The 144,179-nt window shown below is 35.3% G+C and overlaps 1 long non-coding RNA gene across 1 annotated transcript; it reads left to right on the plus strand.

Annotated features, from left to right (window-relative positions):
* The first annotated feature begins 9,313 nt into the window (after positions 1-9,313).
* On the plus strand, positions 9,314-116,962 carry LOC135970598 (uncharacterized). Its single transcript, XR_010586360.1, has 4 exons — positions 9,314-9,422; positions 14,344-14,470; positions 80,363-80,478; positions 116,640-116,962. It is a non-coding gene; the product is annotated as an uncharacterized lncRNA (long non-coding RNA).
* The last annotated feature ends 27,217 nt before the right edge of the window (positions 116,963-144,179 follow it).

Consider the following 144,179-nt stretch of genomic DNA (forward strand, 5'->3'; position numbering starts at 1 on the left):
CAACACTTAGGCTATCTCTTCTCTGCTCAACATATTTTGCAAGTGACTTTCATCCTCAAGACCATCTCACTGCCATTGGTAATCACTGTAGCTCCAGCTGTCATGTCTTCATGAGAGGCAGAAGGACTATAAAATACTGCCAGGTAAATTCAGTTCATAATAAAAAGTTTTCCAGAAGTCTTATCTAAAACTTCCACCTACATCTTATTGGCCACGACTTGTTTCTGCTCAAATCATTGGAAATATAAAGTTTTATAGATGGACACAATGCCACTCCCCAAAAATCAGGGTTTTGATGCAAATGAAAAGGAAAAGAATGGATTTGGGGTGGGAAATAAACTTTCACCAAGGTTAAACTGGCTTATGTGTTTTTTGGGGGATTATTTTTTAGAAATCTGATGATCTAACTCTTCACTAAGGCCTTCATTTCATTTCAATTTGTTACGTCTAAGGTTTTAATTTTATTTAAATGTTTCTGATTGGTTTCTGATATTGCTATATTTAACCATATATTTAAGAGTGGTGCTCTAAGGATAGGTTATTTGCAAACTCACTGTTTACACTGAGAGTCACTTTTCTTTTTACTGCTTTGAAAAATATTTTTCAGACCTATTTTATTAAGAGCTACCCCCCAAGCTTATACAGTGCTTTTGGCAAAATAAATCATTTATTCCATACATAGTCTTCCATACAGTAATTTTTATCTCAATTTGTTAAATACCATTGCCACAACCAAGTTTGCCGAGGCTTTATGTAATCTATCTTTCCAAAGCTTAAATGATTTATAGTACTTCAACAACCATGATTATTAACTTGGCCCTCCAGGTTTGTTTACTATACAGTCTTCTTCCAAATACAAGGACATAAAATTTTTACTCATACAATTCTCAACATTTTAATAACGTTATCTTTCTAATTTACCCATTTAAAATAGTTGTTGGTTCATGATGATGGCACTTATATGCGGATGCGAGTTTTTTGCCTTTCTGTTATAATACAAAATAATAAATATTTGTAAAATGTCCATATCTACTGGGAAGTTAAAGTCCAATTTTAGATTACACTTTTTTTGCTAATTAATAATATATACTTACCGAATACCTATTCTGTATCAGAATAGTAATATTTTACAGAAATACAAACATCAGTAATAGTCCTGATTTAATGACAAAACATGTAAACTAACACTGCAGCATGACGAGTGCTGTAATAGGGGCATCAGCTAGAACAGTGGCCCCATGTTGGCATGACTGCTTTTTATGAGAATCAGAGCAATGGCTCTCAACACTTACACTTTCTCAGAACCAACTTCAGGAATTAAAACAGATACTGGGGCCTCACTTGTAAAGATCTAGAGATTTCTCAAATGATTTTAAGTAACAGGTTGGGGAGGGTAGATATTGGATTAAAGAAAGCAATACTTGTGCTGATTCTTGAGAGTGGGACAAGAGTTTTCCCAGGAAAGGACATATTAGGCAAATATAAAAGCAAATTTAGGCTGGGCATGGTGGCTCAAACCTGTAATCTCAGCACTGTGGGAAGCTGAGGCAGGAGAATGACGGGAGCCCAGGAGTTCAATACCAGCCTCGTCAACAGAGGCAACATGGGGAAACCTTATCTCTATACACACACACACACACACACACACATACACACACACACACACACACACACAAAATAGGTGGGCATGGTAGTTTCACCTGTAGTCCCAGCTACTCAGGAGGCTGAGGTGGGAGGATGGCTTGAGTTCAGGAGGTTGAGACGGCAGTGAGCTGTGATCCTGCAATTGCACTTCAGCCTGGGTAGGTGACAGAGCAAGAGCCTGTCTTGGAAAAAAAAATAATAAAGGATGTATGATCACCAATGGAGGCACTTTAAGTGACTGTTTCAGTGTAGCAAGAATAACAGGGAAGAGCAGAGTTGATTTGAGGCCGGTTTTAAATGTGGACAGAATTAGAGGCACTCCTATTTGCCACACACGAAAGTTTGAAACTATCCATAAGCCCAACATTTTTCAAATTGTGTTCATTAAGTATTTACAGGCTCCTTGTCTAGGCCACAGAATTTATGAACAAATAGGTTTGGAAAATGTTGCATACTATTCTTTCTTCCTGGATATTCAACATGCCTAAAACTTCAAAATACCCTGAGAGGCCTACAGCAATGAAAAGAATTATGTCTGCAATTTCCTAAGCTTATTTATCTATGGAACTTTGTTTCTCTTCCCCAATCCCATTATGATTTTTCAATTGATATTCTTTGGGACACAATATAAAAGATATTGTTATGAGCTGGACAGAAAGTTGTGAATAGGGCGTTAAATCAATGTACTTAGTGTGTCTCAGAAATCCATTTTAGTTGTCATATTAAATGGGGAGCTTGGTAATACTGGAGACCTGAAACCAGTTAACATGCTATTGTGCCATTCTAAAAAGAAGATTGAAAGTTCCTAAGCAAAGAAATGTAAGTGGAGGGGAATAAAAGAGAAAGGATTTGAGAGATTTTTAAAAGAGAGTATGAGAGGATTTATGGATAATGAAATAAGAAAGAGTCATTCAGGAACAGATAATAAAGACCAAATTCCTGCAGAAGAGAACAGGTGATATTTAAATGGGAATACTTACATATCCATATGAGACAATCATAGTCTTGCAAAAGATGCTTTAGTTTGAGTGGAAAGAGACAGATGGCTATTAGTAGTGATCAAAGTTTCCTGATATAAAATAGTGAAAAATGCAAAGCAAATGTTTTAGCTTAAAATGGTATTATTCCCCTCATAAGAACATTTGATTATAATGTAATTCAGTAATAAAAGTATGATTTTTGACATAAATGTGATTTAAAAATGTCTTTGGAACATATGTATTTTGTCAGTGAGGTAGTACTGGTAGTACCAGGATGAGACTGAGAAATTGCATGAACTCTCAGTCTGAACAAAGAATATATGGCAAAAATGTGATCTGAGAAATAATATGCCAGTGATGGACTAGAAACCAGAAGATGATGGCTTGATATATTTCTGCAGCACGTGTGAGCGTAATAGAGAATGAAGAAGCAAGTCTTTATTAGTAAGTTCTATTTTTAGCACCTTAGTGCTAAATTATATATTTGGTCCAATATTGCAGTATTTGAAGGACAGAGGATCCATAAATCCTAAAATTTTATTATTGGATACCCTCCTATTTATTTTTAATTTTTTTAGCATAAAATTCTCTCAATCTGTGTGCCATTACCATAAGTTGTTCATCATTCTCGATGAAAATTAGGTGTTTCTATCACACTAATGAGCTTAGAATTTTGGAGATTAGTGATTGCTGGTAAAAATACAGGTTTTCATAATTTTTGTAATAGACATAATAAGGTAAAACTAACAATTTAATATGTGTCTATTATGCCTTTGAATGGGTCTTACATTTATTAAAATATAGACTGTAGGAGTATTTATGTGTCACAATTGAAATAATGTCAGGTTAAGTAAACATTTTCACTGTCTCCAATATTATAAAAATACAAACCTTAGACAATAAACAAAATTTATATTAATATCTACCCTTAATACTTTGAGTGTAAAATACCTAATTTCAATCAAATATTTTTAAAGCCAAGGACTCAAACATGATAGTATGAACATATTGAGTAAGAATAAGTGTTTCAATATGAATATATTTGGCTATCTAATGAATACATGGCAATGTGTAGCAATGTCTATGAAATCTTGGGTGTTTTTTTCCATTTTCCTTTCTTGCCGTTCTTTTGATCATAAGGAGAAACAGACAGTTCATGTTACAGAAGTATAGGCCCATCTGCTTCTCATTTTGACTTTCTTTGTTTTTAAAGTTCTAAACTAATTTTTAGACTAATTGTAAAGCTGATCAAAAATAACTTTAATTTTTAAATTTGGTGCGAAAAAGACAGCCAAAAATTCTCGTCTCAACTTACATATTTTTGTGAAAGTATCTGATATTTCATCATCAATTTGTTTCTCTTCCAGGGAAAATTAATACTGACTTTATAGATTTCCACTGTCGTAAATAGAATAAAAATAACAGATAAGGAAAAATTAATATATTCTGATTAATGTATCAATATACTATTAATATATATCACATTAATAGGTATTCACATAAATTTCTTCATGATGTGAACCTAATTTTTTCTTCAAATAAACATTCCTATCATCTATAAATAGATTCCACCTATCCCAATAATAAAATTAACTATGTATACACATTTTTCACTGGTTTTTGTTCATTTGTTTACTTTTCCTTTATTGACTGATTATTTAGCAGAATGGTGTCTACTGGTAAAAGAGTGCTAAATTAATTGTCTTTATGTTGAGGGATTCAGCTGTAAAAAAAACTAAAATTGCCATTATTAATTTAATAAATATGCTTAAGTTATTTCGTTCTGTCATAATGAACAGTTATAAATGGCATTAAAGAAATCAAAATAGCATTTTAATTTCTGTCATGCACTGTCCTTGTTTATATGATTTAAGTATATTACTTCCATTGAGATTGGGGGGGTTCTGTGGGAAAGACTTCGGAGTGTAACTCTGAAAAACTCTAAATAAATTTTTTAATTTTATTTAAAAAAAGAAAAAGAAAAATGAAATAACCAGCAGAATCTATTTTCTTAACTACTCCATCAGTGAAATAAAGACCAAGTGCTATATATGTAAAGCAAAAAACAAACCCCCCCCCAAAAAAAAATAACCACACACATCAGATGACTCATAGCATCCAGGATTGTGATGACTGAAAATATTTCAAGGGAAGCACTTGTGAGTGCTAGTCAGTATTATCAACAGTTCTCAGGGAAAGGATTCTTGCTCAGCACCATGACTTGATTCACACTGTATTTTGGAGAATGGCGAGAGAAACGTGTAGCATAGAAGATGCTTTTCTGTAGGTTTTAAAGAGGAAATAAATTAGTTCAGTAGATTTGCAGGAGAGTGGGAGAAACTAAAACATAAATCACAATTACAATATTCCTTCATATTTTCCATAATGCAAGTAGAAAGGTTTTGTTTTCTAAAATCATTCAGAGATTCTTAGAGCTCTGTCTCTGAATATGAAGGAAACGTGTTTCTTGGGTATTAAAATTCTTAGCATAACTAGGTAGTAATTGTATTTGTCTTATTTTTCAGATATTCCCAGAAGAACAGGGAAGAGAAAAATGACTGAGTGGGAACATTTAAATACAGTGAATTAATTCATAAGTGATATTGTGGATTATAATGTTATTTTTACAATACGTTGTTATATTCCCATGTAGGGTTTTGTCAAGTATGCAGGTCATTAATGTCTACATGACTGGTCCTATGATGGATAAAGCAAATTGGACTCTCAATTAAGTTGGACCTATATTATTTATGGTCACAAATATCAGGCAATTAGGCCATCAATAATTATTTCTTATAGAATTATATGTTTTATATAATATATGTATAAAAACCATGTATATAAAATAAAATCATAAACTATGACTTAATTATCTGCTTGACATCTTACTTTGGTGTACTTTACAATGGTGAGAACTTGTCTGGAATTTGTTGAACAGTCTTTACTTACCAAGCAGCCAGAGAAAGTTTGGCTCACCTCCAAGCAAGCTGCACAAGCTCAAGCTCATTAAAAGCTCATAAAGATGCTATTAGGTATTACAAAGGATCTGACCGTGGTCCCCATGGTTCTAGCTGCCACTGGTTTCCCACAGAGCCCTAGTACAATCTGTAGTGTGCCTGGAAGAGCACAGATGGATTCTGTACACTTTGTGGTCTGAATAATCTTCACCTAATGACAACAGATGTGGTAGGTAGAATAATACTCCCTCCCACCAAAAACAACAACAACAGCAGCAGCAAAAACACATAGATGTCTACCTTCTAACCTATGGAACCTGGTAATATATTAATTACAGGGTAAAATGGTATGAAGATTGCCATTGAAATGAAAGTTGCTAGTCATTTTACCTTAACATAGGGAAGTAATTCCGGATTATATCAGTGGACCCAATGTAATTACTAGGATCCATAAAGTGGAAGGCAGAATTGAAAGAGAGAACCATACAGTATCATGAAAACTTCTTGGCCTGATGTTACTGACTTTGAAGATGGAGGAAGGGGGCCATGAGTCAGCTAAGGAAAGAAGGTGGCCCTATACAAGCTGGAAAAGGCAAGAAAACAGTTCTTGTCTAATGGAGTAAATCCCATGACATAAATGGATGTGTGAGTTTCCCTGCCAATCAGCAGATTGGCATATACTTGGTACCTCATTCTTCGTAGCAACCACCAGAATAGTGTTACAGAGAACTGCGTTGGAAATTTCCTAATCCATATGCTTCATTTTGAGGCTACTATATAACCGCTGATGTTGTTTCCAGTCCTTGACTGATCTCTGAAGCTTCACATTTGAAAAACTATTATAGCTAGAGTAGTACGTGGTCAATCTCATGTTTGTTTGATTAAAATATTGTAGAGACCAATATGCAGGAGCTAGCAAAGTAGTAATCATCTATTCTGAGGTCAAGTAGGACAACTGCTCTTCCTAAGAATGTTTCATCTTCCCTTGAGAGAAGTTCTGGCAAGGTAGGTGGTTGGCAACAGTGACTCTTATATGGTGATCCTGAAATCTGTCTCTAATTTCTGCTCTCCTTTATTTTATCAGTGAGACAATGTTGAAATTTTATATTTCATAAGATTTTAAGGATGTTAACACTTGTGAAACTAAATGTATTCACAACACAGTTTTAGTTTATGAGTTTTAATTCACACTCTTGAACATAAGATCTAATCCTAATGTACAGTCTTTCTACTCTTAAAATTGGAAGGAGCATAACATGTTCCAAATTGCAAATAACATACATTACAAATTACATGTATTACAAACATAAATAATTTTTGAATTTAAACATGTCTCCAGAGCATTTTTTATGGTTTCCCTATTCTTCTTTCAATATAATGTGCCTTGTTGATAAAATAGAGAAGTATCTACATAAATGTAAAGGAAAATTAATCCATATGGCTATGATAATATAGATTATTATCATAATATTTTGACTATAACAAGTAATTTCTAGAAATTAAAAAAGGATTTTATTTAAACACAATAATTTTTATAATTCACATCTTGATTTTCAGTAAATTATTGTTTCTCAATGGATAATTTGATAAATATCAATATCTCATAGCAATGGCAGATTGTAGTTATTATATAAAAGCAGTCTTTTTGAAATATTTATCATCTCCTGATATTTAGGCTTAACTACTCCCATAAGGCTGCATACCTATTAACACTTTATAAAGGATAAATGAAATTATAAATGCTTGCAATATGATTTTTTCTTAATTAATATCATTAAGTGATACAAAGCCTGGAGAGTGAAGTATATCTTACCAATTCATGAGACAGTGTTCTCTATTTGCTACTTCTAGTATGTGTTTAGTTGTCATTTCTACCAGAATTGAAAATACTGAAGGGCTGTTACTAGAAGGGGGTGTTTTGATTAGTAAAGATCACGTGTCTCCAGTTTTCATGGAACACTCAAATGATGAGGCTGTTTTATGGAGGAGGCAGATTGGATGCCGCAGACTTCTCAACAGTCAAAAAGCCCTGTTGGGCAGTCATTCCTTACATCTGGAGATGACAGAAACTATTTTTTTCTGGTCTTAGATAGTGCCTTCTGGTATCTGTGCACACACGTGGAACACAGATCCTGTCACCCTGAAAAATCCCATCTCCCTGAACTCCAATCTCTTCAATGCACATTTATTTTCTTGAGTATTTTTCTTAAATCCTCATGGGCTTGAAAGCATTACTAGGATTGAGTTTCTTAGGGTCCATAATACAAAAATAGAGTAATGCAAAAGCAAATTTTATTCCGTCCTAACTCTTCATACTCCTTAATTTGTTGACGTGTTTTCATTTGTTTTCAACCTTTAAAATCAAACTGCAGCTAGAAGCATACAAACACATTGCAAACATTAAGATATTAGCTAGTTCTTGCTCCTTTACACACTGCAGATTATGAGAAATTTATTTCATAATGGTAAAGGTTAAAATTGAAATGTCTCACATTATTCCACAAATGACACAATATGGCAAAATTATTATTCTATAATAAATGTTATTATATTAAAATGAATTCTTTTAAAAGGCAATCTTTAATTTTTACAAGTTATTTAGAGTTTTTAGGGACACTAGAGGATGTTAAAATATAGTTCCCTAATACCGGAAGAGTACATTGCACTATAACTTTCTTGAAGCGAGAGTACAGTATGGAATGCAAATCAATACAAATTTAGTTTAAAAGGCTTATTTTCAGAATTTTGTCAATTTTCTATTTTCATAGAAAGAAACAACTGAATGAAACGTAGAAAAACCACTATTATGTTCATTTTCATAATTATTAAACAATTAAGAGAAGTCATTGGTATTTTCTTTTACAGTTGAGGAAACCATGGTTCAGACAGGTAAAATCTCACAAAATCATATCGCTTGAACTTACTGAATTCTGTATTTCAAAGACGACCAGTTACATCTCGCTTTAATGAAAACAATTATGAGACGAAATGAAAGTCTAGGGACTTTCATAGTATCAGTAAGATGTCATGCTTCCAGATTGCTTTCCTATGGAAAATATACACTTTCAAAAGGCTTTCAATTCTTACTAGCGGAAACTCCTCTTTAAAAATCCTACTAATTAGTCATAAATTCTCTGTCTAGATCAATACCCAGTAACAAACGTGCACATGTACCCCCTGAATTTATAAGTACATATGTGTGTGTGTATATGTATATATATATAATCTTACTAATTAATGTATTACTTATCTCACTCCTGTCCTGTGACATTTCTCCCACTCCCACATACCAGGATATATTATTCTAGCATTTCTGTGATCTTCCCTTTCTCTGAAAATATCTTTATTAAAAAATAGAATATTTTCTTGTTTGCAAAAGTGTTATTGTTTAGATTCTGCAATTCTCTTTTTTCTATTTTCTGAGCTCTAAGCTGTCTCTGTTTCTAGGATGGCACATCTCAGTATCTGTTGAGTTAAGACCATGATGGGTTTAAGGAATAGCCTTCTGTTTTGTAGCCACTCCATGGTCTTCTTGGGGCCTGCCAACCCCTGGATAACAGGAAATCTTCATAATGTAGCTGGTTTAAAGGGACTTCCAATGATGAATACTTCTGTTTACGTAGAAGGTTCTGAATTATCAGTAGATAAGACCAGTATAACCGTTAGAATCTTTGGTAGCACACCTGATTATCTACGTGGACTTTAGTTTCTGACAGAGCCTTGAGCAGCTGCTCACAAGGGAAAGCGTATGTAGACTGAAGCTATGCAGAGTGAAGTCTCGACAGCTGAAGCTTACTTGGGAACCAATGGTGCCCTAAATTAAGGTAATTTATGAAACGTTGTAAGCCTGTAACATTCTTCATGGAAGTCAGTTAGGGAATGGAAAGTTTTGAGATAAAAAGAGGTAATCCAATAAATATATTCCAGTTGATTTTAGGCAGAAAATATGAAAATAGGATTTTCCTATCTTATTAACTGTTTTTTCTCCTACTCTAAGGTTTATTTTTTTAAATAAACATTTATGCAAATGTAGTATCAGCTATGAGAAGAATCAAAAAATATTTGTTCAGATGCACCTATACAACCAATAGGGTTTTATATTTGTTCAGATGCATCCATAAAACCAATATAATTTTTCTCTTAGTAACGTTAAGCTCATGTTCATAAATTTATTCATGCATTTGAGACTTTTAGATGTATCCTCAGCATTCAAATTTGTTCAGTGATGTCTTGAATTATACTAAAGTTAAAGCCCATACAAGATTAAGAAATTGGCAAGAAAAGAAAATAAAATATAACCTGAATTCTTGAAATGTTAATCACATTGTAACTTTATCATCTTAAGCGCTTATTTCCACATAATATTTATAAATAACATAAACAATATTTTAGATATAACAAAATTATTAACAAATTAAGAATTACATATTTTATCATTTACAGTTCAATTAGGAAAAATGTGTTTATAGTAATCTCAGATTAAGAAAAAATATCAGTATTCAGATTTTGGTTTCTACCTTTGTGGTGATAAAATATACATTTACATTATACTTTATGCTGATACATTGAAACTCTATAATTGCTGATACTACACAATCATGAACTGAAAACATGTATTTGCTTAATGATAAAATTGCATATTTTAAAATACAGTTGTTATTTAATTATCCCATACCTGGTATATGACCATTGATTCACCCTAAACTTGTACACTTCAAATGTCTCTTTTTATATGCTGTATTTGTAGAATAATGAATAAACAATATTTTAGATAGCTTTGTTAAACATTAATTCTACTTTCCTATATTTGCTCAATATCAAAACATTCTGCAAATATATGATAAAGGGTTGGTATCCAAGACAATAAATTACCTGAAGAAACCGTTTTAGACGTTAGGACTGCTATAAACTGAATTGTATTTCCCCAAATTCATATGTTGAAGCCCTCACCCCCATTGTGATGGTATTTGGTAATGAGGTCTTTTGGAGGTAATTAGGTTTAGCTAAGGTTATAAGGGTGAGGAATTAATGATGAGATTGACATCCTATAAGAAGAGATCAGAGAGCTCGCTCTCTCTAGTTTCCTCTTTCTCAGCACCCTTACAAAGAAGTCATGTGAACATAGGAAGATGGTGGCCATCTGCATGCCAGGAAAAGTCTTTACCAGAAAGCAACCATATGGCACAATAATCTCAGGCTTCCAGCCTCTGAAACTCAGAAAATAAATTCCTGGTATAAGCCACAAAATCTATGGTATTTTGCAATGGTAGACTAAAACAAAACCTTTTTCATAATTAAGAAGCCTTCTTATATTAAAGAATCATGTTGCAAACCTTCTATATTCCCAGTGATAAATCTGTATTATGTTTCCTGTGAATAATGATGTGGGATTTTGATAATGGAAAAATTATATAATGCATATTTTTATATATGAAACTCTGCTCTAGGAGACTAAATGCATAGAAACTTCATGTATGTAGTTTCTTCTAAATGTGTAACAGCTGGAAAATGATTAAATAAATTACAGTTCATTGATACGCTAAAAAATATTTCATTTCTTGGCATAAAAATATTTGTATGGTTATTATTACCTAGGAAATTCTTACCATGTAATATTCACTGAGAAAATAAACAACATGTGATTTGCTATTATTCATGTCAAGAATATAGTATGGACTGCTCTTTTGTGTATATGTGGAGATTGTATATACAGAGATTCTGTTTTTCTTTAATGGGTGAGTCACATTTCATCTTACCCAGCTACTCCTGTTTTGATGGATATTCAGTCTATTTCCAAATGGCCCACTATAATATTGCTTATACAATAATCCTTGTGTAAATGGCATTACATACTTATATAATTATTTTATTTATTTATTTTTTTAAAAATTTATTTATTATTATTATACTTTAAGTTGTAGGGTACATGTGCATATCATGCAGGTTTGTTACATATGTATACTTGTGCCATGTTGGTGTGCTGCACCCATCAACTCGTCATTTACATCAGGTATAACTCCCAATGCAATCCCTCCCCCCTCCCCCCTCCCCATGATAGGCCCCGGTGTGTGATGTCCCCCTTCCTGAGTCCAAGTGATCTCATTGTTCAGTTCCCACCTATGAGTGAGAACATGCGGTGTTTGGTTTTCTGTTCTTGTGATAGTTTGCTAAGAATGATGGTTTCCAGCTGCATCCATGTCCCTACAAAGGACACAAACTCATCTTTTTTGATGGCTGCATAGTATTCCATGGTGTATATGTGCCACATTTTCTTAATCCAATCTGTCACTGATGGACATTTGGGTTGATTCCAAGTCTTTGCTATTGTGAATAGTGCCGCAATAAACATACGTGTGCATGTGTCTTTATAGCAGCATGACTTATAATCCTTTGGGTATATACCCAGTAATGGGATGGCTGGGTCATATGGTACATCTAGTTCTAGATCCTTGAGGAATCGCCATACTGTTTTCCATAATGGTTGAACTAGTTTACAATCCCACCAACAGTGTAAAAGTGTTCCTATTTCTCCACATCCTCTCCAGCACCTGTTGTTTCCTGACTTTTTAATGATCGCCATTCTAACTGGTGTGAGATGGTATCTCATTGTGGTTTTGATTTGCATTTCTCTGATGGCCAGTGATGATGAGCATTTTTTCCTATGTCTGTTGGCTGTATGAATGTCCTCTTTTGAGAAATGTCTGTTCATATCCTTTGCCCACTTTTTGATGGGGTTGTTTGTTTTTTTCTTGTAAATTTGTTTGAGTTCTTTATAGGTTCTGGATATTAGCCCTTTGTCAGATGAGTAGATTGCAAAGATTTTCTCCCATTCTGTAGGTTGCCTGTTCACTCTGATAGTAGTTTCTTTTGCTGTGCAGAAGCTCTTTAGTTTAATTAGATCCCATTTGTCAATTTTGGCTTTTGCTGCTGTTGCTTTTGGTGTTTTAGACATGAAGTCTTTGCCCATGCCTATGTCCTGAATGGTACTACCTAGGTTTTCCTCTAGGATTTTTATGGTATTAGGTCTAACATTTAAGTCTCTAATCCATCTTGAATTAATTTTCGTATAAGGAGTAAGGAAAGGATCCAGTTTCAGCTTTCTACTTATGGCTAGCCAATTTTCCCAGCACCATTTATTAAATAGGGAATCCTTTCCCCATTTCTTGTTTCTCTCAGGTTTGTCAAAGATCAGATGGCTGTAGATGTGTGGTATTATTTCTGAGGACTCTGTTCTGTTCCATTGGTCTATATCTCTGTTTTGGTACCAGTACCATGCTGTTTTGGTTACTGTAGCCTTGTAGTATAGTTTGAAGTCAGGTAGCGTGATGCCTCCAGCTTTGTTCTTTTGACTTAGGATTGTCTTGGAGATGCGGGCTCTTTTTTGGTTCCATATGAACTTTAAAGCAGTTTTTTCCAATTCTGTGAAGAAACTCATTGGTAGCTTGATGGGGATGGCATTGAATCTATAAATAACCTTGGGCAGTATGGCCATTTTCACGATATTGATTCTTCCTATCCATGAGCATGATATGTTCTTCCATTTGTTTGTGACCTCTTTTATTTCACTGAGCAGTGGTTTGTAGTTCTCCTTGAAGAGGTACTTTACATCCCTTGTAAGTTGGATTCCTAGGTATTTTATTCTCTTTGAAGCAATTGTGAATGGAAGTTCATTCCTGATTTGGCTGTCTGTTTGTCTGTTACTGCTGTATAAGAATGCTTGTGATTTTTGCACATTAATTTTGTATCCTGAGACTTTGCTGAAGTTGCTTATCAGCTTAAGGAGATTTTGGGCTGAGACAATGGGGTTTTCTAAATATACAACCATGTCATCTGCAAACAGGGACAATTTGACTTCTTCTTTTCCTAACTGAATACCCTTGATTTCTTTCTCTTGCCTAATTGCCCTAGCCAGAACTTCCAATACTATGTTGAATAGGAGTGGTGAGAGAGGGCATCCCTGTCTTGTGCCAGTTTTCAAAGGGAATTTTTCCAGTTTTTGCCCATTCAGTATGATATTGGCTGTGGGTTTGTCAAAAATAGCTCTTATTATTTTGAGGTACGTTCCATCAATACCGAATTTATTGAGCGTTTTTAGCATGAAGGGCTGTTGAATTTTGTCAAAAGCCAATTAATTAATTAATTTATTTATTTGTTTATTTATTTTAGATACAATTTTTGAAGTGGAAGTGTAGGTAAAAATAGGTACATTTTAATTTCCTACAGTGATTTGTAATTCAGATATTCAACTGTCATTCTTTCTTTGAAATCATAGTTGTTTTAATTTCATCACAGTCTAAAAAATTTTCCTTTACATATGATGTAGGAAACAATGGGGTTTTCAATAAAATTGTGAAAGATAATGTTACAGCATTTATTTTATAAAATTTGAACATCATGCAATACATTTAAACATACTGAAAACTTTTTTGAGACTAGATTTTCTTTTCAGTTGTTAAGTAATGGCAAATAATTTGTTTTAAATACAGAAAATTTGAAAAATTAAATCAGCCATATTTTTATTACCTAGAGAAACCACTCACATTTTAATATATGTTCTCTCTGAAAAAAAGACTATGTATATGTACAGATACAGCTATTTATCAATTCTATACATTATTTACATGATTGTGTTGTTTCTTTAACTATAAATATTTGCATTTTCTATGTCATCATAAATTCTTCAATAACATGTTTAATTTTCTCTTGAGTATGCCAGTTTGCTTATCCACTCATTTGTTTCTTTGTTTTGTTTTTTGAGACAGGGTTTCCCTCTGTTGCTCCCAGGCTCCAGGCTGGAATGCAGTGGCATGATCTTAGCTCACTGCAGCCTCCTCTTCCCAGGTTCAAGGGATCCTCCCACCTTTGCCTCCTGAGTAGCTGAGACTACAGGCAAGTGCCACCATGCCCCACTAATTTTTGTACTTTTTGAAGAGATGGGTTTTTGTCACCTTGCCCAGGCTGGTCTTAAACTCCTGGGCTCAAGCGAGCCACTTGCCTTGGCCTCCTTAAGTGCTGGGATTACAGGCGTGAGCCACTGTGCCCGGCCCTCTTCACGAAATTTTTAAACAGCTTTCTAACTCGGTTGTTCTAGGTTAACTTCCCTATTGTAATCTCCAGGAATGAAAATTGCACTAAATCCTGTTCAAATACTTTTAAATAGATATAAGCCTTCATGTACTGTTGGGATGTCTTGGCTGACTCTCACAGGGTATCTGTTCTCATCGCACTCAATCTTTTTCAGGATCAACTGTCATATTTGTCAATATCTTTTTTTCTTAAAGAAATTTCTTTTCCTTATTTTCATCTTTTCTCTCTGGCTGTTCAATCTAGATTATTTCCTGGCCCTCTTCCTCTGATTGACCTCCAAATATTGGAAGATTTAAAGGGTCAGTTTTCAGCCTTTTGTGTTAAACTTCCAATAATTTCTCTTTAGGTCCAGTCCCATCTCTAGTGCTATCATAGTTCCTAAACTTTGGATTCTCATACAGACCTTCCAGTAGACCTTTCCTGAGGATCACAAACTGAGCAGGTTCATACCGTAACTATTAAGACTCCATCTTTCCCATTTTAGCTCATGTCAACACTTCTGCAAAGTTTCCAATCTAACACCTGGGTGTCATCCTTGATTTTCTACACACCAAGTCCATTGGCACAACTTGTTTGTTTACTTTTAATTTATATTCAAAATTTCATTACATTAAATGATCTTCACTTCCAACATTCAAGTCCCAGTTAACTTCAATAGGCTTCTATAAACTGAAATAATTTATTCCCCTACCCCAGCCCTTTTCTGAAAGAAATACTCTAAAGCAGTACCGAGAATATTTGGTTATATATTTTGCCATCTATGCAATGGAAAATATGCAGAATATTAAGCAAAATGCATCTATCATATTCTTGCTACCATGACACTGGTTGAGAATGTGATTATCTTATACTATCTTCGTGTGTCTCCAAATATTAAACCACTGGGCTTACTGCTAGGTGCTAGATAAATATATATTTTGTGCTGGCACAGAGTAAGAACTAAATAACAATTGCCTTCAAATGGGTAATGAAAAGACCCCATTAATTGATTATCAGAAGCATAAGCATCATCTGAAATAATTATTTAAACACAAATAAATTCTCAAGTGACCTTGAAGAATATAGGGTTTTATTTTATTTTATTTTCCAGTAAAGTTGCAGTTGTCAGTTCTGGGTTTCTATTATTCTGAGATCGCTTATAACTTGCTGAGAGAACAAGCGAACTGTAATAATTATAATGTATTTTTTATAATTGGTGTCACATTTTTGCCTGGTAGACAATTACAATACCAACAAACTACTGAATGAATATCACCTCTTTGCTTTTTAGAACTGTGAGGATAACCTCTGTATTTTCATATGCCAAATATATGTTTATGTCATATTTTGGTGTCATGTGCCACTGTGTTGGATATTATTTTTAATGTGGCTGATTGAAATGTCAGATGTTATTTGTTTTCCTTTTCATTGTATACAGAAAAATTGTCACAGTGGAGTGAAGATTATCACTAATCACTGCCTTTATCAATTTTCTTAAAAATGGAAATATAAAATCAACACAGAATTCTGGAAAATAAGATATATTTGGTTATTGATTTTAACTTTTTAAGCTTTTATTGAAGTATGATACATATATACATCCACATATGAGTTTATTTAACATTCACAGTCAGTTTTTATAGATTTTTATATAAAAAGAGTTTGGATGCAAGGTCTTGATGCAAAAGGTATCAAGATCACAAAATAGAATATTACCATCACATTATAAGATCTCACTTTCCCATGACTCTCTTAGTTATTAACCCCCTCCCACAGGTTAACTGCTATTTTGACTTTAAGCAAAATAGATTCATTTTGTTTGTTTTAGAAGTTTACATAAGTGAAATTATATATGATGTACTCTTGTATATATATTTTTCCACTAAATATTATGTGAATGATTATCTTTATTGTTGCAGAAACTTGAAGATTATTTATTGTCATTGCTATACAGTATTTCATTGTTTGTATATAGTGTAACTTATTTTTCCATTCTACTGTTGACATATACTGGAGAAATTTCTAGTTTTTGGCTACTATAAATAGTTCTACTGTGAACATATATGTACTTCTTTAAGGTGTACATATTAAAGTATTATTTTAATAGCATATGCATATGTTTAACTTTAGTATACACATTTAAACACCTTGTATACAAGTTGCACCACGTTGTTCACCTACAAGTAGTGTATGAGAGTTCTGGTTTCTCTCCATCTTTGCTAACACTTGCTATTAAATTATTATTATTATTATTATTATTATTATTATTATTATTTACACTTTAGCTATCCTGCAGAGTGTAGCAGAATGAAGATGCATTGTAATTCTACTTTGTATTTATCTGATGATTAATAAAGTAAATAAAGCACTTTTTTACATACTTACTGGCCATTTGGGTATTCTTTTTGTGAAGTGTCCATTTAAATTTCTATCCACGTTTTAGCTTTTACAAACCTATTTAATATATGAAAAGAACATTAGCTTTGATGTCCTTTTCATTTATTAAATAGATTTGTAAAAGCTCTTTAGCTTTTACTGTTTTTTTCATTACAAATATTTTTCCCAACCTGTGAGTTTCATTTTTTTTAGATCTATTGATGATATATTTTGATAGATAGAATTTCTTAGTCAAAATAGAATAACTTCATAGATATTTTTTAGCATAGTAGTTAGTGTGAACACTAATTTCCAAAAGCTGCATCTTAAATATTTTGAAATCTGTCTTTATGAAAGTAAGAAGCATTTGGAAATAAAGTTCTACTTTATACCCTGAATCTTCATGCCTGTAATCCCAGCTACTCAAGAGGCTGAGACAAGAGAATTGCTTGAATCCACGAGGAGGAGGTTGCAGTGAGCTGAGATCGCACCACTGCACACCAGCCTGGGCGAAAGAGTGAGATTCCAGAAAAAAAAAAAAAAAGAAAGAAAGAAAAGAAAAGAAAAGAATGACCTCAGGCAAGATCAATTCATTTCCCCTTGCCTCAATTTCCTCACTGTCAGATAGGGAAAAAGGAAATAATGACTTTATTGAATTAAATTAAAGAATAAAATAAGATATACGATGATGGTGAAATTTCATTATAAAAACCAAAGCCCAAGACAAATATAACGATAAAGAGAACTATGTGATTTTCCATCTTTGGCACAATAGACTGCATACTAAAATTTATGCCACCGCCATTAATCAATGTTCAGGTTGCAATACCTCTAACATTAATAATTGGAATAAAGTCCCATTAATTACCATACCTTAGTTATTTTCTGTATAATCCCAATAAATTTAAATTTTATAGCAGTCACACAGTTCTTATTTGGGGCCCACCATTTAAAATCAAGTGTCCTACAGTACATCCGTTAATATATTACCTATACACTATAAAGCAATGCAACCATGAAGTATTTTCATTTTAAGAAATTATTTTTCAAATATTTTAATATAACATACATAAATCAATAAGATTTGCCTGTTTGTGCTTACGATTAACATTTATTGAAAATGTAAGTTGTTATCAGTTAGGATAATCTTGATTATGCTTCATAAAAAATAACTGAAGCCTTTTTGTGGAACAAAATATCTAAGTTATTTTTGATCAACAAAACTAAGAGCTGTTTCATTAAAAAACAGAGAATAAACAAAATTCACCAATTATTAGCTAGAGTAAGAAAGAAAAGAGAGAGGACTTAAAATCAGAAATGAAAGAGGAGACATTACAATTGTAGCACCGAAATACAAAGGATCAGAGGAGACTACTATGCACAATTATATGCCAACAAATTAGAGAACCTAGAATAAATAGATAACTTCCTAGACACATACAACCACCAAGACTGAATCATGAAGAAATACCAAAGTACGATTGAACCTGTGATAAAAAGTCTCTCATCAAAGAAAAGGCCAGGACCTCATGGCTTCTCATGTTCTATCAAACATAAAAAAAAATAGAACCAATTGTTTACGAATTCTTCTAAAAACGTCAAAGAAAAACAATTTTTCCAAACTCTTTTTATGAGACCAGCACATGCTGATACTAAAGGAAAACAAGAAAGCTATAAGAAAAAAAAATACAGCCAATATTCTTGATGAACATAGATGCAAAATTCTCAACAGAATACCAGCAAACTAAATTAAAAAAATAAATAAAAGGATCATTGACTATGGTCAAATGGAATTTATCCCTGGGCTGCAAGAATGGTTTAATATACACATATCAATAAATGTGATACATCACATTAACAGAATAAAAGACAAAAACAATATGATCACCTCATTACATGTAGAAAAAAAATTTGACAATATTCTACATACTTTTAGGAAAAAAAACTCTCTACAAATTAGCTATAGAAGGAATGTGCCTCAACAAAATAAAGACTATAGATCATAAGCCCACAGCTAACATTATGCTCAATGATGTAAACTTGAGAGCCTTCCTCCAAAATCTGAAACAAAACAAATATGCCCACTCTCGATATTTCTATTCAACACAGTATTGCAAGTCCTTGACAGAGCAATTAGGCAAGAGAAGGAAATAAAATGCATCAAAATGCCAAAGAAAAACCTGAAATAGTTGTTGTTTTCTGATAACACGATCTTATACGTAGAAAACTCTAAAGATCCCACCAAAAAAACATTAGAACTAACAAATAAATATGATGTTACAATCTTGACTTTGAATTACTAAATATTGTCAACACACAAAAACAAGGAGCAATTTTATACAATAATAACTAAATTTGTAAAAAAGAGAGCAATCCCATTTATAATAATTATAAAAACGGAACACTTAGGAATAAATATAACCAAGGGGAGTAAGAGACTTGTACAATGAAAACTATAAAACATTAATGAAAGAAATTGAAGAAGATATAAATAAATGTAAAGACATCATATGTTCATGAATAGGAAGAATAAATATTGTTAAAATGCCCATATTACCCAAAGTGAACTACAGATTCAGTGCAACTCTTATCAAAAGTCCCACAACTTTTTTTTTTGTTTTAATAAAAATAGAAAAGGCAATTCTAAAATTCCTATGGAATCACATAAACCTCCAGAAAGGACAATTTCCTCAATAAATGGTGTTCGGAAAACTGGATATTCATATTCAGAAAAATGAAATTGGACTCATCTCATACCAAATACAAAAGTCAAGTCAAATTGGATTAAGGACTTAAATGTAACGCCTGAAAGTATAAAACGACTAGAAAAAAATATAAAGGAAAAACTACAAAACATTGGTCTGGGGAATTAATTTTTAGATTTGACCCCTAAAGTGCACACAACAAAATCAAAGATAGACAAATGTGATTTCATCAAAATAAAAAGACTTTGCACAACAGAGATGACAATTAACAGAGTGAAGAGGCAACATTTAGGTTGGGAGAAGCTATCTGCAAGCTATGTATCTAACAAGGGGTATATATCCAAACTGTATTAGTAACTCAAACAAGTCTATACAAAGAAAACAAAGAATACAATTAAAAGGAAAGAGGCAAGAGATCTGAATAAACATTTCTCAAAAGAAGACATACATATAGTCAACATACATATGAAATAATGCTCAACATCACTAATCATTAAGGAAATACAAACTAAAACTACAATGAGACGTCACGAGAAATCTGCCAGAAGGGCTGTGATCAAAGAAATGAAAGCTAACAAATGCTAGTAAGTCAATATGAAAAACTGTATGGAAGTTCCTCAAGAAATTAAAAATAAAATTACCCTATTATCCTGCTATCCTACTTCCGGATATTTACCACCACAAAATTGAAATCAGTATGTCAAAAAGATGTCTGCATTCCTATGTTTATTGCAGCACTATCCATAAAAGGAAAGTTATGGAATCGGAATCCACCTAACAGTTTATCAACAGATGAATGGATATGTGGTACATATACACAATGGAATACTATTTAGCCTTTATAAAAATAAATAAATAAATAAATTCTGTCATTTTTTATGTCTATTTATTCTATAAAAAGTATTTTATGTCAATTTATTTTATAAAAATAAATTCTGTCATTTGCAGCAACTTGAATGGAGTTGTAGGATGTTATGCTTGATGAATTAAGTCTGGCACAAAAGGACAAATTCTCACTTATATGTGGAATTAAAAATAATCAAATGTATAGAAGCAGAGAGTAGGGTGATGATTACGAGAGGCGAGGGAGTGAGGGGAATAGGAAGCTGATGGCCAAGGGTTACAAAGCCTTTGTTAGAAGAAATAACAGGTGTTTTTTGCCATTTGTTTGCACAATGTGGTGAATACAGTTAATAATAGCATATTGTACATTTAAAAGTCACACAGAGTAAATTTCAAATGTTCTCACCATAAAAAAATAAGCATTTGAGATGATATATAATTAGCTTAATTATTCCACATTATATTCATAAATCATAATGTAACTTTTTACTCAATAAATCTATACAACCATAGTTGGTCAATTTATAAAAAAATTAAAAGGAAATTTATTAACAAAAAAGTTATTTTTAATTCGTGCTTTGTATTCATCTTAACTGAGTTGTAGTGTCTAACTCATGTTTTCCTGAATCTAAGCTAGAAGATAAACTGCCATCTAGAGCATTGCTAGTTGCTGTGGAAAGATAATAGTGTTCTGAAGAGTCTCTCTTCAGAAAAGATCTATCAAATATGTGACCTACAAATTTTTTGTTCACAAGTCGTTGATCATTACTAGTAACATGGCCCCACACAACCCAAAGAGCCCAAAGAGGGTAGGGAAGTGTAATCTTATCATAGGGCTGAAAGGTGAAGAGCTGGGATATCTAATTTAAAAAAGCAATTGTGATTATTGCTATCCTGTTAAATAATATATATACCACACATCTACAGCCATCTGATCTTTGACAAACTTGACAAAAACAAGAAATGGGGAAAGGATTCCCTATTTAATAAATGGTGCTGGGAAAATTGGCTAGCCATAGTAGAAAGCTGAAACTGGATCCTTTCCTTACTCCTTGTACGAAAATTAATTCAAGATGTATTAGAGACTTAAATGTTAGACCTAAAACCACAAAAACCCTAGAAGAAAACTTAGGTAATACCATTCAGGACATAGGCATGGGCAAGGACTTCATGTCTAAAACACCAAAAGCAACGGCAACAAAAGCCAAAATTGACAAATGGGATCTAATTAAACTAAAGAGCTTCTGCACAGCAAAAGAAACTACCATCAGAGTGAACAGGCAACCTACAGAATGGGAGAAAATCTTTGCAATCTACTCATCTGACAAAGGGCTAATATCCAGAACCTACAAAGAACTCAAACAAATTTATGAGAAAAAAACAAACAACCCCACCAAAAAGTGGGCAAAGGATATGAACAGAGATTTCTCAAAAGAAGACATGCATACAGCCAACAGATACATGAGAAAATGCTAGTCATCACTGGCCATCAGAGAAATGCAAATCAAAACCACAATGAGATACCATCTCACACCAGTTAGAATGGCAATCATTAAAAAATCAGGAAACAACAGGTGCTGGAGAGGATGTGGAGAAATAGGAACACTTTTACACTGTTGGTGGGATTGTAAACTGGTTCAACCATTGTGGAAAACAGTATGGTGATTCCTCAAGGATCTAGAACTAGAAATACCATATGACCCAGCCATCTCATTACTGGGTATATACCCAAAGGATTATAAATCATGCTGCTATAAAGATGCATGCACACGTATGTTTATTGTGGCACTATTCACAATAGCAAAGACTTGGAATCAAATGTCCATCACTGTCAGACTGGATTAAGAAAATGTGGCACATATACACCATGGAATACTATGCAGCCATAAAAAAGGATGAGTTAGTGTCCTTTGTAGGGACATGGATGCAGCTGGAAACCATCATTCTCAGTAAACTATCGCAAGAACAGAAAACCAAACACCGCATGTTCTCACTCCTAGGTGGGAACTGAACAATGAGATTACCTGGACTCTGGAAGGGGAACATCGCACACCGGGGCCTATTATGGGGAGGGAGGAGTGGGGAGGGATGGCATTGGGAGTTATACTTGACGTAAATGACACGTTAATGGGTGCTAACGAGTTGAGTGGTGCAGCACACCAACATGGCACAAGTATACTTATGTAACAAGTCTGCACGTTGTGCACATGTACCCTAGAACGTAAAGTATAATATATATATATATATATAAAAGTTTCTAAGGCATACAAAAATAAAATAGCCATGAGTTTTGTGTATACAGTGACCAACATAAAAATACACTCCCCTGAGATGCATGCGGTAAGAGTTGAGTGACTCCACAAAGAAAGCGTAAACAACTCTGCTTCGATGAGCCTGGAAAAGTTTCAGAAAGAGACATCTGGGTCTTGAAGCATAAATAAGAGTTCAACAATAAAAATACAATAGGGATGGATAATTGTTAAAAAACAAGGCTTCTGCACAGAAAACAGAACTAATCAACAGAGTAAATAGACAACTTACAGAATGGAAGAAAATCCTCACCAACTACATATCTGACAAAGGAATAATATACGAAATCTACATGGAACTCAAGCATATCAGCAAGAATGAAAAACACATAACCCCATTAAAAAGTGAGCAAACAACGTGAATAGACATTTCTGAAAGGGAGATAAACAAATGGCCCACAAGCATAAAAAAATGCTCAACATTCCTAATCAGGAAAATGCAAATCAAAGTCACAATGAAAGCTAGGTGTGGTGGCTCATGACTGTAATCTCAGTACTTTGGAAGACCAAAGTGGGAGAACCACTTGAAGTCAGAAGTTTGAGACCAGCCTGGGAAACACAGAAAGACCTTGTATCTACAAAAAAAAAAAAAAAAAAAGAACAAAAAGAAAAAAAAAAAATTAGTGGGTGTTGTGGCATATACCTGAAATCCCAGCTATTCAAGAGGTTAAAGCAGGAGTATCACTTGAGCCCACGAGTTTGAATGCACAGTGAGCCATGTTTATGCCACTTAACTCCAGCCTGCGCAACAGAGAAGACAGTGTCTAAAAAAAACTCCAGACAAACAACAACAACAAACAAATAAACAAAACAAAAAACCACTAAACTGAAAACTAAAACTAAAAATAAAACCACAGTGACATACCACCTGCCCCCAGTCAGAATGGCCATTTATAAAAGGTCAGGAAATAATAGATATTGGTTATTGGTGTGAATGTGGTGAAAACGAAACACTTACACATGCTGGGGGAAAGGTAAATGAGCACAACATCTATGGAAAATAGTATGGAAATTTCTCAAGTAACAAAGAGTAAATCAGCATTCCATTGAGCTATTCGACTACTGGGTATCTACCCAAAGGAAAAGAAGTAATTATGTCAAACAGACACTTTTACTCATTTGTTTATCACAGCACAATTCAAAATTGCAAAGACATGGAATCAAATTTTCTATCAACAGAGGAGTGGATAAAGAAAATGTAGTACATACACACCCCAGAATACTATTACATCGTAAAAAAAAAAAAAAAATGTCTTTTGCAGCAACTTGGATGGAACTGGAAGCCATTGTCCTGAGTGAAATAACTCAGAAATGAAAAACCAAATACCACATGTTCTCATTTACAAGCGGGAGCTAAGCTATCGGTACACATAGGCATGCAGAGTGGTATAATGAACATTGGAGATGTGGGAGTGTGAAGTGTGGAAGGAAGGCAAGGGATAAAAAAAAAATCACCTATCAGATGCAATGTAAATAATTCTTGTACATTAAAAGCACAGTTTTCACCACTATACAATTTATTCATGTAACTCAAAACAATGTATACCATTCAGGTACACTAAAAGCTAAGATTTCACCACTATACAATTTATTCATGTAACCCAAACCCACTTGTACCCCTAAAGCTACTGAGATATATTATTATTATTATCATTTTGAGATGGAGTTTTGCTCTTGTCACCCAGGGTGGAATAATGGTGCGATCTTGGCTCACTGCAGACTCCACCTCCTGGGTTCAAGTGATTCTCCTGCCTCAATCTCCCCAGTAGCTGGGATTATAGGAGCCCACCACCATGTCCAGCTAATTTTTGTACTTTTAGTAGAGATGGAGTTTTGCCATGTTGGCCAGGCTGGCCTCGAACTTCTGACCTCAAGTGATCCACCCACCTCGGCCTCCCAAAGTGCTGGGATTACAGGTGTGAGCCACTGTGCCCAACTGATATATTATTATTATTATTTTAAAAGAAACATCATCATTGAATCCTCAGAAGTAGTTATCTTCAACAAGGAATGTTGTGATTTAGCACAGCTGGAGCATAGCATACATTGAGAAAAATCATAACAAAGGAAGCTGTTAGAATAGGATGAGATCATGGAGGGCCTTGCATGCCAAAACACAGTAAATTTTTTAAATTTATAAGGTGGCAGTATTGAAATGTTTTGAAAGGAAGAGGAACACAATCAAATTTTTGTTTTACAAGGAATCACTGAGAAGTAAGAAACAAGGTGAATCCTATAATTGCCTAGCTTAATGTTTTGAAAGACTTTCCATGTGTGACATAGGAATATAGGGGACCCAGAGGAAGATCAATGATCTTCAATGGTCTTCTTGTGTGGCAGAACTGGACCTGGGAATATAGGTAGAACAATGCTGCTAAAATATGGACGGCAGGGGTTGGGGGGTGTGAGGAGGGAGAGAGAGAGTTAATTTTGGAAGTCTTCAGATTTTTCATCTGATAATTACATATGTGAGATGTAATGAGAAATTACTCAAGTCTGAGAAGAGAACCACTGGAAAGAATTAGAGAATGAAGAATAACTAATGAATTCACTGGTTAGGGTGGAAAATCTCATAATTTATAGGGCATTGGTTACAATATACACTTTGCCTCTCAGAATGGAAAAAAATTCATAAATTAAACTCCACTTTGGTACCTCCCAACGAAGTTTAAAAGCAATAACTACAGTCATAATTTTTTAAGTAACATAATTATTTCTAGAGCAAAGCTCAAGTGTATTTGTAGAAATAAATATCTAGCACTTGGCAAGTAAAACACACAATGTCTAGCATCTAGTAAAAAATTACCAGACATAGAAATAATAGGAAAATAACTCAAAATGAGGCATATAAACAATACATTGAAACTGATCCAAATTTGACACAGATTATAGAATTATTAGGCAAGGACATTTGAACAACCACCATAACTGCATTCCATATCTTTATAAAGGAGGAAGAAAGTTTGAGTGTTTTAAGTAAATGTATATGTGTGTGTGTATATATGCATATATTTCAAATGTTGTGCTTCTGTGACCAAATAGCATTTGGTCACAGGGACACAGCATTAGGGTTGTGAGGAGCAGCAGGAAGAAGTTTATAAAGGGCCATGATAAAACTTTTCAGTGATTATCTTGAAAGTGGTAATGACTTAAGAAGTGTATACATATCAAATTTATCAAATTATATTCATTACAGATGCAATATTTACAGTATATTAACTATAATTAAATAAAGTTTAAAATACTGAAGCAATATATACATTAGGAGAGAAGCTAATTTTGAGGATAAGATTTGGTTTTATTTGTAAGATTCTCTTGGAATTGTGTAAATGATGTACAGGGGAAAATGGAGGAGCATAGTGTAAAGAGGAAAGAGAGTTTATTAAATATACTGAGCTAGAGCTAGAGGTTATATGGAGTATGCAGGAAGAGACGACTTGTAGGAAGTTTTACAGTATATTTGTAATGCAATATACTATAAAATTACAATAATGTAATATTGTAGTATAAAATGTATTTGGAGGCTAATACAGTAGCCAGCAGAGAATACCATAGTATTTATGAAGCCATGGTCACCATGAATCAGGATGGCTCTCCGAGCAAATTCCTATGGAAAGGAAGATTACAAAAGAGGATTAGTCAGGAAGATAAGAGACCATTAAGGAGGCAAAAAGAGGGACAGATTAAAGTTAGACCAAGTCCAAAGATAAAACATTCAACTTACTCTAAGGAGATTAAACGAAGTTGAAGGTACGTATGAAGGGATGACAAAAAGGAAAAACAACATTTCTCTGAGAATCCAGGAAGTTATGTGTACACACAGATAATTTTTAGACTTAAAGATTTTAAGTTCAAGAAATTCACACCTGATAGTCTAAATTTACTCAGTGTAATTTTAGAAAGCAAGATGAAAAGCAAGAAGGAAGGATGTTTGTCCACACATGACTAGTATAATAAATATAACAAATAGTACATAATTGTACAATAGACATTCAAGTCATTTAATCAAAAAATTATGAATGTCCCAGGGCCTTGCCTATCTTCTTATAATTCTAAAATAACTAAAATATTTCCCATCATTTCTCATGAACTATTGTGACACATTCCACTTGTCAATTAGAAAATATACAATAATGAAATTATTTGTGAAGTAGTTAAACCACAAAGAGTTTTTTTCTGGCCCCCTGGTTCATATTCCTTGACAAAATTTGGATCGTAACCTGGGTGAGATCAGGGTTGAAAAATGTAGAATGTTAGGAAAATTCATGCTGTAGAGAAATGTAAGGTTGTTTATTAGAACATGGCTTATTACTGTCATAGGGAAATATAATTTTTTTTTTCAATCTGAGAATATAAGTAGGTCACTTAAATTTCAGGAGTGAAGCATTTGCCATATTCATCTAAATAAATCAAGTCTCCCATTTTAATTGAAAACTGCAGCTTAGCTGATAAAATAATAGATGACTTGGTACGTATAATCAGTTTTAATTAAGAATATTTCATACAATTAATCTTTGATTCAGTTTTTTCCTGTTTTACATTGTTGTTGCTGTTTTTTTTTACTAGGGATGGCTGGTTGCCTGCATTTACTAAATAATAGGAATAGCTAATAACTATTCTCAATTATTTTTTTCAAGTCATGGAATTTACAATTAAGAATTTGTGGAGTAGAAAACCCAGCTGATCCAGGTGTCAGTGTTTCTCTTACGTAATTCTCTTCTTGCATATGCCATTGATAGACAATTGAGTCTTTTTTACTGTTTGATATAAAGTAATATTGATTTGTTTCTTTATTTTATTATTCTAATGCTAGCCTCTGGCTATTGATTTGTGTCAGCAAAGTCCTGAGATGTAGAAAGGTAAAACAAATCAGCTAGCTGACTACAAATAAATGACCGGCTAAGGTCTACGGATTGGAAAGACACAAAAAACAAATAAAAATAGCTCGTATTTGAACACTTAAACTTTGCCCAGTACTATGCTAAGCACTTGCTACTTAATAATTAAGACATTCTATATACTAGGTTTTATGAACATCTATAATTTTCAGATTATTGAGGATCAGAGTAGCTAACTGATGCACAATGACACACTTAAAAAGTAGTAAAAGTGAGCCTTGTATATATGTATATATTCTTAAAACAACATAGTACCTCTTTTACTTTATGACATTTGAATTGAAAAATATTATCCTCACATATAAGCTCCAGCCTGCGCACATGCAATTAGGTTGTGGTTATTCCCATCCCCAAAAGATTTTTGTCATAAAAAAAGCATTCTCTGATAACGATCATTTTCTGTTTCACAGGCTATGATAACAGCTAGTAATAAAAAGCTTGTTTAAAATCGTAGTTATTTTAAACTTCTAGAGTTGAACAGACTTGGAATCTTGCTCTCAGTAGGATTTTATCTCATGAGCCATATGTAACTTAACCCCTCTGAATTTTATTTTTCAACTGGAAAATGAAGTAATAATAATACATATATCATTTTCAACGAGAAAAGCATGGGAAATGATTGATAAAGTGACTGGCATATACTACACCTGAAATAATGTAATTAAACTTTTTATTACCACCACCACAACAGTTATTATTGCCATCATCATCATCATCATTTAGATATGTGTAAACCCACTTTTTCAGAAAGATAGCTGTTATGTACATTCAATACACCAATGCAAGCCAATAATAGATTTATCATTTGCCAACTAGTTTAAATGCACAGGGTGACACAGATATTTTTTCTTGCTCTATATAAATATAAAAATGCAAGGGTCATATTTACTATAGTTATTCAAATTTTCAGTGTAACTTCAAGCTGGGTGTGATGACATATGCCTGTAATCACACCTATTGGGGAGACTGAGACAGAAGGATCACTTGAGCCCAGGAGTTTGAGGCACTTGAGGCCAGGTATTTGAGTCCATCCTGGGTAATATAATGAGACTCCATCTCTACACACACACATTCAAACTATATTTTATGTGTGTGTATATATATGTATATATGTCATACATATAGATTTATAGATATATCTATGTATACTATAAGTATGCACTTATACATATACATAAATATATACATAATGTGAGACAATGAAGCTCACAAATTGCTAATAAACTCTTCTGAAGAGATTCCTATTTCATATATATACACACTACATATATACATATATTTATATAGAACTATATTTTATACACATATATGTTTTATATATACAAAATGTACACATACATATATAAAACAATATTTTATATATTTAGTATATGTATGAAATATAGCTTTGTATATACGTATACACATATGCATTCAAAGCAACATTTTCAGTGGTTCAGAAAACATAAAGCATAATTAAAAGTTATAAATAATATTAAAAATATTAATAATTGAGAACTCCCAGCTTGATGGAGATAGGCCATTCCACCATTCATTTCTATTTCAATGGAGATATTGTGTAATTAATGTATCAACTACAGTGTAGATGGCTTATGGAAAACCTTTCTGAGAACGCCTTGATTTTACTGATTCAATCTTTTTCAACATTATCTCAACCAATCAAGGAGATTGATAATCAGACAAAAAAATCACTCTAAAGTCAGTCTAATTTGGTCAATAGGCTGTAAGTAAAAACACAAACAATATTTCTTTTATTCCCTCAAGAAATAGGAACCTCTTCAGAGGAGTTTATTATTGATTTATAAATTTCATTATCCCTTACATTTAAATTATATTTAAAAAATGAATAACTATTGTGATTTTGTCCTTTCCATTTTTGTATTTCCATATGTAGTTGTATACCTACATATGCACATAAATGTGTATGTTATACACACAGACACACATGCATACACACATAGATATATCTATATATCTATACACCACATTGGGAAATATAATTGGATTACAATTTTTAACGGTTTGTATTAGAATGTGACCTCATGCCATGCATTTGATTGGATGACTTCGAGCCATGCATTTCATAAACTAAGCACATGAGGGCACATGGCACTAAGCAATGGAATCCCTTTGTAGCAAGTTTTTTGACCAGAAAGAGATCATGAGCTCAAAGTTAAAAATAAAATAAAATATTGGAAATTGAGACTTTTCCTTCAAATATCAAATTGAAGTCCAAATAAATACTGTCTGTTCTGTTGGTTAAAACTTATTGCTATTTAGCATCACTTGTGTTGGATAGAAGGAAAACATTTTCAGAGCTTTCATCTATATTTATATTTATCTGCTTTTCAGACTGGTACAACTTAGACTAGACAGAAATCCTATGACTTTCTGACATTTTGCTTAATTGAGGTCAGAAGAAAACAACAGCATTCAGTAGTTGGGTTTACAGAAAGGTAGAAGAATTGAATAACATTTTAATGATTTAAATTAAATTCTACCATTTTAAGATGTCTAGTGTCAAATTTTGGATACAGTTAAAGTTCAATAAATATTTATTAAATCAAAAATAATTAAATTACATTAACTTAAAGTATTATTTGGCACTTATTTTTTCAAAATTTCAAAATATGACATTCACCTTCTAAAAATAAAAATGAAGGGAGTTATCCAAGTTATGAGGTATAAATTTTTGTTAACATGTTTGAAAATTGGCTATATAGTTTTCACATTAAAAATATTTTACAGTTTGAAAAAAGTGAAAATATATACACATACAAAAGTCCCTACACATTATGTTTAATAATACATAGATATATAGAGTAGTTACAAATAGCTTAATTATGAATTGGACATTTGAAATGCTGCTTTCCCCAAGGGCACAAATGTGGATTAAATTGCTTAGAGAAAGTTTTATATACATTTTCAAAAGTGTTTAAGCTGTTTTTTTGAAACCATAGCTAAAAACAAATAAGACTGCCTTTCATCAGTTGATCTTCAATATCTAATCCTTTCACATTTGTGAAAGAAAATTAGAATAAGAGACTTGGAGAGAGGACTTACCCCTCATCCCCCACTGAACTCCATTACTCCCATAGATAAATTCTAGGATGTTTCTGTAAAATTTTATCATTTCCTCTGTTTTCAATGGTTTTGTGCTGATGGAGAAAAAGTATGATTAGTTACAGTTTAGTTCAAGGATGATCAATGTATTCTCTTGTGTTTTCTAACTTTGATCTTGTGTAGTAATTGAATTTCCACTCTGTTCAAAACAAATTTAAGACCCTACTGTGGCTCAGTTTGACTAACTTTTGATGGATCAGTGATGAATGTTATGGGCAATTGTGGGAAGTGACAGTATCAAAATATGCAACAGGCTATCTTTTATCTGTTTTGTGTAGACTGCTCAGAGCTCCTAAGTATACTTATCTGAAATATAATGATCCCTAAATTAAGAGAAATGGTATGGAAACAACCAACTGCTTATACTACTACTGATATACCTTGAATACTCAGTATATTACACAGATAATGCTTAAGAGACCCAGCAATGATGTTTTAACTCAACTTCTTACTAGGTACACATCCTAGGCTGATTGATATTATTAAATCCTCATAATCAATATAGTAGCAAGTAACCATGATTATTAAATTATTTAAATAACTCATACATTAAGCATTATTATTTCAATATTTGTATATAATAAAATCTAAATAAATATTAGTTACTATCATTTTCATTATATTGATTGTAATACTGACCATTTGCTTATATGTGTAGAAAATAACTACCCTCATCAGTCTCTTGGAAAATAAACATATCAATCATATATACATATATACCTTTTTTGTTAATGAACAAATGAATCCAAATATGTATGTATTTTCTCATGAGTTTAAAAAATACTAAATATTATTTACATATTATAATGACAATATCTGAAAGGATGCCATTAAGTCTTCTAAATTTCAACTGTTTTAAGATTTTGTGATTATATATTAAATTTATTGTTTAAAAATGGGAATAAAATAATATTTTCATATGTATTTTATGATTCAACAACACAGTACATAATGATAGGTGACCTAACAAGTACCTGAATATTGCCAATATTATTAAAAGTAGAATTTCAGTAAGTTGCTATCATTTAAAATCTATTGAATATCTTTAGTTAGCAAGATTCTGTGACTAAAATAGGCTTAGAATCATAGGAATTTATAAATAATTGACTTTTAAAATTCCAAACACATTTTGAAGAAAGCCTGGATGCAGATATATAGTTATGCACTCAAAACTGTCCAGGATTTCTCAAAAAAAAACTTTCTCTATTTCTCAGCTTTGGGAAAGTAGTAATATTAAATTGAAAACGTGTAGAAAGCTAATTGGTATTAAAGCTTGATTCCTTGGAAAAGGCATGGTTAAAGAGGATAAAATATAATTCTGTATGCAAATGTAGGCATAGTTCATTACTAGCCTATGATACCAGGCAAAACAATACTATTTTCTGTCCCGATTACATTACATTTAATACGATGTAATAGTATTTAATTTCTAGGACTATCGTAGGAACTAAATAGAAGAGTGCATGCATGTAACCTAACATATTAATCTTTCATAAATCCTGAGATTACTTCATGATTCTTTTTGTATTTCTATAATTAAATTAGAATTTTTTTCTCATCATAAGGAGGGGGGAGGTTAAAGTAAGTTGTCTAATGATGAGTTTTATATATCCAAAAGCTACTTTTTAAAAGGCAAAACGGGTCATGCCAATCTCCTGCCAAAAGCCTTGCAAAGTCTTCTTAAAATCAATAAAATATTTTATTGTTAACGTAAGTCAATATTATCTATTCTTTAACCATTTGTTCATAGATATTGTATATATTGCACCCCTCTTTGGGTGGATCCAACATTTTTCACCTCCCACCCCTGTGCAGTCCCTTTTCTTACAGTGTTGACAGGATTGGTGACTTCCTTCTTACCAATAGAATATGGCAAAGATGATGGATTATGAACCCTTCAATTCTGTTATACTAATTAAAGCTTCATCTTGTTTTCTCACTTATTCTAAAGTATTTTTATTCTAGATGATTTTAAAGAAGCAAGCTTCAGAGAATCTTAAATAAATCCTGCAAAAAACCTGAGTGAGCTTAAAAGTAGGCCCTTCCCCAACTCAGCCGATGGGGGACAACTCAGTCCTGGTCAAAAACTTTACAGTCTCACAGAGGACCCAGATAAGCTCTTCCAGGACTTCTGACTCACAGAAACTATTAAATAATGAGTGTATTTTTTAAAAATTCACTAAGTTTGTGGTAATTTACTATATCACATAAAGAATCAACACAACTTGTTTACTAACAAGACTGCTTTTCTTTCTGTTCCTTCAACATAACAAGCTTGTATGCTTGTCAGCTTTTTAACCCCACTCTACCAATTCCTACCAGTCCCAAACCTGCTGCCATTACCGATTCTCATTCTTCTTCTTATGTTCTTCTTTGTCCTAACATATTTAAAGTTAATTTACTTTGGAACATTTGTTATCTGACTTGTAGTTCCTATGTTTTCCCCGAATTTTGCTATATCCCAAGAATCCTATGTCCAGCTAGGAAGGGCAGAGGCTCAATGTTACTCTTCTAGAAAGCAGTTTGTATCTGTGCAATTCCAATCATCTTGCAATTTAATTCATGTAATTGAAGCTCATGCCTGAAGATTTATTCAGCAAAATAATGTATTTTATATATCCATAAATAACAAATTACTGTGTATTAAGGCAAGATAAAATGACATCAATTATCAGAGTATGTAATCATAAAATGTGCAGTCCGATTAAATAAAATGGTGATTAAATATAAAATAAAATGTCAAATGAAGAGCTACATGGAGACTTTAGAATTCTTCTTCTCTATGAAAAAAATGTGTAATAATTAAATTTTTAGACATAAATATGGAAATAGATTTTCTCAGAGATCATGAGGCCTAAACTATATACTACTTACCAATATGTAATATAGGTCATCTTCAAAAATTGTTATGCATTCAAATCTTGAATAACTTGTTTGATTCATTTTGGGTATATATTTGAATTATTTCAGCTGTGGAAATAGAAAGAGGCATAAACATTCACATACGGCAAACATATTCAATCAAAGCATAATAGTTTCACAAAGATTAACCCAGAATTTTGTGATAAAGTGAAAAGTGATATTCTCTTAAGATTAGCGAGAAAAAAATACCCAAACCTTCCTAACAGATTAAATCAAATACATTCAGAAACAAAACAAAACAAAACAAAACAAAACAAAAAACAACTGATCCCTTAAATAACAACTTAAACGATGGGAGCTAATGTGATCATGATAGAGGTATCTCCCAGGTAAAATCTGGAATTATTGTAAGAACTTCATGCCTAGGAATGCATTATGAGAAGTTAAAGCAAAATGAAAGAAAGTCAAATAATTCAATATTCTGAAGTTAGGTGACTGATATAAAAAACCTAAGTTGTTATTACTTAGTATTGCAAAAAATATTCATTACATAAATACATTATCCTCTACTGAATTAATCTCATTAATTTGTTCACGTTTTAAACTTTTCAAGCCCCATAAAAATATTAGTTATTGATAAAATAATCAATAAATATTTAATTAAATTACTGCTAATTTTATATCTCCTTGTAACCTTTCAAGAGATACAAATCACTGGAAAGTTGGCATAAGCATCCCATTCTTTAGTTAAATTTGCATGTCACAATAAAAAGTAACGTGCTTGATAGTGTATTGAATTCCTGTACTTTTAGTCAGTATGAGTCAGTCCTCTATACTAACAATCTCTTTTGTCACTAGTGGATTTATTGACCTAAAAATATGGAAACAGATCTGTGTTTTATTTTTGCAGGATACATCATCAGCACAGTACTCTGTAGCTCCAAGATATCTCTCATTTGAAGCTCTCTTTGTGGGCTTTGTAGATTACAGGATATATATATGCATACATATATAATATAAATACATACACATATATAATACACACATATACATATGGAATATGGAAAAAAGAATACGGAACAATACAGGGTAAGAAATGATTGATTTGCTCATACATAAATTTCATAATCTAGCTAATCTACTAGTCTATTTAGTGGTAAATAGAGATCAACTTTTGTTGAAAAGAAACGAACATGGAGCTAAATTGAATTCCTTAAAAATAAAATTATTTTTAGTTAATTAGTTAATACAAGCTTACCTTTAGCCATTCTTCAGATTGACTGGAACAAATCCAAGCATTAAAACTGTACTTACCGAGTATTTTTAATTCTGTTCTTTAAAATAGCCTTCATATCTACTTGGCCACAAACGCAACATGTTCCTATTGACAGTATATCTGCTTTATCTCACCTCTCGAAAGAGTGTAATTAAGGTGGAGAAAATGAAATTTAGGGATTAAAAATCAATAGTATATCATACAAGAAAGTATGTTTGTTTCAATGTATTTGCAATAAATATTACATATATATCTGCTATGTGTGTATATATACACTATGTATATATGTGTATATATGCACATATGTGTATATATGTGTGTATATATATACACACAATATATTTATGTTAACAGTATATATATATACACACAATATATTTATGTTAACAGTGTGAACTTGAATTCTTCCTTACTCTCTGCTGATTTTTGATATGGGAAAGTTAATTTGCCTTACTAATCCTGAATCTCTTCATATTTAAAACACAGAATCATATTTGCTTTATAGAGTTATTTTGAGGATCAAATGGCTAAATAAATTAAATGGGTAGGATATTGTTATTATTAGTCCAATGTCAGCCTACCAACAGTGTATAGCTTTTCATTTTGTACATATTTGCATTTGTTTTAAAGTCATAAATATTTAAATATAGCATATTAAATAAAATCAAAATTAAAAAGTTTATTTTGCTTATTTCTAATGCCATGTGTTTCAATGCCTACCTTTAAAAAACAAGTCCCTAGGGCAGAACATGTATAGTACAAATTTAATTCTGTTTAATGTTATAATTTACAATTGTAAATAAGGCAACATTTTTTTCTCTGAAGAGAAGCAACATTTTCCCAGTGGCAGAAAAGCCTTTCACCTGCCAAAAACAACTTCTCTGCCCCCATTATTCCTCTAAGTTCTAAAGGTAAGTGTGGAGACTACATGAGTTATTATGTGCTTCTATTCTGTGAGTTACATACAACATATGCTTGCCTGAGGAGATTTCCAAACCTTGGTTATTATTAGTGAAACAATTCGGGGCATAAGCAGCCCAGAAAATAAACCCTGTCTTCATGGGCTGCACTGCATCTTCTCATTAAACATGAAGAAACTTCATCTTCCATTCAATTACAGATGCCTAAATAATATTTTTCCCCCTGGCAATCTAAGCTTCGTAAGTATTAAAGAGGAAAAATAAAAGTTATCTCATCTTTCTAAATAGCATGCATTTCTTACGTTTCAGTCACAAAATGCTGTCAACCAGCTATAAGTGTGTAAGTCACTCACTGGTCAGGGAGATAGCACAATTGTCTTTTGAGAAATGCTGAATGATTTAAAACTCATGATCTGAAATAAAACATGAATCCCTAAGGATTATTGGAGGGCTTATCTGTAAGAGTTCATGGAAAACAATATATTGTCAGTTATGTACTCTTTGAGCAGGCTTATTCCAGGGTCTTAGCCACTCCTGGTTTTTATACATTATTACCCATTTAGGGAACGAGATACCTATCTAGAGTCATAAAGATGCCATTAAGAAGACAGTATCTGGGGTTGTGATTAGTAAGCTATTGTCTCTCTGAATTCACAAGTTTTTCAAACTCAACTGAACTCTTATAAAATCTAGACATTTACTTTATTCATCTTTTTTTTTTTTTGCCTCCCCTACCACATATCTCATGAAAGCTATCTAGAACCCTTCCCACTCATCTAATACACCCAAAAATACCTTTCCTAGCAGACGAGGGCCATTTCTCAGCTTTCAAAACTACATCTTTGGAGGATTAGGGAAGGAAGGGGAGAAATTAACATTTGTTGAAAGTCTATTATTATAAAGTTAAAATAACTACAGATATTAGTATCATTTTTCTAGCTTATGTATGAGAATTTGAGAAATCAAGTGGGTATTTTAGGGTCACACATATTTAGTGAATTAGAGTACAAATTCTAAGTCAACTTGGTCTAATGCTAATATCTAAGCTGCCTTCCAAAAAGCACAGCTCAGCTCATTTTTGCCGAGGCTATGTGTCTTTCTACCTGTGTTCTGAATCCTTTCTTTCTGTCCTATACAAGACTTAACTTCATCCAGTTATTGTCTTTCCTGCTCATATTTCCAATTCCTTTCTCAAATAACTATTTTAAAGTTTAACTAGTTCTTGTCTCCAATAGTAAAAGCACAACAATTAAAAATGGCCTTTGATTCTTCTATACCTTTACCACAATCCAATCTGTTTTTTTCACTGCCATGTTATTTAAAAGAAAGATCTATGCTAATATTCACTGTCTCAGAAATCCCTTGCTATGTGATTTCTACTTCCACATCTTCTATAAAATGTTTAGCATGAGATTATCAATTGTTATGCATTTACTTATTTAAATGTTTCCCTTTTAAAAGCATTCATGAACGATTCTTGTTTTTTGGTGTCTTCTACAACGTATTTTGTTTATTTTAGAAAAATAATACCTACAATACATTGTGTGCTAGTGACATCATTATTATATCTAATACTTTAAAAATTTTAAAATATTTTTGTGGGTACCTACTAGGTGAACATATTTATGGGGTACATGAGATATATTGATACAAGCATGCAGTGTAAAATAAGCACATCATAGAGAATGGGGGTATCCATCCCCTCAAACATTTATCTTTAAGATATTTTAAAATATACAATTCAGTAATTATTGCCTATGGTCAACCTATTGCTCTATCAAATAATAGATCTTATACTTTCTTTCTAGTACCCATTAGCCATCCCCATCCCACCCTCAGTCACACACTATCCTTCTCAGTCTCTACTTTTGCATTCTACATCCATGAGTTCAATTGTTTTGGTTTTCAGATCCCACAAATAAGTGAGAACATGCAATGTTTGTCTTTCTGTGCCTGGCTTATTTCATTTAACATATTGATCTCCAGTTCCATCCATGTTGTTGCAAAGGACAGGATGTCATTTTTTTTTTTTTAATGGCTGAAAAGTACTCCATTGTATATATGTATCATGTTTTTTAAAGTCCATTTATCTGTTGATATACACGTAGGTTTCTTCCAAATCTTAGCCATTGTAAATAGTATTGCAACAGGCATGGGAGTGCACATATCTCTTCAATGCACTGATTTCTCCTTTTGGGGGGTTAATACCCAGCAGCGACACTGCCAGATCTTACGGTAGCTCAATTTTTAGTTTTTTTGAGGAAGCTCCAAACTGTTCTCCGTAATGGTTGTACTAATTTACAATCCCTCCAATATTGTATGAGGCTTCCTTTTTCTCCACATCCTCACCAGCACTTATCGTTGCTTGTCTTTTGGATCTAAACTATCTTAACTGGGGTGAGATGAAATCTCATTGTAGTTTTGATTTGCTTTTCTCTGATGATCAATGATTTTGAGCACCTTTTCGTATGCTTGTTTGCCATTCGTATGTCCTTTGAGAAATGTCTATTCAAATCTTTTGGCCGTTATTTAAATTGAATTATTAGATTTTATCCTAAAGTTGTTTGAACTCTTTATACAATTATTAATCCCTTCTCAGAGGTGTAGTTTGCAAATATTTTCTTCCACTCTCTGGATTGTCTCTTCACTTTGTTGATTGTATTCTTTGCTGTGCAGAAGCTTTCTGACTTGATGTAATCCCATTGTCCATGTTTGCTTTGGTTGCCTGAGCTTGTGGGTTATTGCTCAAGAAATCTTCACCCTTATCAATCCAATGTCCTGGCAAATCTCCCCAATGTTTCCTTGTAGTTAATTTTATGGTTTCAGATCTTAGATATAAGTCTTTAATACATTTTGATCTGATTTTTGACTGTGGCAAGAGATAGAGGTTCAGTTTCATTCTTCTGAATATGGATATCCAGTTTTCCTAGCACCATTTATTGAAGACAATGTCTTTTCTCCAGTGAACATTTTTGACATCTTTGTCAAAAATGAGTTCGCTGTAAGTGTGCAAATATGTTTCTGGGTTCTCTATTCTGTTCCATTCATCTATGTGTCTGTTTTTCTACCAGTACCATGCTATTTTGGTTACTATAGCTCTGTACTATAATTTGAAGCCAGGTAATATGATTCCTCCACTTTTGTACTTTTTGCTTAGGATAGCTTTAGATATTCTGAGTCTTTTGTGATTTTATATGATTTTTAGGATTGTTTGTTTCTATTTCTGTGAAGAATGTCATTAGTATTTTGATAGGAATTGAAATAAATCTGTAGATTGTTTTAGATAATATGGACATTTCCACAGTATTTATTCTTCTGATCTGTGAAAATGGAATATTTTTACATTTTTGGTGTCTTCTTCAATTCTTTCAATAGTCTTTTATAGTTTTCCTCATAGAGATCTTTTACTTTCTTGGTTATTTTCTTTGTATTTTATTTTATGTGTAGCTATTATAAATAGAATTCTTTTAATTCTTCTTCACATTTTTCACTGTCAGCATATAGAAATGCTACTAAGTTTTGTATGTTGATTTTGTATTCTGTAACTTGACTAAATTTACTTATCAGTTCTAATATTTTTCTTGTGAAGTCTTTAAGTTTTTCTAAATATAAGATCATATTTTCAGCAAACAAGGATAATTTCAATTCTTTCTTTCCAATTTAGATGCCCTTTATTTTATTTATCTTCTCTGATTCGTTTAGTTAGGAATTCCAGTACTATGTTAAACAACAATGGTGAAAGTGGACATCTTTGTCATGTTCCAGATCTTGCAGGAAAGGTTTCAGTTTTTCCCAGTTCAGTATGATACTAGCTGTGGGTCTGTCATTATGGCTTATATTACATTGAGGTATGTTTCTAATATACCCATATATTGAGGGTATTTATTATTAAGGTATGTTGAATTTTATCAGTTACTTTTTCAGCAATTGAATTAATCATAAGGTTTTTATCCTTCATTCTGTTGATATAATGGACTATGTTGATTGATTTGCATATGTCAAAGCATCCTTGCATCTCAGGGATAAAACCCACTTGGTCATGATGCGTGATCTTTCTAATGTATTGTTGAATTTGGTTTTCTAGTATTTTATTGGGGATATTTGCATCAATATTTATCAGACACATTGGTCAATAGTTTTTTCTTTTTCTTTCTTTTTTTTTTTTTGAAGTGTTTTTGGTTTTGGTATCAGGGTCATAAAAATCTCATAGTATAAGTTTGAAAATATTCCCTCCTTTTTTTGCAGAATAGTTTGAGTAAGATTGACATTAGTTCTTCTTTAAATGTTTGGTATAATTCAGAAGTAAAACCATGGGTCCTGGGCTTTCCCTTACTGGGAAGCTTTTTATTATGGCTTTGATATTATAACTTGTTATTGGTCTGTCCAGGTTTTGAATTTCTTCCTAATTCAATCTTGATAGGGTGCATGTATCTAGACAGTTGTTCATTTCTTCTGGATTTACTAGTATATTGGCATGTATTTGCTCATAGTAGCCACTAATGATCCTTGGAATTTCTGTGGTATCAGTTGTAATGTATTTTTTTTTTTTATTTCTGATTTTATTTATTTGGATTTTCTTTTTTTTTTTTTTTTTCACAGACTGGCTAAAGGTTCATCAATTTTGTTTAAGTATTCAAGAAACCAACTTTTTGTTTTATTAATTTTTTATGATTCATCATTTCAATTTTATTTATTTTTGCTCTCATCTTTATTATTTCTTTTTGTCTACTAATTTTGGGATTGGTTTGCCCTTGTTTTTCTAGTTCTATGTGAGATGCATCATTAGACTGTTTATTTAAAAAGTTTTTCTCTTTTTTGATGTAGACACTTATAGCTATCAACTTCCCTCTGTTTACTGCTGTTTCTGTATCCCTTAGGTGTAGTTATGTTTTGTTTCTATTATCATTTGTTTTAAAAATTTTAAAAAATTTTCTTCTTATTTTTTTCATGAACCCAGTGGTCATTCAGGAACATATTGTTTAATTTACATGTATTTGTATAGTTTCCAAAACTCCTCTTGTTATTAATTTCCAGTTTTACTCCATTGTGGTAAGAGAAGAAGCTTGATATTATTTTAGTTTTTTACATTGTTTTAAGACTTGGTTTATGTCTTAACATATTGCTTATTCTAGAGAATGCCCATGTGCTGAGGAAGAGAATGTGTAATCTGCAGCTCTTGGATGAAATGTTCTGTAAATATCTGTTAGATCAATTTGGTCTATGGTGCAGACATTAAATGTAAATGGGCTAAATGCCCCAATTAAAAGACACAGATTGGCAAATTGGATAAAGAGTCAAGACACATTGGTGTGCTGTATTCAAGAGACTCATCACATGTGCAATGACACATATAGGCTCAGAATAAAGGGGTGGAGGAAGTTTTACAAAACAAATGGAAAGCAAAAAATAAAATAAAATAAAAAAATAGCAGAGGTTGCAATCCTAGTCTCTGATAAAGCAGACTTTAAACCAACAAAGATCAAAATAACAAAGAAGAGCATTACATAATGGTAAAGGGATCAATGCAACAAGAACAGCTAACTCTCCTAAATATATATGCACACAATACAGGAGCACCCAGATTCAGTTCTTAGAGACCTACAAAGAGACTTAGACCCCCACACAATAATAGTGGGAAAATTTAACACTTCACTATCAATATTAGATCAATGAGACAAAAAATTAACAAGGATATTCAGGACTTGAACTCAGCTCTGGATCAAGCAGCCTAAGACATCTACAGAACTCTCCACCCCAAGTCAACAGAATATACATTCTTCTCAGCACCAAATCAAACTTATTCTAAAATTAAACACATATTTGGAAGTAAAACAATCCTCAGCAAGTGCAAAAGAACAGAAATTATAACAAACAATCTCTCAGACCACAGTGCAATAAAATTAGAACTCAAGATTAAGAAACTCACTCAAAACCACACAATTACATGAAAACTGAACAACCTGCTCTTGGATAACTGCAGGGTAAATAATGAAATTAAGGCAGAAATAAATAAGTTATTTGAAACCAATGAGAACAAAGATACAACATACCAGAATCTCTGGGACACAGCTAAAGCAGAGTTTAGAGGTAAATTTATAGCACTAAATGTCCACAGGAGAAAGTGGGAAAGATGTAAAATTGATGCCCTAACATCATAATTAAAAGAACTAGAGAAGCAAGAGCAAACAAATTAAAAAGCTAGCAGAAGACAAGAAATAACTAAGATCAGAGCAGAACTAAAGGAGATAGGTAAACAAAAAACACTTCAAAAAATTCATGAAGCCAGGAGCTGGTTTTTTGAAAAGATTAACAAAATATATGGACCACTAGCCAGACTAATAAAAAAGAAAAGAGAGAAGAATCATATAGATTAAAAAAATGATAAAGGGGATATCACCACAGATCCCACAGAAGTACAAACTATCATCAGAGAATACTGTAAATATCTCTATGCAAATAAACTAGATAATCTAGAAGAAATGGATATATTCCTGGACACATACACACTCCCAAGACTAAACTAGACGGAAGCCAAATTCCTGAATGGACCAATAACAAGTTCTGAAATTGATGCAGTAATTAATAGCCTACCAATTAAAACAAAGCCCATGACCAGATGGATTCACATGGAATTCTACCAGAAGTACAAAGAGGAGCTGGTATCATTCTTTCTGAAACTATTCCAAACAATAGAAGTGTTACTCATTTTACGAGGCCAGCATCATCATGATAAAAACAAAACAAAACAAAACAAAAAACTGGCAGAGACACAACAACAAAAAAAGAATTTGAGGCCAATATCCATGATGAATATTTATGAGAAAATTCTCAATAAAATACTTGCAAACCAAATTCAGCAGCACATCAAAAAGCTTATCCACCATGATCAAGTGGGCTTCAACCCTAGGATGCAAGTCTGGTTCAATATATGCAAATCAAGAAACATAATCCATTACATAAACAGAACCAATGTCAAAAACCCCAAGATTATCTCAATAGATGCAGAAAAGACCTTCAACAAAAATCAACACCCCTTCATGCTAAATCTCTCAGCAAACGTGGTATGCATGGAATGCATCTCCAAATAGTAAGAGTTAGTTATGACAAACCCATAGCCAATATCATACTGAATGGGAAAAAGCTGGAAGTATTCCCTTTGAAAACCAGCACAAGACAAGGATGACCTCTCTCCCCACTCCTATTCAACGTAGTATTGGAAGTTCTGGCCAGAGCAATCAGGCAAGAGAAAGAAATAAAGTGTATTCAAATAGGAAGAGAGGAAGTCACATTGTCTCTGTTTGCAGATGACATGATTGTATATTTAGAAAACCCCATCATCTCAGCCCAAAATCACCTTAAGCTAATAAGCAATTTCAGCAAAGTCTCAGGATACAAAATCAATGTGCAAAAATCACACACATTCATATACACCAATAACAGGCAAACAGAGGGCCAAATCATGAGTGAACTCCTATTCACAATTGCTACAAAGAGAATAAAATTCCTAGGAATAAAACTTACAAGGGATGTGAATGACCTGTTCAAGCAGAACTACAAACCATTGCTCAAGGAATTAAGAGAGGACACAAAGAAATGGAAAAACATTCCATGCTTATGGATAGGAAGACTTAATATCGTGAAAATGGCCATACTGCCCTAAGTAATTCATAGATTCAGTGCTAGCCACATCAAGCTACCATTGAATTTCTTCACAGAAACAGAAGCAACTACTTTAAGTTTCATATGAAACCAAAAAAGAGCCCGTATAGCCAAGAAAATCCTAAGCAAAAAAGAACAAAACTGGAGGCATCATGCTACCTGACTTCAAACTATAATCTAAGGCTACAGTAAACAAAATAGCATGGTACTGGTACCAAAACAGATATATAGACCAATGGAACAGAAAAGAGGTCTCAGAAATAACACCACACATCTACACCCATCTTATCTTTGACAAACCTGATGAAAACTAGCAATAGGGAAAGGATTCCCTATTTAATAAATGGTGTTGGGAAAACTGGCTAGCCATAAGCTGAAACCGAAACTGGACCCCTTCCTTATACTTCATACAAAAATTAACTCAAGATGCATTAAAGACTCAAATTAAGACCTAATACCATAAATGCCCTAGAAGAAAACCTAGGCAATACCATTCATGACACAGGCATGGGCAAAGATCTCATGACTAAAACACCAAAAGCAATGGCAACCAAAGCCAAAATTGATGAATGGGATATAATTAAAGTAAAGAGCTTCTTCACAGCAAAAGAAACTATCTTCAGAGTGAACAGGCCACCTACAAAATGGGAGAAAATTTTGGCAATCTATCCATCTGACAAAGGGCTAATATCCAGAATCTACAAGGAACTTAAACAAATTGGCAAGAAAAAAACAACCCCGTCAAAAAGTTGGCAAAGGATAATTACAGACACTTCCCAAAAGAAGTTATTTATGCAACCAATGAACATATGAAAAACATTCATCATCAGTGGTCATTAGAAAAATGCAAACCAAAACCACAATGAGATACCATCTCATGCCAGTTAGAATGATGATCATTAAAAAGTTAGGAAACAACAGATGCTGGAGAGGATGTGGAGAAATATGAACACTTTTACATCGTTGGTGGGAGTGTAAATTAGTTCAACCATTATGGAAGATAGTGTGGTGATTCCTCAAGGATCTAGAACCAGAAATAACGTTTGATCCAGCAATCTCATTACTGGGTATATACTCAAAGTATTATAAATCATTCTACTATAAAGGGACATGCACATGTATGTTTATTGCAGCACTGTTCACAATAGCAAAGACTTGGAACCAACCCAAATCCCCATCAATGATAGGCTGGATAAAAATAATGTGGCACATATACATGATGGAATACTATGCAGTCATAAAAAATGATGAGTTCATGTCCTTTGCAGGAACGTGGATGAAGCTGGCAACCATCATTCTCAGCCAACTAACACAGGAACAGACAACCAAACACCACATGTTCTCTCTCATAAGTGGGAGTTAAACAATGAGAAGACATGGACACAGGGAGGGGAACATCACACACTGGGGCCTGCCCAGGGGCGGGGAAGTAGGGGAGGCATAGCATTAGGAGAAATATGTAATGTAGATGATGGGTTGATGGGTGCAGCAAACTACCATGTCACGTTATACCTATGTAACAAACCTGCATTTTCGGCACATGTATTCCAGAACTTATTTATAATTTAAAAAAAGGGGAGCATACATTTTAAATTGTTATATACGCTTGCTGACTTGACACCTTTATCATTATATAGTTACCTTTTTTGTCTCATCATATAGTTTTGGTCTTGAAATCTATTTGGTCTGATATAAGTATAGCATCTCCTGACTTTTTTGGTTCCATTGGCATGGAATATCATTTTTTATCTCTTTATTTTCAGTCTGTGTGTGTCTTTACAGGTGAAGTGTGTTTACTGTAGGCATAAGACCAATATGTCTTATTTATTCACCTATTCAGTTAGTGTATCTCTTTTGATTGGAGATTTTTGTCTATTTACATTCAATGTTATTACTGATGAGTAAGAACTTACTCTTGTCATTTTGTTATCTGTTTTCTGTTTGCTTTGTGGTATTATCTGCTTTCTTTTTTTTCTGTCTTCTTCTAGTGAACCAGATTGTCTTTGGTGAAATTATTTTTTTCCTGTAATTCTTTTTGCATATGCATTGTGTGTTTAGTAGTGTGAGGTTACCATGAGGCTTTCAAATACTAAATCCGTTATTTTAACCTGATAACAACACTATTTTCACAAATAAATAAGCAAAAAGAAAACTGTTAAAAACCCTACACCTAAACTTCATCTCCCTGCTTTTTAACTTTCTGTTGTTTCTATTTATATCTTATTGTATGGACTGTGTCTTGAAAAGTTGTCATACTTATTTTTTGATTGATTCATTGTTTAGTCTTTCCATTTAGGATAAGAGTAGTTTATACACCGCACTTACAATGTTATAATATTCTGTGTTTTTCTGTGTACTTCCTATTACCACTGAGCTTTATACCTTCAGGTGATTGCTTATTGCTCATTAATGTCCTTTTCTTTCTGATTAAAGTGCTCCTTTTAGCATTTTCTGTAGGGCAGGTGTGTTGTGGTAATAATAAAATGCTTCAGCTTTTTGTTTGTCTAGGAAAGTCTTTATACCTCCTTTATGTTTGAAGGATGTTTTCACCAGATATTCTATTCTAGGGTAAAATATTTTTTCCTTCAGCACTTGAAATATGTCATGCTACTCTCTCCTGGCCTGTAAAGTTTCCACTGAAAAGTCTGCTGTCAGACATATTGATGCTCCATGGTATGTTATTTGCTTCTCTTCTCCTACTGCATTTAGAATCTTTTCTTCATCCTTCACCTTGGGGAGTCTGATTGCTTAATGCCTTGAGGTAGTTCTTTTGGGGTTAAATCTACTTGGTATTCTGTAACTTTTTGTACTTGGATATTGATATCTTTCTTTAGGCTTGGGAAGTTCTCTATTATTATCACTTTGAATAAACCATTTACTCCTATCACTTTCTCTACCTCCTATTTAAGGACAATAACCCTTAGATTTGGCTTTTTGAGGCTATTTTCTAGATCCTACATGTATGCTTCATTGTTTCTTATTCTTTTTTCTTTTGTCTTCTCTGACCATGTATTTCAAATAACCTGTCTTTAAGCTCACAATTCTTTCTTCTACTTGATCAATTCTGCTTTTGAGAGACTTTGATACATTCTTTTGTTTGCCAACTGTATTTTCTAGCTCAAAAATTTTTGCTTCATTCTTTTGAATTATTTCAATTTCATTGTTAAATTTATCTGGTAACATTCTGATTTCCTTCTCTATGTTATCCTGAATTTCTCTGAGTTTTCTCAACATGGCTATTTTTTATTCTCTCTCTGAAAGGTCTCATATCTCTGTTTCTCCAGTATTGGTACCTGGTGCCTTATTTCATTTACTGGGATAATGTTTTCCTGGCTGGTGTTGATGCTAGGAGATGTTCTTCAGTGTCTGCACATTGAAGAGTTAGGTATTTATTATAGTCTTCACTATCTGGATTTACTTGTAGCCATCCTTCTTGGAAACACTTTCGGGGTATTTGAAAGATCTAAGCTCTATCTGCTTTATGGGGCACACCAAGCCCAGTACTTGTGTGGTACTGCAGACTTGTAGAGGTACATCCTTGGTGGTCTTGGACAAAATCTAGGAGAATTCTCTGTTTTACCAGGCAGACACTTGTGTTCCCTTCCTTTGTCCCAAACATGCAAAATCTTTCTCTCTCTCTGTTCTGAGCCAACTAAAGTTGGAGGTGGAGTGACACAAGCACTCCTGTGGCCATCGCCACTATGACTGCTCTGAGTCAGACCTGAAGCCAGCGCAGTGCTAGGTCTTTCCCAAGGCCTGCTGTAACCACTCTCTGGCTACTGCCCATGTTTGCTTAAGGCCCTGGATCTCCACAATCAGCAGATGGGAAACAAGGCCTCTGTCTTGCCCTTCACAGCAGTGAGGTTCCCCATGCTCTGTGTGGGTCCAGAAGTTTCATCCAGGAGTCAAGGACTAAATTCAAAAACTGTGGAAGTCTATCTGTTATATAATATTGTGTTATGTCATATTGTGGCTGAACTGACACTCAGACAGCAAGATGCAGCCCTTCCCACTCTTCTCTCCTTTTCCCAAAAGGAGAGGAGCCTCACACCATTGCCACTGCCATCTAAGGCCACAAGGAGCAGCCCTTCCCACTCTTCTCTCCTTTTCCCAAAAGGAGAGGAGCCTCACACCATTGCCACTGCCATCTAAGGCCACAAGGAGCACTGACAGATTATAACCAATGTTCCATTAAGCCCTAAGGTCTCTTCTTTTATTATTATTTTTAAATTTTCAATTTTTGTTTTATGTTCAGGGGGACATGTACAAGATATGCAAGTTTGTTTCACAGGTAAAAGTTTTCCATGCTTGTTTGCTCTAAAGATAATCTATCACCCAGGTATTAAGCCCAGCATCCATTAGCTATTCTTCCTTATGTCGTCACTCCTCCTGCAAGCCCCCATTCTCTGACCAGACCCAGTGTGTGATGTTTCCCACCCCCTTGTGTCCATGTGTTCATGTGTTCTCATGATTTAGCTCCTACTTATAAGAGAGAACATGTGGTATTTGATTTTCTGTTCCTGCATTAGTGTGCTAAGGATAATGGCCTGCAACTCCATCCGTGTCCCTGCAAAGGACATGATCTCGTTCCTCTCTATGGCTGCATAGTATTCCATGGTGTAAATGTAACACATATTCTTTATCCAGAGTATTATTGATGAGCATTTAGGTTGATTCCACGTTTTTGTTACTGTGAATAGTGCTGCAATGAACATATGCATGTGTGTGTCTTTATAATGGAATGATTTATATTCCTTTTGGCATATACTCAATAATGGGATTGCTGGGTCGAATGGTATTTCTGCCTCCAGGCCTTTCAGGAATTACCACTCTGTTTTCCAGAATGCTTAAACTAATTTACACTCTAACTAACAGTAAAAAGGTGTTTCTTTTTCTCCAAAACCTTGCCAGCATCTGCTGTTTTTTTGCTTTTTAGTAATAGCCATTCTGACTGGTATGAGATGGTATCTCATTGTGGTTTTGATTGGCATTTCTCTAATGATCAGTGATGTTGAGCTTCTTTTCATGTTTTTTGGCCACATGTATGTTTTCTTTGGAGAAGAGTCTGTACATGCCCTTTGCATACTTTTTAAAGGGTTTTTTTTTTTTTTTCCTGTAAATGTATTTAAGTTCCTTATAGATGCTGAATATTAGACCATTGTCAGATGAATAGATTGCAAAATTTGTTTCCCATTCTGTAGGTTGTTTATTTACTCTGCTAATAAGTTCTTTTGCTGTGCAGAAGCACTTTAGTTTAATTAGATCCTATTTGACAATTTTTGCTTTTGCTGCAATTAATTTGGCATCTTCCTCATGGTATCTTTGCCTGTACCTATGTCCTGAATGGTATTGCCTAGATTTTCTTCTAAGGATTTTATTTATGTAAATGGGTTTTACATTTAAGTTTTTAATTTGTCTTGAGTTGATTTTTGTATATGGTGTAAGAAAGGGGTCCAATTTCAGTTTTCTGCATATGGTTAGACAGTTCTCCCAGCATCATTTATTAAACAGGGAATTCTTTCCTCCATTAACTGTTTTTATCAGGTTTGTAGAAGATCAATGGTTGTAGGTGTGCAGTCTTATTTCTGGGTTCTATATTTTCTTCCATCGGTATATGTGTCTGTTATCATACCAGTACCATGCTGTTTTGGTTACTGTAGCCGTGTAGTATAGTTTGAAGTCAAGTAGCATGATGCCTCCAACTTTGTTCTTTTTGTTCTTTGCCTCAACTTTGTTCTTTTTGCTTAGAGTTACCTTAGCTATTCAGACTATTCAGATTCTATTTTGGTTCCATAAGAATTGTAAAATAGTTTTTTTCTGGTTCCATGAAAAAATGTCAAGGGTAGTTTAATGGGAATAGCATTGAATCTATAAATTGCTTTGACAGTATAATTCTTCCTCTCCATGAGCATAGACTGTTTTTCAATTTGTTTATGTCACCTATAATTTCTGTGAACAGTAGTTTGTAGTTATCTTGAGGAAGTCCTTCACTTCTCTTGTTAGCTATATTCCTAAGTATTTTCTCCTTTTGTCAGTATTGTGAATGGAAGTTCATTTGTGATTTGACTTTTGGCTTGTCTGATGTCGCAGTATACAAATGCTAGTGATTTCTGCATATTGACTTTGTATCCTGAGACTTTGCTAAAATTGCTTATCAGCTTAAGAAGCTTTTGGGCTGCGATGATGGGGTTTTCTAGATATAGGATCATGTTATCTGCAAACAAAATTTGACTTCCTTGCTTCTGATCCTTTATTTCTTTATCTTACCTGATTGCCCTGGCCATAACTTCTAATACTACATCAAATAGGAGTGGTGAGAGAGGGCAATCTTGTCTTGTGCTGGTTTTCAAGGGGAAGGATTCCAGCTTTTGCCCATTCAGTATGATATTACCTGTGGGTTTGTCATATATGGTGCTTATTATTTTGAGGTATATCCCTTCAATATCTGCAGTCTCTCAGACAAAAGCACAATCAGTTTGGAACTCAAGATTAAGAAATTCAGTCAAAACCATATAACTACATGGAAATTGAAAAACCTGCTCTTGAATGACTTTTTGGGTAAATAATGAAATTAAGGTAGAAATCAAGAAGTTCTTTGAAAGTAATGAGAACAAAGAGATAATGTACAAGAATCTCTGGGACCAGCTAAAGCAGAATTAAAAGGAAAATTTATAGCACAAAATGGCCAAATCCAAAAGCTAGAACGATCTTATGTTAACAAACTACATCACAACTAAAAGAACTGAAGAACCAATAGGAAACAAACTCCAAAAGTAGCAGAAAACTAGAAATAACAAAGATCAGAGCTAAACTGAGGGAACTGGAGACACACACACACAGACACACACACACACACACACAAAAACCTTCAAAAAATTAGTAAATCCAGAAGCTGATTTTTTAAAAAAATTAACAAAATAGATAGATTACTAGCTAGACTAATAAAGAAGTAAAGAGAGAAGAGTCAAATAAACACAATCAGAAGTGATAAGGAAGATATCACTACTGACCCCACAGAAATACAATCATCAGAGAATATTATAAACACCTCTCTGTACATATACTAGGAAATCTAGAAGAAATGGATACATTCCTGGACACATACACCTTCCCAAGACTGAACTAGGAAGAAATTAAATCCCTGAATAGATCAGTAATAAGTTCTGAATTTGAGGCAGTAATAAATAACCTACCAACCAAAAAGATCCCAGGACCAGAAAGATTCACAAATGAATTCTACCAGAGGTACAAAGAAGAGCTGGTACCATTCCTATTGAAACTATCCCAAAACATTTAAAAGGAAGGACCCCTCCATAACTCATTCCATGATGCCAACATCAACATCACCTTGGTACAAAAACCTGGCAGAAATACAAAAAAAAAAAAAAAAACAAAAAACAAAAACAGAAAAAGAAAAGAAAGAAAGAGAAAAGAAAACTTCAGACCAATATCCTTGGTGAACATTGATGCAAAAATCCTAACAAAATACTAGCAAACTGAATTCAGCAGCACATCAAAAAGCTTATCTATCATGGTCAAGTAGGCGTCATCCTCAGGATGTAAGGCTGGTTCAGCATATGTAAATCAGTAAATGTGATTCATCACATAAACAGAACTAAAGACAAAAACCACATAGTTATCTCAATAGAGGCAGAAAAGGCTTCTGATAAAATTCAACATCCCTGCATGTTAACAACTCCCAAGGTCTCTTAAGTCAGCTTGTGGTGAACACTGCCTGTTCTGGAACTCATCTTTCAGGGCAACTCTGGCCCCGGACAGATCCAGAAATGCAGTCCAAGAGTCAAGCCCTCGAACTGGGGACCCCAAGAGCCAGCTTGGTGCTTTATGCCCCTGTGGCCATGCTGGTACCTGAGGTGCAAGACAGTCTCCTTTACTTTTCTCTTTGCTTTTTCAAGCAGGAGTTTTGCTCAGTGCTCACTACAGCTGATTATGTGCTGAGTCCCACCTGAAGTCCACAAGTCTGAGGTTCAGTCAAGGCCCTCAGTGTAGTACCTGGGTATGGCTCCTATTCATTCAGGGCCCAAGGGCTCTTCAGTTAGCAAGTGATGAGTACTGGCAGGTCTGGTTCCTTTCCTTCAAGTCAGCGGGTTCCATTCTAGCCCAGGGTGTGTCTAGAAATGTTTTCCAGGAGCTAGGGCCTGGAACGGGGGTCTCACAACTCTAACTGGTGCCCTAGCCTACTGTGGCTGGGCTGGTATTTCCAGATGCAAGACAAAGCGCTCCCCATTCTTCCCTTTCCTCTCCTGAAGTGGAAGGAAGGGTTCTCTTGGAGCTGCGACCTGTGCAGTGGGGTTAGAGGAGGCACAGTGTAGCACTTCATTGGCTGCCCCAGCTGGTTTCTCAGTATGTTGTGTCTCCTCCCCACCCACAGTCCACTGTCTCTGGGCCTAATTCAACACTGGGACTCAACTGACAAATTTCAGTCCTTATGGCCTAGACTGCCTTTCAAGTTTACTTGGAGACACAGAGTGCCGTAGCCTGCAGTGATGAAGATTGTGGGAACTCAAGTTCCCAGGTGATCCCGCTGGTTAAAATGCTCCCTCCGTGGGCAGGCATCAGCTGAGTTTGGTCTAGTTTTCCTTTCTGCTCTAACAGGACAGGATGGAGTTTAATGCCTCACAATTGCTGTATTCTTTCCCACCCCCAGTGCCCAGAGTGTTCTCCACACCATGCCACTCTGCCAGGGGTGGGGAAGGGGCAGCATCGGTGATTCAAGACTGTATTTTCTGTTTCCTCAGTGTCTCTTTCATGAAGTTAAAACCAGGTACCATGAATACTCACCTGATTTTTGGTTCCTATGAAGTTGTTTTTATGAGTAGATAGTTGTTAACTTGGTATCCTTGCATGGGGGATGATTGATGGAGTTTTCTGTTTCACCATCTTGCTCTTCCCTCTCTCTATTATATCTAATAACAATCCTATAGGTTAAATTTATTCACTATTCCAAATTGAGAAAATGAGGCTCAGAGAGCTTAGTAGGTTTCCCAAGGTAACACAGTAATTGAAAACATCTGAATGTAATTCTATCGCTGCTTTGTTCTGAAGTGTCTTCTTTACTGTCTTACTTTTTATATTCACTATATTATGACATATTGTGTTTTCCCATGGCAGTTTCTTCTCTCTCTTCACTAGGTTCCATTTCTTGAAAATATCATCTTCTATTACATCAACTACCTTCACTGGACAGAGTGACTTAAATCTGAACTCCATTGCCTTATCTCCCTTATACCCTTCCTACCTTCTGTTCACATATCCCACCCTGTAAGCTTCACGTTATTACTGCTGCCAGTTGTGACCAATACTATGAGTTAATTAGTCTTCAATAATATATTCTGATTTCCCCACACTTCAGCTGTCTATTGTTATTTCTACTTTATGACGATTTCTCCTAAATGACGTGCCTTTTACACTGGCAATGGTATAAAGTGAATCAGGGCCTCATTGTTTTGCCCAGGCCATATCAAGGGCCTATTTTAAGATCATTTTGAATCTTATACAGAATTTTAAATGAATATTCCGAACACACTAGCTTCCTTCATCATATTTATTTTTGCTCATGAATCTTCATGAAATTTATGCTTAAGTATTGAGTCTGGTAAATAATTCCTCCCAAGATGAAACCCAGATTTCTCTAATGCAAGCTATACTGCCTTCCTGCCACCATTAAGCAATCTGGTTCTTCAAGTCGAAAGGAATTTTAAAAACTAGACTTATTCACTTATCTATTTTGTTTGTGCTTTTAGGAGCCACACTCAATTCCCTTTCATGTAACTTCTTATAAATCTTGCTTACTGATTATTTAGAATATAGACAATTTGAAATAAAGCACTATATTGTGTGTGTGTATGTGTATTTTATCGTGATGCATCATATTTGTTTTGAAAACTTTAGCAATGTTATATTTTTCAAATTTGTTACTTTCTGAGATCAAATATTTTCAAAAAAAATTTGGAAAATTAGGAGTAGGCCAATTCTTTCTCTCTCTATATATAATACACACATACACACATATGCTCAGCAAATGTGTAGTACATATATGCACACATGTGTATATATGCAAACATGTTTTATACGTAATGTGTATGCATATAGCTTTGTAATATAATAAGCAAATCATGTGTTTATATTTGAGAGTATTTTTAAAACTAATGTTATTTACCTCTAGTTGATTTATTTGGTGTGTTTCTTCTCTGTTTTATGAATCTTGATCATTTCTCAACAGACATTTATGTACTCCATTTAAAAAAAATTCATGCTTCTTCCATGTATCTAAGTTTTGATATGTACTACACATAATTAGAATAGAACAGACAGTGTGAAAATGAGGGGGAAGGAAGAACCATCAAGCAAAAGTTTTCTATTTTAAATGTTTTTGATATTTTCTGTTTGCATTCTGAATTTATTATGTGTCTTTTCTCATTGTTTGTTTTTTCTATATGCCTCTATATGTAGATATATACAATTATATATTTTAAGATTAAAAGAAATTATTGAGAGAATACTGTATTTAGTGCCACTGTAAAAGTAAAAACTTTTAATTTGCATAGTTGTTATTATCTGAAAACAATAATATTTCTTCTTTTGTGTAGACTTTTTTATCTTGTATATGATTCTTCAAATTATACTAGAAATGTATAAAAAACACTTATCCAGCTATAGGACAATATAATAATTTGAGAGCTAAAATCCTTGCTGCTAAATGCTTCCTTCTAATGTCATTAAACATATGCTTTAAATGTAGTTAGTTAAGGAAAAATCAAATTTAAAAGTCTTTAAAAGTCAGGACGGTGGCCAGGCGTGGTGGCTCAAGCCTGTAATCCCAGCACTTTGGGAGGCCGAGACGGGCGGATAACGATGTCAGGAGATCAAGACCATTCTGGCTAACACGGTGAAACCCTGTCTCTACTAAAAAATACAAAAAACTAGCCGGGAGAGGTGGTGGGTGCCTGTAGTCCCAGCTACTCAGGAGGCTGAGGCAGGAGAATGTCGTAAACCCGGGAGATGGAGCTTGCAGTGAGCCGAGATCCGGCCACTGCACTCCAGCCTGGGCAACAGAGCGAAACTCTGTCTCAAAAAAGAAAAAAAGAAAAAGTCAAGACGGTAACTTGACATGATAAAAAAAATATAAAATTGTCTGTGGTGGAGACAATAATACTCACCAAATAGTCTATTTACACCCCTGCATTTCCCATCCTTCCTTGCAAAGTCATGTGATTGTGTTTACCAATAAAATTGAAGAATAAGCATATAATTTCCAGGCTGATGCAGTCAAAAGCCCATAAAGAATGCTTCAGTCTTAATTCCTTCTTCTGTGGCAAGCAAAAGGGTTACATATTCCAGAAAATGCATATGGTGGTACTTCTGTCAATCTAAGCCCTTGAGAAACTATAGGAAGCACAGATGTACAACTCCACTTCATCGCCACTTTAGCACGTGTTATGTGCCTAAGCAAATGTTTGTTTTGGTAAGTCACTGGAATTCTAAGGGTTAATTTCTAAGTACAACATAACATTGCTATACTGGCAAGTACTGGCAAATGCCAATGCCAGTTTGCAACAATGCCTTTATTATGTAAGATGTTTACAAACTAGTATTATCCCTTTATCAAGACACTGTGTATCATTTCTCAGGAACTAGCTCTTAGGTAAAGAACATCATTCACAAAATAATTTGGATAGTAAATCAAGCTCCACACAGAATTTTACTCATTTAAATACTTTATTTTAGATAATGCATAGTAATTTTCAAGGTGTAAATACTTTAGTAATTTAATACTGCCCAAACCACAAATCATGACACAGAATCTATTTTAAAACAATCTGTTTTATAGTCTTCTAGTTTAGATGTCATAAAACTATTAAAATAAAACACACATATAATAACAGACCCAAAGGGACTGTAATAATTTATCAAATAAATGACCCAGGAACAAAATGCATCTACTTGACTTAAGATCCAGTGCAATATAAAATACTCAAAGACACAGGCACACGCATGTTTTCATATACTTTATTATAAAAGTATGTATATGCTGCAAAATGTACCTTTTTAAAAGAAGTCTTATTAGGAAATATTGTTGGAGATTAACATTCATTTCTTAAAATATATGTTCAGTCAGTGTTCAGAATCTTTGTAATTCACATTCCTTAATAGTTTCAACTTTACTTAAATATTTCAATAGCTTTAGTTTTGGGGGACTGGTGCAGCATTTGAGACCCCTTCCTAAATTAGGGTAATAAAACCACTCTGTAAGTCTAGTAAAAGGCAGGGTTCTAGATTTCACTATAGACTAAATTAATTTATACTGGCTGTTTCTAAACTATGACACCTAGCCTAGTTAGCTAAATTCTGCCAATTGGATACTACCACCTGGAACTTTAACTCTGGTGCCAGTTACATAAGCATGGGACACTTTAGAATTAATTACAATGTTAGATGGCTGGGGCAGCCACCTTCATAATGCTGTGGTTCTGGTGCAAGCAGAGTTCTCCAGTTTTCAGAACTCTATGTTCCTTCTTATAGCTATACAATCCTTTCATTTTACCTTCTCAGGAACCTACACCAATTTCTGTTGTATAAAACCAAGAACACTGACTAATACCCATACAAATTTATCTTTGCAGAAGTTTTTACTGTACCTTTTACATACTTGTCTATGGATATATACTGCCAAACACGTCCACAAAAATAAAATATATTGCATTTTTCTGCAATAAGTCAGGAAAGATATGAAAAGCCACATAATCACCCAACAGATGCTATTGAGAGTTACAGAAACACTTTGTAAACATTATAACAGAATGAAGTGCAGTCTGTTCTTTGGTTCTTAAATGAAGTTAGTCCATTGAATTTTAATGAATGTTTCATTCCAGATATTTTCCATCTCAGGTATGTACGGTCATTTGAATGAATATATTGTACATATTTAAATTTGCATTTGAAAAACATTTAAAAAATAATTTATTCCACAGACAAAAAAAGAATGGCCATAGTATCTATCAGCTCTACCCATAAGCAGAATTGCCATAGGGCACATGATAAGGAAATCATTTTTTAAGTTGATAAAGAGACAATATTTTGTGTTCTATATGTCATAAGTTACATCATTTAACCATAATCAATTGTATTCTATATTTTGACAAAACAAGGTTGAAAAATTCTGAATAGTTTCCTTTAGCACTTTAAATGAAATATTCACTCTAAGTCTGTCAGAAAGATTCTTCAATTCTCTCTCAAATACTTAAGTGACATGATTAGCTTTTACTGTAAACACTCCAACTGAAAAGTAATGTAGTGTTTAATATACTTTCTGGTTAATTATGATTAAATAGGAACTACTTTTGTACATATCCTTTACAATTTCCCTATCTTGCCTAACAAAGGATATGTTAAGCAAAAAGGAAATTTTTAAAAAGACACGACTGTTTCCTCAGGGAGATGTTTCCTTGATTCTGAGCATTATATCCCATCATATTTTACAGTAGAAAGAGGATATGGGGAATTAGTCTGACCTTTTACAATGTATTGGGACACAGGTATTTAGAGGATTGATGAAGATATTTGAGAATAATTTCCTGATGTGAATCTGTGCCTTCCCTTACTGATGCTAAAGACCAACCATCTTTATGTACAGCCCTGCCATGTCCAGAAATCACTAGAAACCCAGTGTAGATGAATTTAAGAGTACTTTATTGATAAGTAGGACATGTAATATTCTGTTTTGCTAGCCAAGTATGTAATGATGGGCTTACATACATATTACAATGTGAATAGCAGGCATCTCTCCCATCTTTACCTTAGTTTCCAAATGCAGATGACTGCTCTGAAGATCTTTTTTATCCTTCAACTCCTGTTATCCATTGAGACTCCTGAAAAGCAATTGAAAAACGCTCTCCTCCTTTTCTTTATTTTCAATTTGTACTGTTACAGGCTGACTTCTTGAATCAGTCGGGGCAGAGCTGACACTCAAAGCTTTCTCAGGATTCAAACTCATTAGACGATAGTGTTTCTGTCCTTTCTGTCCTCTGATTCCTTTAAAATCAACAATGTGCAACCTCATCCCTGAGTGTTATATGTCAGCTTCTGGAGAAAGGTAGTCTTATGTTGCTGAGAAGTCACACTCATCTTTTGTATTAATACCTTTTTCCACACAAATAATTGATTTTCTTGTTTGGACAAACTTAAGTAATTTATAGTATATTGTAAACCCTTTCCTTTTGCTCTCCTCTAAGTGTAATTTTTTCTTCAGTAGATTCTTTAGAAATGGAATTAATGAAGTTGTCAGATAAATAAATTGGAGAGGGACATGGTGCTTTCTTTATCTCAGTTTAGCTAAAATTCTCAGTTCTTTAAACTTTTCCCCATTAGCCTTATTTTCCAGCAATTATTCATCTGTGTGGCACCCTGCTAAGCCTTTTCACATTTTTCATATTTTTAATTCTATGTCTGAATTTTTTATTTCTCCTCTACTCTATAAACCTTACTTTTCCTTTTCATAAGCTCCTTCAGACAAAAGATATTTGAAAAATAAATAAACTTTCCTCATATATTTTACAGTTTTTATCTGCCCATAATTAGCTAGTCAAAATATAACTGAAAAGTAAAATAACCTTAATATGCTAAAGTCATATTTAAGAAACACATCATTTACCAACTGTCATATGGTCCATGTAATTCTATGGATGATGAGAGGTAAAACAACGCAGTACTGCTTATGAGATGTTTCCATGTATTATATATGTTTAAAAATTTTGTTACAGGAAGAAAACACGATAAATGGAATAATCAAATGCCAGTCTTTCTTGTGCCTTATTGCATTTTATTTAGACTGCTATATTTTTACCTACACCCTTTTTATTTCTAAACATAGCATTTATAGAATTTTAGTCATTGATATTTATAATCAATCTTTTAAAATCAATGATTATAGCTATGATGGATGGAAAAATATCATGTAAGCATTGTGCACATAGGACAGACTTATATAGAATATAACAATATTAGTGTCTTATAGATACTAGTTAATTTCTACAGTCTCAGAACAATCCTCTCTCAATTTTCTAGTATTTTAAGTTGCCTTTCCATTTTGTGCTTTGGATTACTTGACATGATATTAATTTTCTGGATTTTTCTGCAATTTTAAAATTATTTTCTGTCACCAGAGCTACTCTAAGCCTAAGATCAGTAAAGTTGAATGGTTTAAGTGAAACAAAGCAAATACATAAATTTAACATGACAATAACCACTGGTAAGTACTCTGAAGCTAATCCAGGTCATTTATGTGGTTTATCAACATTTACTACAATTTGAAGAATGTGTTTCAGAGGGAAATTTGGCTGGCTACTTAATCGGATCTCCGTGGGATGGCAGTATGTTGGTGTTTTCACTATATAGCATGGTCTTCTGTAATTAAAAGTTATTAACCTTAGAAATTTGATTTTCGAGGGGCACGCACAAGATGGCCAAATAGGAACAGCTCCAGCCTCCAACTCCCAGTGTGAGCAACACAGAAGATGGGTGATTTCTGCATTTTCAACTGAGGTACCGGGTTCATCTCACTGGGGCATGTCAGACAGTTGACGCTGGTCTTCGGGTGCAGCCCGACCAGTGAGAGCTGAAGCAGGGTGAGGCATCACCTCCCCTGGGAAGCACAAGGGGGAAGGGAATTCCTTTTCCTAGCCAAAGAAAAGCGAGACACACAACACCTGGAAAATCAGGTAACTCCCACCCTGATACTGCACTTTACCAAGGGTCTTAGCAAATGGCACACCAGGAGATTATATTCCACACCTGGCCCAGAGGTTCCCACGCCCATGGAGCCTCCCTCATTGCTAGCACAGCAGTCTGAGATCTAACAGCAAGGTGGCAGTCAGGCTGGGGGAGGGGTGCCTGCCATTGCTGAGGCTTAAGTAGGTGAACAAAGCCGCTGGGAAGCTCGAATTGGGTGGAGTCCACCACAGCTCAAGAAGGCTGGCCTGCCTTGGTAGACTCCTCCTCTGGGGACAGGGAATAGCTAAACAAAAAGCACAGAAACCTCAGCAGAGGTAAATGCCCCTGTCTGACAGCTTTGAAGAAAGCAGTGGATCTCCCAGCATGGAAGTTGAGATCTGAGAATGGACAGAATGTATGCTTAAGTGGGTCCCTGACCCCTGAGTAGCCAGGGCAGACCGACCGCTCACACCTCACATGGTAGGGCACACCCCTGAGATGAAGCTTCCAGAGCAAGAATCAGACAACAACAATAGATGTTCAGCAATATTCTATCTTCTACAGCCTCTGCTGCTGATACCCAGGCAAACAGGATCTGGAGTAGACCTCAAGCAAACTCCAACAGACCTACAGCTGAGGGTCCTGACTGTTAGAAGGAAAACTAACAAACAGAAAGGTCATCTACACCAAAACCCCATCAGTACGTCACCATCATCAAAGACCAAAGGCAGATAAAACCACAAAGATGGGGAAAAAGCAGTGCAGAAAAGCTGGATATTCAAAAAATTAGAGTGCTACTCCCCCTGCAAAGGAACGCAGCTCATCACCAGCAACAGATCAAAGCTGGATGGAGAATGACTTTGAGAAGTTGAGAGAAGAAGGCTTCAGTTGATCAAACTTCTCGGAGCTACAGGAAGAATTACGTACCCAGCACAAAGAAACTAAAAATCTTGAAAAAAGAATGGAAGAATGGATAACTAAAATAATCAATGCAGAGAAGGCCATAAATGAATTGATAGAGATAAAAACCATGACACGAGAAATATGTGACAAATGCACAAGCTTCAGTAACCAATTCGATCAACTAGAAGAAAGAGTATCAGCGATTGAGGATCAAATGAATGAAATGAAGTGAGAAGAGAAGTGTAAAGAAAAAAGAGTGAAAAGAAATGAACAAACCCTCCAAGAAATATGGGATTATGTGAAAAGACCAAATCTACATCTGATTGGTGTGCCTGAAAGTGACAGGGGAAACAGAACCAAGTTGGAAAACTCTCTCCAGGATATCATGCAGGAGAACTTCCCCAACCTACTAAGACAGGCCAACATTCAAATTCAGGAAATACAGAGAATGCCACAAAGATAATCCTCAAGAAGAGCAACTCTGAGACACATAATTGTCAGATTCACCAAAGTTGAAATGACGGAAAAAATGTTAAAGGCAGCCAGAGAGAAAGGTCGGGTTACACACAAACGGAAGCCCATCAGACTAACAGCAGATCTCTCAGCAGAAACTCTCCAAGCCAGAAGAGAGTGGGGGCCAATATTCAACATTCTTAAAGAAAAGAATTTTCAACCCAGAATTTCATATCCAGCCAAACTAACTTTCATTAGTGAAGGAGAAATAAAATCCTTTACAGACAAGCAAATGCTTAGAGATTTTGTCACTACCAGGCCTGCGCTACTAGAGATCCTGAAGGAAGTACTAAACATGGAAAGGAAAAACAGGTACCAGCCATTGCAAAAACATGTCAAAATGTAAAGTCCATCAATGCTAGGAAGAAACTACATCAACTAGTGAGCAAAATAACCAGCTAATATCATAATGACAGGATCAAGTTCACACATAACAATATTAACCATTAATGTAAATGGACTAGATGGTCCAATTAAAAGACACAGACTGACAAATTGGATAAAGAGTCTGCACCAAGAGGACCTAATAGACATCTACAGAACTCTCCACCCCAAATCAACAGAATATACATTCTTCTCAGCATCACATCGCACTTATTCCAAAATTGACCACATAGGTGGAAGTAAAACACTCCTCAGCAAATGTAAAAGAACAGAAAGTATAACATACTGTCTCTCAGACCACAGTGCAATCAAACTAGAACTAAGGACTAAGAAACTCAATCAAAACCACTGAACTACATGGAAATTGAACAACCTGCTTCTGAATGACTACTGGGTATGTAATGAAATGAAGGCAGAAATAAAGATGTTCTTTGAAACCAATGAGAACAAAGATACAACATAACAGAATCTCTGGGACACATTTAAAGCAGTGTGTAGAGGGAAATTTATAGCACTAAATGCCCACCAGAGAAAGCTGGAAAGATCTATAATTGACACCCTAACATCACAATTAAAAGAATTAGAGAAGCAAGAGCAAACACATTCAAAGCTAGCAGAAGGCAAGAAATAACTAAGATCAGAGCAGAACTGAAGGAGATGGTGACACAAAAAACCCTTCAAAAAATAAATGAATCCAGGAGTTGGTTTTTTGAAAAGATCAACAATATTGATAGACCGCTAGCAAGGCTAATAAAGAAGAAAAGAGAGAAGAATCAAATAGACGCAATAAAAAATGATAAAGGGGATATCACCACCGACCCCACAGAAATACAAACTACCATCAGAGAATACTATAAACACCTCTAAGCAAATAAACTAGAAAACCTAGAAGAAACGGATAATTTCCTGGAAACTTACACTCTCCCAAAACTCAACCAGGAAGAAATTGAATCCCTGAATAGACCAATAGCAGGCTCTGAAATTGAGGCAATAATTAATAGCCTACCAATCAAAAAGAGTCCAGGACCAGATGGATTCACAGCTGAATTCTACCAGAGGTTCAATAGAAAAAGAGGGAATCCTCTCTAACTCATTTTACGAGGCCAACATCATCCTGATACCAAAGCCTGACAAAGATACAACAAAAAAAAGAGAATTTTAGACCAGTATCCCTGATGAACATCGATGCATAAATCCTCAGTAAAATACTGGCAAACCAAATCCAGCAGGACATCAAAAACTTATTGACCACGATCAAATGGGCTTCATCCCTGGGATGCAAGATTTGTTCAACATACACAAATCAATAAACGTAATCCAGCATATAAACAGAACCAAAGACAAAAACCACATGATTATCTCCATAGATGCAGAAAAAGCCTTTGACAAAATTCAACAGCCCTTCATGCTAAAAACTCTCAATAAATTTGATATTGATGGAATGTATCTCAAAATAATAAGAGCTATTTATGACAAACCCACAGCCAATATCATACTGAATGGGCAAAAACTGGAAGCATTCCCTTTGAAAACTGGCACAAGAAAGGGATGCCCTCTCTCACCACTCCTATTCAACATAGTGTTGGAAGTTCTGGCTAGGGCAATCAGGCAAGAGAAATAAATAAAGAGTATTCAGTTAGGAAAAGAAGAATTCAAATTGTCCCTGTTTGCAGATAACATGATTGTATATTTAGAAAACCCCATTTTCTCAGCCCAAAATCTCCTTAAGCTGATAAGCAACTTCAGCAAAGTCTCAGGATAAAAAATCAATGTGCAAATATCACAAGCATTCTTATACACCAGTAACAGACAGAGAGCCAAGTCATGAATGAACTCCCCTTCACAATAGCTTCAAAGAGAATAAAATACCCAGGAATCCAACTTACAAGGGATGTAAAGGACCTCTTCAAGGAGAACTACAAACAACTGCTGAGTGAAATAAAAGAGGACACAAACAAGTGGAAGAACATACCATGCTCATGGATAGGAAGAATCAATATCATGAAAATGGCCATACTGCCCAAGGTGATTTATAGATTCAATGCCATCCCTATCAAACTGTCAATGAGTTTCTTCACAGAATTGGAAAAAAACTGCTTTAAAGTTCATATGGAACCAAAAAAGAGCCCGCATTGCCAAGACAATGTTTGATTGCACTGTGGTCTGAGACAGTTTGTTATAATTTCTGTTTTTGTGCATTTGCTGAGGAGTGCTTTACTTCCACCTATGTGGTCAATTTTGGAATAAGTGTGATGTGATGCTGAGAAGAATGTATATTCTGTTGATTTGGGGTGGAGAGTTCTGTAGATGTCTATTAGGTCCTCTTGGTGCAGAGCTGAGTTCAATTCCTGGATATCCTTGTTAACTTTCTGTCTCGTTGATCTGTCTAATGTTGACAGTGGAGTGTTGAAGTCTCCCATTATTATTGTATGGGAGTCTAAGTCTCTTTGTAAGTCTCTAAGGACTTGCTTTATGAATCTGCATGCTCCTGTATTGGATGCATATATATTTATGATAGTCAGCTCTTCCTGATGAATTGATCCCTTTACCATTATGTAATGGCCTTCTTTGTCTCTTTTGATCTTTGATGGTTTAAAGTCTGTTTTATCAGAGACTAGGATTGCAACCCCCGCTGTTTTTTTGTTTTCCATTTGCTTGGTAGATCTTCCTCCATCCCTTTATTTTGAGCCTATGTGTGTCTCTGCATGTAAGATGGGTGTCCTGAATACAGCAAACTGATAGGTCTTGACTCTTTATCCAATTTGCCAGTCTGTGTCTTTTAATTGGACCATCTAGTCCATTTACATTAATGGTTAATATTGTTATGTGTGAACTTGATCCTGTCATTATGATATTAGCTGGTTATTTTGCTTGCTAGTTAATGCAGTTTCTTCCTAGCATTGATGGATTTTATATTTTGACATGTTTTTGCAATGGCTGGTACCTGTTTTTCCTTTCCATGTTCAGTGCTTCCTTCAGGATCTCTTGTAGCGCAGGGCTGGTGGTGACAAAATCTCTAAGCATTTGCTTGTCTGTAAAGGATTTTATTTCTCCTTCACTAATGAAAGTTAGTTTGGCTGGATATGAAATTCTGGGTTGAAAATTCTTTTCTTTAAGAATGTTGAATATTGGCCCCCACTCTCTTCTGGCTTGGAGAGTTTCTGCTGAGAGATCTGCTGTTAGTCTGATGGGCTTCCCTTTGTGTGTAATCCAACCTTTCTCTCTGGCTGCCCTTAACATTTTTTCCATCATTTCCACTTTGGTGAATCTGACAATTATGTGTCTTGGAGTTGCTCTTCTCGAGGAGTATCTTTGTGGCATTCTCTGTATTTCCTGAATTTGAATGTTGGCCTGCCTTACTAGGTTGAGGAAGTTCTCCTGGATGATATCCTGCAGAGTGTTTTCCAACTTGGTTCCTTTTTCCCCCTCACTTTCAGGCACCCCAGTCAGACATAGATTTGGTCTTTTTACATAATCTCATACTTCTTGAAGTCTTTGTTCATTTCTTTTTCCTCTTTTTTCTTTAGACTTTTCACTTCATTTCATTCATTTGATCCTCAATCGCTGATACTCTTTCTTCTAGTTGATCGAATTGGTTACTGAAGCTTGTGCATTTGTCACATATTTCTCGTGTCATGGTTTTTATCTCTATCAATTCATTTATGGCCTTCTCTGCATTGATTATTTTAGTTATCCATTCTTCCATTCTTTTTTCAAGATTTTTAGTTTCTTTGTGCTGGGTATGTAATTCTTCCTGTAGCTCCGAGAAGTGTGAGGGACTGAAGCCTTCTTCTCTCAACTCGTCAAAGTCATTCTCTGTCCAGCTTTGATCTGTTGCTGGCGATGAGCTGCGTAACACAGTTGAAAAATGCAGAAATCACCTGTCTTCTGTGTCACTCGCGCTGGGAGCTGGAGACTGGAGCTGTTCCTATTCGGCCATCTTGCTCCACCCTCCTTTTCTAGTTCTTTAAGATGCATTATTAATTTTTTTATGTCGAGTTACTTTTTCAATGTAGTTGCTAATTTGAATAAACTTCCCTCTCAGTGCTGCTTTCCTTGCATCCCATAGGTTTGTTGTATCCCTATTTTCCTTTGTTGCAAGATATCTTTAAATTTCCTGCTTGATTTCTTACTAACCTTCTGGTCATTCAGCAGCATGTTGTTTAATTTCCATGTGTTTGTATAGTTTCCGAACTTCCTCTTGCTATTAATTGCTCATTTTATTCTGCTGTGGCAGAGAAGATACTTGATATGGTTTCAATTATTTTGAATTCTTTAAGGTTTTTTTTGTCGCTTAATATATGGTCTGTCCTTTAGAATGATTCATGTGCTGAGGTTATGAATGTGTATTCTTCAATTGTTGGATAAAATGTTCTTTAAATATCTATTAGGACTGTTTGGCCTCTATTGCACATTAAATCTAATGTTTCTTTGTTGATTTTTTGTCTGGATGATCTGTCCAATGTTGTAAGTGGAGTGTTGAAGTCTCCAGCTATTGTTGCATTGGGGTCTCTCTCTCTCTTTAGCGCTAATACTATTTGCTTTATATATCTGCATGCTCCAGGATTGGGTACACATATTTACAATTTTTATACTCTTTGTGAATTAACCCCCTTATCAATATATAATGACCATCTTTGGCTCTTTCTAGTATTTGTCTTGAAATAATTTTGTCTGATGTAAGCTTAGATACTCCTGCTCATTGCTGGTTTCTATTTGAATGAAATGTCAGTCATCTTATTGAGGTTAAACCAACTTGGTATTCTATAACTTTCTTGTACTTGAATATTTATATATTTATGTAGGTTAGAAACATTATCTGTTATTATCCCCTTGAATATAATTTCTACCCCAAAGTCTTTCTCTGCTTCCTCTTTAATAACTCTTAGATTTGCCCTTTTGAGGCATTTTCTAAATCTTGCAGTCATGCTTCATTCTGTTTTATTTATTACTTTTTTGTCACCTCTGACTATGTATTCTCAAATAGCCTGTACTCGAGCTCACAATTCTTTCTTCTGGCTTATCAATTCTGGTGTTGAGGGACTCTGATGCATTCTTCCGTATGTCTATTAAATTTTCAGCTCCAGAATTTCTTCTTGATTTTAAATAAATATTCAATCTCTTTATTAAATTTATCAGATAGGATTCTAGATTCCTTTTCTGTTTTATCTTGAATTTTGTTGGGCTTCCTCAAAAAAATTTGAAGTCTCCGTCTGAGGGTAACATATCTCTGCCTCTCCAGGATTAGTCAATGATGTCTTATTTAGTTCATTCAGTGAGACCATATTTTTCTGGATGGTCTAGATGCTTGTAGATTTTAGTCAATGATTGATCATTGAACAGTTAGGTATGTATTGTAGTCTTCACAGTCTGGGGTTGTTTCTTCCTGCCCTTCTTGGGAAAGTCTTCCAAATATTCAAAGGGAATTAAGTGTTGTGATCTAAGACTTTGGTCACTGCAGCCATACCTGCATTAGGAGACACATCAAGCCCAGTAATGCTGTGACATTTGCAGATTTGAAGAGGTACTGCCATGGTGCTCTTGGGTGAGATTTGTAAGAATTCCTTGGATTACCATGGCAGGTCTAACAGTGACATCCAGGAGCAAAGATTTGGAATTGGGGACTTCAGGGGTCTGCTCAGTGCATTATTTTACTGTGACTGAGCTGTTACCCAATTTACAGGACAAAGTCCTTTTTATTCTTCCTTTTCCTTTCCTCAAGTAGGAGTTTCTCCTTGTGGCCACCACAGCTGGGAATGTGCTGAGTCACACTTGAAGTCAGTATGGTACTGGGTCTTGTCCAATGACTGTGGTGAGTACTGCCAGGCTACCACTGATATTTATTCAAAGCCACAGGGCTCTTTTGTCAGCTGATGATGAATCCTGCTAAGACTAAGTTCTTCCCTTCAGGAAAGTTGGTTCCCTTCTGTCCCAGGGATTTTCTGGAAATGTTGCCTGGGAACTCAGGACTGGAACTGGCACTTCAAGACTTCTTTTGGTGCTTTATTTTACTGGGGCTAACCTGGTATTCAAGTTGTAAGACTAAGTCCTATTTACCCTTCCCTCTCTATTTCTCATGTGGAAGGAAGGAGTCTCTCCAGGAGCGGTAAACTGCCCTGCCTGTGGTTGAGAAGGGTGACACAAGCACTCTCTTGGTCACCCCAGCTGGTGTCTCAGTGGATCACATACACTCCAAGTCCACTGGCTCTGAGTCTAGCACAGCAGCAGTACTTGTCCAGGAATTACAGTCCATGTAGCCTAGATTGTCTTTCTACCTTTCGTAAGACCCTAGAACACTTTAGTGTGGTGGCATGGCTAGTCATAACTCATGTTCTGCCCTCTGGGGTAGATGATTCCCCTCTGGCTAGGGCTGATCTAAATGTTCACTCCGTGGGTGCTGGCTGAATTCTTCCCTGTGTTGCTTTCCACTGTGACAGGACCACACTGAGTTCTAGTGCAGAGGCCCACAATCACTGCAGTCTTCCTCCCCCTATCACACAGATGTTCTCTCCCTGACATGCAACCACATGGCCATTGCCAGGGGATCAGGGACAGCTGGGGCCGACAATTCAAGACTGTCTTTCCTAACCTCTTTAGTGACTCTTTCCTTGATAGGGTGTTAAAATCAGATACTGGAATCACTCATCTGATTTTTAGTTCTTATGCAGGTGATTTCTTGTGTGGATAGTTGCTCAATTTAGAGTTCTTGCAGAGGGAAAATCACTGGAGGCCTCTGTTTGGCTACCTTGCTCTGCCTCCTATGAGCTATTCTTAATGTTTCCACATGGAAGGATTTTCTTTAGCATAAATCTTGAGGCCCCTTCATGTCTTCTGTATTTTCATATGCTTTGTTCCTATACTGGAGAAATCATGATCTGATTGGTATGTTTTAAAGGAAAAAAATATTAACAAGGCTTGGTCAACCTCTTTCTCTCTTTCTGTCTTCTCTCTTTCTCTTCAAAACAATGATCCCAGACAATGAAAATGCTGCTCTTATTTTCCATGCTGCAAATCTTACAGAAGTAAGCCTCCTATGTGGGAAGAGCTTTCTAGATCTGGTGCTGCTGTTACTGGCTACAAAATTCTGCCTGTATCTAGGACTCAGTATTTTTAAGTATACCTGTCTATATATATAAACCATGATTCAGACTCAGTTCAGCTTTATCTACATTAAGACAATTTTTTCTAATCTGCTTTACTATGCGTTATATTCAGTTTAGTTCAAAATTTATTCAAAGAAGATATGCATTTTTAATTGGGACCAGTTAGATTCTCCAGTAGTCACTACCATTCATAGGATACTTCTTAAATGCTAAAGTGCTTTTCACAATGGCATAGCTACTCTAATTATAACCATTTTATAGATGTGAACACTAAATGCTTGAGAAATTAAATCTGTTAAGGGTCACACTGCATGTATTAGCTATCTATAACTGTGTAACAAATTACTACAAAATGTAGGGGCTTAACACAACACCAATTTATTACTGCAGTTTGTGTGGGTTAAGAATTTGGCTAAACAGCAGAAGAAACTGTCATCAGACTGAAGAGACAACCTACAGAATGGGAGAAAATTTGTACAGTTTATCCATCTGACAAAGGCCTAATATCCAGAAACTACAAGGAACTTAAACAAATCTATAAGAAAAAAAACAAAGAAACAATTCCATGAAAAAGTGGGCAAAGGAAATGAACAGACACTTATCAAAAGAAGACATTTATGCAGCCAACAAACAAATGAAAAAAATCTCAATATCCCTGATTGTTAGAGAAACGTAAATCAAAACTATAATGAGATACCATCTTATGCCACTCAGAATGGCAATTATTAAAAAGTTAAGAAACAACAGATGCTGGCAAGGCTGCAGAGAAATAGGAATGTTTTTACATTGTTGATGGGAATGTAAATCAGTTTAACCATTGTGGAAGACAGTGTGTGATTCCTCAAAGACCTAGAGACAGAAACACCATTTGACCCAGCAATCCCTTTACTGGGTATATACTCAAAGGAATATAAGTCATTCTATTATAAAGACACAGTAGCAAAAACATGGAATAAACCTAAATGCCCATCAATGATAGAGTGGAAAAAGAAAATGTGGTACATGTACACCATGGAATACTATGCAGCCATAAAAACGAATGAGATCATGTTCTTTTCAGGGACATGAATGGAGCTGGAAACCATTATCCTCAACAAACTAGTGCAGGAACAGAAAACCAAAAACCACATGTTTTCCCTCATAAGTTGAGGCTGAGGCTCTCATTAGAGCATATAGTCACAGATAGGGGAAAAACACACACCAGGGCCTGTTGAATGGGGGAAAGGAAAAATAGCTAATACATGCTGGGTTTAATACCTAAGTGATAGGTTGACAGGTGCAGCAAACCACCTTGGCACAGGTTTAACTATGTAACAAACCTGATCATCCTGCATATGTACCCAGCAACTTAAAATAAAATAAAATAAAATAAAAATAAAAAGAATTTGGCTACACTTTACTTAAGTCCTCTCTTCTTGTTTTTTCAAGAGGCTGTAATAAAAGTGTTGGCCATATGAGTATAGTCTCATTTGAAGACTCAGCTGGAGAAGTATCTGCTTCTAAGCTAATTCAATAGTTATTGGCAATATTCAATTCCTTGAGAGTTATTGTTGACAGGAGCTCAAGTTCAGTTCATTGCCACATGGACCTCTCCATGGTAACTTCCTTTCTCATATAAGGGAAGTTGAGAAGGCAATAGACTGTCTGCTAGCAAGATAGAAGTTATTTATCTTTTGTAACCTCATCATGGAAGAGGTATCCCGTCACCTTTGCTGTATTATATTGTTTATATTCAAATCATTAAGTCCAGCCTACAATCCAGAAAAGAGAATTATACAGAGGCATAACTACTATAAGACAGAGATCTTTAGAGACCATCTTGGAAGTCTTCCTACCACACTGTGATTAAGTGTAAGAGTCAGTATTTGAATCCAGTTCTTCTGATGTCAGAATTCATATTCCCAGCCACATCATTAGTTGAGAGTAGCCTCTGCCCTCTACAGGACTGGAGTATGTAGTGACTATATAACTCTATAATTCTCTACTTCTAACCTTCCATTTCTAGCAAGCCAATATCTTTTTTTTTTTTTTTTTGAGACAGAGTCTCGCTCTGTCGCCCAGGCTGGAGTGCAGTGGCGCAATCTCGGCTCACTGCAAGCTCCGCCTCCCGGGTTCACGCCATTCTCCTGCCTCAGCCTCCTGAGTAGCTGGGACTACAGGCGCCCGCCACCGCGCCCGGCTAATTTTTTGTATTTTTAGTAGAAACGGGGTTTCACCGTGGTCTCGATCTCCTGACCTTGTGATCCGCCCGCCTCGGCCTCCCAAAGTGCTGGGATTACAGGCGTGAGCCACCGCGCCCGGCTTCCAATATCTAATAAATATAATCTTTTCAAGAAAATTTGTAACAGAATCTTCAGGTCATGGGTAAGCTTTCACTTGGGCATACTTATCTCAGAGGTACAATATATATGTGTTTGTGTGTGCGCGTGTGTGTATGTGTATATATATATACACATATATATGTATATATATTTTGAGATGGAGTCTTGCTCTGTCACCATATATATGTGTGTGTGTATATACATATATGTGTGTGTATATATACACACATATATATACACATATATATATACATGTGTGTATATATATACACATATATATACGTGTGTGTATATATATTTTGAGATGAGTCTTGCTCTGTCGCCAGGCTGGACTGCAGTGATCTCGACTCACTGCAACCTTCGTCTCCCGGGTTCAAGTGATTTTCCTGCCTCAGACTCCCGAGTAGCTGGGACTACAGGCGCACGCCACCATGCCTGGGTAATTTTTTGTATTTAGTAGAGAACCAGGATGATCTCGATCTCCTGACCTCATGATCCACCCTTCTCAGCCTCCCAAAATGCTGGGATTACAGGGATGAGCCACCGTGCCCAGCCATGTTTTTATATTTTTAACTCTCAGATCAATATTTGTTTCCAGGTTTATTTAGCCTCCACAAATCAATTATTCACAGCACAAATTACCTCTAAAGTTTTTAAAGTTAAACATTGATTTTTAATACTAAGGAAGTAATTCTAAGTTAAATATGGTAATCAACCTAAATTAATTTTTTACTTATATGAAGCAGTTTTATTTCTCTGTATGCATTTTAAAGTCAAATATAAGCCTCTATTTATATTACTCTCCAAATTTTATTAATTTATTTGAGTATCTCTACAGATATGCAAGGTGAATTGTACATAGCTTTAAAGACAAGAGAAAATTATTTTCTTATAACGGTAATGTTTTAAGTGCCTTATTCCTCTTGCTTATTTTTATAGTGAACAATATCAACATCATCAGGAAGGTTCATAAGATAATCAAAGTTCACATCCAAAGATATCACAATTTTTCCAGTAGGTATGACTTATATGTTACCCAATTAATTGCATTATAATACTTTAAATGGTGTCTCAACTTTCAAATCATTTAAGTAGGGATTTCAAATACTTCAGGTTTAGGCTCTTCTGCTTCACAGACTCAGACTCTGATTCAAGGAGATATTTATGTATTCATAAACACTTAACCAGACTGGTGGAGTGCCTCTTTAGAAAATGTTGCAGTAGTTTATTATAACACAAAATATTCCCACTTAATCTGTCTATAAAATGTAAATTTTTATCTTTTATGTTTCTGAAAGCTATATGAACTTATTATCAAGAACAAGCTCTGAAACACAAAATGCTCTATGTGTCCAGCAAATATTAAGTCAATCAAAATTATTACTTGCTTTTAAACATAAATCCTTATAGTGTCCCATCTTTCTGAATAAGCTCTTTGGATTTTGCAGTATTCCAAAATTAACGCTCTAACTGTTCGTACATCTCCCCTTTTATTTGCTATTCCATCCCTTGAGGTCTCTCAATTTTTAAAATTTTCTTTGTGATGGTCATTGGAAAAAACATAGCATTTGACCTTTCATAAAAAAAAAAAAAAGTAGTGGCTTTTTTCTTATTCTATATATGCAGCTATGCCTTCAGAAAGGTCTTGGAACTTATTAATTTTTTTGGTTAGCACAGTAAAAAGTCATAAGCTTTTCTTTGACAAACTAAAGAATAAAATGTAGGCACTCTGTTAAAAGTTACTTAATATGTGAATGTGTGGGAAATATAATCAATGTTGCTGCTTTGTTCCCATCATGTCATACAATGTTAACAATTATGGTTATTGAAATTATTTTAGGAAAATAATTGTTAGTAGCTCAACATTATTTCTGAATTAAAGTATTGTTATTTGAGTGACCTTTTAAAAATAAACTGTGCTCTAAAGCCATTTATTTTATAATTGTAAATGAAGGCACGTTTGAAATAGCCCAGCTTTGAAGCTCAGTGCCTGTAAAATATAGGTTAGATATCATACAGTCACACATAGTTGAGAAACTCAGCCTAAAGAAAAGTGTTCCTCAGCTTTGTCCAACAAAGGGTTTAATTTGGATCATGAGAACATTAAGTTCTTTTTACAATGACCATTTATGATATTTATCCCAACTGCTACATTCAGAACCTGCCATATGGTAATGAAAAGCTATTCAGCAAACACATAATGAAAACAATTCTGATCCTGTATTTTACTGTCAATCTATGCCAGTCTTAAACTCTAGCAAATTGTAGGGCTTTTGTGGACTTTTAAGACTGAATTTTTCTGTTGGATTTGATTCATTATCTTTTTAAATATTTTTTTGACATTTGAGATAGGAGTGCTGGAGCTTTTCACAAAAACATTTATCACTGAATATAAATATCAGACAACATATTTGGAAATGTGTAGAACCAACATAGCATGAGAAAGAGAAATCTCTAAACTCAGTAACCTTTAGCAAAATATTAATCAAGTATGTGGAAGATAGAGAATCTAATTTAAAAATATATTTACATAAAATAATGCAGGATTCTTAGACCTAGCTACATATTAAAATTGCATTTTGATCACTTTACAAATTATCTGAGGTTCATCTTCAGACATCCTGATTTAGTAACTCTTGCACAGGGTCAGAACATCTGCATTTCTAAATAAATCTTGACAATTTTTATTTAGAGCTAGACTTGAAAGTCATTTAAATTCTATAATAGTAAGGATTAATATTATGTAGCATGGTTTATTTGTGTATTATAAAGATATATTTGCCTATGTGCTCAGAAATTATTTCACATTAGGGATTGATTCTTATAATTATTGTTACAATATTAAATATTTAGTGAATTCTTCCTATGGATTCTTACAGTTGAAAAGAAACAGCTATATGAAGAATTGACTATGTCACATAATTTAAGAAACAAAATGTCTCTTAAACCAATAGAAAGAGCTTCTAGGCTGAAACTTGATGAGCCATATTAAGAAAATAGAACATAGCATAGAAGGTATGTGAATTCAGACAGTAAAGGATTGTTCTCTAGTTTAAGGTACAGATAATCCAAGTAGTTTTCAAGGTTGTAGAGAATACCATTTGAGTTATTTTTTCCTTTTATTTCTACCTTTTCTGTCCCTTCCCTCCCTCTCTCCCTGCCTCCTTCCTTCCTTCCTTCTTTTTTCTTCCTTCCTTTCTTCCTTTTTTCCTTCCTTCCTTCTTTTTTCCTTCCTTCCTTCCTTCTTTCCTTTCTTCCTTCTTTCCTTCCTTCCTTCCTTTATTCGTTTATTCATTTATTCCTTTCTTTTTTTCCCATTATTTATTCATCAAGGAAATTTTTTATTGGCTAATTTAATGTTCCATGTAATTATCTCAAAAAGAGTATCCTGGATGGAGAATGTATATAATTCTGGTCATTAGAAGAAATATTCCCTATTAAAAAATTGGTAAATTAACATTTAACAGTAAATTACTCTGTATGACTTTAGTCAGTGAAAGTCACTTACTTTCTTATAAATGTTCATCCATGACTGAAAAACCTTAGTCCCTTAGGAGTGAGATTTTATCAGTGAAGCAGATGTGCTACAATTATTGTTTCTTGACACACGAAATTCTGTCTGAAATATCAATCCATATTTTAGATATTTTGATATTTCACTACTCACCAGGAAATTGACCATCGATTTCTAAAATACTTTTACAGTGAATTAATTACTCCTTATATGCACCCAGACAAGTATCTCTTTTACATATTTCAGTACTTATGCATACATTTAGCCTGTTCTATTTTTTTTATTACAATTTCATTGTTCTTTCTACTTTCATCTAGGTGGGTCCTAGCTTTACAATAGTATAATAATATTGGCAGAGGCAGGAAGCACTTATGTTTTCAGTGTCCCCTGACATGCAGTTACAAGGATTTGGTTTTTCCTTCATAAAAAAAGCTCTTTATAGAATATTATTAATTATATATTATTTATTGTTACCTACATAATGCTTATTGTGAAACAATTCTCATTAATTTACATGTTGCACTATGCATTCTCATTTGCCCCTAATAGAAGCAAATAATATTATAATATATACACACAAAAAATAGATTTTTAAAATACCAAATAGTTTGATCATTAGTTACTAGGTATAAATTTGAGTGGCTTTTTGTTCAGCAAGTGCTTTTTTGATTTGACTCTGTTATTTTTCTTCTCTCATGATCATAATGAACACAAATCTTACCATTGTATGATGGTGAGAAACAGAAATTACATGCATTGGATAAATTAAAATGTTTGCTATTATACATTTTAATATTTAGTTGATCCTCAGTTCCTTTATTAATTTACATGTTAGATAAGTGCTTATCATTTGACACATTGCATGGTTTAGGACTCATAGGATTTTCTTTTTCTCTCTTTCCATGTAGTACATTTACTATTTATTTGAAAAATGGTTAAAGAATGTCAAAGTTCAAGTAAAGAATCAGTCAGGACATGGCCGGGCATGGTGGCTCACACCTGTAATCCCAGCATTTTGGGAGGCTGAGGTGAGCGGATCATCTGAGGTCAGAAGTTTGAGACCAACCTGGCCAACGTGGTAAAACCACATCTCTACTGAAAATACTAAAAATTAGCTGGGCATAGTGGCGGACACCTGTAATACCAGCTACTGAGGATGCTGAGACAAGAGAATCACCTGAACCTGGGAGGCGGAGGTTGCAGTGAGTTGAGATGGTGCCATTGCACTTCAGCCTGGGCAGCAACAAGAGCGAAATTCCTTCTCATTAATAATAATAATAATAATAATAATAATAATAAAAAGAAAAATCAGTCAGGACACATGAGAGACAGGTCAATAATGATTAATGATGAGGATCATTGTCTTAATCCTGATTTCCCCTTCATACACATTATTAAGTGCCTACATTATTCAGGCCATATTAGCTTCCAGGGATATGAGGAGGCATAGGAATCATTAACTGTGTCTCGGCTAATAGTCCAGAAATGAACATGGGAATGCAGGTATTTCTTTGACATGTTGATTTTGTTTTCTTTGCGCACTCAGAAGTGAGACTGTTAGGTCGTGTGGTGGTTCTATTTTTAATATTTTGAAGAACCTCTATACTGTTTTCCATAATGGCTGTACTGCTTTACATTCCCACCAACAGTGCAAAAGGATCTCCTTTTTTCCATATAAAAAGAAGAAAATCCTGCTACTTGTGACAGTATGGTTGAAATTTGAAAGGTATTATGCTAGGTGAAATAAGTCAAGCAAAGAAAGAAAAATACTACATGATTTCATTTACCTGTGGAATCTAAAAAAGTCACTTATAGAAACAGAGTTGAATAGGGAATGTGAAAGCCTGAAATGCAAGACGGTGATCTGTGTATAGCATGGTGACTACGGTTAATAATACTGTGTACTTATTAACTTGAAATTTTCTAAACTCTATACTTAAATTTTCCAAGTAGATGTTAAACGTTCTCACCAGAAAAGTAATTATTTGAAGTGATGGTCAATCACATCATATTCTGTGTGTGTCTCTCCACTTCTTCATTATTGTCTTATAGAAAGTATATTTTTTTAGAGTTTCACTTTTCTTTGGCAGAGTTTGTTTATAAATTCTGCCAAAGTAATTCTCTCTTCCTTTATCCATAATTGTTTTTCCCTTAAGTTCTAGCAACCTCTTCTTTCTAAAACTTCTTAGGAAATTTCTTTAAAGTCCATATTACTTCATCTCCATAAATGGTTCCTTTCTGTCAAATATAATTAACATCAGAGGGCGTTAATTCCACTTCTTGTTTCTTTTACAGTTTGAGAGAAAATAGTCATCAGGCCAAATCAAAGTTTAGTCAGATTATTTTCTATTAGTGTGGAGCTTTGCTATGTTTATAACAAACAACTTTCTGTGTTAGGTATGTAATGCCACCTATTTATATTTTTTGCTCATTCATTTCTTCATTCATTCACTTAATTAAATGCCAAATAATTTCCAAGCAAACTCTAGAGTTAAACTTTTTCACTCTGTCCTTTGGTATGAAAGGAGATACTTTCTCTTCTTTTGACAGTTTAAGAAGACTTATTTTTATTCAAATATGCAAATAAACTAAAATTTGCTAAAATTTACTGAAAATAAACATTTATTTTTTTTTGTTGTTTGCTGCTTTGTAGATACACCCAGAGGCATTGAGTACATTTTTATAAATAAAAAGTAAGTCTGTGGGATTTTGATATCAGCCTAGACAATTGCCAACTATAACACACACATCTGGTAGAAGGGGCGATTTCTCTTTAACTGTAGGCATCTCTTATTTAGTTTAAAATGAAAATAAATTTATGAATATTGCCACCTGAGAACTTGTGTTTTAGAATATTAGACTAAATTTCATGATGTTAAATTTCCTTCACTAATGTATTTGTCTTTTTCAAAGCATTCTATATACATTAATGAAATAAAAGGTTGTACTCGATGAACAATGCAGAAAAATATTATTTAATATTTCAAAATATGTATAAAATATTTATTTTATAAACCTTGGAATTGTTGCACACAAAAATATTAAATAAAATATGGGTTTTCATATGATCATCTCGATTGATGCAGGAAAAGCATTGGATAAAATCCAGCATCTCATTATGATAAAAACCCTGAACAACATAGGCATAGAATGGACTTAACTCAAAGTAATAAAAGTCATACATGACAAACTCCCAGCCAACATCATATGACATACGAAAAAGTTGAAAGCATTCCCCTTGAGAATTGGAACAAGAGAAGGATGCTCACTCACTTGCATCACTTCTCTTCAACATAGTACTGGAAGTCTTAGCAAGAGCAATCAGAAAAGAGAAATAAATAAAGCACATCCAAAAAAGGGAAAAAAGGAAGTCAAACCGTTACTATTCACTGATGATATGATCTAGAAAACTCTGAAGTCTCATCCAAAAAACCCTTAGATCTGATAAATGAATTCAGTGAAGTTTCAGGATATCAAATCAATGTACACAAATCAGTAGCACTACTATACAGCAACTACCAAACTGAGAATCAAATCAAGAACTCATTTCCTTTTACAACAGCTGAAAAGACAAACAAATAAACAACAACAACAACAGCAAAACCTTAGAAATATACTTAGCCAAGGATTGTAAATATCTCTACAAGGAAAATTACAAAAACTGCTGAAAGAAATCATAGAAGACACAAGCAAGTGGAAACACATTCCATGCTCATGGATGAGAAGAATCAATATTGTGAAAATGACCATACTGCCAAAAGAAATCTACAGATTCAATGCAATTCCCATCAAACTACCACCATCATTTTTCACAGCACCCCCCAAAAAAATCCTAAAATTCAAATGAAACAAAAAGAGCCCACATAGCCAAAGCAACACTAAGCAAAAAGAACAAATCTGGAATATCACATTACCTGACTTCAAACTATAGAATAGACCATTAGTTTCATCCATTTCTCTATTATTTTAAAATATTCAATGATGCTGTCATATTATTGAAAAATAGCAAAATCTTAAACTAAAAGTTCATTTAGTTTAAAACATTTACTAATATGTGTTATGTATTCACCTGTACAACACACATATATAAAATTTTATGCCAGTTTTTAGAGTTATACATATATAACCATTGCATGTTATTCATATGTAACAGCTATACATACATAAGAGTTATAGTTTATGCCAGTTATAAATATATAACACACATATAAAATGCTTTTTTAAAGAGAAGATAAGACTGCATTTTACTTTGGATAATATTTCATCTTAAGGAAAGTACAAATATATTTTTTTACTATCATTTCGTCAAGATCCCATTTGTCTCACTATCCATATATTATCTAGTTCTTTGTTGCTAGATCATATAGTAGATCAAATAAGCTTTGAAAACAGAATTAATAAATATTTTGTAGAATAAAACAAGGGCATGAGCCTATGCTAGATAACCAATTACCTTGTTACTATAAAGTTGTCATCCAATAATTTGTAAACTTAAAAAGCAATCTATGTACATACAAAGTTTATATTTTAGGCAATAATTTGTCTTGTATATTCTACATTACATCAATAATGATCCAAGGGAAATTATTTCATGAGACTTGGAATTTTAGTATATTCCAAAATGTTATTTAAGGAAAAACTTAATAATGACTGCTATTTTCCATATAATGGAAAAAATAAGACAAAATATGTTCAACCTTATTTGTCCACCTGCTTAATATATGGGAACAAATGGAAATCTAAATCAAATTATAATAGGTAATCTTTATTATGCATATATTTTTTCACTCCAAAAGAGTATTGTTAGGAGGAGGAATCTATAGTAAATAAGTCAATTGCAAACATTAGTTTCACAGACTTGTTTAAACTGATAATAAACTCTACCATCTCATGAGCTCAAAAACTTTCTGATTTTAATCCAAGATTGAGCTGCGTGATGGTTACTATTAAGTGTCAACTTGATTGGATTGAAGAATAAAAAGTAGCGTTCCTGGGTGTGCCTGTGAGGGTGCTGCCAAAGGAGGTTAACATTTGAGTCAGTTTTTATCTCAATTTTTTTATCCATTTATCCAGCAATATCCCCTTAGGTTGTTTCTTTATCTTGGCTACCATGAAAAATGCTGCAACAGACATGGGAATACAGCTATTTCTATGAAGTACTGACTTTATTTCCATTGGGTATATACCTGGAAAAAGAGTGCTGGTTTATATAATTATATTTACAATTATTAAAAACAATTTTATTTTAATTTTTTGAGGATTCTCCATGCAATTTTCTATAATGGCTTTACCAACTTATATTTTTACCAACAGTGTAAAAGGGTTTCCTTTTCTCCACACTTGTAGTTTTTATAATAGCAACCCTAATATGTTTGAAGTGATATTTATTGTTTTTTTATTTGTGTTTCCCTAATAATTAGTAAGGTTGAGCACATTTTTATATACCTGTTGGACATTTGTATATCTTTTTTAAAAACTGTCTGTTCAGAACCTTTTCTAATTTTTAATATTTTTCTATTGTGTGTTGTATTAGTCTGTTCTCCCACTGCTAATAAATACCGGAGACTGAGTAACTTATAAGGAAAGAGGTTTAATTGACTCACAGTTCCACATGACTGGGGAGGCCTCAGGAAACTCATAATCATGGTGGAAGGAAAAGCAAACACATCCTGGACACAGCCAAACCATATAAAGCAGGTACTCTCTTCTTACATATTTTGAGTATTAACTTTTTATGAGATATATGGTTTACAAATATTTTCTCCTGGTCGTCCAGCTTTTCATTTTGTTGGCTGCTTCCTTTGCTGCTGATTTCTTAATTATACATAGACCCATTTGTTTATTTTTCCTTTTTTTTGCCTGAGCTTCTGATATAATGTCCAAAATATCATTGCCAAGACCAACATCAAGGAGCTTTTTCCCTGTATTTTATTCTATGAGTTTTAAGATTTTAGTTATTGTGTTTAGGTCTTTATTTTGAGTAGACTTTTGTGTATAGTGTAAGGTAATAATTAAATTTTTTCTTTTACATGTGAATATCCAGTTTTCCCAATACCATCTACTGAAAAGACTATTATTTCTTTATTGTGTCTTGGTGACCTTGTGAAAAATTAGCTGACTATATATCCTTGGGTTTATTAACAGGCTTTCTATTCTATTCCACTGTTCTATATGTCTGTTTTTATGCCAGTATTCTACTCTTTTTGTAATGTGTTGTTTTCACTTACTCACTGGACAGACGACTAGTTATTTTATTTTTGTGTATTTATTTATTTAGTGTCGCTTTGTCTCCCAGGCTGGAGTGCAATGGTGCAATCTTGGCTCAGTGCAATCTCTGTCTCCCAGGTTCAAGTGATTCTTCTGCCTCAGCCTCCTGAGTAACTGGGACTACAGGCATGCACCACCACACGCAGCTAATTTTTGTATTTTTAGTAGAGATGGGGTTTCACCATATTGGTCAGGCTGGTCTCGAATTCCTGACCTCGTGATCTGCCCACCTCAGCCTCCCAAAGTGCTGGGATTACAGGCAAGTTGATTTTTTAAGAAAATATTTATGTATGTGCATGATTTCCAGATGGCACGAAGACTCCTTTTTATAGGTACAATTATTACTCTCAGGGATTAGGTGTAGTTACATACCTACTTTTCTGAGGATGCTCATTAGAAAGAGATACGAGTATAGCCAGGGTGAAACGCTCTCAGAGCTGCCTTGAAAATGAAACAGGTTAAAGTCAGAGACTCTCAGTCCATTTGCTGATGTATGGAAACACTGGTGGCTTCACTCATGCTGCTGCTATAGCATGCCCTCTTTTCTTCCCTAAATCTTGGGAAATGCTTTGCCTGTTTTTCTACGTTCATCTTGGGTGATCACAGCTCTTTTTTCTTGATACAATTAGCCAAGAGCCTAAAAGAAAAAGCCAGGCACACAGCATCCAGATAAATAAAAATGGCATAGTCTTAAAATGTACAACTTAACTGAAAATACCTTTTTACAGAGTTAATAGCAAAACAGTTGAACTCCCCAGTAACTTTCTCTAACTTATAGTTGCTCAACAGGTGTTATCTATTTGTTGTAGATTTTGCCATGAAAGTTATATTTGTTTTATTTATATAGGTCTCCTCCATCTCTAGATACAACTAATCTAGTTCATTTTGGTGGACTCTACATATTATGAGCTAATTTATTTGAAATTTCTTTGAAGAGCACATGAAGTTTATTCAAAATGTTTTATTTTCTGTCACTGTTTAGAAACATAAGTATTTTATGCTGTAGAGAACTGTTCTAAATTCAGATTCAAATCAGACTTTGTCAAAGTGACCCCAGTTCAATGGCATTTACTCATTTTATTTATATTAAATATTTGATGCATAATGTGAATATGTTCTGAAGTCAATAGGTATTGCAGATGCAAGAATGAGTTTGCTTTTCTGAGTGCCAAGTACTCTTGAACACACTTCCAGGGTTATCATAGCAGAGGTTTGAGAAAATGTGCTTCAATATCTGCACATTGCTGATCGAATTTTTCTAAGCTTTTTGGCTTTCTTGCTTCTAGATTTGCTTGACATACAAAGGAGGATATCTACCTTGCTAGTATACTACCTTCATGGTCTAATAACTTGCACACTCCCAATGAAATAAAATCCTAGGCTGCTAATCTCCTTATGGGCTAGCCCCAGAAAGGGAACCTGGTATATATTTGACTCTATAGCAGGGTCTAATTTTTACGCCTTAAATCATGTGATGAGACTAGCAAGTCAGGCAGTTAACCAAGGATTCAACAGGCTAACCATGCTCTTCATTCATCTCCATGGGCATATGTCTCTCAGAGGGAACATTTTTTTTTTCTGAGGTCTAAAATGCTCTGTTAGTTTCCGAATAGCCACATTAAAACCTCTATTATCTCTTGTTCCTTTGAGCAAGCAAAACATATCCTGGAGGTCAGGGCCCCTGAAGGGTGACTTTTTGTAAGATAACTGCAGAATCACATGCAGTTACAAGTAGTTTTAAACATCTCTATTTAGATCATATTTGAACAACCCTTAATCTCATTCTAGACCAAAAGTAGTCGAATCCATAAAAAGGTTAAACAGTCATTTAAAATTACATGTAGTAACTGATGTAGGAAAATCCACATGATTCTCCTTAAATTAATAGCAAGTGCCTGCTTCAGATAACTTTGTGTAATACCATTCTTTATGACACTATATTTAAATCATTTTTATTAACATGCTTCTAAATGGAACATCACAATATTACTCCTCATTTCAAAAAATTTATGAATACTCTATTATGCACATAAATTTTCCTGTACCCCAATAAGATGCAAAAAATATAGTAGCACATTATTTTTCTATTGAAGAAAATGTATTAAGGCCATAGCTGAATTCATATTTTTTCAGAATTAGTATGTGAAGATATTACTCATACTTACCTAACAATGGAATAAATATGAGAAAGTGAATCAAATCAGACCAGATCTAAGACTTATCTTTCAGGAATTTTACCAGTTACTTCACTAAAAAGAATTAAAAATCAATTACAGGACCACAAGGCAGCTTGTGTGTAATATATAATTATGCTTACACTCTCTGATGGAGGGGATTGCATAGACTCTATGTTGATCAGTTCTTAGCTCTAGGACTGAAGCACATATACCACTAGCTTCTAGAGGTTGGCTGGCTACCTTGCTCAAAGTCATGCCTTCTTTTTAGGGGTTGCTGCATCCAATGACTGGCCAGTGCCTAATAAGGTAAAGCCCCTTTGCCTGTCAGAAAGCTAACTCCATTTCAGACTGTGCTTTCCATTGAAGTTGATCTTCAACACCATTCTATACCCAGAGCTGTGCATAGGATAAGGCATAAGGCACATAGTGGATGCCCAGTAAACATTTGCTTAAAGAGGTGTAGTGAATGTAAATTGTACATAGAGTGGTCTTCAGGCTCTGAGTTATTTTCATTTTGACTTTCTCTAAAAGTTCATCAAAGATTTCAGATAGGTGATACAATTTGATGTGACAAGATTAATTTTAATCAATATATTTCAGCTTTCCTCCTTTTTGAAGGTTTAGTGACAGTAAGATTTATTCCTTGATTATAATGATATGGGAAAGTTTCAGCACCTGTCACACTCAGGAACATAACAACCAAATATAAAAATATGGTTGACCCTCAGTTTAACTACTATTAGAAGTCAAGATCAAGTTATACTTAATTAAAGGAAAAAGTGCTACATGCAATTAATTCCAGATTTGAAGTAATGAGTATTTGAAGAAAATGCTCATTCATTTTCATGTAGTGAAATTTTAAAGTTTTGAAATTATGGCCAACTTATAATAATAATCACATTAACTTTGTGGAATAAAAGCATGTTTATGTTTTTTAGAAAAGAATTTAGGGGTTGAATATTTATTTTGTAAAATTATTGATGTTTCATAAAACTCCCTGTTTTGGTGTAAATTTTCTTAAATGTAAAAGATGAACCACCAGGTGCAACATCTGTTACTATGAATAAAATGACATTCTCATTCAGCAGGAACAAATACAGCAACTGCAAGGTCTTCTCTTTGGAGGAAACTACATTAGGAAAAGTAAAGGCCCTGTAGAACTACCATGAACTGACATTGCATAGATATATTAACACATTCTTTAATATTGTGTATTGTGCATAAATGGCGAAAGTTAGAGTTTGGTTTATTTTCCTAACATTTACAGATGTCTTAAAGTAAATGGTGTTTATCATTGGATATTAAAATAATATACAGGACATTTTATATCAATGATATGCATATGTTTTGCTGTTGCTTTTTTATTATTTTCCTTATATTGCCCACCATCACTCTAAAAATTGTTACATATCATACCTTTCAGATACAGATAATACTATATCCATCAGCGCAAAGTTATATCTGCAATAGTACAAAACACAAAGCATTTAGTAACTCAAACTTTTTAATTTAGGCAATGTGGAATAATTCCTGGGCTCTTTGTATATTGTGAATTCTGCATGGAGCTTTAATTTAAAGTCTTTTAGCTTGAGATAGAGACTTCTAATATTTTTGCTCATCCAATTCTTCCTTTACTCTAAGTAAAGGATGAGATTACATTTCCAAACTCTTTAAAAATACGTAGAAATGTAACTTCTCAAGCCAATGTATTTTGAGCAGAAGTAATATGCATCATTTCCTTAACAAAGCATGTAGTCAATGACTTAAGACCCCGCAATATTTCTTTTCCTGTTGCATTGCTGAAGACATCACATATTGTAGATAGTGCAGCAGCAGGCTGTGGATCCTCCATCAACCTAGAATTCTGAGGAGCCACGTGGAGGATGGTGTTCCTGGAAAGAATCCCAGGCCCAGAAAAGACAAGTGAGGAATTAATTCTTGTTAAGTCACTAGGATTTTCTGACGGTGGGTTGCCACATCATAATCTATTGTGTTCTGACTTTTGCATTCATGAAAACAACAAACTGGGACTCATGAAGGCATAATATAGGCATAAATAGCCAAATAATCATTAAATATAGGTAACCCATATGATAATGAATTAACCCAACTGATACTCAGTTTTCCTATTTGTAACATACCTGAAATATATGTTATAGGTTGGTGCAAAACTAATTGTGGTTTTCACTATTAAAAGTAATGGCAAAACCACAATTACTTTTGCACTAATTTAATATAAACTCTGTTTATGCTCAAAGGAGTTAATTGGAGTAAATGTGTTCTAGAAAGCTGAGGCAGAAATACTGGTTGATTTGTTGCTATTGCTGAAGTGGTAGAATTAGAGTGTCGTATATAAAAGACAAACTTTCTCAAACTATTCTAAGAATGAGTTGACTATGAGTAAAAATGTGTTTTGGTAATATTATATGGTATTTGGCTTGATGTCTGATAGGGTTTGGCTGTGTTCCCACCCAAATCTCATTTTGAATTGTAACTGCCACAATTCCCACGTGTTGTGGGAGAAACTCAGTGGGAGGTAATTGAATCACAGGGGTGGATCTTTCCTGTGCTGTCCCCGTGATAGTGAATAAGTCTCATGAAATCTGATAGTTTTAAAAATGGGAGTTTCTATGCACAAGCTTTCTCTGTTTACCTGCCACCATCCATGTAGTATGTGACTTGCTCATTCTAGCCTTCCGCCATGATTGTGAGACCTCCCCAGCCACAAGGTGTAAAAGTAATTACACCAACCTAATAACATGTATTTCAGGTATATTACAAATAGGAACACTGGATATCAGATGGGTTAATTCATTATCATATGGGTTACCTTATGATAACCTTATGATAATAATTTAATGATTGTTTGGCTATTTATGCCTGTATTATGCCTTCAGACCACAAGTCTCAGTGTGTTGTTTTCACAAATGCAAAAGTCAGAACACAAGAGATTATGATGTGACAACCCACAGTTTGAAAATCCCAGGGACTTAAATCCACTAAAACTCTTTTCCTTCCCAGTCTTGGGTATGTCTTTATCAGCAGCGTGAAAACAGACTAATACAGTAAATTGGTACCAGTAGCATGGGGTGCTGCTGCAAAGATACCCAAAAATGTGGAAATGACTTTGGAACTGGGTAACAGGAAGAGGTTGGGAAAGTTTGGGGGGCTCAGAAGAAGATGGGAAAATGTGACAAAGTTTGGATCTTCCTAGAGACTTGTTGAATGACTTTGCCCAAAATGTTGATAGTGATATGGACGATAAAATTCAGGCTGAGGAGGCCTCAGATGGAAATGAGGAAATTGTTTGAAACTGGAGCAAAGGTGACTCTTATTATATTTTAGCTAAGTGACTGAAGGTATTTTGTCCCTGCCCTAGAGATCTGTGGAACTCTGAACTTGAAAGAGATGATTTAGGTATCTGGTGGAAGAAATTTCTAAGTAGCAAAGCATTCAAGAGGTGACTTGTGTGATATTAAACACATTCAGTTTTATAAGGAAAGTAGAGCATAAGAGTCTGGAAAATTTGTAGCCTGACAATGTGATAGAAAACGAAATCCTATTTTCTGAGGAGAAATCCAAGTCAGCTACGGAAATTTGCGTAAGTAATGAGTAGACAAATGTTAATCTCCAAGACAATGGGGGAAATGTCTCCAGAGCATGTCAGAGGTCTTCGTGGCAGCCCCTCTCATCACAGACCCAGAGACCTAGGAGGAAAATGTGGTTTTGTGGGCTAGGCCAGTGGTGCCTGTGCTGTGTGCAGCCTAGGCACTTGGTGCCCTGCATCCCAGCCACTCTAGCCATGGCTGAAAGAGGTTGATATAGAGCTTGAGTTATGGCTTCAGAGGGTGCAAGTCCCAAGTCTTGGCAGCTTTCACATGGTGTTGAGCCTGCGAATGTAGAGAAGGCCAGAATTGGGGTTTGGGGACCTCTGTCTAGATTTCAGAAGATGTATGGAAATGCCTGGATATCCAGACAGAAGTTTGCTTCAGGGGTAGGGCCTTTATAGAGAATCTCTGCTAGGGCAGCACAGAAGGGAAATGTGTGGTTGGAGCCCTTCACTAGGTAGGGCACCACCTAGTGAAGCTGTGAGAAGAGGGCCACCATCCTCTAGACCCTAGAATGGTAGCTCCACTGACAGCTCTCACTGTGCACCTGAAAAAGCCTCAGATACTCAGTGCCAGCTCATGAAAGGAGGCAGGATGGGGTGGTTACATCCTGCAAAGCCACAGGATCAGAGCTGCCATGACCATGGGAACCCACTGCTTGCATCAGCATGACCTGGATGTGAGACATGGAGTCAAAGGAGATAATTTTGGAGCTTTAAGATTTTACTGCCCTGCTGGATTTTGGACTTGTGTGAAGCCCAGTAGCCCCTTTGTTTGGCCAATTTCTCCCATTTGAAATAAGTGTATTTACCCAATACCTGTATCCCCACTGTATCTAGGAAGTAATTCACTTGCTTTTGATTTTACAGGCTCATAAGCGGAATGGACTTATTTGTCTGAGATGAGGCTTTGGACTGTCAACTTTGGGGTTAATGCTGAAATGAGTTAAGACTTTGGGGAAATGTAGGAAGCATGACTAGTTTTGAAATATGATGACATGAGATTTGGGAGTGGCCAGGAGTGGAATTATATGGTTTGGCTGTGTCCCCACCCAAATCTTATCTTGAATTGTAACTCCCACAATTCCCATGTATCATGGGAGGAATCTGATGGGAGGTAATTGAATCATGGGGCAGGTCTTTCATGTTGTTCTCATGATAGTGAATAAGTCCCTTGAAATCTGATGGTTTTAAAAACGGGAGTTTCCCTGCACAAGCTCTCTCTCTTTCCCTGCCACCATTCATGTAAGATGTGACTTGCTCCTCCTAGCCTTCCACTATGATTGTGAGGCCTTCTCAGTCATGTGGAACTGTAAGTCCATTAAACCTCTTTTTCTTCCCAGTCTTGGGTATGTTTTTGTGAGCAGTGTGAAAATGGACTAATACAATATCCAAAGACCACCTGAATCTCATCAGACATTTGCTTCTTTTTCTGTAAAATTTCTGAGTGAGATACACAAAAAAGGCCCAATAACATAATGGAAGAAAATACTGCCTTATTTTTAGATGGGCCTATACCCTGATACTCAACTTCAAGGCTCTGGTAATACTGGATCTGAACAAATTCCTTCATCCGAAAGATCAGTTAGGGTCTATTATCTCCTTATGCATGTCATAATTCTGCCAAAAAATAAAGCCAGCAGGAGAAAAAAATGCGTGCGTGCATGCACACACACACACCACACACACATACATATATATACACACATACATATATATATGTATATACATGCACACACACACACACAGAGTCATGTGCTGTATGTGACATTTTGGTCAATGAAAGACCACCTATATTGCAGTGGTCCCATAAGATTATAATGGAGCTGAAAAATTCATTTCGTCTAGTGACATCATAGCCATTTAAAGTTATAGCAAAACTCATTACTTACATGTTTGTGGTGATGCTTGTGTAAACAAACCTACTGCACTACTGGTCATTAAAAAAATGTACATTAATGTCCTAGGTCTTCACATTTACTCACTTCTCTCTCACTGACACACAGAAAGCTCCATGCCTGAAAAGGACCCTTTACAGGTGTACAATTTTTTATCTTTTATATTGTATTTTTTACTACATCTTGTCTATGTTTAGATAGATTTGGATACACAAATACCATTGTATTATAATTGCATAAAATATTGAGTAAAGTACAGCAACATGTTGTACAGTTTTGTAGCTCAGAAGCAATAGTCTCTACCACATAGCCTAGGTGTGTAGCAGGCAATAATATTTAAGTTTGTGTAAGTACGCTGTATGATGTATGCACATGATGAAATCACCAAAAGGCATATTTCTTAGAACAAATACTTAGAGTTAAGCAAAAAATGACTTTGTGTGTTTGTGTGGGTGTACATGGCAAGAAGACAGGACTTAATGCTTCAATCTTGAGGCAGAATTTCTTCTTCTCCAAGAAGCCTCAGTTTTGCCATTATGGCCTTTGACTGATTATTGAGTGTAATGTCCTTTTCTTAAAGTTAACTGGTCATAGCTGTTACCTACATCTACAGAATACCTTCACAGTAACATGTAGATTAGTGTTAAATAAAACAGCTTGGTATTATGGCCTATCCAAATCAGTACAAAATATGAAGCATCTCAGCTTTCTTGAAGCCAATATCTAAATCTTAGAACTTATCTCCTATAATCAGATGCTTGGTGGAAGAACTTGAAGCAATCGTTAATTTCAGAATGCTTAAAGAGAGAGAGAGAGAGAGAGAGAGAGAGAGAGAGGTCAGCATGGTTAAGCTGTTCCTGGATTTGGACCTGCAGTAAAGATGAAAGAAAATCCCAAAGACAACTGTAAACAAAAACACAATTTTTGCAAGCACAGTGTTCTGTCTACTCACAGATGTAGCACATTTTATATTTTGCAAATTGGCCAAGAAGATAGCAATCCATCCTTAGAGGGAAGAAAGTAGACAGAGAGTTGGACATGTGTGGAGGCTTTTCTTCTCTCTCCACAAGCTCTTGGGTAAATTTACTTTAAAAATGGCAGCTCTAGTAGAGGGTGTTAGTGCTCTCTCCAAATCCTCCTAGCATTCATCATTACTAATCATGCCAGCAGTTTTCTATGGAAGTGCCAGGCAGTTAACATCACTGGGAACAGCTTTCAATTAATGATGAATAGAGGCTGATGAATAAATCCCTCGGGTTTCTCATCTCTATGTGGAGCAACTCTGGTATTCTGCCCAGTCTGCAGAGATCCACAGTGGGGTTGAGTCTAAATTGCCCAGAGTGATAACTCTCCCACTACTATATTCTGTACTTTTTTAAAATTTGTGTGTCACTTACCCACTTTTTTTCTTTCTTTTTACTTTTCTTTTCTTTTTCTTTTTTTTTTTACTTCCTGGGGTCACTTAGCAAATCAATCACTTTCTGTTTGAACCTTTGACTTAGACTCTGCTTTGGAGAGAGAGGGTGGGTGGAACCTAAAACTAAGACAAATACATATAAGTTGCTTACATAATCTTATTTAAAACTTTAAAAGTGATACAATAAAAAACTGAATCTCTGTATAATTCAGCATAACCTAAATTTATGTAACCACAGGGGAGTTTTTAATAGTGTGTTTATTTATATACTGACCAACTGGAGTTCTATTAAACTTTGAGAAATGCTGACCTAGAAAAATAATTGAGTATATTTATCCATTGTATTGGTCCGTTTTCATGCTGCTGATAAAGACATACCCAAGACTGGGCACTTTACAAAAGAAACAAGTTTAATGGACTTACAGTTCCAACTGGCTGGGGAGGCCTCACAGTCATGGCAGAAGGTTAATGGCATATCTTATATGGTGGCAGACAAGAGAAGAAAGCTTGTGCTGAAAAACTCCCGTTTTTAAAACCATCAGATCTCATAAGACCTATTCACTATCATAAGAACAGCATGGAAAAGACCCACACTCATGATTCAGTTACCCCCACTGGGTCCCTCCCACAACACCTGGGAATTCAAGATGAAATTTGGGTAGGGACACAACCAAACCATATCATTCATGATTCTTAACTATTGTGATTATTAATTATTTCATCAAAAAATATGTATTTAGCATTCCATTTACTAATATAATTTTTGAAATTGTACAGTTTCTGAATTTATGGCTTTATTTATATCTAATGTTTCTCTTGTGAAAGTGTTTGTAGGCAAACAGGGAAGAGAGACATGTTGGCGGATAGGCTAACATACAGCTTCGACTTGAACAGACAGAACAGCATGTGGAGACTCACACCATGATATTCTCCAACAGCTACCACAGGAATGTACCATGAAAACTAAAAAAAGTTCACAGATCCTTTGAAAGAAGTGACATGCCACTGAAAAATCCACAAAACAGGCAAAAACTGTGAGTTCCCACGGTGTGAGGGGGGGAAAATCTGCTTCTCAACCCACATTTCCACTAGGAAATCCGAAAATCCAGATCACAGGAGAAAGATTTAACTTTACCTAAAGCTGAAACAAATTTAGGGAGTCATATGAAACATAAAAGTAGAAGAAGCAGCAGGAAGAGACTTGCAGGCACTCCCAGTCTTCAGCTTGAACGCTGGGAGGCCATTCCTGACTATATCTCACAGGGGCCCTCAGGGAAGGCAGCAAGTGGAATTGGGGAGGGGTTGTGGGATAAAGAAAGCTTCCAACTGAAATTGGTAATAGTTTCGACTGGACACAAATATTCCTGAGCAGAGTCAAGGAGATGAGCAGAAGCTGCTGCAGATATGAGCAGAGGAGCCACCATTAATGGAGTGACCAGATGGAGAGGGGTGAAATCCATAAGGCAAGTTTGCTTTCTCAGCAGGGAAGCTCACAGCCTGGGGCAAGGTCTGAGCAGGAAACTCCCCAGCTGTGTGAGAACTGTGTGAGGCTTCTTGCTACCAGCTATCTCCCCATTCCCTGGTGAACTATATGACACAGCAGAGGCAGCCAAGATCCTCTCTTGAACATAACCCCATTGGCCCAAGAACCACCTCCCACATCCCTCATAGTGGCCTTGCAAACCAGCAAACCCCGCCACAAAAACGTCTGAGTCCAGACCAGCCTAACTCTGCCCCTACTTGATGGTATTTCTCTACCCGCGCTGGTAGCTCAATATAAACATATAAGCTCTTGGGGGCTTTAAGGCCCCACCCATCACCTGAGAAACCAAAATAGTTACCCTGGCTAACTTAGGGCAAGATTAGCACTATCCCCACAACCCCCACCGCTACTACCACAGCTAGTGCTCTCTTGAAATTGCCACCTCCTGGCTGGAAGCCAACCAATTCAGGCCTTTACAACAACTCATGACAGAATATCCATGATCTTAGGAAGGAGAAGACAATACCTAATTCCACTGGCTGCAACATCTTGGCTAACCAGAAGTCCTGAGTGTGTCCATGTGACAACTTCACTGCTAGCACAACCAGCATTCAAGAAAACCAGCACGCTAAACATATCTACAACCAAGGACTGTGACAGAGTACCCCACTCCCCTGCCACCTCCACCAGAGCAGATGCTGATATCTGCGGCTGGAAGACCTGAACAAAGGTCACATCACAAGACTCTTTGCAAACATTCTCCCACAGCAGACCATAGCCTAGTAACCCCACTGGGTGGCTAGACCCAGAAGAGATATAACAATCACTACCGTTCAGCTCTCTGGATGTGCCATCCCTAAAGAAAGGGGAAGAGCACCACATCAAAGAATCAACCCATGGATGACAGCATCTGAACAGCAGGCCTTGAGTTTCAGACCTCTGCACTGAAATAGTCTACCCAGATTAGAACGAACTGGAAAAGTAATTCTAATATTATGACAAAAAAGGATTCTATAACACCTCCAAAAGATCACACCAACTCCCAGCAATGGATCCAAACGAAAAAGAAATCTCTGAATTGCCAGAAAAAGAATTCAGAAGGCTAATTATTAAGCTACTCAAGGAGATACCAGAGAAAGGTGAAAAACAACTTAAAGAAATTAAATACATATATATATAGGACATGGATGAAAAGTTCTCCAGATAAATAGATACCATAAGGAGAAAACAATCACACTTCTAGAAATGAAAGACATACTTAGAGAAATACAAAATGCAGTGAAAAGTGTCCACAATTGACTAGAATAAATAGAAGAAAGAACTTCAGAGCTTGAAGACAAGGCTTTCAAGTAACCCAATCAGACAGACAAAGAAAAATAAAATAAAAATAAAATGAAGCCTCCCAGAAATCTGGGCTTATGTTAAACAGCCAAACATAAAAATAATTGGTGTTACTAAGGAAGAAGAAATCTAATACAAGTTTAGAAACCCTATTTGATGGAATAATTGTGGGAAACTTCCTTGACCTTGCTAGATATTTAGACATCCAAATACAAAAAGTTCAAAGAACACCTGGGAAATTCATCACAAAAAGATCATCACCTAGGCACATAGTCACTGGGTTATCTAAAGTCAAGACAAAGGAAAGAATCTTAAGAGCTGTGAGGCAAAAACATGAGATAGCCATGGTGTCATGGAATACTACTCAGTAATAAAAGAAATGACATAATAGCATTTGCAGCAACCAGGATGGAACTGAAGATTATTATTCTAAGTGAAATGACTCAGGATTGGAAAATCAAATATCATAAGCTCCCACTTATAAGTTGGAGCTATGCCATGAGAACACAAAGGCACAAGAATGCTTTTTCCTTTAGGTAAATACCCAGTAGTAATATTGCTGGGTTAAATGGTGGTTCTACTTTTAGTTCTTTCAGGAATCTTCATACTGTTTTTGAGAGTGGTTATACTAGTTTACATTTCAACCACTAGTGTAGAAGTGTTGCCTTTTCACCACATCCATGCCAACATTTATTATTTTTTACTCTACCATTATGGCCATTCTTGCAGGAGTAAGGTAGTATCTCATTGTGGTTTTAATTTGCATTTACCTGATGATATAAGGACGTAGGGGACTCAGGCGGAAGGGTGGAAGCGGGGTGAGGGATAAAAGACTACACAATGGGAACAATGTGCACTCCTTGGGTGATGAGTGCACCAAAATCTCACACCTTACTACTAAAGAACTTATTCATGTAACCAAAAACCACCTATTTCCCAAAATATTTTGAAATTAAAAAAAGAAAGTCTCTGTAGGCAAGATACAACATGGTGAAGCTCTAAAATTAAAAATAATATCAGATATTTGAATGCATAAACATAAAATAATTATGTGGCAAAAATACTGTAAAGAAGTCAAAATTGCAAAAAATACTTACAAGTCACACTTCAAAGGTATAATTTCTTTAAATAAAACTATTATATTTGAGGATGAAAACGTCAATATTAAAAAATAAAATGGGCAAAGAATAAGAGTTACTAAAATAAAACTTCTAAATTATGAAAAGGTGTTCAACTTGATCACAACTACATACACACAAATATAACCACAGTTGGATGCCATTTTCTCCTATGTGAATGATTAAAACAATAATTTAATACTTCACAGTATGACCATACATTCCTTATGAAAATGTAAACTGGAAGAACCCCACTGGAAGATAATTTGGCAATATGTATAAAATTACTTTTCTACGAATCCATGTTACAAAGACACTCACGTGTGAAAAAAATCAATGTATAGGAATATTTATTGAACTATCCATAGATAACTTGGTAAGTTAATAATTATACAATTAGCATTTTCTTGACCTTGTTATAGAGCAAATATAGAAGGGAGAGGGAGGAAGAGAGAATGAGAAATGTGAATATCACATGACTATATTTCTACAATGAGAATTATTCATGGAAATTAAATTCATTGAGAGCCAGCTACAACTGGACACCAGACCCTGTGCTAGGTGGGAGAAGATTCAGATAATTGACAGGAAAACCTGCTCTGAAGATCTCAAGGTCAATGTCAACTCCCACATGGGAAGAGGATCCCGGAGATTAAACAATTTTTCACACACTTTAATTCAAGTGTACACAGTTGACTGAAGTCTTTCTACATGGAACAGATTGTATTATGCACTGAAAGGACAATAGTTCATAAAGGGTACAGACTAAAATTTATTTCATTGACAGAAAGCTTTGTAAACAAATGGCCTGGGGTTATTTGTTTTGAAATATCAATTGTGAAATATCATTATATCTCTTTCAGTTGGAGACATTTTCCTTAGTGAGCTGCAAATTTGCAAACTGTTTTTGATGCAGATAGCATTAGCAAAAGGAAGTCCCAGAACCGATTCCTAAAATGGTGTGAATTCTTACAATAACAAAGTATTCTATAACAAACATATAACACATTTTAAAGAGAAATTTCAAGCTTTGTAATACCACAGAGCCACCCCTTTGTCTTATTTTCTTCTTCAACCATCACCACAACCTCGTCCGTGTGTCCTTTCTTAGTTTCTACAACACTTTTCCTTTTTTCTTTGTTGTTGTTTTCTTCCATCCTCATACTATCACCAAGAAATGCTTAAAAGGAGAATCTGGCACATAATGTTTAGCACCCTAAGTCTGAAATTTTTTTTTCATCAGTTATTGAACATGATTGCTACTTACCTAGATTCCAGTGGCCTCAGGTCTAGTTACTGTACTTGTACTCTTTTCTTCTCCCTGCTTCCGCAGTTTGACCTGTGTAGTCCTTCTGATGCCTTGTTACACACAAATCAGATTCTCTGCGTAGTGATTCTTTCTCCTCTAAGACCTTCAGGCTGACATCTGTAAACACTATTCCAACGTTTATCTTCTGGATGGGGTCTCCTACCTTAAATGATATTCCTCCTACTAGGCATTCTTTTCTTGAGAACCACAAACTAAACATGGGGATCTTCTAATCCAGTTTATATATTCCGTTTTTTACTAAGTATTTGAAGAATGCATGTAAGAATATTTATGTATTTGCTTTATTGTTCCCATAAAAAACCTTGTTTGCATGTCAGCTATATAATATATATGCTATTCTGGAATTTCAAATTTGTGCAAAGAACATTTGTTTGATCATCAGTAAAGTTATAATGACTTTATAAAAAACACACCTTCTTGTTCATGTTCTGTAATGTGGCTTTTTTTATAAACTAGAAATATTAAGGTATAGTTTCCTTTGCAGTTTCATTGTCATTTCCTAAACTAAATATAATAGTTTAATGAAGTATGAAGATACCAAAACTTGAGATGATTAACAGCAAAATTATTGAATATTTTCTACTGGACATATTTCCAATTTTTATAATTACCCACCTTTTGATCGGCCAAAAGAGGAAATTGCTAATTGCCAAGCTATATTGTCTGTGTTGGTATTAAAGTCAATGCAAGCCATAGAAATTTTAAAAGCACACTGGAATACTGAAACTATTATTCAAAGTCATTATGGGTGCAACTAACAAAAAAGTTGTGCAAAGCATTGAAGTTAATGAAACGATTCAATGAGCAAAATAAATACTAGGCAGAAAGCTTCCCTAGAGTGTGGAAAGTTAAGAAACTGATTTGGAAGAGTAAGCAAATACAAGTTAAGACAGAAAATAATAGAGCAAATTCACTGTGTCAAACTGAATAGAATATTTCAGCTAACAACATTGTATTCCTCAAATCTATTCATAGCGGACAGAAGACAAGAGTGACAGGGAAGAATTATATCTTGTGGCTAGGAAAAAAGAGGTTTGCTAAGCAGTTTATTTTTTGCTACTATCAGTACAGAGATAGGTCCAGATTCTTCATATATATTTCTTTGTTATGCCAACTGTCTAGAATCATTAGTACCACACCCAGTCAGAACTGACTACAGTGACTCACTCCAACCCTTGACTGACTTCTCAGGAAATACAGACAACTAAGGTACTGCCCACTTATAATCAGTAGGTGTCTTTACTGTGTTCTTGATGAAATGTGAAAGTAGAACAGTATGTTTTATTCTAGTTAGCAAACCTGCCACAAGTTTTAATAGGCAGTTTTGATTCTCACAAATGCCAAACTATCTGAACATTATCATCCCAGAATGGTACAGGGTCAATCAGGTAAAAGCGAGGAGACAACGAAGTTTATTTGACCATAATCTAGTCTGATAATTTGATATAAATGCTAAAACACAAATGCCTGGGACAACCCTCAGATATTCTGCACTTGTATGTTTGGGTGCGCCATATAAATTTACCTTTTCAAAAGCTTTCCAGTTATGTTGATGCTAACAGTCTGAGCATCACACAGATTAGTGCTAGAGAGCTTTCGATTTGTACGCTACCTATGTAAGTGATGACTGCCTATTTATTCCCAGATCCATTTCCTTTCCTCTGCTCTGGTCTGTAACATGGGAAACCACATTTATCAGGCCCTTTGGATTCTAGGTAAAATTGTTTAGTGAGAGGTGTTCTGGGTGTATAATCACTTCTTTTTTTTGTTTTATCTAGTGCTGGGGTGTGTAGTGGCTTTCTGCTGTTGCTAACCTCTGAATTGCCTCACTATCCTCTGTTTGACTTTAGAGCTATTCTATCACAAATGTAAACAACTCCCTGTGTTAAGATCTGTTTGTGAAAGATCAAAAATTGCTTTTCTTTCCTGGATGAACCCTGAATGAAAATGTGTATTACTTTGCCTCATGAAATCAGCATATTCATAGATGCTTCTGGATGAGCAAACCAGAAAGTTGACAAGAGTAAAACGTAGACTTTGGAATAAACAAAATTGTGGGAACTTGCTTGTATACCATTTCCAATAGATAAATTGTAAAATTGTTCCCGTGTTACAATATCCATTAAATATAAGGGATTAGAATCCCTTTTCTGGAAATAAGTTTAAATAGTGATAAATAAGTCATTCTATAAATTCACAAAATCAGCTAATTTCATTGAAGAATAAGAAGGATGCTGGACACGGCTTTCAACTTCTTATCTAGGCCAAGAGGAGGTTGAAACATGTAACTTCAATAAATCACTATTTGTGGACCTTAAAAAGGTATGATATTGGCTTTGGTCTAGCTAAATGTGGCCAGATAATAAGTCCCTTCAGTTTAAACAAGTTATACCACTAGAGAATAGAAACCAGTTGAAGGTCTGAAAACTCTAATATTCCCGACAGTACCTTCCTATGTTGTTCTCAGAATATTGTTTAGGTCAGGGTCATACAAATATTCTTAATATTTGGTGTTAAGGCTGATTACTTTTAAAAATTTTTGTCATTTTAGGTATCAGATACAGAGATACTTAAGATATCAAAACTCAAGACAGCTGGTTTGCAAACCACTGATTTAAATTATTGCTAAGTGATTTCCCATAAGGAAGTAATTATTGAGCCTATGAAAATTTTTATATTTGGTGGGAGGTGAAGGAAGAATATATGAGAAATTCTTTGCTTACCAGGCTCTGAAACTATTTCAGTTATATATTGGAATAAAGATTTGTTACTAAACATGTTAAGTTTATGCTTCAAAAGGAAAATCAAATGGAATAAAACAAAGTAAGAATTACAGTCAACTTTGAAGTATTGCTGTGTGGAATATATAAATTGTACAGAAAAAAATGTTTGATATTGTTTTGATACCTGTAAGATTTGATAACTGAAAATAATACATTTATTTTCTTCAAATGCTTAAAATGTGTAAGGTAGTTCCTAAGTGCTTTACATATTTTAGTTTATTTAAGAGTCAAAAGAACCCTATATGTTACGTACTATTATTATTTCCATTTTATAGCTGAGGCATCTGAGACTAGAGAAATTCAGTAATTGCCCAAGATACAAAGCTCATAAGTGACAGAGCCAAGATTTGTACCAGGACAGACTGTCTCCAGAGTCTGTAATCTTAACCACTAAGCATATGTTCTCTCTTCTTGTACTGTAATACCATGATACCCGTTGCACATTCTATGCAGAGAATCTAGACTCAAAAAAGTTAATAGAGTCGTGCTGAGCAGGAATAGAGTTCTGAAGAGGCTCTAAAAAGGAAGAAGTTGCTTATATGTTTAGAAAATAAGAGTTGGAAGCTTTGAATCCTAGAATTTTTTAGACTTTTCCCTCTGTTTGATTCAAGTATTATGTATGTGTGTGCGCGTGTGTGTGTGCATGTGTGTGTGTGTGTGTGTTTATATTTGCCATGTGTTTATTTAGCAATCAAGGTGTTTACCTCATATTTCTAAGCATATGGTTGCTAAGTGGAAACAAAATAGTCATTTTAACACTGTAGAGAAGTGAGTCAAATTGAGCTTTAGAAATCTGTCTTCCTCCCTCTCTGGTGGTAAAAGTTTGATGTGGGAAGCATAGGATGTGGTAGCTTTATGACTGCTACGTAGAGGGGGCTGCTCCACAGTAAGAAGAATCGCAGCCAACATGTTAGAAAGCAGAGAAATAAGGGGGTCTGCATGTGTTGGGAAAGGAGGAGAAGGCAGAATGAGAATCTTAGCAGTGTTCCAATCCCTAGGTCCAATTGTTCCAGAGATTTCTGCTTTTCCCATAGTTACATGAGCTTTAGTATACATTACTTTTTTTTTAATCAAACCTAGTGTGAAATTTTTGTTTCTGCTGTTTGTGACCAAAAATACCTACTGAATGTGTAAATATGCCTTTAACGTTATGCATAAATGGTCTTCATTGAAGATCGGGCAAAATCTTTTCAGAGTTTGATTCAGAGATATACTAATCTCGGGCATCCTTTAAAAGCAGGGAGTGTGAGTGAATCTCCAAACATAGGAGAAAGAGGGAAAACAAGAGGGAGGGAGTGGGCAGATTTTTATCTCTTCAGGGAGGATTCTCTAATCACATTGTGTCAGCCATGAGCTCCAAAGGGAGACAGCTCTCATAGTATTTCCCAGAGAAATAACACAAACCAATAAACAATGGGGTAAATGATATCAAATAATAAATATCCCTGTACTATTTCACCAATATTTCTTTAAATATGCAGTCTTTTAAAATACTGTTTGGCAAGTGAAGGCAAGGATTATTATCCATATTTTGGGATGAATTAATACAGGATATAGTAGCAGTAAATGTAGAAATAAAGAATAACTTACCAGTGTTCAATGCAAATAGGACAAGCAAAAATAGAAAGTGTATATTTTTTCAAGACTTCAATGAAGGCTTGAAAAGGGGATTTGTATAACACTGTAAATTAAAAACTTGAATGTTTTTGGATATGAAGGGATAGGATTCTGTTCAAAATATGGAAAATCTTTGTTCCCTGGATACATAAGGTTAATACTTTTATAATCGTCTATATCAACATCAGTTCCATCAAAATAATTAAAATTCAGATAACTAAAACTGGCTTTACAGGTAAAATTAATAAAGCTAAGTGAAGGATGAATATGTTTGACTACTTAGAATTAAATTAAACAACTATGTATGTCAAAAGTGACCAAAATCAAATAACAATGACAAACATTGTAAAAAAAAAAAAAAAAGAAGAAGAAGAATCTATGACATAAAGCTACATTTTTTTTAGAACTTTAATAATTATTCAGACAAATAAAGACATTCCTATGGAAATAATGACCAAGAACATGGAGAAATCTTTAAATTAAAATGGCCAATAATCACATTAAGAGGTGTCAAACATAAATAATTTAAAATACTGCAGAAATTGTTGTGAAGATGTAGGAAAATGATCATTTCATATAATACTATAAGACATGTAAGATTATTTACCAGTATAGAACAAGACATTACAAATATGGACCTTCAGAAGTAACTAAATGTCTAAGAATATAAATTGGCTTAATCAACAATTCTACAGCAAGGAAATGATATTATGGAAGAGGTAAAAAAAAAAAGGGATAATAAAACTTTGTGACATAGTTCAAGGTGGATAAAGCAGGCTACAAAACACTATAGTATAATGCCTTGTAAAAAAGTATTGCATATATGTAAGTAAAGGGACATATGCCAATTTTCTTTCTTATTTTTTGAGACGGAGTCTTGGTCTGTCGCTCAGGCTGGAGTGCAGTGGCGCGATCTCGGCTCACTGCAAGCTCTGCCTCCCGGGTTCACGCCATTCTCCTGCCTCAGCCTCCGGAGTAGCTGGGACTACAGGCGCCCGCCACCATGCCCGGCTAATTTTTTTTTTTTTTTTTTTTTTTTGTATTTTTAGTAGAGACGTGGTTTCACCGTCTCTGACCTTGTGATCCGCCTGCCTCGGCCTCCCAAAATGCTGGGATTACAGGCGTGAGCCACCGCGCCCAGCCAATTTTTAATACTTGTATCTTGATAAGATAGTATTTATGGTAGGGTTAATTATTTTTCCTTTTTTTTTTGCGCTGGGCATGAGTTAATATTTGAATTATCAAAACGCTAATGAAAATTATATATATATAGTTATATATAATATATATTTTATATATAATATTGTATAATATATAATAAATATATATTATATTTACATATATAATAATTGGCATGAGATAGGACATATAAAACCCTTCTCTCTCCTAGAGAAAACAAAACCTTCTCATGATTGGAAGAAATAGACTCTGTTTATTAAATGTCTCAATACCAAATGGAAACTATTTTTGTTAGAACATAAGAGAGATGATTCTCTAAGAAGTAAGTGTCGTGAGTGGGAGTTAGCAAACAGCTATTTTGTCGCCACAACAAAAACGTTAGTCTAAGATTTGTTTTCCTATGTAAAACAAATATGTACCAACGTTTTAGGAAAGAATTGGCAGGATGACTTATAATTACTTAAGATCTTTCATGCTTCTTTGGATTAACTAGATTCAGCTGGGAAGTTCTCACCTGGGGACTTTCTGTGACTGCAAGTTGCAGTCCCAGTGGGGCTGTTTTTCTAAGATGGCTTATTCACAGGGTTGGCTGTTGATGTTGGCTAGGATCTCACACGGCACTGTTGACCAGAGTGTTCACATATGGCTTCTCCATGTGACTTCGATTTATCTCAGGATCAGGTCTAGGTTGAAAGTGGTAGTGTCCTAAGAGAGCATTCCATGTACCCAAATAGAAACTCAAGGCCCATATTAAATGGGTAAACCCTTGTTGAAGAACCATTCTTATAATCCCTTAACTTTCCTCCTCAGACCATTATATGCTATTTTAATGACATATCCACCTGTGTGTCTAGGCTATCTAACCAAGGATTAGTCTTGTTGTCTCCTTGGCTTGCTATTGTATTTACAGTGACTAACATTGACTTAGGACCTAGTAGGCACTTATTATTTGCCAAATAGTGAATAAACAAATGAATAAATGAAATAGATATAAAAGAGAGAGATTTTATGTTCTACAGTGACCAGAATCAATGCTCATATTTTCCTAATCATGGAAATGTAAGAACCATGACTATTGGATCTTTAAAACATGAATACATTGGTGCCCATCTAAACAATGCCAAAAACGCTCATGAACATTCAACATGGCTATTTTATTTGAAATTTGCAATGCCAATTTTTATACCAATTAAGTATCACTTACCAATTTATTTCAGTCACATACATACTTGCATGGGAATTATATTTTGAATCTGGTGAAGTTAGAGCATTTTATCTTAAATCCAGAAATTTAAAAAATAATAAAAAATAATATATAAATCTCCTAAGAAGTTTCTTTACGTTGTTGTGGTTTTGAGATTTTCAATAGTACTAGGTATTTTAAATTCTTTGTAGACAATAATTTTTTTCTATATCTAGAAATAAAGAATTTTCAATGTGTACATTCACATACTACTTTTCTCTATGAGAACTGAGGACGGAGGAAACTTCGTTTTCTTTTCCTAGTTTTAAATTATTGACCTTATCAAATCTTTAGATTCTTATGAGTATTCTAGAGTAAGTTAATTAGAAAGAGAGGATAGTAGTTGGAGTTCGAATGTTAATACAATATATATGGGTCCATGGAATTATAGTAAGATTCATATTATATTGTCTACCTTCTTTTCCTTAGTTATTTTAAATACTCAGCAAATATATACTAAGCATATTCTAAGTGAAGGTGTAGTATATGATATGATAGGGGCTAGAAATGTGTAAGACATAGCCCCTGATACCAAGAAACTTAAGATCCATTGGGAAAGTCATTCACATAAATGGAGTATTTTGGGAGCACAGAAGAAACACAGTTACCTCATACTGGATGAGTTAGGTCAAGCTTCTTGGAAGAGATAAGGTTTCAATAAAGGCTTATATATTAAATGAAAATTCATTAGTTAAAAATAAAATTGAGAATGAGAAAGAAGACTTTTTAGTAGACAGAACAGAATAAATAAATGCTTAGAACCTAAAAACAGCTTGTATGTTCAGTGAATGAGAAGTATTTTTATCTGTCTGGCGCATAAAGTATGAGGTCTAGAATGGTTGGAGATAAGGCTATGGGAATTGGCATGAACCACTGTGGCTGTCCTGAGCAATTTAAATTTTATCCTATAGATACTGGGGGTAGTGCACTATTTTAAGCAATATCATAATGTAACTGACTATATTGCATTTTCAGTAGATCATTCTGTGTAGAAGAATATTATGACACTGGAGACAAGTATATATTATAGAGAAACTTCACACATTGTTTAAGAATTATAAAAAAGATGTATTATCATCTTCAAAATATGAAAATTAAGTTTGCAAAACATTTCTTATTAACAACAATATATTCAGAAGATGATGCTGAAGCACAGAAGCTGGCACCTATAATTCTATGCCCCGCCTAAATAACATCAAAGAACTAGGGGAATTAAGGCAATTCTAGACAAAGACTAAGACAATTCATGTTTCACAGATCATCACAAAAATAGTATTTAAGGGATGAATTTTAGCAATAAGAATTGTAAACATAGAGAAATGAGTAGATTTTTAAAGAAATAATAAAACTTGTGGTGAGCAAATAATACTGTTAAATGTAATTAAACATTGGGGTCATCAGAAAACCATTTGTCTTACATAAACAATGTAGAATTAAATTTCCTAACCAAAAAAAAGGAAGACAGATAAGGTAGTGAGTGAGGTATTCAGTGAGGGGTTCAAATATGTTAAAGTTTTTTATTATCCTTAAGAAAAGGATATAGATTCAAAATAGCTAAAATTATTTATTTAAAAAATACATAGTATATTTAATTATGAAAGAACAATAGATTTTTTTCTAAACTCTCCTGTTATTTCTGTTTACCACTTTGTTCCTCTCTGTGGCTCAGATAAGCTCAAAGTAGAAGTTCCTTCATTGTTTTCTCTATGTTCTAGTGGTAAAAAAAAAAAAAAAAAAAAAAAAAAGATCAACAGAGGGAGCCTAAAATTTATGGAGCAATTATAACATATAAAGTATTTTACTGCACTTGTATTGTTAGTAGAGTGAAACTTCCTTTATGTTTTTAGTAACATAATATTAGCTAGTTGTCTTTGGCAGAGTTTAAAGAGACAGTTCATGGTTTTAGGTCTAACATTTAAGTCTCTAATCCATCTTGAATTAATTTTCGTATAAGGAGTTTCGTATAAAGGATCCAGTTTCAGCTTTCTACTTATGGCTAGCTAATTTTCCCAGCACCATTTATTAAATAGGGAATAAAGACACATGCACACGTATGTTTATTGTGGCACTATTCACAATAGCAAAGACTTGGAACCAACCCAAATGTCCATCAGTAACAGACTGGATTAAGAAAATGTGGCACATATGCACCATGGAATACTATGCAGCCATAAAAAAGGATGAGTTCGTGTTCTTTGTAGGGACATGGATGCAGCTAGAAACCATCATTCTCAGCAAACTATCGCAAGAACAGAAAACCAAATACTGCATGTTCTCACTCATAGGTGGGAATTGCACAATGAGATCACTTGGACACAGGAAGGGGAACATCACACACCGGGTCCTATTGTGGGGAGGGGGGAGGGAGGAGGGATAGCATTAGGAGATATACCTAATGTAAATGACGAGTTAATGGGTGCAGCACACCAACATGGCACTTGTATACATATGTAACAAACTTGCACGTTGTGCACATATACCCTAGAACTTAAACAGTTCATACACCCATTCTCCATTCACAAATAATTGAGCTCACCTGCTCCTGTTTGTGTCTCTGTACTGAGGAAGACGTTAGGAACAAGGGCCCATTCTTCAGCATGCTTAGCAGCCTCTGCTGCTTCATGCGGTCATATTTATCTGAAACACAGTAAATTGACAAAGTCAGTGTACTTTCAAATAGAGAGTCCTAATTGAACACTTCTACATGTAATCCTGAGTACTTTTGTACCTACCTACAAATGGGGGTGTGTGGGAAGTAGGAAATGAGGAAAGAGGAAAATAAAAAAAAATTCGGGGCACTGTTTACAGAAAGAATTATCCTCTCAGTTGGCTCTGAAAATATTATGTCTCATTATACGTACCTGAGGGAAAATTACTGTTCCTTCTGATAATAGTTTGTTTATAAACCTTAATATTTCATTAAAAATAAAATTCAGAAGTTTAATTATATTTCAAACAAAAACATATCGCTACTATCAAGAATACATAATCTATAAGAAAATAAGAAAGTGTTAGAAGCCTGTGACTTCAAGCTCTGTAGATGATACATATGATAATTTGTGCCACTAGATACAAAACATGGTTTCTCTGTAACCATGACTGGCTATTCAAACATTTTCACATAAAATAAGAAATTATATTTTTCTCATAAGTTTGTTTAAAATGTGTTCCTCTACAAACTTCCCAAGAAAATAGTCTCAGTTCTATTCATATGGCTCTTCCCTCCTGGATATTATAAATGCTTTTCTATTATTCTAATCTTCTGGAGGCATTTTTGCAGTTAATATAAATCATTAGAGCCTTTATTCTGTGATATAAACACTTAAAAGATAACTTTTCATTTGTCTGAGCATGCCTACGCAGACTTTCTTTGTCATTTATACTTGGGAGAGAATGATTCTTGTCCCACCAAAAGTCTATGACACAAAAGGAGGCTAGTCTAATTGTATATTGCTACTTGCTCTGGCTTATAGAATGTCACAAAAGTTTAATTACAGATAAAACAGACTAGGTATGACATGTCTGAATTTCAACATAATAAAAATAAAATACTTCTAGCTGATATTTTCTTAAAATGTCTCACTGGAATATATTTTTTTTTCTTCGCTTACCGTTAAATTATCTTGAGAGAGTTTTGAAGGTCTTTAATCAACCCCTACACTTTCTGTCTTTAGATTAATATGCTGTGTCAGAAATAAGTGAGTCTTGGGTCTATGGAAATTACATGAGCATTGAAGTGGATCCTAATGGCAGCTGGGTGCAATTATAAGTTAGTTCAAGTTGCCTTCTATGTCCCATTGGGTATGTCCTCTTTCCCTTCTAACAATTCTTCCATTTTTCTCTAATTACCTCTTCCTGATCACAGCCAAAGATATCAGTTATATTGTATTGGTATTAGTATGTTTTGTCCCTTTATTTTTTGGAATATAATTATCATTCCCTGTCTAATGATTTTTAAATGTTACCATGCAGTTAGGTTATTTGAAACCAGAAAGCCATTGCCATTTGGTGTGGGGAAAACCCAAGCTTTACAGAGAGACTGGAATCAGAATCTTTCCTCTATACTGTTTATCAGATGTGTAACCTTTGTCAAGTTAAGTAACATTTCTGAGGCTCACTGTCCTCATATATAAAGTGGGGTTCATGAAAATATCACAGAGAGTTGTGACGGCTGGAGAGCGTAAAATCCCTAATACATAACAGAAACTTAATACATGTTGGCTTCTTTGTTTTTCCCTTGCTTTTACAACTTTTCTGTTTAAATTCATTCAAAACAATACTACTTATCTTTAAGTTTATGAATACCAAGACTAGTTCTGGGATAATATTTGATGAGACATATTTTGATTTTAGAATGCTCCTATCTTAGGAACTTGAGCTTAAGGACTTAATCCTGGTCCTTGGCAGCCTTATGCTTCCTCCTTCCTCCTTTCTACTCAAACCTGTTCTTAGGAAATGATCTGCTAATTTCATTTACTCATAGTTGAAAATGACTCATGAGATTGAATGCTCCCAGGGAAATTTGCATTTTAACAGAGCTCAAAGTTTTACAGTGAATGTATATTCCCTAATAGGAGAATTCAGAGAAACTAGTAATGGACAGCAGATGAAAATTTATTTTCTTTTTTGTCTGGACTCTCCATAGGCATCACTCATATTAAACCACATAAACCTCTGTCCTTTGAACCTTCCCCATGATGATTGAGACTGTGAACATTTTACTCTGAAAAGAAAGAAAGATAGCAGTGGTAATGTGCATGACCTCATGAGGCAAGAAAGCCGCATAAGGCATTTGACTAATTTGGGAGTTAAGCACTATGAAGGCACACTTGTCATGGGAGGACACTTTCAGTTCCTGTCCTGAATCATGCATATATCTTCACTGAAGCTAAGTGCTTTAAAATTCTCTGTGACTTTAACCTCTGATTCATCTCACTTCAATATATTCTATCCTATATTCTAATTTATCCTAAAATTTCTTCATACATTTTTTTCCAATCTTTAACATTTAAGTCTGCCATCTGCTTAATTTGTTTTACTGTGCGGGATTTAGCTGGAAGCACAGTGAAAATAAAGCACTTATGGTGAGTAGCTTTCATGCTGAAAGTAACAAAAAAAAATAAAACAAGGCCTATAAAATAAGCACATTGTTGAATATTCTTAAATAGCAAATGTTAGAAGAGGTAGGTCAGAGGGAACATTTGCCTAAATGTGCTGAGGGCAGTAATTGTGTGCATATTTGGGGTAGGGGATGGGAAGAAAGAAGAATGGGTAGCACAGGGAATAAAGGTAATTCTACCCCTTTGAGATGGATGTAGAGATTGTATAAACATGGTTAGTGCTCACTCACCCTTGTGGGGATAGGGATCTTCCAGGTGCAAACAACATTTCTCTCTGTGTAGCATGACTTACACTATGGCATGAGGTCCTTTTATTAAGAACTTCATTCATTTTAAGTCCAGGCATATTGATTGCCTTTAGTCTGGCCTAAAAAAGGTTTGAATCCGTTCACTCATCCATTCCACAGTGATTTTCTCACCTCTACTGTGAATAAGTAGCACTTATGAAAGGAGTAGGTGCTTGGACTCTGTGTCTAGGCCTTCTGGTTTTGAATTCCAACTCTGCCATTTAATTGTTATGCAATGATGAACAAATAACATAAATGCTTCATGCTTTCGTTGTTACCATCTATAAAATAATGATTATAACACCTCCTATTAAATGATGAAATATATTTAAAAAATAGATTCTGAAACAAAATAAGTATTCAAAATTGCTCAATAGAGCAATTTGTGTTATGAACAAGAAATCATTGAGACTGTTTTCCTCTGTTTCTTTGTATGGTTATTCTGTAGCCTGCTCAATTAACTTCTCATTTTTTTTTTAAAAGTAGAAAACTGTCTTTCTATTGACTGTGAACATGGAGACTTATTTTCTTGAAATAGAATAAGTCCAGAGGACCCATATCCTTAGTTTTGAGGGGGGGATTTTTTTGTTTATTTTTGTTTTTGTGTTTAAGAGTTGAATGTGTCAAATCAGTAAGTTGTCTCATGAGGAGACCAAAGAACATCAAAGATAATGTAATATGGGTTGGTAATTGGAACTGAAACTGAGCTCATACTAAAGATTTGGGAAAAATGAGTATACAGCAATGAAAGGGAATATTTTGATTGTCCAGATTTGGATCCAAAGATCAGTCCTACTGGGGAGCAGTAGAATGGGGAGACACAAAGAGTGACAAGGTTGGTCTCACAAAAACACCTGGATTGGGGTCAGATTACTGTGCAATGAAGGACCATTACTGTACAATGAAGTACACTTCATTCTCAATGAAAGGGAAAAAAATAAATGTTCACTAGGTTTACCGCATAGTAATCCACAAACATTTTTCTATTCATACATGTATGTTAAAAAATACCAGTTCCAACCTAATGCAACTACTTTAACATAATACTGAAAATGCATTTGCCCTCTCCCCAAAGATTGATAACCCAAAGTCTTTTTCAATTTCTACATGCAGTTCCAAGATTAGAATCTTTGGATGACATAACTCACTCTTATTCAGATTAGATGTTGCACTAAGTAAATTTGTAATCTGCAGCTACATGATGAATCTAAAAAGCCCCAACATATCAAGTCCAAAATTAAGAATTAAGACTAGAATAAACATTTTCACATTAAAAAAAAAAAAAAAAAAAACAGAGAATAGTAACTAGCATACAGTGGCCTTTGAGTTAGAGCACATATTACTTCTGCTGGACCGAAACCAGTGGCAGTGGTTCAGTGGCAGATGAGTCAATGTCTTGACCATCCTGCCTCTCTCTGCCCTCTGCAGGACATGCCCTGGACATTTTCCTCCATGGCTGCATCTGAGATTATTGGAGGATTTCCATTTCTGGAACAGCACTGTTTTGGTAGGCAACTTCCTTTTTGTGTAAACTCATTGATGTGCTAATTGTCTGAGGCATTGAAAATTTGCCAATATTGAAGTTTCTCTGGCAAAATAATGCCCTTAAACCCTCAGCTGACTTTTGTTTGACTGCTACCTGCTTCCTCTCTGGACTGGTAACCAGGGTCAATGAGTCTCATCTTAATCTAAATTTCATTCTGGTGGTTTCTGTTTCTTAGCAACCCATTTCACTGTTTCTGCCTAGGGCAGTGAGACTAGTAATCTGTTCTTTATTTTTGGCTGCATTAGAGTACATGGTTGTTAATACTAGGGCTACTATTTTTTTTTAATTTTTTGGACAGGAAGTGAACAACGATTGAGTTTAGTCATGTCTTGATTTACAATGTGGATGTTTTGTTCGGTGTGAATTTTTACATTTTTTATTTTTAAAAATATTTCATTAAATATTATATTTCCTGATTACCAAGGTTTTTTAGTGACTCCTTAAATTTTGTGCTTGAAATAAGTGCCTCAATTATCTCACACTAATCTTGTCCTTGCAGGATAAAGTTTCTTCTTGGTGTCTGGCTTCTGGACTCTAATAAAAAATTTGCTGATTTCTCTACCCCCTTGCGCCTTTGCTTTCACTGACTGTCTTGGAGTCATATTTACATGATTTGGTTTTTTCAGCCTGTATGACTTGGTCATATAAATTTTGACAACTTTGACATCTTGGATATCACCTTTCTTAGGGAGAAATGGCTGCTACTCTCTGCTTTGAGGGAAGTTAGTTTAAGCCAAAGTTGATCTTAGGACCTTACTAAAGGCTCCGGGAAGCATTCAATAAACTGTAGCATCACAACAGATGTTTTTGTTTTGTATGTTTGTTTGTTTGTTTGCTTGCTTGCTGGCTTCTAATGTGCCCTAAAGCTCCCAGATACTTTATTTACATTGTCTGGTTTTCAAGATACAACAAGTAAAAACTTAACCATATTCTTTACCATCACATAAGGAGTTTGATAAACTTCCCAATATGAGAAATAATTTCTGTCATACTGCTTACCTTGATCTAGCTAAATTCATATTTGAATTCCTCTCTCATGCAATATTCCACTTGCCAGTACCAATTTCTGCATCGTCGGAATTCTGTTAGTTAAAGGTATCAAAGAGTGAGTGCAAACTCATTTATTCAATAAAATTGACTAATACAGCAAGGGAGGGGGAGAGGTTCTGTTTTAAGAACAGCTAGATCCAGATTTCCAAACAATGCCATAAGGTCTCTTTCTCAGCATATCTTAATCTGTTTTCCTTTGCTTGGCCACATTCCCAGCAAGTTATTATTCTATGGTGATAAATTGATTAGGCTTGTAATTTATATCATATATATACATACACATATACATATATATGTGTGTGTGTGTGTGTGTGTGTGTATATATCTTGAGATCCCATTGAACAAAAAACTTTCCCCACAATAGTGACAAAATTATGGGAGAAATTCTGGTTAACATAGCTTAAATCACGTACCTTTCTCTGAAATAATTGCTATAACCAAGTGACCTCTGGTCATAGTGTACTCGGATTGGCCAGGTTTTGGTCACATGCTTACTCATGTGCAGGGAGTGTGAGTTTGTCCTAGTACAAACACAAGACTGCATAGGATTACTAATAAGTGATTATAAAGTGGTTCCTCAAAAGACGGAATGTAGAGAAGACAAAGAATAGTCCATGATAATATGACTCATCTGCTCTGGGCGCAGACAGGCAGTAGGGTTATACCTTAATGCTCTGGAGGAGAGGGACAGAGAGTGAGGTGATCAAATGAAGTAATAGTTGTGAAAATTCACAATTCAGGATGGACTGTCCAGAGTGACTGCTCTGGTCTTCCCTGGAGTAAAAAAGACATTAGATTGGAACATTCTTTTCCCCACCTTTGTTGGCTCAGCCCAGGGATATGCCAGGGTTTCTTTTTAGGATGGCAGTTTTCTCCCTGCAGTTAAGCAATCCCAGTGGAGTGTGTGAAACGTGTGTTTTTTGTGTTGAGGAAGGTGGGGAAGACAATGCATTAAAGAAGCTTTTCTTCCCTCCTGTGTAGTAACTAGGAGATAGGGCATACAGTGAAATGCATTGCACAGATATTTTTATAGAGTAGATTCTTCTTTATAATTTTTCATTGGTCAAATAATCTCTGGTAATTTTTTAGTATTACAGTAAAATTCTTAATAATCTTCTTGCTGTTCAAAATACTGTGCCTACAAATAATAGAAATCAGTAATTTTAAATCATGTGCTAGAGAAAATTCTGGGCACCGAATAAAACAGTTTTAAATGAATATTCTCTAGCAGATTTTAGTAGAGTACTTTAAATTCCTTCAACATGTATGAGTAAATTCAGTTCGGAAATGAAGCAAATGCCTAAGAAGTGATTACATAAGCTGGCCCCTTCTCCTCCCGTATGTGTGGGGAACAAGCTGTCTCAAGGGCACATAAGGCATCTTACTCCCCACAAAGCTCAAGTGAGGGCTGTTTCTTCCCTGGGTTTCAGAAACACGGCCCCGGAATGTCCTATCTCAAATTGGGGAAGGGGATAAGAACTTATTTGAGAGTTAAAGTCTCTTAGGAGCTTTTTTACACATAACTCCTGTAAGGGTGATTATAGATTTAATTTCTGCTTGATGCCAACACCTTCCTTTTTCCTTTTGATGGTTGTTAATCCCAAGTTTATGGACACATAGAAAAGATTTGGTCGTTCCTTGAACCCCTTGAAATTGAAGTAATGCTACTAATATATGTTAGTGTGAACGTTTGTCTCATGAAAGGGCTTTTTCAGTGTTATCGAATATTCTAAAATGAATTAAAAATTATAACTCATTTAGAGGAAACCAGTTCTGAAAAGATGCTTATGTAACAGATTAGAAAGATTTTTGAATCCCTATGCTTTGATGCATCATTTGAAAATGTGAAATATCCATGCCTAAATTTCTTCACAGAATTATACTCCTCAGTCTGCTATAAAATATCTATGTCTACCTCTAGGTTGTTGTGATTGAGAAATGGATATCCTCTGATCTGTAATCCCATTATTCCAAACAATAAGTCCTACTTTCAATAAAGAAATACAGAATTGTGGTAGTTCTCCAATCGTCTCGTAACCATACTTTACACAACACTATGAAAAGATGTGGTTGTTGAAGAGATTCCAGCTCTCATCTGCCACAAAAAATACATTGTGGTATTTCCTCTCCATTACAAGAGGAGGAACTGAATAGGCTCACAGCTGCATTTTCCCTAATCTCAGGAGAGCAGGAAGCTCAGGTTAGCTTCTGCTCAAAGGGTTGTCCAGAGCTGACTACACTGAAATTTTAGAGTATTATGCAATTTCTTCACTGGATATCCAACATATGGTATGTGCCACTAGGTGTGAAATGATTGAAATTTTAATGAACAGTTTATACTTGAGTTTCTGAGGACCCCAGGCATTTAGAGATGGCTGGTCTGTGAAATACTCATGAATGAAAATGACCCCAGGTAACTGAATATTACTCTACAGATGTGTGTATTATATAGCCAAATAATGAAATGAAAGCCTCTCAGAATGCTGATTGTATTTGACATGCAGTTCCTTGTAATTGTTGCTGAAATAAAGTGACATAAGAATTTTTTCCACAGCTTCATTATAGATATGGCTAGATACGTTATTTGGGAAGTAAATTATACAATATTAATATAAGTGAAAGTGGCTTCTGTGGACATATCCTGAATGTCACCACCTCAGGTCTTTTGAATAAAATGCAGCTTTGACCAATAGACAAAATAGCAACTGATTCATTTTATGGGTAAGAAGTCATTTATCATGGCACCTTAGTAAACACAAAAATCTTAAGAAGTACACACTCTCAGAAATGCAATCAAGTATAAGCTTCATCTTTTCTATTCCATAAACAATTTCTGAATGGTAGATGCTTAATTATACAGTATCAAGAAATCTTTTCATGAATATATTAAAAATGAATGCAAAAAAGTAGTAAGCCCCAGAATAGATTTAATGCACACAGTATACTTTTGTAACCATCTGTTAATTCTCCCTGGCCATACAATTCCTCGGCTAACTAGAACTGCAATCAACCAAGCTATCCCAATTCTTAACCATACTGTATAAATAGGCATTTATTGTATTTTCTATACAAAGAAATGATTCTGTGGGAATTCTTCTAGTATTTCCATACCTGTCAGTCACTTATAACTACTTTCAAGGAAGAGACAAACTCCAGAGCAGTGAGAAGACAAAAAATAAAAATTCACGTAAAAGTGTGGCTCCATAAAAATAACTGAAAATTAGTAGAGTCAATGAATTTAAGGCTGAAAATAAAGATTTGAGATATGTAAGCACCACTGGGGTAAATTATTTTTATTTTCTCATGACGAGGCTTAGAGCATGGCAAACAACGCACTCCCTGATTTCAAGAAATATTTGGTAATACTATAGGCCAACTTACTACTCAAATTTACTTTCTCATGGTCTGGTTTTGATGCACATTGCTTATGATCATGATTATAATTATTATGATTATGGATACTTTTTGAAGCATTCATGGACAATCTACAAATTATTGGACAACCTACAAAATATTTAACGGTAAGTATGCAACTCAATAATTGGTTACTTATTTTTATTTGTCTTTCAAAAATCTTTTTAAAATTTTTCTCCTTTTTTATTATTTCCCCCTTTTCCTTTCTTTCTCCTTCCTTCCACCTTCTTTCTTTTTCTTTTTTTGTCTCTTATTAATAATTAGAATTATTCTTATACATCTTAATGTACATATGTAGATTTTCCCAGGAAACTTTGTCATCACCACCTCTACTTTTGCCTCTGTTACTTGCTGTATTAATTTCCCTGCATCTCAATGTCTTAATCTAGACCATGGAGATAATAATCTCTGACGCATGGTGTATTTGAAAGCAATGGACGGATAATGTGCAGGGCCCCTAGCCAAGTTCACACTGGGTGCTCATCATCCTTTCTGCCATTGAGGTGTCATAACAAGGAGTTATGCTTCCCCTCTCATTTCAAGGCCATCCACTGCAGAATGTCTCCTGTAGCAGTCAGTCTCTTGTGGCAATCTCCCGCATCTCACCCTTTGCCTAATATTAACCTTTATCTGCCTTATCTTGTTCTTTAAAGATTTTGGTCACATCTAAGAGATAGGGCTGTTTGGACAAAACTAATATAATTTACCAATTGTTTGGATTCATAACTTTCCTAGAAAATAACGTTTTTTTACACTTAACTTCAGTTGGCAATGTCTGTGTTACGCTACCGAAATAAATTTGATGTGAAATATTATAGATGACCTGGCAGGTGTGTGAAAGATAATTTTGGTTTATTGGGTCTTTCCAAGCCCATTAAATGCTGTCAGGTATAAACTATTTATGTACATTGTAAATTCTGGTCCAGTATATGGTACATGCACAATAATCAGATAGAATTTTCTTCATTACTTTATTAATAAACCAAACATTTCACTTATGTTGTTATTGGCTTCATGTGAATTTTTTAATATCTTAGGACAAGACATTTATTGATGTGATGTTTACTATTTAATGTAATTTATCAATTGGAAACTCATTAGTTCTAACAGCAAAACAAGCTTTTTGCTTCTCTGATTAAAACGTTCTATGCCACATCTAAGAGGATGAAGCAGAGACAGTGACTCAGAAAGACAGCTGGGTTAGGAAAATATTGCAATCCACAAATGCATGGCATGAAAATACTTACAGAAATATGAAGTCCATGACTATTTCCTTCATTAGCATCACAAATGGTTTCTCTGGAATTTGTGGGTAAGAAAGAGTAGTCCAATTTTAATTCCCTAAAAGAGAGAAAAAAATAACAAAAGTTATTTAAATCTCTGCTGAGGATACAACTAAAGAAACACTGATTTTCTTAGCATTGATTGCCCCTTCTTTATACCACATACCTATTCCTTCACTATTACATCTCAAATATGTGATTGTGAGATTTTTACCTCCCCAAATATTAACTATTCAATGATCTTTAAGCTTTATAATTTTAATCTTTTCCTACACAAGTTTAGCATTGGGAAATACCCCCTCAATTAGCATTCCAACATAAGATATCCAACATAATGATGGCATTAATATCCAGAATGTGTAGTGGGTAAGGCATGTGGGGTGAACATAAATTTGGGAAATAATTATAAGACCATTGAAAATACTTAAAATCAAATTTGTTTCATGCTCTGCACCAATTTCAAAATATAAAATTTTTGTCTTAAGATAGCAAATACAATATAAAGAGAACTGTGTTATGTTATAAAGAAAACTGCCACTGCCACATGCCAGTTATCTGCCTGTGCCTGCAGCATTTTTTTCTAATCTATTTTTCTGAATGTTCAGAATTGCAACCCAGCATCCTCTATTTTACTGAACTCTCAGCGTTAAGGCCTAGTGAATGTGACCTTGCCTTATTTACTTACGAAAATTGCCAATTGGTTATCTTGAACTTTAATGTTCTTTATTCCCAAGTTGGTATAAAGGGAAAATGTTCAGTAATTGATCTTTGAAGTTATTCCAATAGATTACGTATGCTGATTTTATTTTATCGGTTAGCATTTATGTAAATTTTTAAATATATATATATATAGTAAAACAATTAGATCCTGTGTATTTCACATTTAACCAATGCCTACCAGTTTACTAATATCAATTGTTTATATCTGGTATCATTTTTTATTAGTCAGTATCCATGCTTGTTCAATTAAATGTTCTACTATCAACCATGTTTGTAGATACTAGAAAATATACAAGTGATTTTATTATTTTTAATTCAAATAAATACTATCTACCAAGGTCTCTGAAATTGGTTAATTTCAGATGAATATTCTCAGATAAGTAAAAGTAAAAATTATATCCTAATCTACAGCAGCCTGGACACATTTGGACTTTTGAGTTATTCATGGAATTATAAATAACACAAGTGTAAGCAGCACAGTACACCTAGTTAAATATGATAATGTGTAATTATACTTGCCGTGACATTTTCTGAATGGTAGACAATACATCTAAACAATGGGTCTATGTTTTTGTTTTTGTTTTTTCTCTGTATCTGTATCTGTGTCTATCATTGTTAAGGAAGTACATTCAATTTTTCTCCAGTCTAGGAAAGTAGTATTATTTTTCTAAATTACTTGTGATCATCTATACAGAGAGCAAGAATATTTTCTTCATAATATGAAATGCCATTTTGGCCTTTTATTCTTCACAGGGATATTTTCAGTTCACAGAATAATTTTTGAGCAAAACCAAGCACATGACTTTACATATTATTTGTTTAGTGGTCTGTGTGCATTTCTATCATATCTGTGTTCATAATACTTACTAGCTATTAGAGTATGTGTATTTGTTCATTATTGCATCTTCAGCATTCAACCCTTTGTCAAGCCTACAGCAGACTTGAGATAAATGTTTACTCATTGGATGAGTGAATAAATTACTTCAATTGCTGACGCTTTACTTTCAGTTTGTATGGTTGGAGATCTATGACCTCTCTCTACAAATATATTCAGAACATCTTGGTGTTGAACTAGAATTTGAGCTATAATCTTGTGGTACATCTAAAAATGTATCATTTTTCAACATTCATGAAAATAAAGGGCTACTACACCCCAAAGAAAATGAAAAATTTTTTACAAAATTAGAAACTCAAAAGTGTTTTGGGGGCATAAAATATTGCATTAACTTTATTCAAAGTTATCATTAACATGGTTACTCAACCAACAAGTCCAAAGACATTAGAGCATCTTTTGAGTCCTTGTGTGTTGCATGGACCTGCTTGATTTGTCATACAAGTGGATGCAACAAGATTGAAGAAGATTCCAAAATAAAACAAACAAACAAACAAACAAAAAACAAACACAGAGGAAGGATTGGCAGGTAATTGCAAAATTGCAGTACTAAATCAAACAACAGAGAAGCCTCTAGCAATAATTAAACTCAGAGTAGGAGTGGGGCAAAGAGTAAAGCCCTTGTTAGATGGAAAATATTTTTGCATGATACATATTTATGATCTCTAGCAAATTTCACCGATCTGTTGGGAATTAATATCCCTGTTTCCTCTCTTTTTTTTTGCTTTTATGTATAACTATCTCTTTTTTATCATAAACACTACAATCTTCCATTCCTCTAGTGCCTGAAAAGTAGCAGCAATGTGCCCTGCAACAGAATCTGCACACTACAGAGACACTACAAAAGCTACCATGAAGAAGCTACATAGATGATCACTGGGTTGTACCTTTCAAGTACTTTCTCAGAAGTCACATCCATATTATTGCTGAGAGTACATGCTTTGCTATAAAACCTAACTGGGTTGACTCCTGGCTCTGCCATTTAGTAGCTGAGAGATTTTGACCAAATTACTGGCAGAGACCTTTGTCTCCTTGTCTATGAAATAAAATAAAAATAGCTACCACTCTGAGAATTTTCAATAAAACCTGTTAAATTTTACAAGGTTAACTGGCTAGTATTTAAGGTGTGCATTATCATGTGCTATCCTGGCCATCTTGAGAGCTGTGTTGATAACTGGCCTCACACAGATCCACCAAATCCTTTGGAAAATCCTGGTGAGGCTGACTCTTAAGGTTAGCAGACTGCAATCTTTACTCAGGTTCCAAAGCAAGGTGGAAAATTACTCATAATACTACATGAAGATGTCTACATATTTCAAGTTAAATATGCTGTCATATCAGAATATAATTTCATAAAACTAAGCTTAATATCTTTTCTTTTGAACTTTTTTTTTTTCTGTTCATTGTTTTTGCCAATATTTTACTTAAAAAGATCAACTTGCTTTCGCGCGTAAGGGATTTCTGGAAAATACATTAGAAGGTCAAGCATATTTTTACAAAAAAAATCCTGAAACAACTAGGGGGCAGTGCTGCCAAATGATAGCTCAAAATCATCATTAGTCAGCTGAGGTGTGAAAAGTCATTTAGATCCAAAAAGCAGATGAGGGATTGTGAAGAAATGCATTAATTAAATTGAACGTCATATGAAAGCCAAATTCATGGTAGATTCAGACCACCATATTTTTCTATGTATGGGAACCTATGAGCCCTGAGTCATCTTTGGCTATTCCTTATTCCCATATTCATGAGGCCCAGCCTCACCTTTTTGGGGTCTTATTTGGTTGGTAATGTATTTTTCAGCAGCCCTTTCTTTCTCATAATTCCAGTCTTAGTTCAGCTTCTTATCAACTAGACTAATCAATACCTTACTTGATACCAGTACATTTAAAAGATGTTGGCTTTCCAAAATTCAGCTTTCCTCCCCAAGAGGTGTTATAACATACAGTATAACATGCATGAGGGCCTGGCCCATGATGTCAGAAATATCTGTATTTGCAACTTGGTTTCACTATGTACTGCGAGATTTTGGGTAAACTGATTTACCTGGCTTAATCTCAGATTCTCAACCTTAATGATATAATTTTTTAGAACATGCTCTCCCTGCAAATGCACATCCCCCTTCCAATTTCCTTCTTGTTTCTCTGCTTTTTAAATAGACTCCTTGAAAATAGTATTCGTACTGCCATCTCCATTTCTTCACCTCCTGTCTCTCTCTATAGCATACCAACTAGGCTTTTGCCACTACCTGTCTTTGAAAATAGCCTTTGTCCTCCTAACTAATTTTCTGCCTTTTGTTGTAGGCATTGTCAGCCCTTCTCCTCTACTCCTCTCACCTAATCCTTTATCTTCTCCTCTCTCCCCTTCTGTTCCTTTTCTTTCCTTTTCTAGGTAATGTCATTGTCTCTTAACTTTAAATAATAACTATACACTAACACTCTCAAAATCTGAATTCCACTCTAACAAAACATCTTGTGTACTCATAATTTTGAATTGTGACTGTCATTTCAAACTTTACATAACCCATGGGAATTTCCATTTCTGTCCTCTGAAACTTCAAGTCTTTCTTATTTCGATTTATGCTACCACCATCCACTTGCTGCTGCAAAAATAAAGAATAACAACAAGAATAAAACAAACAAACAAAAACAGGAGTCATTCTTAATTCCTTTCTTTATACTTACCCTATATCTGATCGCTCTGGTAGAATTCAGTCTGGTGGGCTTTTACCTCCAAAACACATATCCATATTTTTCCCATATATGTCCACTGCTTATGCTGCCAATGTATCTCAAAGAAGACTGTTTTTCTGCATCTACTCTTGTATGCTTTACAGGCTGTTTTCTACACAGCATGCACAGTCTATTAATAGCAGTTATTATATCAGGTCAGTTTTTTTTCTTAAAACCCTCTAATGACTTCCTGTTGTAATTTGAATATGATATAAATTTCATGCCACTGCCTAGAAGGCCCTGCTTGCTTTATATACTCTTTTTAGCTCTTAATTCCTCTCAATACACTTTCTTTCTTAGATGCCATCCAGAAACAGTAGCCTTCTTTCAGTCTCTATAATCACACCATCCAATATGGTAGCTATGAGTCACAAATGACTATGATTACTTAAAATACAATTACCATATCTAAATGTTCTGATTTAAATTCATTTTGTAAGTCTGAAATATGTAGCATATTTTTAAACCTTAGTATAAAAAATTAAAGTAAAATATTTTCATTAATGTTTAATTTGATTAAATGTAGAAATGCTATTTAGGGTACATTACATAAAATAAGACAAAATTTAGTATTATTGTAATGGAACCACTTTTATTTTACTCTTTAAATGTCTAACAAATTTATGGCTACATATGTGTCTTGTATTGTATTTCTAGTGTACCACATACTTCTAGAACAGACTAAACTTCTATCTCAGAAACTTTGTAATTTTTCTTTCTGGTAATCTTTTCTTTTTAATATTCTCTCCCAAAAAGCTCAATTTATTGTTTGTTCACCTCTCAGATCTCAACTCAAATTACATGGCCTCAAAATATTCTTGATTGATCATCCTACATAAAATTTACCAGCTCCCAGCTTCCCAGTTCTATCGTACTTACTCTTTGTAACATTTCGTATTTCGTTTCATTCTTAACCCTTCCAATTCTTTGGAATTATTAGTTTGGTCATGTATAAGTTCAGCAAATGGAAGGATATTGTCTATCTTGTCAATTTCTGTGTCCTAGGATTCTATCATAGTCACTGGCAAACTGTAGACACTCAATTTATAGTAATTGAGATACTGAATAACTCGCTGGCTAACTGTCTACAATACTGTCATTTTAACCTCCATTTTCACTTACCCCATACCTAGCAGGTTTTTTTTTTTTTTTTTTTTTTTTTTTTTTCTGGGATTATAAAAAACAATTTCAGTTGGGGAAAAAAATAAACTAGGATACTCTTGTTTGTCATTAATGGGGTATAGGAAATGCTACCCCAAAATGTGGAATCTTGCCATACTGAGTATTTTAAGCCAAAATAAATTGAGAAAACTGTGAAGCAGGAAGGTCACTCTGACTTCCCCTCTCTCCTGAAGAACCTCATGTGACAGATGTCCTGTCTTATTACAGGAGGGAAGAAATGTCACATGGGGAGTCCAAGAAGAATCTGAACAAACAAGCCTTGTTAAGTTTACCCCAGTTTATTATCCTTAGGTCATACTCTTTTGTGCTCCAATCACACTTTTGTATGACTTCCTGTAAAAATGCAGTTTTCCCTGGTTCTTTACATGTTCATTTCTGAAGGCTTTGCGTCATATAAAGCTTATGTTAAATACATTTGGTTATCCTATTTTTCTGTTGTTAATCTGTGTTTTGTTATAAAAGCCTCAGACATGAACCTTGTGATGGGTGAAAAATATTTTCTCTCCTACCTCATGTTGATGAATATGTGCCTAGCTTCAGTTCTCATTGCCATATGAGAACACAGGCAAGCGCTTCCTTGGGTTTTGAATTTCTCACAGGCAGTTTGCATAATCTGTACATATTAATTATTCAATAAATTCATGTTGATTTTTTTCATAAACCACAAGGAGCAGATGCATCAGATCTTTAATTGAATCTGATCTTGTTAGAACACATATAGATTCAGCTGTAGTCAGTTACTTTTCAAAGATTCCCATGGAAACCTACAAAAAGGAAGGTAATAAGAGAAACAAAGATATTAACTCATTTAAGTTTCACCAAATGATATCCATTTGAATCCTTTATAAAAAAATTCTTATTTTTTATAAAGAATAGAGATCTGTTTTCTTTAATATTGATCAATGTTATGCTTTCAATTATAAAAAATCAGAGATGCATTTGTTGTGAATCCCCCTAATAAGCAAAGTAGAAACATAAAGAAATGCAGTGTGGAGACTGACAAACACACAGACTCCTTTGTATGAGTGCCCCTTTTTACACTTTTCTCAGACAGAATTATATTCCATTCTTATTTGGAGCTGGTTATTTGATAGGGAGAAGTTGGTATATCTTAGGTTGCTTTCCATAATGAAAGAAACTAGTTCATACCTGGTATAGAGGATACAGAGATGTGTCTTCCACATCCCCATTTAAGAAAAGAAATGCTAGCTTCAAGGACAGTGGTTATCTAACAGCCTCCAGCTATTAGCTTCTTTATGGTCAGCCTCAGATTTCGAGCCGAGGTGCCAATCTTCTCAGAGTGGCTGCCAGCCAGTGATAGACCAAGGCAGTGGTCCAAGGGCTCAGCCATGTGCAGCTGAAACAGAACTCCTCTAACAGGCAACATTTACTCTAGAGCTCCTAATGGGGGATACAACCTCTGTCACATCTAACCATCTCTTCTTCTTCCCCTTCTTTTGCTGATGTAAATTCTCAATAAAAAGGGTTGTACAACCAACTATGACTCAGTGTTTTCTTCCTGTAGTACCCAAACTGCAAAGCCTTCTGTTGTCCACAGTGGACACTTTCGGTACCTACTCTGTAGCAGCCATTCTATTTTATATACTGATAAGGTCTAGGAAAGGAACAACAACAACAAAAATAGTTAATACATTTCTTCCTTCCCTTACTTTCCACCCTGCTTTCCATTCTTCCCTACCTCCTTCCCTTCTTCCTCCCTTCTTTACTTTCTCCATCTTTTCTTCAATAAATATTTACTTTGCAATTAGACCCAGGATGTATAATAATAAACAAGAGAAAATACATAATTCCTGACCTAATAGGTGCCTACTCACCAGTAAAAATGCATTTTTAATAAGCTAGGTAATAGAAATTTTAAAAAATTGGAAATAGGTAAATAATAGATTAGATAGATAGATAGATAGATAGATAGATAGATAGATAGACATGGTATCCTTCAAAGTCACACAATTTCACATTTCAGGTTGTTATGAATACACCAAAGAGAGTGAACCCCATGAGTAGCCTAGATCTATAGAGATTCACTTCTGTTACTTATTGTAAAAGATGATATTTGTTTTTCCGCTATTGGAGTTTATAATGATTAAATTTTTAATATGTTAATAAGACTGGAAAAATAAACACAAAAATCTAAGAATTATGAAGTTCACTTAAGTTCAGATATTTTAAAGAGTTCTGAGAAACTGGTTGTTCCTTATCTGGATTTACATAAGCCTGGTAGCTTGGATCTGATGTTTCCAAAAGCCTGCCTTCAGACAGATTATATATATTTTTTATATATATTATATATATACACATAGAATCACTATACATACACACGCATACACACACATACATGCATACACTTAAGTCTTGATTTTTTTATGTCAGAGGAATCTAGAAATCTGGCAAAAAAAAGTTTTATGTAATGTTTATGGAGCTGGGAATTTTAATAAAGGCCATATAATCAAGACAAGTACTATTACTTAAACACAGCATGTTGCTATATTAGGCCTTGTTCCTCTGTCTGGTTAACAAAAATCTTTAATATGAAAGCATAAACATCTAAACTGATGAAATATTTTCCCTTATACATTTGCATGCATTCAGCAAAAGAACAATGCTTGAGTGTACTACTATTACACAAAAAATCCAGAAAACATATTTCTAGAAATACATTTTCTTATTCAACTATGGTCTTTAAGCATAATAGAGCTTTGCAGAAGGAAAACAGCTGCAGTGAAATTTTCTCTCTAAGAGAAGGAAGTTGGGGAGTGAAAAATGGTTGAATGTTTTAAGTGGTTGTTGATCTTCCTAAGAGTTAAAGTGGGTCAAGGAAACACATACAGAAACACCGATAAACGCAAACACAGCACTCACAAATACACAAGGGATCAGGCTGTCTCTTTCATAAGAAATTTCAAGTATAGGTAAAGGAGATATGTACTGAGAAGGTAAATTGGGTTTATTGCTAGCAGCAATAAGACAGCAACTATATAAGCAAGCCCTCTTTCCAGGAGCAGTTGAAAGGTTTCTTTGAGCATGACTGGACATGGCACCTGGCAAAGCAAACAACATTGCAATTAGGTATGTTTTCCACAAAATAAAAGCAGTTCCCCAAGGTTCCGTGTGTGTGTGTGTGTGTGTGTGTGTGCGCGCGCACACACACATGTGTGTTTCTATACCCTGAATTCAGACTTACTCACAGCAATATCCACTTTGTGGTACCTCCTTTTTTCATTGATAATTGAGGACTAAAGGATACAGACACTGCTGAGACAAGTGAGCTGAGGAACTTCAGAAGACCCGAACAAACGGAGAAAAATAATTGATACCTTACTTGTTTTTATGAAATGATTTCATTTGGATGTGAGTTTTTTTCTTCCAAAGACATAGGACTCAAATTGTAGTCAATTAATGATTTAAAGGTTCAAAACGACATTTTTGCATTCATGGTCAATTGTATAAAGTCTGGGATGTTGAACTATATCTTGAAAAAACATTTTCTTTTTGCTGTGAGAAATAAACTTCTTTGCAATTTTGCTTCTGTCCTCAATATCCTCTTGATGAATAAAGGTTTGAAAACATCATACAGGTCAATATCATCAACAAAAATATCTTCTATGAAAAAAAGAACAGGCTAAGTATTGTCAACACAAAGATGTATAGTATAGAATTGATATGGTTTGGCTGTGTTCCCACACAAATCTCATCTTGAATTGTAGCTCCCATAATTCCCAAATGTTGTGGGAAGGGCCCAGTGAGAGATAATTGAATCATGGAGTCTGTTCTCCCATACTGTTCTTGTCATAGTGAATAAGTATCATGATAACTCATGGTTTTATGAGAGAACTTGGTTCTCATTCTCTCTTGCCTGCTGCCATGTAAGACATGACTTTCACCTTCCACCATGATTGTGAGGCCTCCCTAGCCACGTGGAACCCTGAGTTCTTTAAACCTCTTTTTCTTTATAAATTATCCAATCTCAGGTATGTCTTTATCAGTAATGTGAAAACAGACTAATTGAACAATATAAAATATGAAACTTAAAATCCGTTTACTTATAAAATGTATTTAATTAACTATACGTTATTTTATTAACTATACATTTTAAAATACATGTTTACAATTCTTATAAATATGCAAATTTGTAATAGTTTTGCCATATCTATTGAGTTGAAGTTGGGATAAGTACCCTCCACAATAACCTCAGAAAATCTCTTTCCTCTATGAAAATCTCTTTCATATTAAGGCAGTATTTAGTGCTTGTTTGTCTAACATTGTTCTAGGAATGCTTGGGAGATATAACAGGAAATACATTAGCATGGAAGTATGCACTTGTATTTTTGCATATTTTAAAGCCATAAGTTAAAACGAAAAGCCCAATAGAAAGATTAGCATAAAGGTTGGACAGGAATCTTTGGGTAGCAACAAAAGCTTTACCAGTGAATTTGAAAACTTGTCTCCAGCCATTTGGAGACTCCATATACATTGACTTAGGAAGAACAAAAATAAATCATATTTTAATACGGCCGCTGTTTCTGAAGTTACTCTGTTCGCTCTCAAGAAAATGCAGCAAAGTTTCTTGAAGAAGTCTAGTACCAATGAACAACTCCAAGGCAGTATATATTTTTATAGATAAACAATACCTGGAGTCAGATTGACTGAATTTATATTTGATTTCAGACTTTTTAGCTACGTGACCTAAAGCAATTTATTCAGTCTCTTTGACCTTCAGTTGGTTACTTTATTTGTACAAATGGGGACAATAATGGAGTTGTTTTGAGGATTAAATGAGTTCATACATGTAAAGTATAGTCCTTGGAACAGTCATAAATGTTCAATGAATGTTAATGTTAAAAAGGGATTCCTAGAGGTCTCAAGGGTGGCTGGCAAGACAGCCAAATGGGAACAGCGCTGGTCTGCAGCTCCCAGTGAGATCAACGCAGAAGGTGGGTGACTTATGCATTTCCAACTGAGGTACCCATTTATCTCATTGGGACTGGTTAGACAGTGAGTGCAGCCCACGGAGGGTGAGCCGCAGCAGGGTTGGGCATTGCCTCACCTGGGAAGCACAAGGTATTGGGGAATTCCCTCTTCTAGCCATGGGAAGCGGTGAGGGACTGTGCTGTGAGGTACAGTGCATTTCAACCTGGATACTACACTTTTCTCATGGTCTTCACAACCCGCCAACCAGGAGATTCCCTCAGCTGCCTACACCACCAAGGCTCTGGGTTTCAAACACAAAACTGGGTGGCCTTTTGGGCAGACACGGAGCTAGTTGCAGGAGTTTTGTTTGTTTGTCTGTTTCATACGCAGTGGCACCTGAAATGTGAGCAAGACAGAACCGTTCACTACCCTGGAAAGGGGGCTGAATCCAGGGAGCCAAGTGGTCTAGGTCAGCAGATCCTATCACTATGGAGCCTAGAAAGCTAAGATCCACTGGTTTGAAATTCTGACTGCCAGCACAGCAGTCTGAAGTTGACCTGGGGTGCTTGAGCTTGGTGAGGGAGGGGTGTCCACCATTCCTGATGCTTGAGTAGACAATATTTGTCCCCTCACAGTGTAAATAAAACCACCAGAAAGCTCAAACTGGGCAGAGTGCACCACAGTTTGGCAAAGCCACTGTAGCCAGACTGCCTCTCTAGATTCCTCCTCTCTGGGCAGGGCATCTCTGAAAGAAAGGCAGCAGCCCGAGTCAGGGGCATACAGATAAAACTCAGGGCTGGGTGCAATGGCTCACATTTCTAATCCCAAGACTTTGAGAGACCCAGGCAGGTGGATCACCTGAGGTCAGGAGTTCGAGACCAGCCTGGACAACATGGTGAAACCTCATCTCTACTAAAAATACAAAAATTAGCTCTGCGTGGTGGCAGGTGCCTGTAATCCCAGATACTCAGGGGTTGAGGCAGGAGAATCTCTTGAACCCAGTAGGCAGAGGTTCAGTGAAGTGACATGGTGCCATTGAGAGGTGACAATGTGCTAGCAGCCCTCACTCTCAGTGCCTCCTCCGCCTCCAGCCTCAGCGTCCACTCTGGCGGCACTTGAGGAGCCCTTCAGCCCGCCACGGCACCATGGGAGCCCCTCTCTGGGCTGGCTGAGGCCAGAGCCTCCTCCCTCAGCTTGCCAGGAGGTGTGGAGAGGTGCAGGTGGGAACCGTGGCTGAGTTTGTGGGCCAGTGTGAGTTCCCACGGCATGGGCGCAGGCTGGGCGCATCCCACACCCGGAGTGGCAAGCCGGGCAGCGGCCCAGAGCAGTGAGGGGCTTAGCACCAGGGCCAGCAGCTGCAGAGGTTGCGCTGGGTCCCCCAGCAATACTGGCCCACCGGGGCTGCACTCAAATTCTCATAGGGTTTAGCTGCCTCCCCAAGGGGCTGGGCTTGGGACCTGCAGCCCGCCCTGTCTGAGCTCCCTCCATGCGGTGGGCTCCCACACAGCCTGAGCCTCCGGGAGGGGCGCCGCCCCCTGCTCCTTGGCGCCGGGTCCCATTGATAGCCCAAGGGCTGAGGAGCGCAGGCCCCGCTGGGGACTAGCAGGCAGCTCCACCTGCAGCCCCCCTACATGATCCGATGGGTGAAGCCAGCTGGACGCCTGAACTGGATGGGGACTTGAAGAACTTTTATGTCTAGCTGGGAGGATTGTATGTGCACCAATCACCACTCTGTGTCTAGCTCAGGGTTTGTAAATATACCAATCAACACTCTGTGTCTAGCTCAGGGTTTGTAAATACACCAATCAGTTCTCTGTGTCTAGCTCAAGGTTTGTAAATACACCAATTGGTACTCTGTATCTAGCTAACTCTGTATCTAGCTAACTAGCACTCTGTGACTCTTTTAGCTCAAGGATTGTAAACACATCAATCAGCTTTCTGTAAAACAGACCTATGGGCTCTCTGTAAAAATAGACCAATCAGTTCTCTGTAAAATGAACCAATCAGCAGGATGTGGGTGGGGCAGATAAGGGAATAAAAGCAGGCTGACGGAGTCAGCCAGTGGCAACCCGGTTGGGTCCCCTTCCACACCCACGGAAGCTTTGTTCTTTCACTCTTTGCAATTCATTTTGTTGCTGCTCACTCTTTGGGTCCACGTTGTCTTTGAGAACTGTAACACTCACCGTGAGGCTCCGCGGCTTCATTCTTGAAGTTAGTGAGACCAAGAACCTACCAATTCCAGACACACCATTGCACTCCAGCCTGGGTAACAAGAGTGAAACTCTGTCTCCACAACAACAACAACAACAACAACAACAACAAACTCCCATTTCTGTGGGACAGAGCACATGGGGGAAGTGGCAGCTGTGGGTGCAGCCTCAGCAGACTTAAACGTTCCTGCTTGCTGGCTCTGAAAAGAGCAGTGGATCTCCCAGCACAGCAGTTGAGCTCTGCTAAGAAACAGACTGCCTCCTCAAGTGGGTTCCTGACCCCTGTGCCTCCTGACTAGGAGACACCTACCAGGAGTGGTCAACAAACACCTCACACAGGAGAGCTCTGGCAGGCATCCAGCAGGTGTCCCTCTGGGACAGAGCTTTCAGAGGAAAAAACAAGCAGCAATTTTGCTGTTCTGCAACCTCCACTGGTGATAATCTGGCAACTCCAGCAAACTCCAGCAGACCTGTAGCAGAGGGGCCTGTTACAAAGAAAACTAACAAACAAAAAGGAATAGCATCAACATCAACAAAAAGGATGCCTGCACAAAAACCTCATCCAAAGGCACCAACATCAATAACCAAAGGTAGATAAATTCACAAAGATGAAGAAAAACCAGCACAAAAAGGGTGAAAAGCACAAAAACCAGAATATCTCTTCTCCTCCAAAGGATCACAACTCCTTACCTGCAAGAGAACAAAAATGGTTAGAGAATGAGTTTGACGAACTGACAAAAGTAGGCTTTAGAAGGTAGGTAATAACAAACTCCTCTGAGCTAAAGGAGCATGTTCTAGCCCAATGCAAGGAAGCTAAGGACATTGAAAAAAGGTTAGAGGACTTGCTAACAAGAATAACCAGTTTGGAGAAGAATATAAATGACCTGATGCAGCTGAAAAACACAGCATGAGAACTTTGTGAATCATACACAAGTATCAATAGCCAAATTGATCAAGCAGAAGAAAGGATATGAGATTGAAGATCAGCTTAATGAAATAAAGCATGAAGACAAGATTAAACAAAAAAGAGTGAGAAGAAATAAGCAAAGCCTCCAAGAAATATGGGACTATGTGAAAAGACAAAGCCAACGTTTGACTGGTGTACCTTAAAGTGATGGGGAAAATGGAATCAAGTTGGAAAACACTCTTCAGGATATTGTCTAGGTGAACTTCCCCAACCTAGTAAGACAGGCCAACATTCAAATTCAGGAAATACAGAGAACACCACAAAAATGTCCCTTGAGAAGAGCAACCCCAAGATACATAATTGTCAGATTCACCAAGGTTGAAATGAAGAAAAAAATATTAAGGGCAGCCAGCGAGAAAGGTTGCATGACCCAAAATAGGAAGCCCGTTAGACTAAGAGTGGATCTCTATGCAGAAAATCTACAAGCCAGAAGTGAGTGGGGATCAATATTCTAATTTATTTATTCTTAAATAAAAGAATTTTCAACCCAGAATTTTATATTCAGCCAAACTAAGCTTCAAAAGCAAAGGAGAAATAAATTTTTTTACAGACAAGCAAGTGCTGAGAGATTTTGTTACCACCAGTCCTGCCTTACAAGAGCTCCTGAAGGAAGCATTAAACATGGAAAGGCAAAACTGGCACCAACCACTGCTAAAACATACCAAAATGTAAAGAGCATCGACACTATGAAGAAACTGCCCCAACTAATTTGCAAAATAACCAGCTAGTATCATAATGACAGGATCAATGTCATACATAACAATATTAACCTTAAATGTAAACAGGCTAAATGCCCCAGTTACAAGACACAGACTGGCAAATTGGATAAAGACTCAAGAACCATCAGTGTGCTGTATTAAGGAGACCCACCTGACATGCAAAGACACATATAGGTTTTTTTGTTTTGTTTTGTTTTTGTTTTTGTTTTTGTTTTAGTAATATTTACCAAGCAAATGGAGAAAAAAAAAAAAAAAAGCAGGAATTGCAATCCTAGTCTCTGATGAAACAGACTTTAAACCAACAATGATTTAAAAAGACAAAGAAGGGCATTACATAATGGTAAATGGATCTATGAAAAGGAAGAACTACCTAACCTAAATACATATGCACCCAATACAGGAGCATCCACATTCATAAAGCAAGTTCTTAAAGAACTATAAAGAGACTTAGACTCCCACCCAATCATAGTGGGAGACTTTAACATCCCACTCTCAATATTAGACAGATGAGTGAGGCAGAAAATTAACAAGGATATTCAGGACTTGAACTCAGCTCTGGACCAAGCAGACCTAATAGACATCTACAGAACTCTCCACCCCAAATCAACAGAATATACATTGTTCTCAGCACCACATCGCACTTACTCTAAAATAGACCACATAATTGAAAATAAAACATTCCTCAGCAAATGCAAAATAACGGAAATCATAACAAACAGTCTCTCAGATCACAGTGAAATCAAATTAGAACTCAGGATTAAAAAACTCACTCAAAACCGCACAACTCCATGGAAACTGAACAACCTGCTACTGAATGACTACAGGGCAAATAGTAAAATTAAGGCAGAAATAAATATGTTCTTTAAAACCAATGAGAACAAAGACAAAAGGTACCAGAATCTCTGAGACACAGCTAAAGCTGTGTTTAGAGGGAAATAGCACTAAATACCCACAGAAGAAAGCTGAAAAAATCTAAAATCGACACCCTAACATCACAACTAAAAGAATTAGAGAAGCAATAAAAGACATTCAAAAGCTAGCAGAAGAAAAGAAATAACTAAGATCAGAGAAGAACTGAAGAAGATAGAGACAAAAAAGCACTTTTAAAATAATCAGCGAATCCAGAAGCTGGTTTTTGAAAAGATTAACAAAATAGACCACTAGCCAGACTAACAAAGAAGAAAAGAGAGAACCAAATAGACACAATAAAAAATGATAAAGAGGATATCACCACAGTTCCCACAGAAATACAAACTACCATCAGATAATACTTCATGAAATGTATCTCAAAATACTAAAAGCTATTCATACTCATACAGGCAATATCATACTCAATGGGCAAAAACTGGAAGCTTTCCCTTTGAAAACCAGCAAAAGAAAGAGAGGAAGTCAAATTGTCTCTGTTTTCAGATGACATGATTGTGTATTTTGAAAACCACATCTTCTCAGCCCAAAATCTCGTTAAGCTGATAAGCAACTTCAGCAAAGTCTCAGGATACAAAATCAAAGTGCAAAAATTACAAGCATTCTTATACATTAATAATAGACAGAAAGCCAAATCTTGAGTGAACTGCCATTCACAATTGCTACAAAGAAAATAAAATCCCTAGGAATACAACTTACAAGGGATGTGAAGGACCTCTTCAAGGAGAACTACAAACCACTGCTCAAGGAAATAAGACAGGACACAAACAAATGAAAAATATTCCATGCTCATGGATAGGAAGAATCAATATTGTGAAAATAGCCATACTGTGCAAAGTAATTTATGGATTCCATGCTATCCCCATCAAGCTACCACTGACTTTCTTCACAGAATTAGAAAGAAACTACTTTAAATGTCATATGAAACCAAATAGCCAAGACAATCCTAAGTAAAAAGAACAAAGTTGGAGGCATCACGCTACCTGACTCAAACTATACTACAACGGTACAGTAACCAAGACAGCATGGTACTGTTACCAAAACAGATATATAGACCTATGGAACAGAACAGAGGCCTCAGAAATAACACCACACATCTACAACCATCTGATCTTTGACAAATCTTACAAAAACAAGCAATGGGAAAAGGATTCCCTATTTAATAAATGGAGTTGGGAAAACTGGCTAGCCATATGCAGAAAAGTGAAACAGGACCCCTTTCATACACCTTTTACAAAAATTAAACCAAAGTGGATTAAAGACTTAAATGTAAGATCCAAAACCATAAAAAACCCTAGAAGAAAACCTAGACAATACCATTCAGGACAAAGGTATGGGCAAATTCCTCATGACTAAAACATGAAAGCAATGACAACAAAAGCCAAAATTGACAAATGAGACCTAATTAAACTAAAGAACTTCTGCACAGCAAAAGAAACTGTCATCAGAGTATACAGGAAACCTACAGAATGGGAAAAATGTTTGTAATCTATCCATCTGACAAAATCTTTCCATCCAAAATCTACAAAGACCTTAAACAAATTAACCAGAAAAAAACTAACAACCACATCAAAAAGTGGATGAATGATATGAACAGACACTTCTTAAAAGAGGACATATATGTGGCCAAGAAAAAAATATGAAAAAAAGCTCAATATCACTGGTCATTAGAGAAATGCAAATCAAAACCACAATGAAATACTATCTCACACCAGTTGAACTGGCGATCATTAAAAAGTCAGGAAACAACATGCTGGACAAGATGTGGAGAAATAGGAATGCTTTTATACTGTTAGTGGTAGTGTAAATTAGTTCAGCCATTGTGGAAAACAGTGTGGCGATTCCTCAATGATCTAGAACCAGAAATACCATTTGACCCAGGAATCCCATTACTGGATGTATACCCAAAGGATTATAAACCATTCTACTATAAAGACACATGCACATGTATGCTTACTGCAGCACTATTCACAATAGCAAAAACTTGGAAACAACCCAAATGCCCATAAATAATAAACTGGATAAAGAAAATGTGGCACATATACACCATGGAATACTATGCCACCATTAAAAAGAATGAGTTCATGTCCTTTGCAGGGACATGGATGAAACTGAAAACCATAATTCTCAGCAAATTAACACTAGAACAGAAAACCAAACACCGCATGTCCTCACTCATAAATGGGAGTTGAAGAATGAGAACACATGAACACCCTGAGGGAAACATCACACACCAAGGCCATTCTGGGGGTCGGGGGCTAAAGGAGGGATATTTTTTGGAGCAATATCTAACGTAGATGACGGATTGATGGGTGCAGCAAACCACCATGGCACATGTATACCTATGTAACAAACATGCATATTCTTCACATGTATCCCAGAACTTAAAGTATAATTTTAAAAAAAAGAAAGAAAAAAAGCAATAGAAGACTTAGATGTAAAATATTATCATTCTTTTATATTACTAATAAATGCACAATCCTCAAAGACGATAATGACTGTATTTGGATTTGAAGGAATTAAAATGGAAGAAAAAAAAGCATTTCATATTCATAGTTTTCTAGGTATCCTTCTCTAATCTAACCAATCTCCACTTGCTAATCATTTCTAATTTCCATCACTCAGCTATAGGTCAGACCAGGTAATATTGGATGACAAAATAGAAGGGACTCTTTAAAAACATTCTCGTTTCTTCTGACTTTCATCTGCAGAGAGTATCTTACATGTTTGTAAAGAGTGTGTTGCTCTAATTTTAAAAGGGAGAGTTGGCTTGAATAAGAATGTCTTGAGGAAGTGGACACATGGAAAAAAAATATTTCAAAATTATATATTACTATTTGACTATTCAATTTAAAGCTACAAAGAAATAGATGTCAGGTGAAACTCAGTGAGAATGCTGGGTCAATGAATCTAAATACCTAACTGGGCATGACAATGATCAAGAGAGCAGAATGTCAGTGTCACAGGATGCATATGGCATTTGCAGAGAATTTAGAAACTCTTAAAGAGGGTTGAGGCATGACGGATTGCTGTCAGAGCATTGAAAAGTAGAGAGAGCCTTAAAAAAAGATAGAGTCTAAAAAAGAGCAGTAATATGAATAATAAATTTTATAGGTCACGCTCGATTTTTTTTAACTACACACCAAAATTGCCTTCTTTCTTTCAGATATGAATTTCTTTGTTAGAACTGGTTGGTCATATTAGAAAACTTTAGGCTAGAAGAAGAAAGAGCTGTGTTAATTACTCTCGAGTAGGGGAGGGCAAGAAAATGTATGGAATCATTAATTAAAAATACGTTTAACCTCAGCTGAATTATCGAATTAAGTGACATTTTTTTGTAAGCCAAATCCTCTATATTTTTGGAAGAAAGAAAGAAATAGCCCCTCCATGGTTCAGTGAGAAGATCTTCTCATCAAACTATCATGTTTTTCCAGCTAGAAAATTATGAGGTTATAGAACACAGCAAGATTCTTAATGCACAGAAATATTTGGAAAAAATGAAGTTGCCTGCACATTTATTGTGTTTAAAAGAACTCCTGGGTGGTGGTACAAAAAAGCCAGGTGGGTGAGTCTGAATTACTTACTAATCTGTAAGTTTTTTAGGAACTATTACTCCAGGGACAGAGAATCATCTTTTTAACTCTTTTACCTAAATATATGTAACACCCTCTCCAAGTTTAGCATGGCCTCTCTAAATCTATCCCCATTATTAACTGATATGCTCATCCCTTGAGTCATTCTTTGACATTTACAGCACATAGCATAGTGGAAGTAATATAGGATTTGGATCTCTGAAGGTCTCAGAGGGAACACTGACGCTCACATGGTCTGAGAAATTGAGCAATTAACCTCTTGGGGGCCTAGTTTCTTCATCTCTAAAATATGAATTGTACTTATCTCATGTAGTTGTTAAGAAGATCATATAAGATTATGTTTAAAGTACCCAGTGCATAATAGTTACTCAAAAATTGAGAGCTGCTAGTTGTAGCATAGGCTTATTCTTTAGCATTTATACTCTAGTCATGGATTGCAGTACCTGGGGAGAACAAATAGGGACAGGCATGTTTCTGTGGGGTGAGAGAAGGAGCAATGAGAATGGACACATTAGTGAATGACTTAGTAAGGCAGAACTCAGATGACAGGACTCCTGAAGGAATTTGGAATTTTGGAGGCAGAGTAAAGAAACCCACTCCGTTCATTCAATCAACAAATATTTATTAAGCATGTAATTTGCAGTAGGTAAGTGAGGTACTTTGAAATAATGGTAACATCAGTGTACCAATGGTCTTAATGAAATGGAAGGATTTGGGAAATCAGAATTCTAGAGGAAATAAACTAGAATTTGGAGGTAGTGAACCACAGCATGAATTTCTGAAATTAAAACTGTGGAAAAACTATAGTTATTAGGAATTACAGGATCTGAAATAGGGTCAGCGGCTTTTCCTTAAAAATCTAGGTAATAAATATTTTAGGCTTTGTGGGCCAAGAAGCAGAATTGAAAATATAATTTGGGTGCTAACATTACCATGTTAAATGTGACCATTTAAACTTGTAAACTTTATCTTTTTCATGGGCTGTAAAAAACCAGGTTGTATGCCAGATTTGGCCAATGGGCTGTACTTTGCCAACCCTTGACATCAAATATGATTACCTGAGTGTATGTTTATGGTAGGATGGAGGACCAGATGATTGATATAGGAGACTTCACAGGCTAGAGATGCCAAGGTGATAAGGGAAAAATAATTTAGGAAGACCAGTGGAACCAGCGAGATATTTTCGGAGACAGTTTATTGACAGCAGTGCAAATTAACTCAACATAGTGATGGTCAAAGAGAATGGGGAATGGAAAATTCATAAGAGAGAGACTTGTAATACCTACTTACACAAAGGAGGCTCTATACAAAAACTGAAGGAACAAGGTTAGAGGTAGGGGTCATGCAATGGATCTTTTTAGCAGATGACTGCGATTCTGTGTGGAGGCCTAAAGCAAATACTTCCTCGCCTGATGTGCTACAATATGTTCTTTTAGATGTGATGTGAAGGAGTCCAACTGCATTAAAACGGTAAAGAATTTAGTTGTGTATGGAGCCTCACATCTGTAATCCCAGTACTTCAGAAGGTTGAGACAGGCAGATTGCTCAAGCCCAGGAGTTTAAGACTAACCTGGGCAACACAGTGAAACCCCATCCCTACAAAAACATACCAAAAATAGCCAGGAATTGTGACATAACCTGTACTTCCAGCTACTCAAGATGCTGAGGCAGGAGGATCACCTAAATCCTGGAAGGTCGAGGCTGCAGTGAGCCGTGATTGTGCCACTGCACTACAGGCTGGGCAACAAAGTAAGACCGTGTCTCAGAAGAAGAAAAAAAAAGAAAAGAAAGAAAAGAAAAGAAAAAATACAGTATTTGGTGGGCTGACTGAAAACGCATAAATATAAATGAGAAGTGTCCCTCCTCTTTAATACTCGTTTGCTAGGTTTTTCTTTATGTAGAACAGCAGAAAATTTGTAGTCCAGTGCTATTATTTTCCATTGCCTGTACACATTTCTCATTTGGTGACAAATATGCAATGGAGATTCATACTGTTTCTGTGTCCCACCTTCCATAAGGATTTTCTTCTGGATTGTGGTAGTGACACTCTCTTGCTGATTGCAGCAAATGTTCCAAATCCCTAGAATATATACATAATGCCCACGACTGTTCTTGTGCATGAGTTGACATCGCTCCACCATAGTTCCCCTACAGACCTGTCCTTGAGTAGGATCTGATCCTTGGGCAGAAACTTGTAGAAGTTGGCTTAGCGTGTGGCACGGTCTAGAGCAGAGTGCCTCAGACTCCATGTGCAGTACGATATTCCTTTAAATGTGCTCAAATGTCATCTCTGTTGGCCATCCTGAGCCAAGCTATATTAGTTAATTCTTGCACTGCTATAAAGAACTACCTGAGACTGGATAATTTACAAAAACAAAGTTTAATTGGCTCACAGTTCTGCAGGCTGTACAGGAAGCACGGCGAAGGAGACCTTAGGAAATTCACAATCATGTCCAAAGGTGAAGGGAAACAGGCATGTCTTACATGGCCAGAGAAGAAGAAAGAGAGAGAAGTAGGTGCAGCACATTTTTAAACAATCAGATCTTGTGAGAACTCACTTACAATCACAAGAACAGCAAATAGAAAATCCATAACTACAATTCAACCACTTTCAGCCAGTCCCCTTCCACAACACTGGGGATTACAATTTGACATGAGATTTGAGTGGGACATGGACCCAAACCAATCATTAGCCTTCTTGTGAGCTCACCTCTCCTTGTAGCTCTGAAGGTATGGCCCCTGTCACTGTGTCAAATTATTGAAACTTTGTAAGTTTTTTCCTACCACATCAACTGCTAGACAACTTTTGTTTTATTTTCTTGCCTGGGAGGTAACTCATTTTGTAGGACTTTCTTCTCACCGGTGAGCACATACATATCCTTACAACCACTCCCATATTTTTTCCCAGAAAGACCATGTCCTTATCAGTGATATGTACTCCAATATTCCTGGAGACCTGAGTTGGAGGTCAAGAGGGATGTTTCAATGACAGGAGGTCTTTTACTACACAATGGCTTGGGGACAAGATGAACTATCATCTTTTGCATGAAAGTTAAGGAATCTTAAAAAAAAAAAAAAGAGAGAGACTAAATAGAAATTACTTCAGAAAAAGACTTTCATTTCTGTCTCACTAAAACACACATTTATGTATACGTGTATTTGCAAAATATATTAGCTACTTTATTAAATAAAATAATGTAAATGAAAAACTGACATTACTTTTTAAAATTATACTTTAAGTTCTGAGATACATATGCAGAATGTGCAGGTTTGTTACATAGGTACCCACGTGCCATGGTGGTTTTCTACACCCATCAATCCGTCATCTACATTAGGTATTTTTCCTGATGCTATCCCTCCCATTGGCCCCACCTCCAACAGGCTTTGTGTGTGATGTTCCCCTCCCCATGCCCATATGTTCTCATTGTTCTACTCCTACTTATATGTGAGAACATGTGGTGTTTGGTTTTCTGTTCCTGTGTTAATTTGCTGAAAATTATAGTTTCTAGCTTCATCCATGTCCCTGCAAAGGACATGAACTCATTCTTTTTAATGGTGGCATAGTACTCCATGGTGTATGTGTGCCACATTTTCTTTATCCAGTCTATCGTTTATGGACTTTTGGGTTGGTTCCAAGTTTTTGCTATTGTGAATAGTGCTGTAATAAACATACATGTGCATATGTCTTAATGGTAGAATGATTTAAATTCCTTTGGGTATATATCCAGTAATGGGATTGCTGGGTCAAATGGTATTTCTGGTTCTAGAACCTTGAGGAATAGCCACACTGTCTTACACAATGATTGAACTAATTTACACTCCCAGCAACAGCGTAAAAGCATTCCTATTTCTCCACAACTTGTCCAGCATCTGATGTTTCCTGACTTTTTAGTGAATGCCATTCTGTCGTGAGATGGTATTTCATTGTGGTTTTGATTTGCATTTCTCTAATGACCAGTGATGATGAGCTTTTTTTCATGTTTTTTGGCCACATATGTGTCTTCTTTTGAGAAGTGTCTGTTCATATCATTGGCATACTTTTTGATGTGGTTGTTTTTTTCTTGTAAATTTAAGTTTCTTGTAGATTTTCAATATTAGCCCTTTGTCAGATGGGTAGATTACAAAAGTTTCTCTCATTCTTTTGGTTGCCTGTACACTCTGATGATAGTTTCCTTTGCTGTGAAGAAGTTCTTTAGTTTAACTAGATCCCATTTGTCAATTTTGGCTTTTGTTGTCATTGCTTTTGGTGATTTAGTCATAAATTCTTTGCCCATGCCTATGTACTGGATCATATTGCCTAGGTTTTCTTCTAGGATTTTTATGATTTTAGGTCTTACATTTAAGTCTTTAATCCACTTTGAGTTAATTTTTGTATAAAGTGTATGGAAGGGATCCTGATTCAGTTTTCGTCATATGGCTAGCCACTTTTCCCAACATCATTTGTTAAATAGGGAATCCTTTCCCCATCACTTGTTTTTCTCAGTTTGTCAAAGATTAGATGGTTGTAGAGGTGTGGTGTTATTTCTGAGGCCTCTGTTCTATTCCATTGGTCTATATAACTGCTTTGGTACCAGTACCATGCTGTTTTGGTTACTGTAGCCTTATAGTATAGTTTGATGTCAAGTAGCATGATGCCTCCAACTTTGTGTTTTGTTGTTGTTTTTGTTTTTGCTAAGGATTGTCTTGGCTATATGGGCTCTTTTTTGGATTCATATGAAATTTAAAGTAGTTTTTATTCTAATTCTGTGAAGAAAGTCAATGGTAGCTTGATGGGGATAGCATTGAATCTATAAATTACTTTGGGCAGTATGGCCATTTTCACGATATTGAGTCTTTCTATCCATGAGCATGGAATGCTTTTCTCCATTTGTTTCCTGTCTTATTTCCTTGAGCAGTGGTTTGCAGTTCTCCTTGAAGAAGTCCTTCACATCCCTTGTAAGTTGTATTCCTAGGGATTTTATTCTCTTTGTAGCAATTGTGAATGGGAGTTCATTCATGATTTGACTCTCTATCTTTTATTGGTGTATAAGAATACTTGTGATTTTTGCACATTGATTTTGTATCCTGAGACTTTGCTGAAATTGCTTATCAGCTTAAGGAGATTTTCGGCAGAGATGATGGGGTTTTCTAAATATACAATCATGTCATCTGCAAACAGGGACAATTTGACTTCCTGTTTTCCTAATTGAATACCCTTTATTTCTTTCTCTTGCCTGATTGCCCTGGCCAGAACTTCCAGTACTATTTTGAATAGGAGTGGTGAGAGAAGTCATCATTTTTTGTGCCAGTTTTCAAAGAAAATGCTTCCAACTTTTGTCCTAATTAAGTGTGATATTGGCTGTGTGTTTGTCATAAATAACCCTTATTATTTTGAGATACATTCCATTGATACCTAGTTTATTGAGAGTTTTTAGCATGAAAAGGTGTTGAATTTTATTGAAGGCTTTTTCTGCATCTATTGAGATAATTATGTGATTTTTGTCATTGGTTCTGTTTATGTGATGGATTACATTTACTGATTTATGTATGTTGAACCAGCCTTGTATCTGAGGGATGAAGCCAACTTGATTGTGGTGGATAAGTTTTTGATGTACTGCTGGATTTGGTTTTCCAGTATTTTACTGAGAATTTTTGCATCGATGTTCATCAGGAATATTGGCCTGAAATTTTCTTTTTCTTGTTGTGTCTCTTCCAGATTTAGGTATCAGGATAATGCTGGTCTCTTAAAATGAGTTAGGGAGGAGTCCCTCTTTTGTATTGTTTGGAATAGTTTTAGAAGTAATGGCACCAGCTCCTCTTTGTACCTCTGGTAGAATTCGGCTCTGAATCCATCTGGTCCTGGGATTTTTTTGTTGGTATGCCATTAATTACTGCCTCAATTTCAGAACCTGTTATTGGTCTATTCAGGAATTCAACTCCTTCCTGGTTTAGTCTTGGGAGGGTGTATGTGTGCAGGAATTTATACATTTATTCTAGATTTTCTAGTTAATTTACATAGATGTGTTTATAGTATTCTCTGATAGCAGTTTGTATTTCTGTGGCATCAGTGGTGATATTCAATTTAACATGTTTGTAGTGTCTATTTGATTCTTTTCCCTTTTCTTCTTTATTAATCCGGCTAGTGGTCTATTTTGTTAAACTTAAAAAAAACAAAACAAAACAAAACAAAAAAAACAGCTTCTGGATCCATTGATGTTTGAGGGTTTTCCATATGTCTGTCTCCTTCAGTTCCATTCTGATCTTAGTTATTTCTTGTCTTCTGTTAGTTTTTGATTTTCTTTGCTCTTGATTTTCTAGTTCTTTTTTTCTTTCTTTTCTTTTTTTTTCTTCTCATATTCAAGGTTTATTAAACAAGAGATAACTGTTTGCCTCTCTCTCAATTTCCTATGGCCCAAGGAGCTCAAAGGTCAAACTTCTGATTTGGATTAGAGGTTTCTCATATGGCAAGGCAGTGTTTGATCCTAAATCAAGCCAGCTGTAAATAAAGCTTCTAATAGATTTTCTGAATTGCATAAACAACACAGATTTTTTTTTAACTAAAAAAAAAAACCCACTGTAAAGTGAGATCTAGTTCTTTTAATTGTGATGTTAAGGTGTTGATTTTGGATCTTTTCTACTTTTTCCTGTAGGCATTTAGTGCTATTTCCCTCTAAACACCGCTTTGGCTGTGTCTCAGAGATTCTGGTACCTTTTGTCTTTGTTCTCATTGATTTTAAAGAACTTATTTATTTCTGCCTTAATTTTATTATTTACCCTGTAGTCATTCAGTAGCAGGTTGTTCAGTTTCCATGGAGTTGTGCGGTTCTGAGTGAGTTTCTTAATCCCGAGTTCTAATTTGACTGCACTGTGGTCTTAGACACTGTATGTTATGATTTCTGTTCTTTTGCATTTGCTGAGGAGTTTTTTTACTTCCAATTATGTGGCCAATTTTCGAATAAGTGCGATGTGGTGCTGAGAAGAATGTATATCCTGTTGATTTGGGGTGGAGAGTTCTGTAGATGTCTATTAGGCCTGCCTGATCCAGAGCTTAGTTCAAGTCCTGAATATCTTATTAATTTTCTGTCTCATCGATCTGTCTAATATTGACAAAAAGGTGTTAAATTCTTCCACTATTATGATATGGGAGTATAAGTTTCTTCATAGGTCTCTAAGAACTTGCTTTATGAATCTGGGTGCTCCTGTATTGAGTGCACATATATTTATGATACTTAGGTCGTTCTTTTACATTAATCCTTTTACCATTATGTAATGTCCTTCTTCATCTCTTTTGATTTTTTTTTTCCTTTGGTTTAAAGTCTGCCTTATAAGAGGTTAGGATTGCAACCACTTTTTTTTTTCTTTCTTTTTTCTTTCCATTTGTTTGGTAAATATTCCACCATCTCTTAATTTTGGGCCTATGTATGTCTTTGCATGTAAGATGGGTCTCCTGAATACAGCACACCAATGGGTCTTGACTCTTTATCCAATTTGTCAGTCTGTGTCTTTTAATTGGGGCATTTAGTCTTTTTCATTTAATTTTAACATCGTATGTGTGAATTTGAACCTGTCATTATGATACTGGCTGGTTATTTTGCATATTAGTTGATGTAGTTTTTTCATAGTGTTGATGGTCTTTACATTTTGGTATGTTTTGTAGTGGCTGGTACCTGTTTTTTCTTTCCATATTTAGTGCTTACTTCAGGAGCTCTGTAACGCATGCATGGTGGTGACAAACTCTCAGCATTTGCTTGTTTGTAAAAACATTTTATTTCTTCTTCACTTATGAAGCTTATCTTGTATAGATATGAAATTCTGGGTTGAATTTTTTTTTTTAAAGAATGTTGGATATTGGCCCCCTCTTTCTTCTGGCTTGTAGGGTTTCTGCAGAGAGATCCACTATTAGTCTGATGGGCTTCACTTTGTGGGTAATCCGACCTTTCTCTCTGTCTGCCCTTAACATTTTTTTCCCTTCATTTCAACCTTTGTGAATCTGACAATTGTGTGTCTTGGGGTTGCTCTTCTCGAGGAGTATCTTTGTGGTGTTCTCTGTATTCCTGACTTTGAATGCTGGCCTGTCTTGCTAGGTTGGGAAGTTCTCCTGGATAATATCCTGAAGTGTGTTTTCCAACTTCCTTACATTCTCCCCATTACTTTAAGGTACACTAATCAAATGTAGGTTTGGTCTTTTCACATTGTCCCATATTTCTTGGAGGCTTTATTCATTCCTTTTCATCCTTTTTACTTTAATCTTGTCTTCGTGCTTTATTTCATTAAGTTGATCTTCAACCTCTGGTATCTTTTCTCCTGCTGGATCGATTTGGCTATTGATACTTGTGTATGCTTCACAAAGTTCTCATGCTGTGTTTTTCAGCTCCATCAGTTCATTTATATTTTTCTATAATCTTCTTCTATACCAGTTAGCAGTTCCTGTAACCTTTTGTCAAGGTTTTTAGCTTCCTTGCATTGCGTTAGAATGTGCTCCTTTAGCTCAGAGGAGTTTGTTGTTACCCACCTTCTGAAGTCTACTTCTGTCAATTAGTCAAGCTCGTTTTCCATCCAGTTTTTTCCCTTGCTGGTGAACAGTTGTGATTTTTTGGAGGAGAGGAGGCATTCTGGTTTTTGTAATTTTCAGCCTTTTCGTGCTGTTTTTTTCTCATCTTGTTGGATTTATGTACCTTTGGTGATAAATGTTTGATGTTGGTGACCTTTGGATGGGGTTTTTGCATGAGTGTCCTTTTTGTTGATGTTGACGCTATTGCTTTCTGTTTGTTAATTTTCTTTCTAACAGTCAGGCTCCTCTTCTGCAGGTCTGCTGTAGTTTGCTGGAGGTACACTCCAGACCCTCTCTGCCTGGGTATCACCAGCAGAGGCTGCAGAACTTCAAAGATTGTTGCCTGCTCCTTCCTCTGGAAGCTTCATTCCAGAGTGGTACCCACCAGATGCCAGGCAGAACTCTCCTATATGAGGTGTCTGTCAGCCCTCCTGGGAGTTTCTCCCCATCAGAAGGCTTGGGGGTTATGGACCCACTTGAGGAGGCAGTCTGTCCCTTAGCAGAGCTCGAGCGCTGTGCTGGGAAATCCACTGCTCTTTTCAGAGCTGGCAGGCAGGAACGTTTAAATCTGCTGAAGCTGCACTGAAAGCTGCCCCTTTTCCCAAGTGCTCTGTCCAAGGGAGATGAGAGTTTTATCTATAAGCCCCTGACAGGGTCTGCTGCCTTTCTTTCAGAGATGCCCTGCCCAGAGAGGGGGAATCTAGAGAGGCAGTCTGGCTACAGAGGCTTTGACACACTCCAGTGGGTTTCTCACCAAGTTAAAATTTCCGGGCAGTTTGTTTACACTCTGAGGTGTAAACTGCCTACTGAAGCCTCAGTAATGGCAGATGCCCCACCCTGCATCAAGCTTGAGCATCCCAGGTTGACTTCAGACTGCTGTGCTAGCAGTGAGAATTTCACGCCAAGGGATCTTAGCTTGTTGGGTGCTGTGGGGATCGGATCTGCTGAGCAAGACCACTCAGCTCCCTGACTTCAGCCCCCTTTCCAGGGGAGTGAGCAGTTGTCTTGCCTTTGTTCCAGGAACCACTGGGGTAGGAAAAAAGACTCTTGCAGCTAGCTTCGTGTCTGCCCAAACAGCCTCCCAGTTTTGTTCTTGAAACCCAGGGCCCTGGTGGTGTAGGCACCGGAACAAATCACCTGGTCTATGGGTTGCAAAGACTGTGGGAAAAGCATAGTATCTGAGCTGGATAATGCCATACCTCAGGTTATAGTCCCTTATGGCTTCCCTTGGCTAGGGGAGGGAGTCCTCCGACCTGGTACACTTCCCAAGTGAGGTGACACCCCACCCTGCTTCTGCTGGCCCTCTGTGGGCTTCACCCACTCTCTAACCAGTCCCAATAAGAGGAACCGGTTACATCAGTTGGAAATGCAGAAATCACCTGCCTTCTGCATTGTCTCACTGGGAGCTGCAGATCAGAGCTATTCCTATTCTACCATCTTGCCTGGGAATTGAATTACTTTTAAACCAAAGACATTACTAGCTGGGTAATACTTGAAAGGTAGCATCACATAGGGTTCTCCATAACCCTTACATTGTATCTTGAGCTATTATCATGAAGTCAGGTGAGTTTCATGTATTTGGCTAATCATTATGGACATTTAGAACAGCATAAGAATCTATGTCTAACTCTGTTTTTACTGTGACTTAAACAAATACAAGATTATACAGTAGATCCTAAAGTATCTTCATAAAATATTCTAGCATAGAACAACACTGACCTTTCTCAGGTTATATTCTTCCTCATTTCATCAAAGGTGAAGGTTTACAATAATGTCATTCTCTTTGACTTAATTTAGCCAGCATTTTTGCTTGTCTTAAAAGGAATATCTCTGAGCTTCCAATTATTGGCATATATAGAGAGAGTAAATTTTTTAGCATGCTCCTCCATATTTTAGTGTTAATAAACATTGATTTAGAATAAGAAAATGAATGATGAATAAATGATAAAAACCATGGGTTTGATTTGTTGCTGTGTAAGAACATAAACAACAGAGTCCAGAATGGTGTATTGGCCTCTAACAGGAGATATTTGAAAAGTATTGACTTACTGAAAAAGGGATTTTACCCTATAATCAGTCAATGCTTCATGTACTTTCCTCATATATGGAATTCAGGAGGATAAGTGACATAAATCCCATCTTAAAGATGCCTGTTACAAAACAAACAAACAAACAAAAACTACACCTGTCTTATTTTTGATGAAAGGACTCAATATAAGTATTTACAACCATGTGGATGAAAGAGAAAACTCATGGTTTAGTCAGAGGTTTAGCAACTCTACAACCAAGTTTACCATAAAAACCAGACCTTATGTACACAAAAATAGATACTTTGATGTATTTATATTATATTATTTAAGTAACATATATATAAACTTGGAATATATGTATAATTTGAATAATATATAAAAATTATATATATATGTATACATATGTATAAAACTTTTTTTTTTTTTTTTTTTTTTGAGACGGAGTCTCGCTCTGTCGCCCAGGCTGGAGTGCAGTGGCGCGATCTCGGCTCACTGCAAGCTCTGCCTCC

Source organism: Macaca fascicularis, chromosome 4 (assembly GCF_037993035.2).
Source record: "Macaca fascicularis isolate 582-1 chromosome 4, T2T-MFA8v1.1".
Lineage (NCBI taxonomy): Eukaryota > Metazoa > Chordata > Mammalia > Primates > Cercopithecidae > Macaca > Macaca fascicularis.